We start from the raw sequence: 123056 nt of genomic DNA on the forward strand, positions 1-123056 counted from the left end.
TCGGATAAACCTCATAGGCTACGATACTGCCACTGCGCAAAGCTGATTTGGAATCAGTACCGGCTGGGGTGTCTCTCCGCTACACGTGATGTTCAGTTACGGTGCGCATATTTCACTTCAAGACAACAATTTCGTCTTCTGATCACAACCGAGACCGTAAACGCGACCAACATCACCAGCGTCATAATGTTTGTAACAATGCCTTTTGTTTTAAATTAAGATTTATTTTAAACTGTGGCCATGGCGCAATGCATCATGGGATCACCCGCAAACTATTGCAATGCCAGTCCCCACCGTGTTCCTTCATTTAAAGAAATACGTTTCCTGATAAACATGGGTTAAACGAATAAATAAATAATATGAATATCATGTCTTTACTATACGTATATGTATGTTACATATTTGAAATAAAATCTACGGTGGCTCCTATGACTGAATTTTGAATCGCCAATTCGTGTATTGAATGATTAAAGTCACATACACATATGTATGTCAGTATTCCAACAACACGGAAATTTCCTTATAGATATACATAAAATAAATATCATTACATACATTCGGGGAATTTCCTTCGAGGAACATAATTGTAGGAACTACCTTTAAAACTACTTCCTGTTCACAATAGTCTAGAGTCGATGCTATGTTATTGAGACGCCACCAGATGTCACCATAAACACGGAAAAAAACTGCTATACTTTTACTAACACATTCGTGCAAATGTGTCATACAAACCTACTTCGATACATTTATATAAAGTTGTAAAATTGTAACGTCATATGCTTATTAAGTATCTGCTACCATTAGCGTTCAATTAGCACCTTTATGTAGCTTAGGACACTGGCACCTTACGAAAACGATTACAGCTAAGATACATTTAGAATTATCATAATAGACTGTAACACAGCAAAAACAACGTTTAAATTACTTTACTCTAGTCTGTTTGTAGTAAATCTATACTGAGCTAAACAAGCTTCCCCCACCAACAGAGTCAAGTATTAAGCTCTCACCTGCCCACTGCTTGTCTGTTGAAGAAGTCAAACTTTCAGGAAGAAATTAAAGAACCTGAGCAAAGTTATTGGTCCAAAATACAACGAAATTAATCCACAGTTGACGATGAGGTACAATTTCCACCTGGTCACTTAGCACCTGTTGAAAAGGATGCTCCGAAGTGATGCTGGCTTGAACTAGCGTAGCAGGAATGAAAAATGGCCGACCGGAAATTGATTAAACAATTTGTTTATGTACTATGTTCAATGTGTCTATGTAATGGATTACCTTTCATAATATGGCCTTAAACAAATTCCACGTTTTTGTAGAAGCCCATTTATTTTGCACTGGGCAGGAGATGTTTTCAGACCGTCAACTCTGGAAGTTTAGTGAATATTTAATGTTCCTGAGAAAGATTTAAAGGGAAGCGGCGCTGTTGTTAGCAGTGGTGACATGTGGTTTGTGCCAATTACTTAGCAGTGTTAAGATATCTCCTCTCATTCCCCATTCATCTTCTCATTTTAGTATGTGACATTTGTCTAAACCCTACTGAGCCCTGTAGTATTTTTTTAAAGATGCAAGATAAAAAAAATAAATAAAACCAAATGATAGTGCCTGTCCAGATTAGCTAGCACAATTTTGAGTAGAAATGTAAAGCAGTGCAAATAACTGGTGCAGAAATTTGATTCTGCAGATTACTGTCTCAAGACAGTAAATTCTTGGGCTTATTTGATCATCACCATCTAAGGGTTTACTATAACATTGTATGGAGGCCCTAGGCTTATGAATTGAGGAATGACACAATAAGCCATCAACAAGGGCCAGACCTTTAATTAATTGAAAAATATTAAGCCACATTTATCAGCTTTAAAAGCCTCTTAAGGCCAGCTACCAGGAAAACAAGGCATGCCTCGTACTGTACATGTGCTTTGATCAGGTCATTAGCCCTCAGTAATAGTATGTACTTTGCACACTGTGTGTCATGACACAACCAGTAATTTCACTGTGTGGATACTAGAAGCCTTTTCAGTTGTTGTGAAGCTTCAGCGGGATAATGCAGGTGCTTTTGGGTGCTCAGCAGATAAGCAGTGGCGTGCCAGGTGTTAGAGCTGCCTGGGCTGACACATTAGACAGGGATTTTCTCCTGCCAGAATGTCAGGCCAATGAGGCTCATAGAGGTAGGCTTGGATCACTGTCAGGGACAGGTAAGTACGCAGATAAGGGGATTACACCGTGTTTGCGCCAAGTAATCTCAAATGAATGCTGCCAGCCTCTGTTTCATCCTCACCTGGAAACCCCAAATTTCTCCTTTCCCTACCCAAGAAACGCATTACGTGAACAAAGTTCAATTCACAAGATGATCCTTTTAACCTGGCTTAAAACGAATTTGAGGACACATTGGGTTTTGGTCATTTAACAACTGTGACAGTAATAATCTCCTGTAATGCTCTGGGGCACCTGATTACTTTTTTGTATTTGTATATTCCCCTTTATCACAGGCTCTGCAGGTTTTATAATCACCTGGGCCGTGTCATAAATGAGAGCTAGTATGGTGGTCCCTCACTGTAAGGCTTAAACACGACCTGTTGAGCAAATAGGACTCTGTGAGAGTAGCTGAAAGTCCCTTTGGACTGTGGCTCTCCCCACTGGTAGGCAGAGTGATGAAAATAGAGTGTAACAGATGGCTTAGCTGTTTCTGCCATTCAGCACTGACTGCTGGGCAGCCCACATAATACCATGCCATCCAAATGGGGCTCAGTGGAGAGCCCATAGTCTTCAGCATGCTGAGAGCTATTTTACCCCTGAACCATCAATCACAGGGCTCATAAAAGACAGGAAAAAAATATCCAATATCATGATTTAATCTATCTGACACCATGTAGAGCAGCTCATAGTAGTTTAGGGAAGACTGTTGTGGTTTGGGGGAAATGAAAGCTTGTCAGTTAAATCCATAGACGGTGTACGTGCCAACTAGGCTGATCCAGCTTAGCACGCAGCGCCGCTTTCTCCCTATAATCACACATTTACAGACCTTGTCAAGGACACACAACCTCTTTGAGTTTCTGATCAGTGACTTAATAGAAAATGGATGGTGCACGCTCTTAAAAGTGCACACATGCAGAGGGGTGTGTTTATGTATTTGTTCATCTACACATGAGTGAAGCTGGACGTAAAGAGGCCATTGAGTAATCTGGTCGACATCACATCAGCCTGGTTAAAGACATTTATTGATGCTGAAAGTCCCTCTGTTCGCTCTCAGAGTGGGGCCACCTGGACAATACAGGATGAGCCGGGCCAACTGTGATTAGATTGTGTTATGGGCACAGAGAGGAAAACAATGACATTTTTCTTGGGCATAATGACAGCTTAGCCGGTGTGAGGGGACATCTGATAAGACAAGACAAATGTCGCTCATGGTGCCTTTTGGGTTCTGCCTAAACTTCAAGGTCGAAGACACGCTCTGTATTTTAGTTTGGCTGCCACACTGCAGCACACTTATACATTATATATTATACAGATATATTATACAGTATCTACATATTTATGGACTATATCTGTGATATACTTTACATTCAACCAGCATCTTGACTATCCATCTCCCTGACACAGACACACACACACACACACACACACACACACGCACACACACACACACACATGCTTGCAGACTGTTCGCACCAACCCACACACTGCTGCCACCATGCTATTCCCAGCTTGTGGTTATTCCCAGACTGAGTCAGAGTGGCACCATAAGCCTTCTATGTCCGTTTTATGCCAAACCTGATGTCTCCGCGTCGCACATGCTTTTGTGAAGGATGTGAGTTCTGCATACAGTAGCGGCAACTCACACGTCCCTCCCCCCTTCGGTAATTACTTATATTGACAGCTGGATGTGCACTTTACTCGGTCAGGAAGCCATTCATAGCCTACACTTCAAATAACTTGCCCCTGCCTCCCCGTTGAGTCTTCCTTCACACCTTTATCATTCACCACAATGACAAGTTCCTGTGTCGGTGGACTGCTCCATCTGTTGTCTCTGCATCTTTAGACTTGCCACTACGGTATATCTGGCAACCTTTACTTCCTGTTACAAGACTGATAGACGCCGACAATACAGTGACAATAGCAAGGGCACAGGGGTACAATTAAGAGATTGTGTATTGTAACACTTTCCTGATTCATTTCAGGTGATTAGGTGCGTATAGAGCCAGTAAGGTCTTCTGCCACCTCCATTAAATTAAATGCTGCAATGCATTTTTTGTATGAAAGTCCGTGTGTTATTTACAAAATGTCATATGCTTAACACAACTTCAGCTGTGCACGTCTTATGTTTCCTAGGTAAGAATAGATGTTTGAGATAAGATTATACATCTGTATCATTCCAACAATAAAATGTATATTTGTTAGTTGAGATATTTGTTAAAATGCAAACTAGTTACATTAATGCTAAAAAAAAAACAACTATCCAGAAATGAGCACTGCTTTGTATACTTATTGTTTGTCTGTTGTTTCTACTTTGTTTTGAAAAAAGGTTTGCAATGTCATGTTAGTGTGGGAACAGGGTCAAACCAAGAGCTAAACAGGCTGGAAACAGCAGTAGCACTATAAACAGTATTTGTTAAAGAATTAACTATTTGTTACATTATACTGTAATGTATGTGTGTATATCCATTTAAACAGATCATTTACTGCGACTGTTTTAATGGTATGTTACACAACACTTTAAATAATGTACACTAAGAACCCCTAATTAAAATGTTCTTATAGCTGCCTGCATCTACATTAGTGTGTGTAGTAAAGCATTTAGAAATTTATTTTCTGATATCAGAAAATAAATTTGGTTTGGTTAATGGGGTTTGAATCAGTACAAGCTGCGGCCAACAGGGGGCAGTCTGACCACATGGCAGACACACTTTGAACTATGAACCTTGAATGTGATATGAACACTACATCATTATGGACAACTGAAATGGTGTGTCATAAATTAGGTTGTATAAATACGCTGATAGTCAAACATTTTACTGCCCCGACCAGCTGAGGGACACACTATGACAAATGGTACCGTTTGACACCAGCATGATAACAGATCATCACTATTCAAGCAACATAAAGGCGAGCTCTGGGAAGGTATGGGCACATTGATCAAAATGTCATCACAGTCAGGCTATCTGGCAGAGCAAAGTGAACTTCTATTCCACTTTAGTAAATTTAGAGAGCCTTGACTTGGCCTCTGTTTACTAGCGAGCTCCCCTGGGCTAGCATGTTCCAGCAGCCTCATTACTCTTTAGACAAACAGATTTGGACATATTGAACTCAGACCCAAAACAACCCAGCTCTACCCTGCCACTTTCCACTCTCCCGGTTCTATGTGTGATTGGAAGGTGTTTGTCTCTCTCACTCCATCTCTGGGTGTCTGTTTGCCTGACACTTGTCTGGCTTGGCCTACTTTCTTCTTGATCTCATCAGTCAATGTGAGGACCTGTGAAGGCCATCTCCCCATCTTGCTCTGTGAATCTCTGCCAGCTCGGTGCCTGTGTCAGCAGTTAGGGACTGACTCACACCCACACAGTCTCCAGACTTTGCTCCAGGGCCCACTGGGCAAAGGCAGCACATCTCCCTCGTTCAACAGACAGCCTCATTTGCATGCCTATAAATCACTCCCAAAACTGACACCCAGCCACACAACAAGGCATGACACGGAGTCACAAAACTCAGTGTGCCAAATTGCAATGTTATGCGATATTAGGCTCTAAGGCAAAGAGAAGATATTCACATAACCTCCTGGGCGACGATGGAGCCAATCAAAGCTTGAGTGGTACTTAAACACATATGGCCCATATTTGAAATCAATGCCGCTTTTAGTCCCTCGCATCTTGAACGTGTCACGAATCTGTGAAGTTCTGACTAAAAATAAGACCAAAACATATGACTGATTCAAAGGTTTTTACATATTCACAGGGCCAATGAGAGATTGTTGCGCTTTCTATAACTTAAGCTAGATTTAAGAGCGGCAAAATTATACTTCTCGTGATTAACGATTCAGCAGTCAAGGTACAGCGAGCACACCAATACTTTGCGCTATAATGACTGCTAATACGGCTCTTGTAAGGACATGAGTGAAATGGGGCTCAGAGAAATATAAATAAATGAGGAGTGGTCGCTTTCGAAAATATTTTTAAACCGTCCCCGTATTCCCTGCTCACATTCATTTCCACTAATTTGTATGGAATACCAGTGGTTTATTTATGCTTTATTTTGTTGTTTATTTAACAGGGAGAGTGCAATTAACATCATTACATCCAGTCACTTTTAATGTAACAGATGTGTTGCATGTAGAGTGATAACTAATTCACAATTACTGTCAGTTTGGTTTAAAGAGTCGATGATGCTGAGGATTCTGCTGCAGAATGAGAGCGGTAACTTGTTGGATGATGCCAACCGGATCAACAAATGGTGACAACCCAACAGTGATGTATCTTTGTCTGGAAAACTGACAGACCTCCCTGTCAACAGTTTCCACTGATAACTGAGGTATATCCTTCCACTGCAATAAATGGTACAAGCTGTCCATGGTTTTGCCTGTTAACTGTCCTGCAGTATTGTTTCTGGTAAGACACATGCTGTGGAGTGTAGCACCAGGCATTGAAATGGCTGCGGCTGCTCAGATGCCGAGGTCAATGTCCTCAGTAGTGCTCATGGGATGTGAAAAGGGACAGTAGGCACGAGGAGGAGTTTACATTCTACAGTTACAATGTACACATTGTGTTTATGGCATTAGTGGGGGGTAATGTCTTCAAATTGTCAATTTTTAGATAAAAACAGACAAAAAATTTGGCAAGCATTTTTATGTTTCAGGGCAGAGTTTAAGACTTAGTTCTGAATTCCATTTAGCTGCTTCTGCTCCAGGGTCCTGGTCCTATTCATGCTGGCTCATTGTCCCACTGTCTTGGTTTATACAGAGTTGTCAGTGTTTTTATGTTTTCAGTTACACACATGCCTTGTCTGCTAACTTTCACCAGTGGAGATCCTACATTCTTAGGGGCCTCAGGCAAAGACTTATATGTCCAAACCAAAGTAAACATAGGAAAAACTGGGGAAATCTGTCATAGGGTAGGTAGAGGGCCCCTGGAGTGGAGGGGAGGGGGCGAGGGGGTTGTGGAGTATTGTCAACACATTGCATGGCCTTCATAGGTTTAAGAGGGGGTTATGGTTGTCATTGTAAAATATATCAGAAAAAGTAGCCATCTTGGTGTCCCGTTTCTCATTTTATTTCCCAGAGCCCCAAACCAATGCTTGATTTGCCTGTCCCTGACAGCGCGCTCATGGTCTCACTCTACCCGGCCGGTCTCTAGCAGATGTACCCCCATATGAGCTGGGCTCTGCTCAAGGTTTCTTCCTGTTAAAAGGTCCTTGCCACCACTGCCTTTAGTGCCTGATAGTGCCTCTGGGTTCTGTAAAGTGTCTTGAGTCAATTTGTATTGTTACTGATGTTATATAATAAAACTGAATTGAATATATTTCTAAACTACCTGCAAATAAAAACCAAACTGTCTGTAATAGCCATAACATGGGTAGTTCAGGTCAATTTGTGTGAACTAGCCCTTTGACCTTTCTGAAATTCCAACTCATGACTTGGTGTGTCATTTCTTGGAAGCACATATTTCATAAGGTATTATCTGGAAAAATGAAATCTTTTTGTTTGCCATGACTAGGCAAAACCTTTAAATGTTCAGTGGAACGAAAAGCATTACTTTGGGTTTCGGACAGTTCCCCTTGAATATCGTTTCGCCTGGGATGACCTGGAACCCGCCCCCTCAGACAGACCGCTGGATCCGGACCACACTCGGCTCCAGAGCGCCACACCGCTCCCACCGCCCGCGGAAAATATCTCAGCGCGTCGGCGAACAGATACAACTTGCACCGTTTTCCCTCCTCTTACTACGTCCCGCTCGTTGTCTCCACACAGCGGCTTGGCCGGGAGCGTGGATCCAGTGGGAGGGGAATACTTCGGTTATCCTCCAGTATACGCGCTCCTCTCTCTCTCCCTCTCTCTCTCTCTCTCTCTCCCTCCCTCTCCGCCCTCCGAACATCTTCCCGGTTTTCAAACGCGATGACACTCGAGGCTAACGCGTGAGCGCATCCCACAGGTGTGTTTCTGCCAACTGAGCCGCGGCTCCTGAAGACACACACACACACACACAGAGTATCACACCTGGAAATTAGACTACCATGTGACTCGGCACCTGGGCGTGGAGAAAGTCTGAATATTCCAACCAGAGACTCTTTTTCAGTCGAGGAGTTGCCGTGTCGCCTCTCAACGGGAATTGCCAGCCGAGTAGCGCCTGTTTTCTACGGAATAGTGCCTTTCTCAAACCCCCCCACCTCACTGGACGCGTGAGAAGAGTAAAATGTAAACTTGCTTTCGGACGTTTTTTTCTTCTTCTCCTTTTTATTTCATCGGGGAAAAGTCTTCAGCATTTGGACCTTTGCGCACAACTACTCTCTTCGCTCTTTCCTCCTCCAAGGTGAGTTCCGGGAAAAGCTGCTGTATCCCATCAGAAGAAGGGGGTTGGGACTATTTGCTTCACCGTTTAACCGTAGTATCAATTTCAAACCCTGGTACATACGAGCTGCAAGTTTTGATAGCCTATTTTACGCGCTATTGATACGGCACGGGAGCGTAAAACGCACGCTGAAATAACACCGCTGCTCTTCCAGTGTTACTGTTTTAGTTATTGTGTCGTCTCAGAGAGCTGTATTCCCAGTATCCCGAAAATACGCTGTAAACAAAGGCTGCTTTCTGAACAGCGGCAACCTCCTATAATGGTGTAAAGTAGTGTGTAGCCTTTGTCAAACATTTCCAATAATATCAACCGTTACTGTGAGGGGATTATGAAATTGCATTGCAACGCATCAACCTTGCACTCATGACTGTCTGGGTGCAAACTTGTTCTGCTGTTCTCAAACTCAACAGCTGATTGTTTGTAAGCGGGGAAGACAAGTCCCCCCGAGGACATGCTCTTCACCAAAGCCGAGCGTTTGAGCTCAGGAGCAGCAGCACAGCCACGGCATCTGCCCAGTCCACCCCACAAGGAGCCGTCTGTCTCCTCACACGGACAGTTTCAGAGAGAAATGACCATGTGAACTGTGCTCCTCACCTCTGGACAGTAGCTTGTACATCAACATCCGAGAGGATAGAAGTATTACTGAGCAATGCCTCCTGTTTGTTTTTGTTTCCCTTCCTCTCCCTCTCTCTCTCTCTCTCTCTCTCTCTCTCTCTCTCTCTCGCTCTCGCTCTCGCTCTCTCTCTCTCTCTTTCTCTGTCTTGTCCCTCTCTTGCGATGGAGACAGAAGCACTATTCATGTCCCTGTTGAATCTCCTGTGTAGTTCTGTCAGTCTGTATCTCTCAGTTCCTGGCGCAGCCCTCAACAGGCCACTGTACTGCCTTGTTGCCTTTCTAAATCGCCCTTTTTATTCTCAATCATCTTTCTCCCCCTTGTAGACACATCAGCTCTACAAAGGAGGCTCCATGTCCCGGGGATTATTCCCATTAAATAACATTATGCAAACAGTCTCATAGTGGGGATGGATTAGCACAGGAAGAGGGGGCACGTGAAGGCAGGAAATGCAACTGCTGGTGGTAGTAGTGGTGGCTGGAAGGGGGTTAGAGCAGGGGGTCAGCCCCTCCAGTCTCTTGACTGCCCGGGGATAGATGCCATCTGCTCACATGGACGCACACACAAGCAATTGATAAACCAAGCTGCTTTCTTCCGTTTGTCTCTTCCTTCGTTCTCTTTCTCGCTCTGCCCCACAATGCTTCATTCAGTGTTTATCTTTTCTACTCTGAATAAATAGAGACACCTTATCTGCACCGAGGAGAGTGGTGATAAATGCCTCCTCCTGCTCCCCGCAAGGGTGAGGAAGACAAGCATACCACACTTCTTCATCCTTTCAGGACAAGTGAGCATAGGAGACAATTTCTCATTCAGGTCATGTTGGTGTTTTGGGATTGTGTAGAAGAATCCCAAAAGCCGAACGCAAGCTTATACCCTGTAATGCAAGGAGAAAACAAACAAAGCGGGCATTTCCATGAGCGCGCCCGTCCTCCCTCTGCCATTCTGGGTAATAGGCCGCTTGCTGTGGAAATGGAACTTTGTGATGAGATACAGTCTGAGTATTTTTGGATCTGGCAGAAAAGCCTCTGACCAGCTGAGAAATGGAGTGAATTACTGCCCAGTGAGCACTCAGCTGATAAACTCCTACATGTTTTGGGTGAGCTAAAGTTCATTCTGTCGCTTTTGGTGTCGCAGCGTTTTCTCAGATAGTTTGAACCTCACCGTCTCGCCACATTTCAAACAGTGTTTGGCAATATATTTCAGGTCGTATGAATTTCAGCTCAATCCGCAGTCTCTTTTGTTTCCTTTGTGCTGGATTACTGACTTCTGTCATTTTCATTTTGAAAATAAAGCCATAATCCCCGTAAGCAACAAGCAATCCCATGCCTCCTGCCTGTCGCATACAGACAGAAGAACAGCACCAAACAAACAGATACATGAACAGTGTGTGTACCACTGGTTCATTGTGAGTAAGCTCCTTTTTCCTGTCGCTCCTAAACTCAGTGTAATCTAAATCGTTGCTGTCGTTATCTGTTGGACCATTTTCATGGGTGAATGTTTGGCCAACATTTACCCTCTTCAGATTGGACTTATTGGTCATAAAGTAGGTGTGGCGTGTGAGAAAGAGCCATACGCACCACCCTGTTCACCTGGCTTATCTAAACTACACATAGCAGTTTTCAGGGAAGCGTGTGCAGATGCTTGAAGGGTGTGTCAGTCTGACATTATACAGCTGACGAATCTAGGGAATAGAGACTTCCTTTAGATTGTAGATGGGCCTGTCTTTTCATGTCTGGGGATTATTCTGTGATGAAGAGACGTCATGCTGAGGTGGATTTCTGATCCGATCTCCATTGGGTTTTACAGCTGACACCCTTGCCCTTGGACTTCATGGCCTTGTCCCAAACTACAACAGCTTTACTTTCTCCACCCCCGTCCTGTTGAGCCGATGCGGTGTTGTTTGTGCTTCACACACTAAACCCTTGCCGCCCTTTCCACTCAACACTTCTCCCCTTCTCACATGTGCTTGGATAGCGGATATGTGACAGATCTGCAGGGTGTGATCATACTAATTCTCATCTTTACTCCCGCTAGCAGCGGGCTATGAGATGGGCTCTGTCGCAGGAGATGCTAGCTTGACAGTACTTTGCACCACCAGCGGAGCACCTCATGCAGCTTTAGCTTCACTGCAGCCGGTGGTTTAACCTGGACTGTCAGCAGGCTTCCGAGCTGAGCACTTTGGCTCAAGCGATTGTGGTCAAGCACACCTCAGCAGGGTGTACCTTTACTTCCAAAACAACCTTGACACTTCCCCAACCCACGCTGTCTTTCATCCCATGTCCACAACCAACCATGCCATGCAGTCAACCCATTTTGACATAACTCGACTCATGCCGCTGCCGACTCATGCTGGTTTTTCCCACTGCTGCCCACACAGCTGGTCCTACTGCCTCACCTCTACCTTTAACTATGTCACTCTTCCTTCATTTCTGCATGTTCAAAGTGTGAGTAATAGGAGCATGATGGATACTGTAAACAAGCTTACTGCTGAAAGAGCTAGATGATTCACGTGGGGATGGGCTTAATCGGTGGGTGTAGAGGCTGCGGGCAGGATGTTCTGTTTGAGATATCATTGTATATTTAAAAAGTGATACTTGGGTAAAAATATTAAATTAGCTCCTCTGCTGTTCAAAGGTTATTTTGGGAACAGTAGTAGTACTGGCTGTCGGCAGCATTTAAGTTGCATGGGTGCGGACAAAAAAACAACAACAGTGATTTATACAGAATTTAGACATCTACCTTGGTCTCTTCCCCCCCTTATTCACTACCCTGCGGCACTGTACGGTCCTGACTGCCTGAAAAAGACATGGATTTTGATGCTGCATGCTTGCTGGAGGCATCTCAACCAGCCTTCCTACTCAGGCCACTGGCAAAACTTCACACCAAGGCCGGCGTTTTGCTCGACACCACAGAAGAAGATATCTGAAAACTCATCAGCAATGATGAGAGTGCCGGGGGTCACCTTGATTCCTATTCTGGGAAATCTCTGTCAGATGCTTTTTATTCTCGAGGTTTGTACTGGCAGGAGAAAAGAGAGCAGGAAGTTAATTTATTTTTTTGCTTTGGTAATTGAGTCTGGCACGTATTCCTATCAAAACACTATCCATTTAAACACTTCAGAGGGAAGTCGGTCGTGCCTGCTTCAATCAGCGTAATGTGGCATGCCGTGTTTGGTCCACCTCCCTTACTTCATGATGAAAAGACGACTCAGATCTCTCAGACTTTAACATATCGAAGATGAGTCGACGCTTCATTTCTGTGCAAATTGAGGGTGCCTGTGCAGGATTTGGCAGATTGCTGATATATCTTTCTCCGGGAGCTTTGGGCTTGAAATGGACTTAGGCTTACAGTAACCATGGAATAATGGAAACTCTGTAGAGCCACTTATTCCACCTGTAATGCATTTTCCCTGTACTTTTTTGTTCTTGACTGTGAGTTGCTCCACGTAGAGTGCCATTTAATCCTCGCTAAGGCACCAGAGGGGGCAATTCATTTTTTTCCGTGTGAGTCATTTCACAGTTAATCCTCAAACTGACCAATTTACTCCCGCCAAGATCATTTTTAATTATCACCTCTGCTTTACTACTAATATGACATCCAGCTGGTTTATGTTAATATGGGAGTTACTGTCAAGTATGGGCCCTCTTCTTTTTTTTTTTTTTATTTAAAATTTTTTTTTCAACATGTGCACAGGGCGATTAATTATGAAGTACTGAATGTGAGTCTCGGCCAGAAATGCTGGGTGACAGATGTACGAAGGGTCAGTGCGCTGGCAGCAGCTGGAGATGAAGGTCACACCAACCTGAGAGAGTGAAGGGGGGAAGATAATGTGGCAAGACCGGGGAAGACGTAGAGGGATGGTCTGTGCAAGAGTAACTCCGTTGAAGAGATGAATGATCCTCATCGATCTAGGAAATAACTCACCTGCAGAGTGTATGTACAACCTTCACAGAGGCATATACGCAACCTTATTTTAAAAAGATGGTGTTTCATGAAAAAATAAATCTGGCTGTATTTTGTAACCAACATACGTGGTCTCACGTAACAAATGTGGCGTATATATTTTCTTTAGAAATTCTAGAGTATTAGAAATTTGGATGTTTGTATGAATTTAATTCGACTACAGTTTGAGTTATATCAAATAAATCATAAATTTTGGGGGATTTTTGAAAAAAAAAGATATTACTTTTTGTGTGTATTTTGGAATTGACCTTTGAAATTTAATTAAATTAGGATGTAGGTTTAAATAACTGCTTAAATTTGAAAACTGTAATATAAAGTCTGTAGAGCATGAACTCTAAAATAGCAATAGCAATATTAGATCTTGAGAAACCATATGCTGTCCTTATTATCTCTGGCATCTGTTGAAACCTGCTGGCAGCTGGAAGTGGACATGGGGGTGGCAGCACTGCTGGAGGTTGGGTGTCTGTCCCTTGGTTGTCTGTTTCAGTCAAAATTTGATGTCTGGCAAGTTTTTCGTAGTGGGAGGATGAGATGTTCCATATACCTGTGCTTGTTAGTGTGATTCTTGCAGGCCTCCTTCAACGCTCTGCTGCTGGTCATCATGTCTTCAAAATGAAATCTGTGGCCAAATGAGTGAAATGAAAATGTGAGGCAGAGATCACACGCCATTGTTTTGAAAGCGTGTCTCGTTAGGTAACCGTTGATATGTGTCTGTGCTTCCTTTCCTCTGTCCGCATCCAAATACACAACCTTTTATTATAAAGCTGGGATAGTACCAGGCAAGGTTATCTGCCTTCATCATATTTCATAATGAAATGGTATTATGAAAATGAAATCTTTTTTTTTTTCGTCAGTATCATGTCCTTGTCTCTGTTAAATGAGGTGGCTACCGTGGCCTTTCAGTAGTGATCCAAGGGGGACCCATTAAAATCTGTTCATACAGCGATTGTTAAAGTTACTGAGAATCCAGTTAAATGCCACTGGCTCTGTTGCTTCTCATCTGTAAACTGACAGACCATTTTACCGTGGCAGCAGTCTCAGCTGCAGTAATAATACTACCTTCACCCTAGGGACTGACATTTATTTTAGTGACCACTGGTTGCTAATATTTGCAGTTGATAATCTGAGGTGACAATATTTTTTTAAGATATGTTTTTTTTTTTATTGATCCCCATTGGGAAATTGACTCCCCAGTGCAGCTGCAGAATGAGTCAACAGGGAAACAGTTTTGTAAAATATAAGCACAAAAACAAACAAAAGAAAATCCAATAAAAAGAGCAAAAGTAGACAAATGGAAAGTCTGAGCGCTGTCATGTTTTGCTGCATACTTTCTTCTGCAGTGGGGATTTATAGAAGGCATTAGTATGAGTCAGGTCTTTACTTTGGCATAGAGCTTGTTGCATTGGGGGACTGCAGTGCATGTGTACACCACTCCAGTTTGGAGATGATAAACAGGAACATTAGTTCTGTCCAATCAGCCAACCATGACCTCTTGTGCTTGAACGGTGTGGAAGTACCCACTTGTGTTTGTTACTTCCTGTTAACATCTCCACGGCTGAACATACTTCTAAGTTCTCTTTATCACCAGAGTTCCTTCATCTTTTCTCTTGTGGTCCATAACTTTTTTCCCTACCAAATCATTTTTCCAGCTCTGTTCTTTGTCTTTTTTTTTTTTTCCTGCTCAGTGTGTCTGTAGTCTACGTGGATATTAATCCTGGTGCTTCAACCTGCCCGAGGCTCGGAGCTGTCTTCTGAAATGCAGATCTGTGGAGGTGTCATCATAGCTCTAAATCTTGGGTATCTGCGCTTGCCCCCCAGCCTCACTCTTCGATTCACGCCGTGGTGATGACATGCATTATTCCTCACTGACTCATCTGGGCAGCCTCAAAGCTACATAGTTTTGTTTCCCCTCTCACCCTGCCCAGCAAAAACAGAAGTTGTTAGATATTTTTTTGCTTTTGTCTGCAAATCACGTAGGCACGGTATATGCTTTCTGCTGTTCTCTCCCTTTTCTTTGGTAATCCGAGTCAGTTAGACATGTGATGGTCATGCAGATAAATTCTTAATGCATGGTTTATTTTTATCCTGTGACACACTGTTTCCCAGTGTTCCCGTTCTGACAGATCAGTGTTTACAGTTGGTCCACACCGGTTTTTCAGCCTCTAACTAAAGCAAATGACAGGCCTAGGAGAAATGACATCAGAGTCGCAGCCACATGCCCTTGTAAGAATGCCTAAATATTTACGAGACCTCATAACACATGCTAGCCTACCACTCAGCCTCCGATTTGTTCAGCCTGAAAGTTTTTAAACTCAGCCCTGTGGTCGCTTCCTTCTGCTCCAACTAACCCTACACTACGTCCTGTCTGAGCCGATCCTACGTCACGCTCCTCAGTGGAGCTGGGCTCTTTAATTACAGTCATTAGCTGGGGTAGATCTGCTGCTGGGGTTACAGAAACTTATTACCAAGACGTTGTCTCTTTCCTCCCCGTACAGCGAACAGCCTAATGCTGCACTGTAGCAGTTACACTGTTTACAGAAAACAGTCTGCCAAATTGCAACCCCAAATCACACAAGTCTCACTAGGAGACATTTTCCCTTTCTACTCTCATCGTCTTTCAATTGGATATGGAGGACAAGTGTGAAGCCATCTAATAACAGACTGGAGCAAAGTGGGGTGTAAGAGGGCATGTGCGGTGTCGCTTGTTTACTTGTGTAGCGGTGCCGAATGTTGCCGTGACCAGGCCAGGGTAGACATTTATCCACCACTCCAGACCTCCTTTAAGATCCCTCTGTAGTCGCGCCTGTTGAGATCAGCAGTACACCTCTCTCCTTCATTTTGAACCAGGTTCTGTTCTGTTTCATTTCCAGTCCCTCCTCTAGTCTGCCAGCAGGATGTCATCACGCATTCCTCTGAGTCTCTTGTTTAATTAGTAATACGTAGTTGGTCTCCTCTTTGCGTAATGGGGAAAAAAAGAGAAATGAAGTCACATCCTGGTCCCACTGTCCCACTATCCCGCTCGAGTAGTGTGTTGAAACCACACATGTGTTCTGTGCATATAATATAAACAAAAGAAAACTTAATCACTGAAAGCCAGTGAGATTATTAAATATGGTGTAATCCCAAGTGATAAACTGTTTTATTCCAGTATGAGAAATCTGATTAGACTGAAAGTGCCCTCGTTTTTCATCTGTCTCTGTGGTCTTTATTAGATCTGATAGCGCCTTTGAGTCATGGTTATAGTGTGACCAGGACTTAATATATCGATATTTATGTTTCAGTTTAACAGGTGTAGCTATTAAGCTGATGAATTTATGACTTGTCTTTACTGTAGAAAGTTGAAGCGTAGGCCAGGGCATTTTGAAAAACTAGGTTCCTTGAAAATAAGTGACCAGGCATGTCACACTTTCCAGTTCCTCATGTTATTTATCACTATTGAGGAAGTGTCGCAAGATTTCTGGGTCAAAGTGGGCATTTAGGTGACACGGCCTTGTGACAAAATGCAGTCCTAGCTCTGTCTCGTGGCATGCACCTCATGTTGGCTGGTGTTGATGTTAATAACAGAACCCTCACTAATCTAGGCCCTGTATTTCATTGCGTTATTGGCACCAGCAGACCACCCGTGGAGCTCAGACAAATAAAAATCCCATTTCCTCTCTTTCCATTGGTGGTATTAAGAGCTGAGGATTGTGCCATTGCCTGAGTGCCAATGAAAAAGCCACTCAGTGTGTGAGCCGTTAAAGCCCTCTCAGCGCAGCGAGGGTGAGGCCTTCCTTCTGTATGCATCACCCCAGCCAGCTTGATCGATTCACTGCTCGCTCTGTCTTGTCTGAGTGCGCGCTCACACTGCCCACTCTGCTCGCAGACAATAATTTGGACTTTGACCAGGGCAGCCTGCTTCCCCTAGGCCTTGCAACACAAATGTATACATGTACAGTAAGTCCACACACGTCTTCCAGCCTAAGGGAGCAGGGCAGCCCGGGCGTGAATCCATGAATTCCTCATAACACAATCTGTTGACTGATCAATAATTCAATTCTATCTGTGAGCAAGCATGTCTGGATCCAATCTCACCTGCTCCTCCCTTGGCCTTCTCTTAACAAGGTGGGTGTAGTGTCCTTGAGCTGGGTTCAGCTTATGTCTGTGGTTGAGCATGTCCTTGTGTGTGCTGATTAGTTGGATTTAGTTGGTTCTCATGCAGTAGCCGCTTTAGTCCATCGTTGTGTATCCACTTCGCCTCTGCATGTGTGTACACGCATGAGAGCCCTTGGCCATTGTGGATTACAGAGCGTTCATTATTTCAACTGTGTACATCTCTTGCGTCTTTGTGTCCACAGCTGTGTGTGGTTGTGAAAGTGTCCATCAGCGTAAGTCGATGCGTGTGTGTGTGTTTGAGCTTATGCATGATCTGTCTCTCCCTCTAGGCAGCTAGACGAATCAAAGGCATGGATCTCATTAAAAGGTATAGAGCCCGTGGAGAGGTCAGCAGCTAAGTTCTCTGATTAGTGGGATCCGGCGGGCAGCCTGGGTGCTGTGCATGGCGGCGGTGGTAGTGGTGGGGGGTACCCTCATCGGCATGCCTCTCATCGCTCTCAGCCCACACCTGGCGGGTGCTGTGCCCAACACTCTTTTCTCGCCGCAGCCGCAGCCGCAGCCACATTTGAAAGGGTCAAGGACATCACACAGGGGCACGGATTTACCCGCTGCCTGGCCCTCTCTATCTCCCCTACTTTCTGTCATGGCCTAATGGGTTGCCTACTTCCAGTTCTGTTTTTATCCCTCTTTGAGTGTTTTATCAAAGGCCACATTCAGTTTCCATCCCAGCGACAGCCTCTCTCTGCATATCAAGCTGCACCAAAAGCCAGACGAGCAGCTTTCTGGGTCGTTAGTAACTCGTTCCAGGGCCCGGACTTCTATCAAAGCCAGCGACCATGAACCGGGGACAAGTGTGAGCCAAGGGCAAAGTGTGTGTGTGTATTTGTGCGCAACTGTGAGTTAGAGAGACAGGACGTGTCTGAAGGTTGCCTGACTTTGGACGGTTTCTCCATTTTCTCTGAATGGTCTTTTACTCTCGCTGTCTTGTCCCCTGTGTGCCTCTCAGTTTAATGCCCTTCCAGATAAAACAACGCCAGTAAACTTTCTCTTTGTTTCTCTCTCTCTCTCCTTTTCTCACTGATAACCACGCTATCTAAAAGTAGGGCCTGGCAGCCCTCCCTGTCTATTCACTCCCCTGCCTCCACTCCCTCACCTCCCCTTCCTCTCTCTTTCTCTCTCTCTTTATGGTAGGGTGTATTGTATGTAATCAGTGGGGGGGGGGGGGGGGGGGGGGGGGGTACTGTGTTGTTTTTTGTTTTTTTTCTATTTTCCTTTTCTTTTCCCGGCCATCAGAGGAGGTGGCGGGAGCGTTTGTGGATGGAGGGGACTGGCGGGTATCTGCTGACTGTCACTTCCATTAAGTGTGCTGTCCTCAACCGCCTCCCCTACATTCCCAGAACCAACTCTCAGTAAACCCCTTTTGTTCAGTGGCCACCCTCTAATCCACAAACCCTTCAACCCTGAACTTTTCCTACATACGGATTTAGATCATTTTTGAGGTTTATATATTGGTGTAAGGGTTTGGCCTCAATATCCCCAGAGAGAGCAGAGAGGGATGAAATAACAATGGTCCACACAGTGTGGTATAGCCTCTCCCTTCCCGGTCTCTGTCCCTCTCAGGCTCAGTCAATTAATAAAACCTGACATTTATGCGAGAAAACAAATAGAATTGCTTGGTTTGGAGGAATGCCTTCAATGAAACCATTTTTTGTGTTTGTTTACATATCAATGGACGTCCTGATACCCGGACAGCAGAGCGCTGCCAAAAAAAACCAAGGCCTCAAAGGAATTCAGTTTAACGCTGTGCAAGTGCCTTTTCTAAAGGGCAGTGCTGCGCCTCTGGTTGTCGATGTCTGTTTAGCCGAATAATCAGTGCTTTAATTAACAAAAGTCAGTTCAGAATATCAATGATAGTTTTTCTGCATCTGCAGTCATGTCACACCAAGAAACAATTATGGCTGATTGTAAGTTTCTATTGTCTCTTGCTACTGATAATTAGTGATTTTTTGCTTTTAAATCACATTTTGTTCATGAATAACTTACAGTTTTGAATGTACGATTTCCTTTCCTCAGTTTATTCCAAAGAGCCGTCTTAAACTTGCCATTCTCTTAATGCAATGGTTTGTGAGAGTCAGTCTGTCTTGAGTGTGTTCTGTTTAAGAGGGAAGGCAGTGTGTTTTTATCCAGGGTACCTCAGGGGCCTGCTAGCATTTCTTTCTTGGTCTCATCCCAGTCCAGACACGCTTCTTGCTCTGGTATGACAAACATCTCAATGTTACTTGCTCGAACTGGAGCTGAGCCTAGATCGAGCACAGTCACCTCCACACTCGCATACTTCATTCAGTCAGAATAACAAACACATTCACAGTCTGACTTTTCCCTTGCTTTCTGTTTATCTTTCTCTCATTGTCAGACATCCTCACACAAACACTCTCTCGAGTGTCCTGCAAGTCTGGAATTACCAGGTTCTGGGGTTCCTCTTCTTCTCTGGCTGGGGTAATGACATGGTTGTGGCCCTCACTGCGGTCGCTGTGAAACAACAGATCTGCTTTACAACCGCACCTCTCTGGCTGTTTGAGTGCTGCGATGCAGTGTTCTGATTTTATCAGCTTGCACTGTCATCATTTGTAGACATCCAAAGTAGGCATTGAACAGTGTTTGGTTACACATTGTTTAATTTTTATTTCACTCGTTTTCATTTCTTGTCTGATTCAAACAACCCTTATGTTTTTACCTTTTCTCCGTGTTTGGAAAGAGTTTGTCATGCTCTATTGTCTGTGAGAAATGTCTAGAGCAGGGTTCTTTTAGAGTTACTGCAGAATAGTTTGCATTCGCCAGTTGGCCCGTCCAGAGTGGGTAAAGGGTGCAGTGGAACCAATTAAAACAATGGGGTTTGTTCGCAGTAAGTGTAGCGTGGCTATAGTGGGTGTGATAGGTTTTTAATAGGACTGAGCCACAGTCACAGACGTAAAGGCTTGTTGTTTTGGGTGATTGCAATGGTCAGTGTGTGTCAGGTGGCCCAGCAGAGTGCAGTCTACTTGAATCTGTGAGTGATTGTTAAGATCAAGCAACTCTAGAAGCCAGATGGTTTCTCACCAGCATTTATAAATCACTTGTTTGTTCCTCTGATTTATAATTGAAATGAGAGTCGTGCTGCCAAGAATTTTTGCAAAGCACAAAAAAGAATGAAAGCCCTGTGCTGTTGGGGTTAAGTGTCTGCGCCTCCATCTGTTAGTAATAGTGGCTCATAAGCTTTGTTTCGTAGTTACATCCAAGCACGAAATGGAAAAAGAGAATTAAATAACCTGAGTTTTCATTTCCCACTCTCATAATTGATGCGGTAATTGTGTGCTTGTTCACAGTGGGGGCTGAAAGCAAAAACTCATCCTGTAGAGAGTCTTCTTAGGATATTATCTCTTGAGTAATGAAAGTGTCCCTTCTTCCCTGTCTTTGGAGCCAGTGTCTGATCCCGCATATGGCTAGGGGCTTTACGGTAAATGATATGGCTTGGGCCATTAGCTAGATCTTTGTCTGTTCATACTGCTGGCTCTCCCTGATAGCGTGTAAGTGTTTTCTGCTTGTTAACCATACTGTCATATGCTCTTTTGTAAGGATGCACATTAATCTAAATGCATGCAAGTACATTTAAATTCTTTCCAGCAACGCTCAATGAGCCACAAGAGACTTGACCAGCTAAGAAATGAATGAGAGAATGCCACTTCACTAGTTTTTGCTTGGCTCAGTGTAGACTATCGAAGAAGTGATTTGTATTCGTGCAGCTCTGCAGTCCCCTGCCCTGTTTGCAGGAGCCAATCTGGACCGGGGGTTGTTATCAGAAGGCCTGAATGAAACAGCTGCCTAGCACTCCTAACCAAGGCTCTGTTCAAGTCCTTCTACACCTTTGAAAATGTCGTGTTCTGCCCGTTGTGTCTGACACACTGCTTGCTAATGGCTCCTGGCTCTGATCCAACCTTATCCCACATTCTGAACCTGGCTTTTGGTTGCATCAGGCCCCTCTCCCAACAAGGAGACTTACCTGGATCATGCCAGACAGCAGCTTGCTTCTGCTGGGGAAACAGCTTTCCATAGCTGTTCAGGCATTTGAAGGATAAGCCCTAACCCATGGACTGCTCCGAGAGGGGATGGCTAGCATCTGCAGTTGCTGGCGTGTTAATATATTACGACAAGAGGTTTTCAGCAAACCCCTGTGGTTAAGCCACACTGGATTTTCACTTTTCAAATTAGCCTAGTCATACAATGTTTTTTTCCTACTGTTTTGACTCTGCCCTCTCTCTGCCCTTGACTCTGGGAGCAGCTATTGAAATCAAGTGCACGTACTGACTTGTCAGCTCCATATAGCCACTAGGAGCTAACCTAAGTACATCAACCTTATCTGTGATGTCACTTGCTTCCTCCCCTGTCCATGCCTGTCTGGGCCAGGTCATAAGCCACCCCTCCCTGGATCTGTCTGTTTGGTTGTAATGCAGCCTAAGCCTTTTGTTGAGAGGAGCATTAGCCTATATTTGTGGGCATGGGTCCTTTGTCATCCAGACCTGGGAATGGCTGCTCCAGATGGGTGATTAGTCACTTCGATGTGTACGTGTGTGTCTTTGAGAGGCTGTGAGAGAGTCGCTGGTGTGTGTATATGACCCAAGATAGGTTTGATTACAAGGGGATGAGACCGACAGCCTAAATGAAGATAAAACACGGGTGCTTGCATTGCCTCATGTCATGCACTTTTGCACGTGCACGTGTTCACGGTTGTGTGCTTATCATCTAATGGCTCCACCCCTCCCCAACATGCACCCCCCCCCCCCCCCCCCCCCCCGCAAAAAAAGAAAAAAAAAATCCAAAGCGATCTCATCTCTATCTCTGACTCGGCTGGCTGGGGCTTCCATCAGCTATTTGGAGTGCCGTTCTCATGCCTGTAGGCTGCTGTAATGATGGCTTTTGCACAAAAAAGCCCAGCTGTTTGCTCACAAAGTTTTAGAATGAAAAGTGGAGGAGAGGAAGAGGAGGAGGATGAAAGCGTCACCAGCCTTCTATTGTACAGCTGCAGTCTCATACAACTCACGAAGCAGACCTAACAAAAGCAAGAACACGTGCACCATGAAAGATTAATTGGTTGCTGTTAGCACAAACTCTCATCATCACCTGCAGCAGAGAAGGTAGGGAATACAGAAAAGAAACGTGTTGCCTAGTGTTGGTGAGGATAATAAGGCACAGAGGGAAAGGCGTTTTTCTCTCTGGCCGCTGCCTGACAAAAAGTTTCCGATGTCAAACCCTCAAAAGTTAGAAACTGAAGCTGAGGCGCTGTTGTTGTGTTTTTGTTCACCTGGTGTAGTTGGCTGGGTGACGGCTCATCAGCTGGCACTGATTACACTGTGGACATGGTTAAACAGCCCATTTAGAGGTTGTGTGTGTGTGTGTAAGCATGAATACAAGTGAGCAAGTGTGTAACAGTGTGAGTGTGCGGCACCAGCGTCCAGACACATCTGCCTGGCTTTAATTAGTTTTGGCTGGCACAGGGACCGACCAGTCTCTCTGGTGTTTAATAACAGCCGAGACAGTGGGCATTTATCAAGGTCTGAATACAGCTGAAGGATCGTGCATTCATTTGGCCAAAATCACGTTAAAGTGATTATGTTCTTTTTATTTACTGAAGCCAGTTGCAAAGAAATTCCTGTTTCCCCTTTGTGGGAAGACATGTTGAAACACAAATCATGTCTGCTGTGCATATTTTGGCCCACGTTCCGTCCTCCTCTTCATTTATTTTCCTCTTTCCACTTTTTGCACTTTTTCTGTTTTCTGAGTCATTATATTAATATGTCATGTGTCTGACCCACATTTCCGGGCCCTTGAGTTCTTCCAGCCTTGCCCGCCCTCCTGCTCTTTTTGATCAGAGCCGTCTTAGTGAGAAGTATCCCAGCCAAAGAGAGACGCAGGCTATGTTTCGTTGTCTCCTCAATCAGAATCAGTGAGCAGTCCTCAGGAGCAAGCGGGCCCGCTCTTCTGTCTTTCCCTCTCTTGACTGCAGTGCTTTCTAATCAGGGCAGGGGATTTTCGCCGATGAACCAATATGAGCTGACAGACACCCACCCCTCCCTTAACCCATCTTCTACCTCCTCTTCCCCTCTATCCCTTCACATCTGTGAATGTTACCTGACGAGACTCATTTGTCAGCCCCCTCCCAGTTCTTCTCGTTCCGTCTACTTGCCCCAGCCACCTGATCCCTCCCTCCTGTTGTTCCGCCAGTGCAAGTGGAGCTGAAGAGACTCCTGTTTGTGTGTGTGTGTGTGTTTGAGTGAGTGGGGAGTCTGAAAAGACAGAAACTAAACTGAGCAGAGCTGAGGTGCACACAGGTGCAGCTCCTCTTGCTGCCTGAGGGATAGCTGTCAAAGTCTCTTCATTTTGGCCCTCTTTCCCATCCCTTCCCCACTGAGGTCCTTGTGTGTCTCACTCTAATGTTACTTGGGTCTAGCTTAGCACTCTTTCAGGGCAGGGTGCTCCCAAGAGGGGCATTACCCACAGGGAGCATCCCCGCGGCTGTTGCTCCAGCTGTTCCTCTTCATCTGTCTTCAGTTTCTCTGCTTTGGTATTGTATCTATATTGTTTTTGTTATTATCTCAGACTCACTACAAGGGCAAGTTCCCCATAAGGGATAATAAATATTTCTACAACTACTGTAATATATTGCATGCCAGAAGGGCCGAAAAAAAAAAAAAAAAATATGGTGAGGAATGCAAAAGCAGCAGGAGCCGCAGATCACGTTGCCCCGGAGCTCTTCTTGCAAGTTGAGTGAATGCAAATGGACTTTTTTTAAATAAAGCAGAGTTCCCCAGCTGTAATAGTCTGCATTCCTAGCACAATGCTGCATAGCCCCATATCGCCTCATTCAATTCCACAGCAACTTCCTCTTTGGGTGGGGTGGGAAGTCTGATTCCTTCCTCTGTCAGCTCTCTTGGGGAGACTGCTTTGATTCTGGGGCAGACTTGACCAGATTAAATAGAGCCGGTCCAGGCCACGTGGACTGGTTTGCTCCCAGCCTTCTTCTCATTTGTGTTTCTCATTGTCGCTTGCAGCTCCCCTCCATTTCTGTTCTCTCCCCTTCCCTTTGTTTGCCTCACGCTTCAGCTCAGTATCTGGCCAACGATTGATAAGGCCCAATCCCTGACAATGCTTGGCACGCAGCGCAGGATCGGTGGAAATGGCGCTCATGCATTGTGGCAAGCGTGTGTCTGTTCAGGCTTTAGGAAGGAGATGGGATGCGGCTCGTGTCATTGTTTATCTACCTTTCTACTTCCAGATGGCGCTCAGCAGAAGGAATGTGCTTCTTGACACATTCTCATTCCTATCTCTATCCCTTCCTCCATCTCCCCCGTGGCTCACTCTGGTGTATGGACTTAGTTTCAGGTCCAGAACACGCAGCGTGAGGTGAGGGGGAGAAGGTTTGTGAAAGAGCCAGAAAGGCAGACTGGGACTTGAGAGGGAGCCCTCGAAAGTCAGGTGGTAATCTCTGTGTGTTCAGACTTGGTGTGAGGACATATGTGCTTGTGATTGTCACTCTGTTTACAGAACTTGAAGAACATTTGTAAATCTGAATCTCATTGCAGACATGCGCTATTGTGACAACACATTTGAAACACATTTTTTTCCCCACCCTGAGGTCATTGAATCATAAAAATCTCGTCTCAGGCAACAATTGAGTCGGCCGCCCCCAGTCCTCTTGGTCGTCTGGATTGATGGACGGTCAATTCCAGCAGCGGGAGATAATCACAGCGTGTCAGCCTCCACCGATCCAAACTCTTATCTCTGCCTGCCCGTTGCCCAGAATGCAACAAACGACCACAGGGACACACATTTCACTTTATTGTTCCAAAGCACCAAGGGAGGAAATGTGTTTGTTTGCACTAAACTTGACTTTTGCAGTCTTGGGGTGCCTCATTCTCCACTGGATTCACATTCACCTGGAGTGCACCTTCACCACATGGGTATTTCAGAAAAACTCACTGCCCTGTTTTTGGAAAGTGAATGCACTTATGATAAGGCAGTGCTTTCAAATGTACTTTTTTTTTTATCCATTTTTCCCCACTCCCTTTTTAGATGAATTATGCACCGTCTGAAGTATCTGGCGATAAGCCTTTTCCATCTGAGTCCTTACTTGGAAAATCTCCCACTGTAACATGTCAGTGGTATCAGTTTGGATTCTGGCATTGTCCCATGGCACTACTAGGTGCTTTTTTTAAAAAGATGTTTGCCTCTACCTTCACCATCAAGTATGATCAAATAAGATTATCTCTCCTGAGTGTTCATTGTAACAATGGACTTGGACGAAAGTCTTGTTTCTCACATCCGCTCTGCTGCCCAAAGGTCTTTTGAGGGGTTATTTTTCCCCGAGTGAGCTGTGCTAATTGTGGCCTAATGGCGAGCTGTTATAGCTTAGAGTGGTAAAAAGCAGTCGGTTGGTGAGGCTTGCTGCCTTTCCTGTGCGGGCTGATTACGCTGTCTAGTTAATGCACCCTCCTCAGATACAAATGGAGGGTGGTTATTGCATCAGGAGAGACAGTCAGCCTGTCAAAATCGCCCTCTCTAACAGACAAGAGAGAGAGATAAAGAGAGATGGAAAAGAGTGAGAGAGAATATATTCTGGAGAGCCAATTTCACTGAGGGGATGGAAGCGTGGTAGTGCAATTATGAAATATAGCTTTCTGTTTCAATAATGACCTTTTCTTCACAAGCTATATATAGGCCAGTGCAAATGATTTAGAGAGTGGTCCACAGTGTCCTATAGATGATGACCTATGGATCACTACGACGAGCACAGGCAGATTCCTTTGAAGAATTGTGACTTGCTGGCTCGATGGTGAGCAAGAGTGGTGGAGATGACAGTTGCGGACACTGGATAAAGTAGTCTGAGGGGCAAAAACGCACCTTTTCCAAATTGTTGTCCTTGTGCTGCTGTTTATCACTTTCCATTTCCTATACTTGGTATGTGTGTGGGAGTGCGATGCATTTCTGGTAGAATTTTACAGAAAGAAACTGGGCACGCTCATGATGTGAGCAGCCTCATTTTACTATAATTAATCACCGGAGGATCAAATAATTGTTTCAGCACAAGATTCATTTTCATAAAAAAAAAAATCTTCCTCAGCACAACTTTAGCTGCGAGTCACACATGAAAGCCCAGTGAAACATGGCCTCAGCACTGCTGGCAGTTGGGCAAAAACACACAAACTGGCTGCAGTGCTGCTTACTATGCATCTGTCTGGATAGATACTCAGAGGTGGTACAAACCAGCTGCTCTGCCAGCACTTGAGACAAAGTTGGGGGGAGAAAAAAAAATGGGGTCAGGAACTGAAACACTCCTTTCTGACCTCCTAATATATGAAACAGACTCTAGTGGAATGCTGTGCTGCACTAAATCAAACACATGTCTGACTTAAAAGCCTTTACAGGCTCCTGAAATATTCATGCTTAACCACTTGACAGCAGCATTTACACGTGCACATGTGAATTAGCATGTTGCCATACACATAAGCACGCCATTACCTGTCTTAGAGTCTGTTTTGTTCCCAGTAGAAGTGCACTCCAAATCTAAATAAAGAATGGTGCTAGGCTAAGACTATGTTTCATAAGAGCTGTGTCTGAGCTGCAACTGATAATTTATCGATGGAATATTTTTTGCAGTTAATCAATTTAGCGCTCACATGATTAATGGCTGCAGTATCTGGCACTAAGCCCGAGTCCTTGCTCAGAAACCATCTATAGTAACATGCTAATGGTATTGGGTTGATTCTGGCACTGTCCCAGGGTGCATTATTTTAGTCAATCTCTAGAAAAAATAATTGACTGTTCACGTCACACAACTCTTAGATCAACACTAATCAATATCATGGTGCATTGCCACATACTGTATGCTAATAATGTTTTTTTAGTGGATGCAAGTTTTTGTGTTATTGGGTTACATTGGATATATTTTGCCTGATTATTTGTAGTTTGACAGATTTCAACGGTCTTGGGTAAAGTTTGGATTTTGGCTATTATTAAACATAGTCACACATTCAATACACCACCAACACACCCAGCAGTCGGCCAGGGAAAGCCCCCCCTGTGGTGACAGTGTACAGCAATGCCTGACACTCTTATTATCACGATTGCCTGTAAAAGGTGGCTGGACAGCGACTGCATTCACTCTGCCAGACAGCTTCATAAAGCGTCTACTGATGGTTCCCAGCGGGGCCCTCATCAGCGGTGGAAGGCAGTGAAGCGCCTCTGGACTTTGCTCTATGAAGTGACAATAGTCCTCCTGCCGATAGAGGGAGAAAAGAGAGCGGGGAGGGTGAAAAAACAACAACAAGATGGCCGCCAAGCAATTGCATCTGTCGAACGCCTCGTAGGGAGGTCATCCAAGAAGTAATGAGGTGAAACACCGCAGTAGAGCGCTAACTGTCAATCAGTTTAGACATTGTTGGGTTATAATGAGTGCATGTTGTGACTAAGCACCTACATATCCAAGCAGCATTGTTGAATGTATACTGCCTTTAGCCTCTTCCAACATCTGCCTCTCTTCCAGTAATCTCCTTCATCCTTCATGCTTTTTTCCTCCTCATTGAGAACTAGGCAAGTAAAGCTACCCATGGACCATTTCCCGAGCATTATCCAACATCTGTCTTGCTCATGTCTCTTGCTCTGGCATTAAAACATTCACTCCCTCCCCCCACCTTCCCTCCATCTTTCCAGCCCCCCTCCTCCGGTAGCCGTCACAGCCGCTGAACGATTTCCTCTCACTGGGAGGCTCCTCAGAGTCACTGTGGCAGTGTCAAACGAGGCTCCTATTTAAGCTCATTAAATGTTTCCAAGAGAATAGGAAATCAATGGTGCATACCGTTGCGCGAGAACTTTTCTCTTAATTTAATTTCCCCTCCCCCTTATCTGTTTGCACATCTTTCTCGTTTCCCCCCCATCATTCACGCTTGTTCTTCCCAGCTTGTCCTTCTCCTTTAAGCAGAGGTGTGGGTGGGAGACGGGTGAGGTGGGGTGTTTTGGGGAGGCGGGCCGAAATGGTTGCCTTCAGAAACTATTTCGGATTCGTACTTGTGACAGGCACCGTGGCGCGAGGCTGTCCAGACTTCTCAGTGTTGTTTAGCACTCACCGCACGGAGCACAATCGACTTGAAAGTTTTGCGCACACTGACCTCAGCCCCGGAGCCTTAGCTTTTGTTTGAGGCCACGCTGTTAAGGGAACGGGTTTCGACCAGAACAGAATGCTGTGGTGAAAACATGTGAGCACGAGTACAGCATGGTGATGTTTTACCATCCCAGTTTAAAAATACTCCCACCTCCACGCTTGCTTCCTTACGCCCCATTTTGACTTTCACTCATCACTCACCACTCACTTTAGTACATTAGATGCTTTTGTTGGATTAATGCGTGTAACTAATACGTGTGTGTTTGGGAGTCCTTTTGAGTACATGTCCTACAGGGCTTTGTGGTGTTTGAAACTATGCCTGGGGGCTGGGCACACACCTTCTCCAGAGCTCCAGTAATTGCTCTTTTGGGGCCTTGTCTCTGGCTCTGAGCCCGTCTCCATCACTCTCACTCTGTCTTTCTCCCTCACTCTTTGCCCTCTCTTTCTTCTCCTGCCCTCACTCCCTCTCTTCTCTCCCTGCATGGCTCATTATGGATGGTCCCCACCTGCCCAATCTGGGATTTCTCTTTATATACACTCACACACACACACATAAATACCGAGCCACTCAGCAGTTTTCCGTGCTGCCTGTCGCTCGGATGGTTTGTGTGCTATCTCCTATAAAACAGCTTTGCTAATACTGTTTGGAGAAGAAATGGAAACAATAGTGCTGTCACATTTCCCCCTACTGGTGCAAACAGACAGTTCCTCATCTCTGTTGTGGCTGTCACTCCGCCATTTTTCATAATTCAACCTTTTGTATAGACTGGTCTCAGTCGCAGGCTCTTAACCGCAGGCCTGGTTCTTTCCATTTTTATGCAGGCCCTCCCTCCAGCCTGTCACCCAGAAGTCCCTCCATGCCCGTTCCCAGGCTAGGGGGCTTACTTAAAAAGATAATGGATGTGGCCAGTTGCAGCTGCTCAGCGGCAGGGCACTATCATAGGAGTTATCTAAGGGCCTGAGAGTGGCCTGTGATGAATGGCTGGGAGCTGTGTGTCTCCACCGATCAATAAGCCACTAGCAACCAGATGAGCTAGATGCCCCTTCGCTCTTTGCTCCCCACCATCCACACACATATATCTCCCTCTCATAATCTCCCGCTATGTTTGTGAACTTTTCCCTCCAATTCATGGCCTGAATTGGGCCATTGATCTTTTATCCTTGGCTTGTTTTAAATAAAGGGCCAGTATCTCCTCTCCACCCAAGCATGCAACCTTTCTGACAGCAGTTATTGCTACACTGGCGGCAAAGCTCACAAACATTACTTTAGCCTGATCGAAGGCCCGTAATCGGAGAGGGAGAGCAGAGAAAATGAAGGAGAGCGCGTATGCTGCCCCCCCACACCCCCACACACACACACACACTCTGCTGCACCGCTGAGGTTTCCATCGCAAGGCTGATGCAAGCAGAGGTCCCATGTGGATGAGCACACTTGTAAGGCAGACAAACATACATACACCAAACAGTCTTGCTGTCAGGGCTCATTGAGCGCTACCCGTCCCAAAGCACCTCCAACAGCCCCACCCGATCTGAATAGTAATGGGATGTTCTCTCGTCTTTGTCTCAGTGTTACGCGCACATGTATGTGAGGTCTCTCCAGACCACCAAAGAGTATAAATCTGTATTTCTGCAGCAGAACAACAGGTGTTCCATAGCTACTGTATGTATTGGTTTTTGATCTTTCTTTTTTCTTTTTTCTGCGCTCTGTCTGTGAGGGATTTGCGATAAAATGAGCCGACTTGGAAATCTCTCTGCCCCTCTCTCCCTTTCTCCCCTCCAGGGACATTCAGTAGTCTGTATCTTCCTCTCTTCCTTCTCGTCTCTCGCTTCTCCTCCCACTCTGCTCCTCTTTTCTCCCCCTCTAGCTCTGATCTTCCCTCTGATCTGCTGTTGTCTCTGTCACAAAGGGCACATTCTCAGCCTGGTAATTGCATGTCTGTTGGCCACCACACCTGTTGCTGTCATTGCAGCGGTGTGGGCGAGTGGGGGAGAGCAATGCCCTCTGGCCTCTGGGGCTCCAGCCTCCCTACCTCCACCTTTGCTTCAGGTGTAAACCCACAGGGATGTGGGACTGTGATTTGGCCAGTGTGTATATGTGCAGGATAGGGTGCTCCCACAGTTGATTGTGTTTATCTGTAACCTTGAGCCTCACCTCTAGCGCGTGTGTCCGTGGAAATGCATGTGTGTGTCTTCTCAAACCTGGCCAGCGCTGACAGTTTACTCTCTCACCCCCTAATCCTCTCTACCTCCTCTCCTCTCTCCCCTTATCCAGAGCCCAGGCCCTTAATGAAGCTGGGGGTCAGCGGCAGTGTGTGGCTAATTGGCCAAGTTCGCCTGGGGCTCTGGCTGCCTGTGATTGAAGTGTCCAGTGAGCGCCCACTGTGTAGCCGCCGCTGCACCCTACTCTGTTCCACTCCAACAGCCAAGACGCTCACTGCACCCCTGTCGGCCTCTCCCTAGTGAGTAGCACCCGAGGTCATTTTATTTTCACTTACTCTCCCAATACTTTGTTCTGTTTTTTTCTCTGTTCTTGTGCTATTATTTTTATTTATTTTTTTTGGGCAAAGAAAGTCCTCAGGTTCTTCACATATTCTGGCTCACCAGTCTAGTACGTTACATCATGTTTCTGTAATGTTCTCACAAACATTTATATTTGGTGCCTCGTTTCTCTAAGCTTGTATCTGTCTCCATCTGTATTTTTTTTTTATTGCTAGACTTTCATTCCCACACTTGGTCCCAGCATATTCTCACTTCTTTTGGCTTGCATTGCCCTCACACTCTTTGTCCTCACTAGCTGTAGTGGGATTTGGGCAATTACCATGGTCCCCCATTGGCCAGCAGCCAGAAAGAACCAGCAACATCCAGCCGCTGTTTCTCTCACGATGGACCCAACAGTCCCAGCCCTGGCCAAGCTGTATCACACTGCTCTGAGTTAACAGGAGGAGTTGGAGTGGATGGTGTGGGGGTGTCTCTAATTAGATGAGCCTCCTCTTTCTACTCGTTAAGGTAGTCCTGACTCCTATTGTTTGGCTGCCAGTGCAAGAGCAGAGGTAGAGGAGCGGTAGTGAGCTCTGGGGAAAAGACCGGGCAGATAGGATGTGCACAACTGAGGGAAGCCATTGAGGCGGTGTCTCTGCTACCCAGCAGATAGTTGACCATCTCAGCCGGGAGATATGCAGGCAACACTCAGCCCCAAGTGCCACAGCACACTAATGAAAACAGTTTTTTGTTATTGTGCTCATAGAAGTGGAACATTGCTGGCCAGTAAATGGTCAGCACTGTGTGATAATATGTCAAGAAACAATAGTCCAATTATAAGTCAAGCCCTGGCCTACAAGTTGGGTTAAGTTATATTGTGACAAAACTTTGTGTGCAATCCGCTAGGTTGCTTGTTTATTAAGTGATGCAAGTGATTAAACCTGCTCTGATGCTCATTAAATGAAAATCCCTGGTAATTAACTGTTGCTGTTATCATTTTAGTTTTATAGACGGTTTAAAAAAACTGCTTCTGTTCCCATTTAATTCAGCAGTGGATAAATTACAATCACCCAGTCGATGTGATAAATGAAAAGGTGAGCAGTATTAACATGTAATTGCTAATGGAATATTTAGGTTTTGCCGCTGTTCATCACTTCCTCTCATGCGGCTTCTGTGGCGTACATAATCTCCCAAAGCTGCCTCAAAGCCTCAGGACTTGCTGGTTTCGTACGGGGCTACACTTGTCCGTCTGTGGCGTGCTTAACTTGACAGACGACTGCTTTTCTCTCTCATCTTCTCCATAATCAGCTGTTTGCTTGGGTCATAACTCTTGTGCACCGTTTTCCATTACGTTCCCTCCAGTGCTGCATGCCTGCCAGCCTGCCCGCTGGTGTTAAAGATAAACAAAATATGGCTCGTTTGAAATGTAGGCTACCCCAGGTGGTTATTCTGGCTGTGCTGAATTAATAGAACTTGGGTGCAGAGATGCCTTCGCTCAAAGTACTTAAGCTACACTTGTGACCCAAAATACGGCGCATTAAACATTCACGCATCTTATTTTTGGAGTTTTCGCTGTATTTATCCATTTTTTGATCACACCCCTCCCAGAAGATGTTGTAAATGTCATGGTAATGACATGATTTTTGGTATCCATGAGGATTAGGAGGTGTCAATCATTTTTCCCATGAGGCTTTGCCTCTGCACAACCCTGGAGCAAAGACATACTTGGGGATGAATGAATTAGGATGCACTAGAACAAACAAACGTCTTGTTTTTGTTGTTCTTTATTGCAATGGTAACAAGGGAGCCCTCCGTTTTCTTTTCCCTAGTCTAATAGTGACCTTTATGTATTGCATTACTTTTAGACACCTTGAATGTAAAATAGTGCCTTCATCTAGTTCTGCTCTCGTCTTCTTACCTGAGATCATCATTTAGTTTACAATTTTAAATGTTTCATTGAAGCATATAACTAAAATGGGTAAACGGGGCCATTTAATGACTAGCAGTCCCTTGACACATAATATTTCAAAGAGGACGTTCATAGGAAATATTATTTTTTAAAAAGGCTCCCCGTTTGTTTAGAATATTCCTGATGGCGATACCCAAACTGCGGCACGTTTGAAGTTGGTTCAGGTTAATCAAGTGAGGAGAAAGCTGTCCAACATCAAAAGTCCTTTCTGTGTTATTGAAAATGACTCAGAATTTTACTATGCATCCCCCGAGATGAGAGTGAATAATTCATTTGTTACGCTAAATCAAAGTGATGATCCTAACTGTGATGCCTGTGATCTATTGAAAGTCTGAGTGTCACAATGGTTTGTCAGGTGACACTGTGCCATGTAACCTGAAGCTGGCTAAGTCATGGAGGGCAAAAGGCATGTGTTGGAAAAACCTCATCATCCTGCTGTGATTTGTTGTTGTTGTCATGAACCACAGAGGATCATACCTGTTTAGTTGTCCCTGTGGTGATAATTCAATTCCAGTTTTTAGAAATTCATCATCTCCAGTGCAAGTTATTCAAGAGTCGGCATTTCCTAACACCTTCAGATTGTGTAAAAATGGTTAAAAGTGGTTCTGCTCCCTCTAGACATACCTGCCAGATTATAAACTTAATCACCACAAGCCAACACAGACACGAGGCCCTCATCACCAGCTGAGGTTTGGTTTTGCTCATCAAGCAAACCAAATGTCACGTCCTTGCGGTACCAAAATAATATAATACACCTTGTTCCTGACTCATCGCCCCTTCGTGACTCTCCTTCTGAAAGCTCCCCCAACTCCAACTTGCTGGTACTGTAGCCCTCCAGTTTTCCATCGCCCCCTATGAATTTCCAAGCTGTCGAGGCTGACTGGGCTGAACGTTTTCTTGCCAGGGCACAGTTGGAACAGATCCGGCCTCCGGGCCACATATACTGCTCCACTCCAGCCCCTGCAAACAAGGCCTGCCCTGTGCAGCTGTCATCTAAATGCTAAGCGCTTTGGATCACCACAGCAGATTCCTTTTGTACGTTCGTATTCGTTTTTGTTGAGACTGTTTTGTCTTTTTTGGAACATGATAGCTTTACATGCTTTATAGCTTGCTGAGCATGAGTTTCTGTTTGAGCTCATTTTGCGAGTCACTGAATTTGCACTGAATCATCAGAAGAGACAGTCTTTGCTAATCAACAAGGTGTACAATTGCATGAATCTGTATAACTGATGCTTGTTGTTTTGTTCGCCTGTTTTGAGGATTGTGAGCTTTTACTCAGAGGCCTGCTTTTTTAGGGTTGTAATGTTTGGGATGATTGTATAGGACCTGTCTGCTGAGTTAATCGCCCCATCTGCACCCATGGGGGGCTGAGAAATGCGGCAGTTAGGCTTTATGGGAACATAAGATGAACAGCCAAGCCCACTTTAAGGGGAGGCACGTTGAGGGACAGATTCCAGACGAGCCTCCCAAACAGTTTCATGTCAAATCCACAGACGTACAAATCTCCACAATGATCTGCCAAGCTTCTGCAGAATTCACTGGAGCAGGAATAGCAGAATTTCACACCCCCGCCCTCAGCCCCCGCTCCCACCCCCCAGCCATCACTGGACGCCGCTTGGCAGCAGAGGGTGATGGGAAACATCTGTGAAAGTCGGTGTGTGTGCGGACGCTTGAACGCACTCACAAGATAAAGAATTTTGGTTTCATGTTTTGTTTTTGTTTTTCATCATTGGGAATATTCTACATAACACCAGATGAATCAGTTATTCTTGCATAGATTTCGCAATACAATAAATGAAATATGACTGTAGATATAACCTGCAAACAGTTCTACTAGTTAAAAGGATCCAGGGCTGATGATTTAGAATTGATCCTGCAGCATTGTTGGCAGATAAATGAGAAGGAGCAAGTGAGGAAAAGATGAGATGATAATGCACTTCCTTTGCAGCTAAATTACTTCCTGTGGCTGGCAAAAGGGAAGTAAAGGCAGCCCCCTGTTGCCTTCATTTTTCTATTTTTATTCAGTTTGCTTTGCACTGACAATGTTGTTTGCATGCTGACTAGTATATTATCTGGGGGAAAAAACTGAGTGAATGATTCAGCAGGTCCTCTGGATGCTCATCTGCAGCTGCCAGGGATGTGGCTGCTCAGAGTCACTGAAGTCTCTTTTATTTGGGGGTGCTGTGCAATATAAATAATGAAATGGAGCCCGTAATTGGTGGTTCTTGGTAATTAGGACCAAGCTGTCAGCTAGCGAAGTTGCCTCAGTCTGATGCCGCTGCAGCTAGGCCAGTAATTACTATTATCTATGGGGGTTGTTGACACAACAATAATCCCATTCTTAACCAGGATAGTAGTGCTCATGTTTACTGTCCCCATTTTAAGAGGTTCGTCCACAATAATGCCTTAGAGATAAATCTTTAAATGTTTGTGTTAATATCTGTCAAGTGGCCAACATCAAACCAATGAAAAGGGAAAAACCCGATCCTTGAATTTTCTGCTCAGTGGCCATGTGAAGAGGTTGTCCATATTTTCATTAGTCAAACAGTTTGACTTTTTCCCTGCAAGCGGTGTGACGCCTAACCATAAACAGCATTATCAACCATCTCAGCAGGTTTTCTAATACCCCTGTAATCCTGTCATTTCATTCATGGATACCGCCAGGGTTATTCTGAGCTTGGAGCGTATCTGCCCGCCTGTCTCTGCTCCTCTGTGTGAGAGATTGGATTCCCCAACTCTCCTCCTGCTTCCATCTTGCCACACACACACACACACACACACACACACACACATGTTCATGCCCAAGTGTTCGCGCATTTCTTGTCAGATCCTCATCGTGTAAATGGGCTGGTCAGACCCGATGATATATAGGGGTGGAGGACAGTGGCACCGTATTTCCAGCTTAGGGGATGAGTCCAGGTTGTGGTTAATAACTTGCCCTCGCTCAAGTTAAATTCTGTTCGGCTGGATTTACCCCATGAGATGAAGAAAGTGAATGGCTCAAAACCAGAGTACCCAGGAGACATTTCCTTTTCCTGCTCACATACAAAGTAATGAACCTGCTGAAGACTTGCATGACTTCATGCAAGCAGGTGTGAACCGTGATAACTGACAGAAAGAAGTGAGGGTAAGCAAAGGCTAGATGACGTTTTCACCTACACAGTGACGCGCAACATGCAAATTGCATTTGCTCTGAATTAAACATGTGGCACCTCATTGCTAGAGGCGTGATGGACATTCAAACATATTGGAAGCCAGAGAAAATGGCTTTTTAAGTAGGCTATTTATGGTGAAGATATTGTATTCATTTTATTATAATAAAACATCCATTACGCTCTGAGTGAACGGCATGGGGAGGTGAGGCCGGCAGAGTGCAGCTCAATGTAATAACAACTGTGCGTCTGCTCTAAATGAGCCAAGGAAAAGAGCGGGTTCCTGTAGATATTAGTTTTCTTTGTAGGGGTGCTCCGATCTGGCGATATGCTTTCTGAGGAGTAATAAAGAAATATATCTGTTTTTATTGTGCCTTGGCGACAGAGTTATGTTTAGAGCTAGTATAAAGAGCTGGAACATGGCGTAAAATGATATTATGGCCCATTAGGTGGGGGCCCGAGCTAAGCGTCGCTAGCGGTAACCGAGGACTGGGAGTAATGGCACCGCGGCGTATTGTCTGTGATCTGCTCTTTCACTTCTCCCTGATTGAATCGTCTACATCACTGGCACTCCATCTCCTGGGGAACCGGAGTAGACAAGGTGATTTTGGCTGAAGACATCACTCTGTCAAACCTGGGAGATAAGAGAATTGGGTGGGGTGGAATTGGACGGGGAGCTTTCTGAAATGTAAAGCAAAGGTGATGTTCAGGAATTATAGCAAGATTGGTTTGTGGAGCGAACTGATCCCAAGGTATTTAGATGTTTTATTTTGTTGCTGAACAACATTTTGTTCCCCCTTTTTGCTCTCACAACAAAATTAAAATAAACATGGTTTACTGGTTGGATTTGTGACTGGGAACAGAGGAAAACATGTGTTGTCCAACCTCATGAGGTTTTAGGCTTGCTTTACTTACAGCACAGCTCTGGTCTGTTCTTTACAATGCTGTCCCTCTACTAGTGGGGCTTTCCTGAGTGAGTATCAGAGTGAGAGGTTAGGATCACATTCAGGTGGTGTTCCGTCCGGCAAAACCTTTAACGTGCCTTTCCCTTAGGACCCACTCCTGCTTGACATACTGTAAGGAAGGGTTTGCAACAGAGGAGAAGCTGTAAATTAGCATATCTGACTTCTCATGAGTCTCTTGCTTGAGGCATAGGATCTACACTATGAACAGTCCTGTAAACCCAGCTTAACCTCTATCCCTCGTCAGCCTACACCTTTCCAGTTGCAATGGCATAGTTTATCTGTTGTCCCGCGCAGCCGGCATGGGGGCTCGGAAGTAATGTGAACCAAGCAGGCGAAGAATTCCAGGCATCCTGAATGGAACCAGATGTGTTTTTTTTTTTTTTTTTTTTTCACCCAGACTCACAGCGACTGTGTCCTGGTGATTCTTACTTGCACATAAGACACAAAAACATGTCTGGATGTGTTTCTGGATGCGTGCTTGTCCATATACATACGATGAAAAGTCATGTGATGGGTTTCAGAACAAAACAAGATGATGATGATAAGACATGAGATAAGCCAGAAATGACTGTTGCTGCCTTGTTTGTTTACTTTGCGTGCAGGCTGAGCAGCCCTCTGCCCTTCTCTCAGATTACCTATCAGACTTTGTTGATTGTACATAAATGTTGGTCTAAATCCACTCTGAGATGAGCAACTGGCATATCTCGTACTGCATTTTGAGAAAATGTGGAACCTAATCTTTTCATTGGATTCTTGCTTTTTCTAACTTTTGGTTTAAAAAAAAAAAAAAAAAAAAAAAAGTTGTCTGAAGCCCAGGACGAATGCTACATACAACACAAAGCGCTAACAGAGACTCAGGGATGAGGATATGACTTATGTGTTGAGTGATTTATGTTGGTGCTATGGTAAGCCATAGTAAGTCAAGTCAGTGCACACAGAAGCAGACCAGAGCTGGACCACCTAAATGAAAAGTAATTAATTATACTGTGTTTTTGTTGCTAAAATATGTGAGTAAGTCTGGCAAGAAATGGTCCGTTGCTTGCCATGTGCAATAACAGAAGCAGAGAATGTATTTATGCATCTGATTGCACTGTGCAACTATTTGTTCTTCACACGTTGCCAGTTTCAAGTTCGAAAAACCCTCTTCTGTAAAATGGTTAACATCACCAGCTCGTTTCTGGCATTACACCCACATTGCATAAGTGCTGACCCCAAGGCTGTGGCTAGAGCACTTAGATGGTTCCGCCAGAAACGCACAAAAGGCTTTTCAAATTTATTCCACGTCCAGAGACTTGTTTCTCCTTCTTCTTGGCTCCACTATACCATCAAAGGAAGTGGTGTTCATTGGCTGGGCTTTTTTTCTGGCAGGAATGTGTGACTAAGTGTGTGCGTGCTTGTTGCCTGAACATGTAGGCCCGTATCAGCCATCACCACAGGAAATGACCAGCCGTTTGCTTTGAAGTCCCAGCAGACTTTTTCATTATTCCTACTATCTCCGGAGACACGAGGCGACAGACCCGCCCCTCCCTTATAGGCCCGCTCTGCACTCACCCTCCGCTGCTCCCCGCTCAGTGCTGTGCCACCAAATGCCTGTTAGAATGCAGAACAAGCGTCTATTAGCATAGAGAATGAGAGTGCTGGTCGCCACAGGGCACAAACCCCACCACTACCTCCTCACTTTTGCACGCCATACTTGCCTGAAAAGGCTGAGAGGGCACGTGTAATTGCATTTTCTTCTCCCTGTGCCGAAACTCAATGCAAGATACGCAGAATTCTAAGATTCCCCAACCTTGGCCCATCCTTCACTTCCTCTTTCTCAGTCATTCCCACTTGCCTCACCACACACCTCCACCCCCCTATAAGCCTCCACTTCCTCCTGTTACGCTTCTAGCATGTCGAAATGTGTGGCGTGTGCAGATGAAACTAATTGGATCGAAATGTAGAAGTGTTCAGCCCCCCGTGGTTTACTGCTGTGTGAGGTACGATTGGCACACACTCGCCACAACTTGCAGCTAGACCAAGAGCTGCTCTGCTGCCAGTTTGTGCCAATCTATAGCCTCGCTTCCTACACACAGTCTTACATGGAATCCAATCACACACTATAAACTACTCCCCACACGCATTCACAGAACAACCATCTTTTATATATAACATATACGTACAACTTTCGGAGCAGAGAGGCAGATGTGTTGTTTATCTTCCAAAAGGGCGCATGCCATGGCAGCATGCCTGGGATGGGTGTGGCTGAAATCTAGGTTAGGAAGTCCCTTGTTGAGGTTATTACATGCAGAAATGCTAATGAAGCTTTTGCTCCAGTAATGGCATTACCAAATGGAAACACTAACCCACATGTTCTGAATGAGATCCACAATTTGCAGTGACAAAATTGTAATGACTAAATATCCAGGGTGCTAACATCAGTGCAATGTGGATCATGTGTGTGCTAACAGAAGCTTTTATGAGAAACCAAAGCAGAAACCGTTAAGTAACTTGAAATTTACTTGTAAAATATGCTTTTTAAAAGACATGCCAAGTATTAAACTTCTTATGCAAATCAAATGTTTAATTTAACCAAAGATTCAGAACTTCTTAATTCATCAGTGTTTCACGTTGCAGTCATAAAAAGATGAGTGATTCAGGGTCAGCAAGAGTTCAGTGAGATCAGCTGCTTTCCAGTCCACGTTTCAGCTTGAAGTGATGTTCCTCACATCTGTATCTTTATTTTCTGTAACTCTTCTACTCCCAAAAATATTTAAAAACAGCAAAGTTTCCTGGAATAAGAAACGAATGTCTGAATAAGCTTCCAGTGCCAGCAGCTTTCCGTCTTTAGACATTTCTGTAAACAGGGCTACAGACACATTTCAGACACAGCTGAAAAGGCACTGAGGTTCAATAGCTGGCCTTACTCTGTCCAGCTGCTGTGTGAGGAGCCTGTCTTGTGGTGTTATAAATGCCTCCCCTGTCCAAAGGTTGCTGTTTGTTCCCCCTTGCTGTCTGATCAGTGCTGTGTGGCTCTGGCTTTTTGACTTCTCTGTTTGGCCTTCTTTCTCGTCCTGCTGGCTGCCTTCGTCTGATTTATGACAGTCTGGAGCTAATGGTACAGAACCAGGATTTGTGTCTGTGGGGTTGTGACTGGACCGGTGCCGGCTCATTGGCCTCCTCACTTCTCTCTGTCTCTCCCTCTCTCTATTTCCTTCTCGCTTGCTCCCTCTGGATGTAGTGAGCGCCGGAGTGAGATGGCCGGTGAGTGACTCGGCTGGTGATCAGCATCCCCATGCTCCAACTCGTTCATCTTCATCCCCCCCTTCTTTCTGCCAGAGGAACCAGGCTGCAGGCAGGCGGGGGAGCTGACTCACCTTCAGACAAGGCCGCCACACCTTTCCTCACCTTTCAATCCCTTTTCACCCCTCGTACTCCCCCCAGCCCTTCCTCTCACACACCAACATCTCCCCTCACTCTCCGTCCCTCTGTGTCGGCGCTCAAGACCGGGGCCAGCCTGCGAGGCAGGCAGGGGGCCTTGTATGTGGAACTGTGTTAATTAGCACGGGAGTCTGGAGACGAAAGCCACGTTATCTACTGCCACAACCCCCCTCCTGCTAACCCCCTCATTTCTCCCCTTCTTCCTCTCCTCCTCTCTCCCTTTCTCCGTGTCTCTGGAGGTTGCTTCCATCATGCCGCTTGCATCGCCAGGTTTGTGAAGGATGTCGCTGCCAGCTGTCTTTTCATGGACGGCTGCCAACCCCTCTCCCCAATCTTCCGTCCGTTGTCATTTCCTCGTTTATTCTCATCTCTCGCTCTCCTTTTCCCACCTTCCGCTGTTTATCTGTTAATGAACTCTGTGTCTCGAGCCCGTTTCTGTTTTCCAGCCTTGTCGGAGGGAAAGGGTTTTTTTTTTTTTTTTAATGGTGAGTACAGGGTGTTCTGGAGACCTCATTGGCACATTGGCACAGTTGTACCAAGGTCGGGCAGGGCGGAGAGCGCCCAGGTCGGCAGACAGTCTGTGTCCGCCACACCACGCCAGCTCTGCAATCTGTGAGCAGTGTGTTAAGAGCAAAACAGACTCTCCATTTCCCTGTCGGCCTGGTGGCGTTTTCCTTCTTCAACGGCCCGATAAAGGTCAGAAGAGCATGGGCAGACAAAGAGGGCTTTATATCCCATCTGAACAATGAAATCCCAATCGATCAACAGCTTCAGCACAACCTTCCTCTCCTTGCACCAGGCCAAGCAGCATATTTTCTGCGTGGAGGCAGTCCTGCCATGGCGCCATTGCCCCTGAATTGAGTTCTTCCCACTGAGGGAGCATTGCAACAAATTCCATTTGTGAGTTTTAGATGGAAAGCGATAGTGAAAGACAGAAGCAGCGGGCTAGGCGGTCTATCATTGTACATGGGTCTGAGTCATTTAATGTAGACTTTTGAAAGCATGGCTAACTTTTACCACACAGACTGCCTGCCTCATCCAATCCTGAGGGGAGTTCTTTGCTTTTCAAGAATTTTGTCTGTCTGTGTGGCTTCTTGTCCATCTGTGTGTGTGAAAGTGAATCAATTTATTTGTGTGTCTGCCTTGTAGTTGCTGAATAGCCCCGCCTCCCCTGGTGTGTGAGAGCTGTTAGGCTCTGCACTTTAGGTGACCCTGGCCTCCTGTGAGGTGTCATAGCACGCCAAGTGTAAAACACATGAATGCCAAATAAAGACATGAGATCCTTTCTATTGCGAAACTGAAACAACCCCTCCTACGCGCACTCACTCATTTACATGTAAGTGCATGTACAGCGAGTCAGTCCGTCCTTTGGTTCACACTTTATAACGTTTGCTCCGGCTTCAGAAATTAAACTCACTTGGTCTTTGATTGTATCAATTAATCTGCCTTGGCTGTGCTTCATGAAGGACACACCAGACAAGGCTAATTGTGCCTTTAAACCAGATACACGCCAGAATTTCCATGTCATTAGTAACCTGTCTACAAATCTGAGAGCCACTATTTTCTACTTGTCTTTGTTGTTTTGTGTTGTTTATCTGCCAGTTTTTTCATTATGCGCCTCTGTTTGTCCTTCTGTACCACAAGAACCTCTCAATAGTATTCCATCAATAGTTTAGTAGGCTTTTTAGGATTGCAGTTTTAAATATCCTCTCACTGATGAAGTGCTTTGATACCCTTGTTAGAGTGAGCTGATTCCACCATCGGGGGAATTGAGGCCGCTTTTGTACAGTGAAGCTCCTCGGTGCCATGCAGCGCTGTGATGGTGCCTTCTCTCAGAGAAATAGAGGAACGAGGACAGAACTGGTGGGAGGGAGCATCTCTCTGATCTTCTGCCTCTCTCAGAACCATCTGTCTGGTGCTGGCCCAACATTCTGTGCTGCTTCGTATTAGCACTTACAAATATATACATTTCTCACATCTAGCTTTTGGAGAGAAGTCATACCCCTTGCTGAGAAATGCTCGCCAGGAGATGGGAAGCGAGAGCAGATTGGAGCAGGGCAGAGATGTGGGAGCGATGCCTGCCATTGCTTCATTGATGGGAGGGAAACGGAGGGAGGGAGGGAGGGGGTGCACTCGATTGGATGGATAATAGAATCAGGGCTAAGGATTGGCTGTGTGATCAAGGACTGTAATATATCCCAGGCTGACTAATAGAATATATTTGTTTGCAGCAGCTTGACATCACAGCATGCAACATTAACTCTGAATGCTGCCTTGTATGTGTGCATAAGTATCATTCTTACACTGATGTTTCCCTTAAGCATACATTAGCAACAGGTTTTGCATGGCAGGATAGTAAAATCACTGACTTTTGATGAAAGCTCAAAACCTTTGAGTCGCAGTCTGAACATGCATAAGTATGCATTTAGTTTTTATGTATTCAGTGTCTACCAAATCATTGCCGCTGTAAAAGACCATGTTGCTCTTTTAGTTACAGATGGATTTTTAAGAAGTTTGAGGGCACAAGCAAAGTGATATCCACAAATGCTAATAAGCTACACGGAGCGTAGCAGTGTTCCTGTCAGTTGTCAGTGCTAGGTAAGCTTCTGAGTCGTACAGCAGGATCATTTGGTGTTAAGTCTGTCTGGTCTTTTTTTTTTTTTTTTTTTCTGGAGATATCTTGGGGTGAGCAGCTTTTATCCAAGGCTTCCATTTCTCTTTAGAAGCTGGTGACTGACTCTCCCGCCCCTCCTCCTCGGTTCCTCGCTGCTGTGAAATGGAATTGCTTTCTCGTTCGTTAAAGATTTTCTTGTCGTCGCCTCGTACTACTCTAGGAGTGCGATCACTTGAAATGGCTGAAAGTTCTCAAAAACCACTGGAGAATTATGGTGTGGCAGCAGCGGTGTGGGGGTGGATGGGGGAGCCAACATAAATAAGGAAAACTGCTTATTTTTTTCTATTTTTCTGAATTAAATCTGTTTTGGGGGACTTTTTTTCTGACAACACACAAATTAATTCCGGCAAGTTGTCGCTTTACATTAAAGCATGAAGTGGCCTGCTGGTGTAAGGGAAAGCAATCCCTCTTTTGGTTGCCATGGAAGCAGGTGCGTTGAGGATTGGGTACCAGCCGTGTTGGTACTGCCAAAACCACTGCCCACCTATGTCCTATTGCCTTCTCTGGGGTGAATGGTTTCCCTTTGAAGCCAACCAGTCTTCATCCAGAACATTTTGCCCGTTTCGGATTTAAAAATGCTGCTCTCATGTGTGGCTCAGTCCAGTCTTTTCATGTGATCTCTCCCTTTCACTTTAAGAATCCAAAAGAAGAGAATAATCTGCATGTGCTCAGAATAATCCCTCTCTTCTGAAATTATGTTTCTCTAAACCGGTGCTTGCAGTGAACAAGCCTCGTGGACATTTTCGTATAGCTTGCCTCCTCCATGCCTCCCATTTTCTCCTCCACTTGCTCCTTCCTCTTTCACTCAAACTCTCATCATCGTTTCCATCTGCACCAGAACAACAACTGTTCTTCTCGTCTCACGCCCGTGCCCCAGCACCCACGGCGTCGGCGCATCAGCGCGGCTTTGCTCGGTGGGTGCGTAGCGCCAATCTTAATCACATTGGGTGAGCACACCTGTGAAAACAGATGTCCTCCGGGGCTGGCATGCTGTTCCTCTTTAGGGTGGAGCGTCTGAGTATGGCTTTCCTCCGCTCCTTCTTTCCCCTCCCCCTCTTCTGTGCGGAGTTACTCAGGTTCCCAGCAGGCAGGCCTGGCCCCGCCACCCAGACAGGAAGAGCCCACGGCGGCATCAGGCAGGGGCCAGGAAACGCCAGTCCCCGGGCTTTGCCCCCTGCTCTGTGTATTTTAATATAGGCCCTGCTTACAGATGATAATTAGAAGGTGCGATCAAAGCCACAGAGCTTCTCTGTCTGCAAATACAACAGACTTATTGATATAATGCAAAATCAGTTCTAAAGTAATTTGATGCTGCTATGATCCTGAATCAATATTTAGTCCTTTTTATGAGAGAATTTGATAAACACCGGGTGTTGACCTTTAAAATGAACCACTCAGATTATGGATGGATCTCGGTCATAAGAATGGGCTTACGCTGCTATTTACCATACAGAACGGCATTAGCACAGCCTACTAATGCTGCCATATGATTAAGTGCTTTAAGATGGCATTATACGTCTCAGTGTTGTGCTTTTGTATAATTACACTCCTTATCTGATAGAAGACATCTTTTAAAGCCAGAGCCACACAGCAGTGCTTTCGCCTAAAGGCGTTTGGAATAATGTACGGCGTTAAATCGGTTTGCCAGATAGCTACTGATGTTAATGAGTTAAACAGACAGAATAATCTGTATTAGTGAATTTTAAAAAGGCAATAAACTCGAAGCTAGGCCTAGTAGGAAGAGATTATGGGATTGGTATCCCGCTGTGCTTTCCCATTTGCCCGTCTAAACCTCAATCCATTTCATACTTTCTAATCCCACTGACTACCCCGTCTTGTACAGGTGCTCCTCCTAAGTACGCAGCCCGCAGAGATGCAGAGCTTAGTCAAACCTTCCAGACTCTTACCCAGTCCTGTCTACCCATGCTCTCCTAAAGCATCATTTAAGTTTGGATGGAAGTTTGTTTCACCCACATTACTTAAATTTAGATATTTTTTTTGCCGCTCTGATCGTATTGTACCCTTGTGTTTTGAGATTTCTTACTTCGAGGTTTCCGCTGCCATCAAAGCACTGTGTCAGTGTAGAGAATTTGCTGTGGTGCTCACAGTGGTGAATATTTTCTTTTAAAAATTTAACAGCAGTGTTTCTTTCTAGCCAGACTTTAGTCTTGTTAGTTCACGGACATCACTTACAGTTTTCGTCAGGGCCTTGTTCTACCAAAGAAGTAGTTTCTAAAGCCCTCTTCATATGGCAGTTATAGCTCTATTGACTATATCTAACAGGATTTCTATATTACCTTGACTTGTCGAATTTTTTCATCCAGTTTCAGGTTTATTTGGTATTTATTAGATTTTTACAGAAACGATCTAGTCTTTTCAGTAATTTTGACTTTCCTTACAGTATTTCAGTTTATGTACATGCAGTTGTTTCATCAGTGTGACACGCAGTGTGACAACTGAGGGCAACAGAAAAGCATTTTGCTAAACTAATTATTCATTTGGCAGCCCATAAAATCGAGGAAACACTTCATACATCTGTATATCTGAGTTGACGGATATGTTCTATATGTACTGTGCTACATATAGAATATATCCGTCCCTTTTTTATTGTAAGACACAAATAATCAACACTCAGAATGAGGCATTTAAATACCAATTGTTTCTTATTTTCTGTTAATAATTACAGCTAAATAGTTGAAGTAAATTATTCTGATGTTAAAAATAAAACTAATCCTGGTCACGTAATTTCCTGCAGCTTTTCTTTGTCTGTTATGTAACAATTCGCTGTAATTCTCCGCTGGCTTAAACATTATCTGGGACAATGTTTCTTTTTGCAAGTAAAAAGGGGAGACATTTCATTACCCACCTCCTCCCGTAATAATATTCCTGCCCAAATCGTGCTTGTGAAAACTTTTATACATCACAAATTATCTAGCTCAGTTCTAATGCAGTGGAGATAAAACCATCATTTATTTTTTTTTTTTTTCATGACTTGAGAGCCGACTCTTTAGCGATTATGTATTGAGGCACATGGCAGGCCCAGTCCGTTCGCTGCCCTGACAGGCCATGTGCGCTCCATCCCCGTTCCAGGCTCTGTGCACCGCTCCACCCTCTCGTCCATTCAGCATTGATCCAGCCTCTTATCTCCACTCTGATCCCTGTGTTATTTCAGGAGCATAGGGATTGCTTAATGATCTATTGACCTGATCTATCGACCTGTACAGTCAACCACAATGGACCATCTACTAAAGAGGAGCCTGTAGGGCATACTCTCCTCCCTTCCGTACTCTTGCTAAACTCACGCCCTCCCACCTCCCCTGCTACCAATCTCCATCCTATTTGCTTCTTTGTGGAGCCCCACAGACATTAGGTTTTAATGTGCTTTATGCATGTGGCTGTAAAGTAATCTACATATTTTTCCAACCAAACAGCGCTGTTCCTAAGATGACTGCAATCCTCGAACTGTGTTTTCATTTAACTTAATGTCTACGCGTATGTGAGCTGCTGACAAAGACTTGGTTAGCCACATATCTGGTTTGTTTGAAGTGAGATTGCCTCATTTGAGCTCTGACTTTTGTGCCCTCTGCAACAGGCTTGTTTGAATCAAAAAACAAGGCAGCAGTTTGAGATGAGCTTGAATTGCAGCCGTGTGACTCTCTGCAGGGTTTTTTTCCCCAGCTTAGTTTACCTATGTTTGACATTCAAGTTTTAAAGATAGTAATCACAAGTAATCATTTATAGACTTCCTGGTGTGCGTACAAGTTTACGTACATATAGTCGAACAAATGTGAAGATACCACTAACACACCATCGACACGTATGATTGGATCTTGGACTGTGCCTTGTTTGCACTGTGTCACCTTCGAGTGTGACTGCGGTTGTTGAGCTTGTCATGGGTGAGATCCTCAGGGATTTGCAAGACACAAATAAATGACTTTCTTGTGTTTAATGGATCTGTAAGATTTTTGCCAGTGCTTCTCTGGTTGTTTGTACCCCAAGCACTGTGGCTTGAAGATGGTAAGCATGGCTGATCCGTGTGCCTGCTTGTCCATGACAGCCTCAAGAAAATTGTATTATGTTTGGTATGGATGTCCATGGCTCAAAAATAAATTCTTCAACATGTTCTTGTGCCACCATCTGGTAAATAGTTCTGTTTCACCACTACTTCAGATAAAGACAAAGTATTTAATTGTTCGATAACAAGAGTGTATTTGCAGCCTGGTGACATTTTTCTATAATTTAATGATGGCAGATCAGTGTGTCTCTTGATGATTTTGGGTTTGGCCCCCACTGCCAGTTGAATCACTGATTGTTTTCCCTTTTTGTCGATCAGTTTTTGATTTCTAATGGGTGACACAGTGACTAAATTAATTAGTCTGGTCAAGGGGAATCTAAATGAGCTGCTGGGGTTCATCATTTCATCAAAAATCTTACTTCTACCATCGGTGTGAAAACTAATGTCTTTCAAAATGAGCCCCCAGTGGAGTGACTGTACTTTTGTGCGGTCAGTAGTCAAATTGTTTCCTTGTTGTTCAGTTCAGTGCTTTCATATTTTGACGTGTAATTACCTCTGCAGCCTTTGCGGTTCAGTAACAGGGCCTTAGACTCCTTCTTGTTTCAAACATTAGCTCCTCATGTTTTATTAATATGACCTAAACCTGTTACTCATCGTAGTCATTAACTGTAAAAAGAATCTTTGCACAGGGCCGTGTTAATTACGGTTAGACATTAAACTTCAAGTCAATTATCTGTACTGTGTGAACAACGTTATAATGGATATTTTGAGATGATTACAAATTGCAAATATGACAATAACATTTGATTCCCAGCACAACAACCACAATTTGTATTCGATGCAGGTCTGACATTGGACGTGTGTGCGTCATGACCTGGTCAGGAAGTCAGTTGCGTCCATTGCAAGTCATGAGTAATGGCTTGACCAGGTGCACAGATTCCATGATATGATTTTGAATGGTGCCTCACTGTTTGCGGCATTATGAAATTAATGTGGCTGGGATCGATATCGGACGACTTTCAAGCAGCTCAATTTTACACTTGCTGCAGGGAACAGATGGTGTTCTCTGATAATGTTGCTCGAGGTTGGATCCATGGCAGAGAAGGTGCAAGGGGGGCGGTGAGGCGGGACCGGATCCTCCGGAGCACAGGAGAAAGGAAGAAAAGCGGTTAAGGCGCTGTGTAATGCTTACTCACATAACCTGTATGGATGAATAATTCCCTAATCAGATTTATGTAATGAATAGTTAATAGCACACCAGCGCCTACTGGTTAGATACACAACACATGACCCCCTCGAAGCTCCAGATTCATTTACACACACACAGCAGCTGCATGGTTAAAATCATGTCTGTACTCCTCTTATCATTAGCGTCAGTGCTCTGCTGTATGTAGCTAGAGGGCATGAATCTGTGTTTGTGCTGTGTTTGAAGGAAAAACATTCCAGTGGCACTCAAATATTAAAATACAGCCACAGGCGCACTAACACCACAGCAGCAGGAAGTACTTCATGTTGTGTTTCTGCTTTCTAGGGCTCTGAGGATACCTGTTGTAGAATTTCTATAATTGATGGGCCTCGGCATTGCGTTGATAGCGCTGGGTATCTGTGGGAAAATGGGCCTCTGTCTACCCCTCGTAAATCTCTGAGTCATGTCAGGTTGAATCTCCTCAAACTACACGTCGTTTGGGAATGGGCGAATGAGACAAGCGCCCACTGTTGAGAAGCATGTTATTGGAGCCCATTCCTGCTCTGGGATTCCTTTTGGCCCCCTGTGATTACAGTGCCTCAGCCAAGCGGTGTTTGTGTGCATGCCTGACATCGAGTATGTGTGTGTGTGTGTGTGTGTTTCTCTCTGAGAATAAGTGCCCCACCAAATTTGAGTGTGTCTGCTGTTACTCCAATGGCTCTCTTAAAAGCTGAAAGCAGGACTGAGTTAGGGATCAGAATTCTTAAAACAAGCCTGGTCACATCTGGTTGTGATTGGCAGGGGAAAAAAGAGCCCTTGTGTTCTGGGAGCTGGCAGCAAAAGCCTGACCCAACCCAGTATAACCCAACCCCAGTACAGTCAGAACCAGCCAGCACAGGAAAAGAAAAAAAAAAAAAAAAACACCAACAGCAGAACTGCTCCCTTTCACCCCTCCCTGCTTATCCCGACTCCTGGCCAATTCTCATAATCCCACAGTAAAGCCCCTGGCAGCTTTTTTATAAACGGTGTTCAGAGCTCTCCCATTCCTTCCATTTCAATATAAGAACGTAGGAGCTGCCATGAGCCAGGTAGACCCAGAGCTCCATTACTTTTGGCGGCAACTCTTGTGTCTGGTATAATGATGCCCCGGGGGGTGAGTGTGCGCCTGAATGTCTGTTTGCTCATCCTGCCACCTTAGTTGAAGTAGGGGGAAGGAAAATTGCTATGGGCAGGTGGTATATTGAAAGGCTTTTCATGGCAGGTGTAAAAGTGGGCTATTCTTCCATCTGTTTGAGTTGCAAGTTAAAGGTGGGGAGGTCTCTGCGTGGTCTGTGTGTAAAGGGTACCACCATGCTGCAGACTGAGCAGGCCACATACGACCACTCCTCCCCCCTTCGGACAAACATTAGTGAGAATGGCGGCAATTAAAAAGTGATGCCAGCATTTACAGCGGCTGCCTGAAGCCATTGTTTGCCCTGCCTGCTCTCATCTTGCTCATTATTCGGTCCAGCGTTTTACCTGTGGCATGTCACCATGGTGCTGCTTTAGGAGATAGCCTGGCTGCCTTCTCCCCCGTGTCTGAAGCTGAAACGAGCCCTGTCACCTTGTGAATCCAGCTCTAATTCAAATGGAGTTTGTGTGTTTAGCCTTGTGAACCTCCAGCCCTCTGCTTGGACAAGGAGACAGTTAAACTCTGGCTTCTGCTACGGAGAGAATATCATGGCTTCTGTTATTGTGCCTTTAGTGCTGCAGGGACTATTTGCCATCCTTATTAAGCAGGCTGAGTGGTGACTGGGCAACAAGCCTTGGTGTGTGGGTATTCTCTGTGTCCATGACACTGCTCAGTTTGGGATGCACATGTGGGTCTATCTGTGTGTGTCTGTGTGTGTGTGTGTGTGTAGAGGCAGGCGCACAGGCAGGAGGCCTGAGGCGGAGCATTGAAGCCACAGAACTACTGGTGTTTCCACACATGCCACAGATCCAGTGACCCTCACCAGCATAATGACTGCAGGGTTAATTCTCCGGGAGTGGCCTGGTGCTCAGAGGGAAGAGTTGGGAAGAACTGTGGCGAGGAGGGCAACACAGCAGGGCCCCAGCAATACAGTGTGCTGCAGCTCTTATTCTTCATGTAACACAGACTGATATGTTTCTACCCCATCCTTTCTGATGGGATTTAGCAAGCTGCCAATAATCCACTGGCATTGCAAGGAGCACCCCCTCCCCCCTTTCTGTCTCTCTGTTTCCCATTGTCATGGATTTCTAAACCTAAAAATAATTTCACCACAAATGGGTAAGAAGCTGTGGGGAGAAGTGGTGGGTTGGGGTTGGGTTGGATGCTGGAACAGAGCAAGAAGTGGAATTACATAGTGACAATCTCCTACTCTATCTCGGAGGCGCTGTAAGACGAGGCAAAAATGCCCATTTCCCCACCGCATTAAGTGATTTGCAGGGCAGCATTTGAGGAGGATTTGAACACATGAGAAATCACCCATTTGTGTGACATTTTCTCTCTCAAGAGGGAGAGAGATGTTAAGTGCCTTTACCGCTTTCTTTGAGACAGTGTGGCAGAAATTGCTCTCATAAATAATGTTTTCAAATGAAACCGCAGCCGCGGTGTACACAGGAATGTCCCCGGATAACACACCTCCAAGGCCTGTTTGCCCCGCTCGTATAATAGTGCACGTACTTTCCATGGCTGCAAATCATTAGTGCCGCCTCGCCGTGCAAACACTTGTCCATTAGCATTTGAGGTGCACTGTAATGAGATGGAAAAAGTAGAAATGGATGGCGGTGTGAAAACCCTTCATTGGATCTGAACCTTCTGATTTTCAGCAGCTTTCTCCAAGTCCCAACTCCTGTCTGCAGGGGCTACACTTTGTGTTTTGGGTGTGTATCTGTGTTGTAAGTTTACAAGAAGGCTGCCAGTTTGACTGTAATGTGCAGGGGGGATGAATGTGTGTGCACGTGGTAAGCATGAATGTGGAGAGAAATGGCTGCGCTCCCTGTTGTTACATAATGATGAGATATTGAGTGTGTGACCTGCTACCACTTTATCTCGGCCTGCACAGACTGCATTCCATAATCTAATGAGACAGATATTCTTTAATGGAAATCCTGGACGGAGTCATGATTGCCGTGATAAAACTTAAGGTCACTCTCCACATTATATACAAGGCTGCCTTGCATTTATGTGTAATAAGCAATGTTGTTATTGCTATGGAGAACGTACTGTAATCATATGTCGTATCGTATTATTTTGTTGCTTATTAAATAGCCTGAAATTGTTGGTGCTGACAATCATGGTGCACTGATAAAAACCCTGCCGCTAAGTAATTACCAATAAATGAGGGCATTATGAATATGCAGGGGACAGAGAGGCTCGGATCAGCGCAAACAAGCAATTTTTGCAGAAAGTGGAGAATGTGGCTCCTGTAAATTGCGAGTCAAATGTATTGAAATTGGTCGTACAAATGAGGTCAGCACAGTTTCTGGAGCTGTCTGGGTGTAAGCTCTTGAAATACGGGCTTCAAGTAATTCAGACATCACATAGACAACATGTGCAGTGTTTGTGCAGTGTGCATAACACGTGCAGAAGGGTATGGAACATCTCACCAGACTTGGGAGTTTACTAAAGCTGGCCAAAGATTAAACGCCTTATTGCCGTATGCAAGTCCTGGACATTTGGCCTGGGCCTTTGCAAGCTTTGGCACCATGTGAGATTTTCCACTCCCACCAAAAAAAGTCGGAAGATTAAATCTATATTTTTCTCTCCAAAAATCTTGGTCTGCTGGTAATTCCTTCATGAGAATTCTGCCAACATCAAAAGTGTGTGTGGGAAACCTTCTTTCAGTTGAGCTTTTATGTTTAATGCATTGTTTGGGAGCGCGGCCCTGTTACATTGTGCTAAATTTTTGAAGACGTTTGATGACAACAAACTGAAAGTGTTGCTTGCAAAGCAGAGATGGTTGGAGAGGGAGCAGCATCAAAATGTAAAAGTAAATGTCAGCACAAACCGCTGCATCAGTTCAAAATAAATTCCTCAGATGGATCAACAGTGAGACAGAGATGCTGCGACAACAATACCATCACGCAAAAAATGTCTTCTCGCCAGACGGTGAATCATCTTAATTGATGATCAACAACATAAACAGTGGGCTTTAATTATGCCTGAATGAAAATAGATGGAGACAAACCGCAGGAGCTATACAGCTGGAGAGACACAAGAAGAGTGATTGCTGAGGGAGAATTACCGTGGAGATTTGCCTTGCATTCCTTTGGCGCCTTCGACTTTGGAGTGCTGCTTTCCGTTTCACCTCAGTGTGGTCGACGCTGAAGGGGTTAGAAAAGTTTTGGTTTCGGTATCTGGAGTCAAAAGCCACACATACCCCCAGCATTCCACAGTTTCTGCTTCAGTTATGCCTCTGAATTTCTCTCTTTGTCCCTGACTCACATCCTTCTTGCTGAAGGGTTTGTGTGCTTCGTGCTACAGAAGGAACCGAGCTGCACAGATGTGCTGCCTGGCTTTCAGTTTTTAGCATTTGCCTGGAGCAGCCACCCCTCCAGGACCACCAGCCCTGATGAAGAGCTGTGGATGCTCCATTTGGCAACTTCTCAGTCGACATGGGGCTTCTGTCCCCAGACACCCCCGCCCTGCCACCACCACCACCACTGTCTCTCATTTTGCGTGTTCCTTTGAAACAAGGGAAGCAGCCAGGAGGGGAAATCCATCATCGCTTTGGCCCAAGGCGCTACATTTAACGTTAGTGCCCAAATGGAAAAACGTGCACAGCACAACAAGAACGCTGTGATGTTGAAACCTTCGCTCCGCCGTCCATTGAAAAACTAGGAGAGGAGCACTCAACCCACCCTTTTCGTTCTGATTATCCATCACCCTGAAGCTTGTTGAAAAATCATTTACTGTACGTGAAGGTGATTGACGACTCAGAGACAGAGTCTGCGTGCCTGTCCCATCGGTCCTCCCCCACAGACATAATACTCTCCCTCAGAGGACAAATGTACACACAAACACATTCCCACCACAATCTCAAATTGTTTCTGGAGATGTGACACTTAAAGTTCAAAACAGGCTGCAGGGCTGTTGTAGGCAGAGAACGTCACAGTTCTCAATAGTTAACACCCCTGGAGAAATGTTTCTCTTGTCGCTCTCTTTCTGATACTCTCTCGGAAATCTACACCTTACACACAATGGGAAAGTTGACCTGCTTGGTTCAGTGCAGAGGCATCCATCATAGGAAAAGTAATGAGACCAAGGCTAAAGATAAATGGTTAGTTTTTTCATTTTTTTTTGTGAAGTGTACGTTACATTGTCCAGTCTTGACCTTATACTGTGGAGTTGTTTGAGCTCAAAGCTGCTCCCAGATGTAGTGCACGTGGAGCAGCCTAATCTGACCTTGGGAGAAGAGTTTGCTGTAACGTTTACTGCTGGGTTTATACAATGCTACGCGGATTAAGTGGAAACTTCAGGAGAATCCTTTCTAATCCACCGTTCCTCCTGATCAAAGGGAGCCAGATAGCTCTGGCTTGAACTTACTTTCCCTTCCCACTGTTTCTTTTCTCATTTTTTAAATTTTTTTTTTATAAATACACAGCAGCACTGTAGACTTGTTCTAATAAGCACTGTGGCCCGGCCTTGTTTGATTGTCTGGGAAAGTGGGTGGCTAGGATAGGGTGAAATATCGGCACAAATGCATTTCCTGCCAGTGTAATTGTCTGGAATAGTGAATTGAGAAGAAAAAACAAAAACATGGTCGTGAGTGTGTGAATGTGAAGGTTCATTGATTTCAATATCTGTTCTTGCACAGGTAGCGTCTTCTATTTTTCCAGTGCTTTGGTTTTCCTCTTTTCATTAAGCACTTAATAAGTTTAAAATCTGTTCGTACCGTGTAGACCAAAATCACAAATTTGCCTCAGTGCTTAGATCAGCAGTATAAGTCGAATTAATGTAGCTAATCCCATTCTCATGAATGAATTTCTAGTAGTCAGTTTTTGGTCAGAAGGTCAAAGGAGGAAATCACTTTATGAATGGAGCACATTTAAAAACCTAGAAGCTTTAAACACGGGGATGATCAGACATTAATCGGAGGACATAAGTAAATTAATTACATCCGAGACCACGTGGATGTAACACAAACTGCAGCAAATAAAGTACTCACATTCACTTAGTGTTTGTACTAGTGTTTGTAATTCCATATTGAATTAATAGGGTATGTGACCAGCAGCGGTGGAAAGGAGCTAATTACATTTACCCTAGCACATACTGATTTAAATTCACTTGTACTTGTACATACACATGCTTGATTATATTCATTTTATCCATGTGTTCTTTTACTCCGGGCTTTAACTACATTTATTTGACTGCTGGTTGACTCTCAGATGAACACTTTATTCGCAGGTTTAACCAATGAATGTGCACATCATCAAAGATTAAACACACGGTTCCCAACCTGCCTTTTCCAAAAAAATCAGCATCTCTGAGTTCAGATGTTGACGAGTTGTTAGCAGTTCCACATAAAAGACTCCGGAGACTTCCCCTCTGCTCTTCTCAAATGGGTGAATCTAACTGTTTGATATCCGAAGAAATAAAAGAGTCTTTGCTTGTCATAAAGAAAAAAAACAAGCAAAGTTAAAGTTTGTGGAAGAATGTATTTGTCCTTCTTCTGTTTTACCTCATTAATCATCTCTGGACGCACCGTATTTATCTTGTGACCTTTGGCAAGGGGCCGGACCCTTAGGTTGGGAACCGTTAAACAAATGTTGTGTTGCTCTATATAACATTAGCTGTCGGCCAAAGACACATATTTTCTGCTGACTGAATACTTATATTTATAATACTGTAATACTGTAGATCTTGCTAAATACAAGGTGGAGGTACTTTTACATTGTACTGTTGAACTTTTACTGAAGTGAAAGATGTGTGTGCTACTTCTACCGATGACAGAGATTAATTAAAAGGTCTGCATGAGGAAGTCTGTATTTGATTTCTGAATCCATGAACAAGCCAAACAATAAACAGAGTCCAGGAAAAATAAAGCAAATCCAGCCTTTTTGAAGCGTGATATGTTGCTTGCTGGCCTGCCATATGCTCGAGCTGATCAAAACAATCAATGTGCTTTTTTTTTATACTGTGATGTTTTAGTTAGAGGGCCCTGTCTCTGCAGGCTTCGTAAGCAGAAGGCACTGTGTTGCAATCACCGTTCTCTAAAAAAGCTCTGACTTGCTTGATGCAAACTTGGAACGTCCCGCTCTGTCAATGCCAGCAAAGAGAAGGAAAAAACCAACAACAGTTGTATCTGTTGTGGATGAGGGAGGCCCTGAAGCCCACTCGTTGTGATACGCTATCTTAGATGTGATACGAGAGACGGCTTCATTGAGTCTGTGTGGAGGCTCTCCAGAAAAGCAAGACGTTGATGCAGAATTTAGTCAGACTGAGAAAAGGAGGAGAAGGAAAATAAAAACGGTTCTTTGAGAAATGAAGATGTTTGATTATTTATATTTTAAGTAAAAGTACTGGGGGGGAGGGGTTGAATGCATGTATATGTGTGGATCGCTGACAGCTTCAAGGTAATACGAGTGTCTTTTGAAGGAAATGGTTGACTTTTGTGTCAGTGCCTGGCTTTTTTCCCTTTCGTTTTCATTTGTGAGAAATTACAGTATATAAATTTCTCTTTCACCAGACCTGTCCTAGGGTACCCTAGTCCTTAATGCATTTTAATGATGTAGACCTAATGGCTGATATTTTACCTTAAAACGCTACTCCACTTTTACGAGTCACAGGAGACGAGAAGTAATTGATATGGATTTTAATTTGCCAGTCCCATTCTCTTAACATGCATTAAAGGTGCCGAAGTGAAATGGTCTATGGAAGCTGTCATTGCCCTTTTCATAGTGTTGACAGTTCTGCCGGACAATTTATTTTCCCAATAAGATTTTTTTTTTTTTTCCCCACACCACAGGTCAGCTAGAGCCTTCAGGCACCATATTCATGAAGTACGCCACACTGTAATAAATGTGGGGCTTCTTTAAGCATCGTCTGTCCGGAGTGATTAATATGAGAGAAAAGTCAGGGCGACTGAATATCCGCTCATCTGTAAAACCCTGTAGACTCTGAACAACTTACTCCACTTTGAGAAGTGCTCAACAAAATTGAGGCAGTTAACTCTACCTCTGTCTTGCCTTAAACCTTTCAATTTCTGATCTAAATTTGTTTGCCAGGTTTGTTCCTCTGAGGACCATTTGCTCTTTGAATAACATGAGGATGGCCAACACTAAGCCCTGTGGAGCTCCCAAAAAACACAGCGTAGACTTACAGCTCCACTCTGTGATTACTCAATAAACAAAGATCCGCTGGCATTGATTACTCCACAGCCTTTTGCCCCTGTCTCTAAGTTGAAGAAAAGTAAACTTTTCCTTAGTTGTTTCCTAGTGTGAATTAAAAAAAATCAAGGAAAGGAAGGAAACTTGTCTGTCTTGTGTTATCTCAGCATTTCCACAGCAGCAGCTCTCCCATGCAGCCATGACAGGATATTGATGGGCCTCTTCTCTCCTGTTCTCTCCATTTTCCCCCTTTTGCTAAACCATCTTACCTCCCCCCAGCCCTTATCCCAGCTGGGCACACACGTCCCTCCCTGCAGGACAGAGAGTTCAAACCTCTGGCGGAGAAGAGCTGTCTGGCTCACTGTCAACTGTCCTCCTCCCCCCTAGGGACTGCAGAGTTCAGATGTTAGACGGGGTGATTGAAAATAAAACCAAACTCAAGCGGAGGGATGCTGCTTTTCTGTGTGCGCTGGCTGTTAACATAAGTGAGTGGCTGTCATGCATTTTGTTAGCATCAACACTTTTCTTTGGGCAGCCCCGCGGAGAGGGATTGCTTGTCGCAGGGAGGAGATAGTTGTCAGGGCCGTGCTCTCGCCCCGAGGATGGAGTCTAGCAGGAGCCCTGCCGCCTGCCTGCCTGCTCCATTTCGAAAAGAAAGAGGCAGAGAGGGTGGAGGAGGTGGAGAAGGGCAGCTTCTGGAGCAAACTGGTTCCTGCAGATCTGAGCAGCAGAGTGGAAAAAGGGCACTTTTTATCAAAGCCTCTCTTCAGACACCACTTGGTGACTAGTCATTTTTACAGAGGACCCCGTGGCCTGCGCAAGAAAAAAGTGGCTACATCAATGTTCAGAGGGCAGCAGAGTTTAACGGGCCAGGCGGGAAAAGGGAAAGGAGTTACAGTCCATCAGCACTTGAGGAGGGGATGTGAGTAAGCAGGTGCAACTAAGTGGGACTCCATTCCTCTGTGACTGATAGGAAGTCTGTCCCTTAATCACCTAATACAAAGAGGAAGTCAACAACATCGCACACCAGAACATTATCGGTCACACTTTCAGTTGCCCTTAAAGAGTGAGCACTACAGCCACTTCTTTGAGTTGGTACATTATAAGTACAACCAGTTTTTTCAGTTGATCTTAATCCATTCTGTTCATTACAAAAATGCTTTTCCATTCTCCAGAGAATATCCGGCAAGGCCCAACCCTCTCCACACAACCTGCATATAAATACAGATATCAGCTGCCGTCGCTGTGGACAGTATGAGAAAGTGAGAGTGCTACCAGCAGAAACACTACTTCTTCTATTGGTAAGGCAATAGTTTACCTCATAGTAGCTTCTGAATGGTTGGTTTTATTTTTTAATTATCAAAGGGCTCTGTCTAAGCTTTAATGAGGCATTAAATAGATGTTCTTCTGTCATCACTGAGATGCATGCGGTACTAGAGGGCAGACGGCAGCACTCTCCATTGCACATCTATACTAGAAAGATGACAAGTACTTGTGTTGTCGTGCATAAATACGTGGTCGGATAATGTTCCGAAGGGATCACATGTCCTTAACTAAGAACAGAAGATGATTATGGATCTAAGCCATTAAAAGGTCAGATGGGGTCCTGAAGGCAGCAAGAGTTAAATTCATTCGTCGTGTGCAATAGCGCAGGGATATGGTAATTTCTCACCATTACTGAGAGCTAATTTATTGATATAATGTGCATGGACGGAGCCAGACATGTCGTCACTCCCCCACACTTAACGAGCTGTCATGTGTGTCTCATGTCTTGTACAATATGTTAACAGTAGCTAGCTGTTAAGTAAATAGCTAATTGGCTATTTTGATATGTTTGGTGACATTACTTTATAGTATCAAAAGACCGGATGACTGGCTCAACAGCCAGCCAAACCATGTAAGACGAGTGAAATTCATAGGGCTTATCAGCAACTCATAAATGGTTTTATTATTCAGGTGGCTCCCTTTAGCTAAACATTTATTTAAATTGCAACCTTAGAATAGCAGTGACTATGTTGAACTGTCGTTAGCCAATTTTTACATAATGCTCTATTAATCTGCAAATGTAAGATGCAAATATTTCAGATGACAAGACGAAAATCTTGCGACTGGCCACTACAGCAGTTTTTGCCGTCTGAATGACTCTCTATTTGTGATGGGTTTAAATCTAGAAACACTATTATTTTCTCCAGGTAAAACATTTTTGGAGTTTCTGATTTGCTTTTTGTATTTATCATTTAGGCATCAAATTCTTATTTGTTGTTTCTTGCATACCAGTCAGGATTAGTCCACATTAGGATCTGAGTATGCTGACAGTCAGTGGTTTGTTTGGTAATTGAATGTGAATATTTTACGTTATAAGGAGATACCTCTGGAACCAAGCTTTTGGTGTGTTTAAGGTCAGGCTCCGGTTTGCATGACATTTTGTTTGACCAAGTCTCAAGGGAAGAGTGTTTATTGCCGCTTTAAACGGCCTCAATTGAAGGCAGCTTGGCAAGCCTGCCGACACAGAGAGGTGTGATAACTGTTGGACAGTCTTTCCTCAGATACGCTCATTGCAGCAAGGCAGTCATTTGTACATTTGCTGCTGCTGAAGTGGACATGAATGTCAACATTTTGTTGTGTAAAGTTTCAAAAATACCTGCTTTCACCTAATTTTGATGTCAGAATGTTGTGGTAGGGAGGGCCTCACCATGCCACAGGCGTTCTGAAGCCTTTAATACCCCTTAGCTTGTAGTCCTGGTTTTCTTTAATTGTCTTTCATCGTCCCTTGCTCATTTTTACATATTGCTGTCCTACCATCAGCTTCTGTCTCTATCCTGCAACTGCTTTGATGCCTCCCTCCCCCTAATTTCTTTATCTCTTTCCCCTGCCTCGTTCCCTCGGGCCCCATCTGTCTGAACTCCGTCCATTTCCACTGCTGACCTCATAAAGACGAAAGTAAGAGGATTCCACTCCCTACGATGTCAAACAAAATCACACTGCAGCCCTATATAGGATAAAGAGCTTATATTAAACATATTACAGCTGCAAAAAACTGGTTGTGACGTTCACCCCGTGGTCTTAAGCTCTTTCTTGATTTATGCTTCCCCCATACAGTTTCAATGTGACTCTCATCAAGAAAAGACAAAAGCTCATATGTCTCTGTCACTGCAGAGTCTGTCAGATCATCTATTTATTCATGAAGAAGCATAGCATTATAGATGCTACATTAAAAAATAAATAAATAAATCATACGCATAAATGCGTATCCTGTGTAAAATGGTCTTTTCTACCAAGAGGCTGAGGGGAGATTTCACTTTGTTGTTGTTGTTTTCCGATACAGCAATTTAATGAAAAACCCAAAGACCAGAGCGTTAATCCCTGACAACAGCCACGCAATCCCCGATTTGTGATGTTGGGCATGCTGCATTGTAAACAGATCCAGAGAGCATAGCAAGGTAGCAAACAGAGAGAGGATCTATTAAGCTGTGCAAGGTCATCGCACTTGAGAAGATAGTGGTTTTACGCACTTGTACAGAACACCTGTCCATTTAAAACTGAACGATATAAGTGGAGAAGTCATTTCTGTTCAGTGTTGGAACGTACGTTTGACGAGTGAGGTGCACGCTAGGAGTTTTTTTTCATTCTATAAACAGAAGTAAAACTAAACGTCTCATTCGTGCCGAGCTAAAGCATAATTCTGGCACTTTCGCTCCTGTCGAGACATTATTGTAGCTGCTCAGGATTGGATTTAGCCGAAAACAATTCATCTCTGCCACTCTGACCCTTGGGTGAACTGTGTCTGCCGAGAAAATGCTTCTTCACCCAAAGTGTGCAGCGCAGATTATTTTCAGCGGCGGCGCTGTCATTATGGGTTTGGTTTGATTTGTTTAGTTAATGTTCACCTCTGCCAAGGAAACGTGAACCAGCGCCTGTTTCTGCCTGTATGTTAAAGACTCCGAGCGTCCCGTCAGAGAAGCCAAGTGTGTCTGTAAGCGGTCTGACACTCCGACTCACACAGAATCTGATACTCCTAAAGGAATGGCTGCGGTTACCCTGTCTAGTTTCCTGCTGTTCGCACACATATACCCTCAATCTCTCATACATCCTCTCCCTCATGCGCTTTCTTATATATAACTCCCAGCCAATCTCCCATTATTCATTCCTACTGCTCATGTCATCTGTCAACCCCATCCTCCTTTGCACTTTAATTTTAGCACCCTTCCCTCAGCATTTGTAATCAAAGTTATTTATTGTGATAGAGATTAAGTCGGCCTAATCGACAGAAACCCACCCACCCAGAGAGAAACTCTAAACGTGCCTGTCTCTATTAAGTGCCTCCTAATGAAAATTCAGTGTGTAAGTTGATGAGTGGAGCGACTCAATGGGCGCACCACAGCGAAATGATGATGAGATTTTTTTTAAAGCAAGCAGGCATTGATTTGATCCTGAATGCACTGTTGCATAACTCCAAGAGCTGCTGTTGGTGTACATACTAGTTATTGATTGGGAAATAAGAAATCGCGGGCGGTGTTGGGATTATCGAGCAGAAGCATAGCCGGCTGTTTTTATTCTCCCAACACAGACGATCTCTTGTTAGAATCACACAACCGGCTATCTTAAAAATGATTTTTCCCCCCGTGTCTCTTCCAGAAGTAAGAACCCACAAGAGACCAGTGAGAGAAGATTGTCACTCATGAGAAAGCTGGTTGGTAGGATTTTGGGATTTCGCTGCCAGTTGGAAGCTTAGGCCAGATGAGTTTCCCAGGAAGATTGGAGCACACTTGCACACAAATACTCAAACATAAATACAAACATGTATGTGCACGGACCACTCGAGCCGGAGGCTGACAGTGATTATAAACCTCGGGAATATCTCCCACGTGCGGCCTCACGCAGCTTTCAGGAGCTGTGCCCCATGCGATCTCACCTTCTGATCCTTGGTCTCCAATTGCCATGGTAACAATCAGTAGCTACACCCCACACCCACCGTTGCCACCACCACCTTATCCCTCCCTCCATTCCCACCTCTCAGATGTGACTTGTCGGGGGCTATTCAGGATGTGGATTGCCAGGCCACAAGCCCAGCATGTGTCCTGCAGAGGCAGAATAGAACCAATCAACGAAATGGACCTGCTCCACCAGATACCACTTATTATTAGCACTACCCCCGTTGCACTCTAACATGTGCATCCACACAGCAACTTATTTATTTGTACCTTTTGATAACAGTGCATGCTTCACCTGTCTTCAACAAACAAGTATTCAGACAAGTTGTCTCTGCGCGTCTGACTAATATATGTGGGAACAGAGAATAGCGTGCTAACTAGCTTTCACGCTGCAATCGCAGCTGGATAAAAAACCCGACAGGACTCCATTTAGCCGCAGCTAATTCTGTGATGCACTCTAGCTGCTTTCCGCTGACTGATGTGAGTGATTGTAGAGTACAGTAGACCTACACAGTTGGTAACCGCTAACAGGGGAACATGCAGAGATTAAACACGACGTTCTCTGAAATGCTGTCTCCTTCCGACTATGCTGCAGCGCTGCCCCGGGAGAGCACTGTGTGCTCTCTGAAATGCGGTAAACTCGCACAAGAGCGGAGGGGAAGTTCTTCCTGCGTTCAGTGTTAAAGTTTTTTGCAATAGATGGAGAAGTTTCTGGGATTGGTTGCCCCGTTGTGGAGGGAAGGAGCTGTTCTTTTGGGGATCAGGAAAAGCCTTTGATGTAGTTGCATTTTAAAAGTAGTGGAAATGTTAATTCAGTTTTAACCGCGTGTATGTGTGTGTGTGTGTGTTGTTCACCATGTCATTAGGGAAAGCATTTGTAGATGAATAATTTCAGCTCTCCGGTGTCAGATGTTTCTTGCTAGGCTATATCTTCTCTCTCCCCTGAGGGTCTGTTTAACACTTAGCTACCATAGAGCAAGAGCAGCACCCATGAGACTCTTCCATTAAAATATCAATGAATATCATCCTTTCTTTACAGGAAAGGCAGCATTTGTGGTATCATTACTGCTCTTCAGACAGTCAGTCTTTTCTTTTGTTTATGGGAGCCAGCTGGCGGATCTGACTCGGAAGGCCGTACTTTGCCAGTGTTAATCCACAAACTGTCGCATGAATGCCACAGTTGTAAGCCGTGTTGTTTAGCCTTCATCGTAGCACAAATAATTTTTCCACTTTGGTTACTATTATCAGGGAGCCAGACAAAGAGATGGAGACGCTGACAAGTGAGGCAGCCACCCGCTCGAGCACCCACACGAGAAAATGTATTTAATTAGTTCAAAGATAGCAGGGGTGATCATCGCATCAGCAACTTGGGAAGTTAAGCGGCGTCTTTACTTTCCTTTTATTTGATGAATACCGTGCACGAACAAAGAGCCACACATTTCCCTCATCTGACTGTACCGTCCTTTTGATTTGGGTCTAATTGGGTGCACGTTAGCCTCTGGTACAACAGATACAACTAATTAGGCTCTTGTGCGCGTAATTAAAACAATGTACATTGGCCGAGCTTCCAGCAGGGTATGTGTTTAACAAAAGCAATTAAGAAATTTATCACCTGGAAAGATCCTTTATCCATTTTTATCTGTGTATCAAGCCAGTTTCTGTTTGTTTTTGACGACAGAAGCAAGTCTGTCCTTTGTCACCGTTTTCCGCAGCTGAAAATGAGTGTGTGGTGATGTTGGAGGTGCGGAGAATTAGGTTTGATCCTGGGCGGCTGGCACTTATCAGGAGTGTTGTGATACGGGAGGCTCAGTAACCTCCTCTGAGATTCCTCTCCCTTTCCCTCGCTCTCTTTATATTCTCCACTCCTCCCTTCTTCCCTCCCTCACCATTAAGCCCTGTATTAAAGATTCATATGGCACCAACAGTGTATTCAGAATATGCTATGCTCCTGCTGCTCTCTTCCTCCTTTTTTCACTCTGCCCCCTACTTCCTTCCCTCACCCATTACCCTCTACCCCCAGCTTCCCCCCATATCAGTGAATTCCCACTAATAAGGATACTTAGAGTAAATCCTCCCAACTCCCCTTTCCACGGCGGATTAGCGTTCTCACCCTCGGCGAAGAGAACAATCGGTTGAGAGGGGCGAAACAAAAGCCCTCCTTGTTGGTGATGTGCTGTTTTGGATCCTGAAGCTTGTTTCCTGTCTTTCTCATTCTCTTTTTTTTTCCCACTCCTCCTCTGGCAGAGACAGACGGTTACTCATCCTTTCTTACGCCACTCTTTTCTGTCTGCCTTGAGCTCTTATTTCTCATTACCAGATATGCCATCGATGCATGTATGCCCCTCTGACCACTTATGGATTTGTTTTCCATTAATAAATTCCTAAATCTGAGTGAATCTGATGTCGTCCTTCAGACTGAACCCAATCTACCAACTGATACTAATAATTTCTTCTCAAGTAAACATAAGTTCCCTGAGGTCAAAATATCTTTCCATGTGTAGTTCCATCAGTAAAAACTAATAGGAGAGTTAAGTTCATATCAATGATAAATAGAGTTGATGCAGGCGTTTATCCCTCTCTGTCTTAACTCACTCTATCACATGTAGAAACGAGGCAGCTCACACTAACCCCACCGGAGTCTTCTAGCAATTAGGCAAGTGCCAGAAAAACACATTAATCTAGCTGTTATATCTAGCCTTGTTAATTTATAGTTGGGTTGGAGAAGCTCACTCATTAATTGGCTGTGTTGGATGACACACAGCGAAAATTACATTTGCATAGATCATTTTTAAATTGCCACCCAACATCCAGCTGGGAGCAGTGCTGAGAATAAACCCTTTGGTTTTAAGTGTTTGCTTGTTTGACGGTGGTTTAGTGATGAGAGGGAGCAGGCATGGAGAAAAGGTGTCTGAGAGAAGTCTGTGGGAGCTGCTGGGTGGTGTGTTTTTTTTTTTTTTTAAAAGTTGCGCTTTGCAGTAGCCATCTCGCCTACGTCTCCATACAAGCGGAGAAATTGGCTGTACTCAGCAGACCAGGACAGAGATAGCGAGTGGCGGGGGGCAGAGGGGGTGGCAGAACGGGCACCCAAGCAGGAGGAGAGGGGGAGTGCGCGAGGGGGTGAGTCGAATCCAAAAGGACTCTTGAGTTTCATTCCAAAAATTGAATCGTCAATTTCCATTCAGCCGACCACTCTGCAGGATTGGAAATGAATGAGTGTCAAGGTGGTGGTTGTCCTGGAAATAGAGGTTAGCCCTGGAGTGAAATTCAACGGTGACAGCGTGGGAGGCCCGGGGAGGGAGGAGTGGATAAGTGGTAGAGGAGAAAGAAAGGTGGACTGGAATCAAAAGTGAAATTGAACACAGGGCCTGACCTTGGCGTGCTCTGTCTTGCGATGGCCTGGGTGATAATTCCTCTGGCTCGGCCTGCGCAGACTGCCAGCTTTGGTGTGACCGAGTCCAAAGGAAGGGACGGCTGTAATTATCAGCAGAAGGCTCAGGAGATAAAGAGAATGAAATGTGGGCTTTACTGGCAGACTGCATCACTATTTCGCACTCAAACTTAGCACTTGTCGCCTGTCATGGCTGGCCCATGTGAACGTGTGTATGGGGCGTCCACATCTTTTTAAAGGAGCGTGCGGTATGCATCTGCAAGCCCCCTGCCAGCAGAAACCCATACTTTAATGTTTGGCCCCTGTCAACCCCCCCCCCCCCCCCCCCACCCCACAACTGAAGTCTGGTTGTGACAGAATGTCAGCACACTTACCTGACATGAAAGACACAGTGGCACCTTTAGAGATGAGGTGCAGATGCTATCGCTGACACGCCTCAGCTACGCCACACGACTGGCCCGTAATGCCACCCTGCTGCTTATCAGGCCATCTGCAACCTGATTAAGGCAGCTTATTTTTAGACAGTGGGGGACTAATTCCCTCTGACCTTTGTGCTTCTGCATTTGATTAGAAATGGTGATCGCACAAGGACCAAGCATTTAATCAGAAATAAAACAGAATCATAACCATTCATCAGGCATGTGTAGATGTTAATCACATCATACTTGAAGCTCATCAGCAGTATACAGATCATTTTCTTAAGTAAAACAGTTTAATGTAATAATAATCTAATGGCACAAAGTACTTTGGTACAAATAAAATCTATTCATTAAATCTTCGCAGCAGCGCAGAAGTATTAGAAGTAGAGCAGCCCGTTATCATTGGTGGATAAGGAATAAGCACATTTCTCATTTCTTTATATAAATTGTACTGTTGTGATGTATTAATGTTCCAGCTGTTCAAGGTCCAGCTAATTTTAGCTACTATACAGTATGCGCGTGAGCAGTTTAATCAGTTAAAACAAGACTGCTGACTGTGTTTGGGTACTGGAAGGATTAATTTCTTAAAATAAGTAGGAGAAAAACATCTAATAGCTCTGTAGGAGTGTTTCAAACTGCTTCAACCTGTCAAAAACACTGATTTATCTCAGAAAAAGAAAGTCTAAGGCAAATCGCTGCACTATAATTATGAAAAATTGTCTTACTCGTAGAGAATATTTGCAGCTAATTGATTTGTTATGAACCGAGAAAGAGAGAGAGTAAAGAGTGTGCATCTCCACTTTGGACGCAACACAGTTTTTTTGATTAACTTATCGGGTAGTCTATACATATTTGGAAAATGGAGCAAATGGAAGATTTCTCAATGTGATGTCTTCAAATTGCTTGTTTTATCTGAGCAGACCTCATCATATTTTACAAAGATAAAAAGCAGCAAAAATGGCAATTTGATGGAACCATCAAAAGGTGGGGCCTTTTTGCTTTATGAGTGACTTTAATAATAAAAATGCTTTCAAATCAAGTTTATTATTATTATTATTTCTAAAGGCCGACACTATTGTGCCTCCTTGTGTATCCTTGGACCCATGCTCCAGATGTGGAGAAAATAGAGAACTTTATTTTTGAACAGATCAATTGACTAATTGCTTCAACACTATAATACTCACATGTTGCACATCCCATACACCTTTGTCTTCCTCTTCAGATCCCATACAACGCAGCACCTTCTTTCTTTCACACTAATGAAGTAAACAAACACCCGTCTACCTGCCAGACAGGCTGAACACTGTAGTAGCAGGGGCTAGCAGTGAATGGGAGGGAGGGTGGCAGCCTGAGTGGCAGCACCACTGATCATCTCTACGATTTCAAACTTAATTAACCTGGGCGCTGCGCCACACGTCCTCTGGCCCGTCAGCGTTGAGAGTCGGTTCGCTATCTTCTCTGGGATCTGCTGTGATGATGGGCGGAGAAAGAGAGAGGGAAAAGGGTGAGACAAGACAGATGGGAACTTGTCGTCCCACCAGCTTTGCACACCTCAGCCTGTTATGATTCCAGTAGTAGTTTTTCCAGTTTGTCATAACTTGAGCCTTTGTTTACGCAGTTTTGGATATCATTTCTGTTGAATGCACACAGCTCTGTACTCTGCAGTCAAATGGCCAGACAGGTCACAGGCGGTTACCAAAATAACTTTATTTAAAAGTAAAAAATGAAAATGAGCAGCGCAATAATGAAAGTATAATAACCCCTTAATGCATGTGTGCTGTTATGGTAGGTCGAAGTTGAGCCAGTAAATTGTAAACTGTGAAGGAGACTGTTGGGATATTAATTTTGCACCTTTTCCCCGCATTTTCTCTGCCTGTTAAATTTGGCCAGCCAGACATTAGTTTGAGACCTCTAATAGTCCGACTTTATGCTTCCTGCCTCATTGAGTGTTTTTAGTGATGTTTGTGGCTGGAGCTAATGATTATTTTTCTTCCTTGATTAATGTGGCAGTTATGGTACGTTCAAGTGATGAATGGACTTTGGTTATATCCTCGGGCTCAGTGGTTAATCCGCTGGTCAGGCAGGCTGGGTCATAAAAATTAACATTCTGATTAATAGCAGTTTGGGGAAATAATATCCCAACACATAAATTAGGAAAATATTAGCTAATTACATACTTTAAAGTGTGAATTTTCACCAGGCATGAATTAGCAGACATTAATAATTTTAAGGGGGATTAGAGTTGCCAGACTGGCTTCACTCTGTTGTGGAAATACCTGTTATTTTCCCCAAAAAGAAAAAAAAAGTGCTTTAAATAAATGTTTATTTTAAACCAGGAATTAGAGTCATATCACCAGGCTTATAATGGTATCAATATCATCAGATACAGATCTCTAAATATGAGAAAGCGATTTGTTCGGGAGGTTGGATTATTTAGATGTCAGAAGTCATCAGAGGTGAGCTGCGCATCTCTAGTCTGTTTCATTTGAGTTCGAAAAACAGATTTTAGACTATGAAAGTCTGAAGAAAACTAATCTCAACCTCAAAATGCTACATGGCTGGTCTGTGCACCAACACTATTGAAAACTGTCATCTTATTAGCACTTCTGTCTACCTCTCTTTCATTAAATCAGTAGTCGTTGGGACAGTTTTGACCAATTTCTGTCTTTGCACACGTTGTAACAGTGTTTGAGTGCAAGAAATATGCCCAAATATGTTGTTGGCCATTATTATTGCTTCCCTGTCTCCAGATCCAAAATGGCTGCTCTGTTTCACAGCAGTGTAAGATCCAATAATATACTGTTTTGTACATACATTGCTGTCCAAATTCTGTCTTTGGACATGTCAGAACAGGGTGGCAAACAATATAACAACTTCTTGGTCTTCAAACGTGGCCAACACAGTTTTGACGTCATTTCCAGCTCCGATTTCTTAGGCAATTGAAGGCAGACTGTTTTTTTTCTTTTTCTTCTTAAATTGTTCTAATTTGTTCTTAAAATAATCAAATTATCAAAAAATTTTATATTTTTGTACTAACATTCCTCTGCAATTGAGCTTGTTAACTTAATATTAGTGTTACAAATAGAGGACCTAAGCAGTTAGCACCACAACAAACCCACCAAACAAAACCTCAGATGCTCCCTGCTCAGGCCTTCTCCAGAGACCTGACTCAGACGGACTGCCTTTCTGTCCGTTTGAGCTCTGAGAACGTGGAAGTGCAGACTCGACCATCTATACAGTCGTTGGGGGAGGTTTGTGTACCCAAATGGGCTTGTGCTAAATTCCCACAACCAACCAGGAATTTAAAAATACCTCTGCTTCGCTGTTTTTCATGCAAAGGGGGAGAGAACCAGGACAGCAGATTGATCGTTGACAGAGCGTACTCTTTCTTTCAGACTGTCTCTCTCGCCTTACAGTAAAAAAACAATCGCTCTTGTTCTCACATTTCCTGTGTTTCTCATACATATCCTTCTCTGTCTCCTTCTACCATTCCTCTTTCCTCTCCATCGCCATGTCTGGCCATCTCATTTAAATCAGTGACATTTGATGTGAAGTGGCTCGGGCCCGAGAGCTCACAGCCACTGACTCATAAAAACACACATGCGCATGGAGGACTTGATGTGGAGGGAAAGGTCAGGCCTTCTCTCCAAGGGCCTAATCACCCACTCTCATTGAGTGGCTTGCTCGTTCAGTCACTCTTGATTGAGTGTGTGTGTGTGTGTGTGTGTGTGTGTGTGTGTGTGTGTGTGTGTGTGTGTGTGTGTGGTGTGTGTGTGTGTGTGTGTATGAAAAATGTGATCACGGGTGTGACTTGGTGTATGTAGGCGAGCGGGTGAGAGTGTGAGTGGGATAGATTGCGCCTTGAGAGCGGTGATTTGTGTGCGAGAGTGCGTTTATCAGAAAATGCACATTCCACACTTGTGAACGTATGATTAGCAGATGACCGCTTTGGGTCAGGTGACATACACATACAAATGCACGTGCATACACACACACACACACAATCCTCCTGCCCCTGAACATGTGGTATAATCAGCAGCCTTATCAGGGGAACTGTGGGGCTGTAACAGGCTCATTAACTTCTCCCTGAGCCTTTTTTTCAGAAAGGGAATTGGCCAAGATGAGTGGGCCACACTTGTCTCTACTCCCTCTTAATACAGTCAATTCACAACTCAGTTTTTGCACTAAGTGATTGTGCATGTATGCGCGATGCTCCTCTTTGTTCGGACCTTCTCTTTCCTCATGTTTCTGTGCTTATTCCCTCATTAGTGGACCTTCACCCTTTGCTTAAAGCAGCCACTAGTCTAGCAGGGCAGTTGGGATTAAGTATTAAAAAGCCTCAGCTGCTCTGTGGCTCCTGCAGCTCAACGTCCGGCCACCAAGGCCTGATAATGGTGTTTGTTTAGCCATTAGTCAGGCCCTGCTTAGCAGCTCTCTCCCCTCCAGCTGCAGCAGCCCTGATAGATGATGGATGAAGATTGCAAGGGTCGGCGGATTGAGGGATGAGTGTTGTGGAGTGGTTTCAATAGCATCAAGAACATTAGGTGGAAGTGGATTGTGCTACGGAGAAGTAGTGTAGGTCTAAGCAAATGTGATTTTTCATTAATATTTTGGAGTGGAGGATGTTAAAAGGTGCACTTGTGTTGAGGTCTTTTGTGTCGAGGCATACACACTTTTTATCAGTCTACCCTTCCTGTGATTAGTTCGCTTCGTCCGTCTAATTAAAAAGTAGCCCAGTCTATTTCCTTCTGCACGACCAGCGGAAAGTACTCCTTTTAGCTGAAAGCTATTTAATTTCATGAGGTATTTTTTTGCAGCTAATTTAGCTATTACCTTTTAAGCTCCAAACATGACCCTTTTCTCCATGTGCTGAAGAGAGCTGGCTAATCTTTGGGCCATTACCTGGTAGCAGTTAGTCATCACCAAAAGCTTCAGTGTTGCTGGACCTCGGTCAGCGCTTACTGTATTCCCCCACCATCGCAATGTTCAATCACCATCCACACTCTGACTCATCTTGACAAGTGACAGGCACCTGCCAGTTCACACAAAAGAGCTATTGAGACTCAGTAATGTGTGTGATTGGCCTCCCTCTGTTCATGTCCTTCTTTCCTTCGATCATCTTTTCTGTCTTCCTTCCTAAAGGTGCTACAGCTCGTGCTCTATTCATATACAATCTTCATCTGTTTGAAAGAACTGTGCTTTGGGAGTACACGCATTTGTTTCCTTTCCAAGGGTGACAAGATGTGAAGATTGCATCAAATTTGTGGTTTAGGGGGAGTCACTAGGTGGAACTATTTCATGCCAAACAGCAGTAACTCCAGGTTTCTTGTCATCACAGACAGCTTTTATCTGTCTCTACCAAGTGTGTAGAAATGTTTCTGTAATTGGGGAAGGTGATTGAAAGAAACCATATCACTGAAGCTTTTCGTAGATATTTCATTGTGTACAGGTTACTGGGTTTCTAATCAGTCTTTTACAAGTATGCGTGATAAAAAAGCAGATCATCTCATCATATTCTCTATAAAAATCTATAGTTGGCTCACACTTCTCAATGCCCACAGCCACATAAAAAAGTCAATAAGCAGCATCTCCTATCACTTACATTAGCTAAGAAATGCTTCCAAAATAAATTCAATGCGAGGGGAAAAATATGATGCATATGCACAGTGACCCGGTTACGACAGTGCATGTAAATGTGTTGTCTCTGATTGCCAGATTTTTCTAAGTAACCTAGTTTCGTGTTGAATGAAAAAGTAAGGTTTACAATGGGAGCGTAATTGTATACACTTACCAGGTAAGTTCAAATTAGGGGGAAAGAAAAATATTTAAAAAGCAGTGTGTGCACACTGGCTCTCTTCATCATATTGAGGTTATATGTTTTGGTACAGAAGCCTTTTCTCTGCAGCTACATCTTACAACCCACACCATTGGAAAAGATGCTGAAAGATTACTAAATTGTAAAGTGGATAAAGGGCCAGTTTTAACATTTCTATTTATGCACATATTAAACAAACAAGGTGTCATTTATTGAGCTTTGAAGGTTGCTGTGACAGAACCAGGTTAGCTGTTTCTCCCTGCTCCCAGTGTTTGAATGTTAAGCTGTAGGTTAAACGCGTAGTGATTCCACATCTCCACAGATTTAGGAGTCATAAATTCTCATCTTACTGTTGGAAAGAAAGCAAATGGGCAGTGTTATACTACTCCCTTATGGTCCAAACATTCAATAGTCATAGCTTCACTTCGAGTAAGGTTTCATGTAAATTTCTATAAGAGGGTGGGTGAGTAGTAAGTCCCTGTAAGATCAGTATTCCCCTTGAAACCAAATGAAGGCTGGGCACTGAGACTAAACCACATTACAACATACCTTCATGGCTCATTGGCGTTTATGCTGGTGAAGTGAAATCATTATAACCAATAAGGTGTGTAATGGATTCCTTCCCAGCAGTCAGTCTGCCTGCCTGACTTCTTAATTGTCGCTGCATGTGTGTTGGAACGTGAGTGCGTACTGCATGCAAGCATGCCAGGAGCAGGGGATCGCCTCAGGGTGGTGTTCAGATTAGGGAAGCTGCCCTCCAACCAGAAGAAGCAGAGACTTAAGTTTCTGTGTTCGAGCGCAAGCTTCCCAGGTGCTGAAATGCCCCTGAGCAAGACACTACTTAGTTAATACATGTTCTTGTAAAAAAAGAAAAAAAAAGTGTGGACTCTGACAGGAACAAGTGGATAAAAGAAAATACTCTGCAGCCATCAGTCAATGTCTCAAAAAGCAATTAGGGTGGTGTGTAGTGCTGTAAAGATGAGTTGATTAGTAGATTGACAGAGAATGAATGGACATTCACTCATACATTTTCTTTAACAACTTGTTGTCTGGAGGGTCACGGGGGGTTGGAGCCTTACCACACTCACACCTACGGCCAATTTAGAATCATCAGTTAACCTAATGAGCATGTCTTTGGACGGTGGGAGGAAGCCGGAGCACCCAGAGAGAACCCACACAGACACTAGGGGTCGAACGACTTCTGATTTTTTAAAGTTGACTCCAATATGGTGAAAGTCGAGTTGAAGTCAACTAGTCAATGACGTCTTACATAAAAACACAGTAGAAAGTAATGCTTTACAGCAATGAAGTCTATATTCTTGACCCGAATACATATTGTAGCATTTCACACAAAAGAAGCCACGGAGGCTTTTCTGCAAGGTAATTGAAGCTTGAGCACAAACTACTGTTGGCCATAGCCCACGTCAACACCATAAACATCCTCAGTCTGATACTTGTAATATGCGGCTCTCGTTCTGCGGCAAAAAATAAAAAATAAGAAAACACTCTCTACAGCCACAGTAACAATGTCAACGAATAGAACACAACAGAACTGAACATGTACACATGCGCTTATCAGTACTGTGCACTGCAGATATGTATAGCCTATATAAATCGGCACCGCCAATAGCGTTTAATAGTACTTCACAGCGTGCTGTAAGACAGGATAATGTAGCCAGCATTTATTTATTTATTTTTTTAAAAGTGTTATATCTTCGAAGCCTTTTCCCTGTATATTATTTTTAGAAACCAAAGGATTAATCGATCAATCACAAAAAATTTTTAGTTGCAGCCTTTGTGGATGTGGGCAGCACTGTTCATGTGCAGTGACTGAGTTTGATCCCAGGTGAATATGCGAGTGAGTCGAGTAGAGGAGTTTGTGTATGCATGCCTGCCCCCTACAACTGTTTGGGTGCATTAACAGCCGTCTGGATGTGGTGGCGATGCAGGTCGGACAAGCCGGTTGGCTCCCGAAAGTAGCTCTGCCCTGCCAGGCTGGCCGTTTAATCAGGTTTCCCACATCCACCAGCTGTGTCCACACAGCAAACAGTCACTCTGTCCCGCTGAAGAGCTGCAACATCCAGCTGGGGGTGGGGGGTGAGGGTTGAGGGATGAGGGGTGGGAGCGGCCAGTTAGCACTGGGAGCGGCCAGTGGGAGCGACCAGTTAGCACTGGGAGATTAGCCCAAGCTGCTGCTGCCCAGACAGAAAGAGGTCGCATTTGTGTGTTTGTTTGCGAGACAAACATCGATTGAGAGATTACAAGAGACGCGAGGTTGGCCGCTGAGAAAGGTATGAGGCAGAAAAGTCTAGCAGCGAGTGTGTGTATCACTGCGCACAAGCACATTTAAATGTGTGCTCTCCCCAAATAGTTTATGTGTGTGTGTGTGAGGCTGTGGTTTTGCACTCTTGCTGCTCAAGTGTCCAGCTGGCGGAGGGGAGATAGCAGGAGCCTTGAAAATGGTGACGGAGCGGTAAACAGACACACAAACAGTCTATCAGCCCTAATGAGGAAAAGTGCTGTGCCTAAAAGGATGGTGTGTGTGTGTGTGTGTGTGTGGGATGCGCTCCCGTCATCTGACTCACGGTCATACATCACAACAGACAAATAAACGCGAGAGGGAAAACACATGTAGACACACAAGAGACACAAGATGTGAGAATTGGTGCACACAGTATTGTCCAGCAAAGTGTGATACACACACTCCTTGGGTCACACCTTTAAAGGTGTTAGAATATTTGGGATCGAGCAGCTGGATCCAACCAAAATGGACCAGGCCCATCAATCCACTGTCTGTGCCTGGTGCCCTGAATACAATGGCTGGGCTGGCTGCTTTGGTGAGCGTGGTTGTCCCAGTCAGTCAAATTGAAATAAATGAACTGCCAGCCCTGACGGCAGGGTAATTGTTCATATGGAAATTGGATTGCCATCGTCACACCAGCCTCCCATTCCAACTTGTGAAACGATTTCACTGTGACGATGGGACAAGAGCTTTTGCATGTCAAAAAAAAAAAAAAAAAAAAAAGCTAGACGGAAGACATGCAGAGAAAGAAAGAGTTCTTCACACTCTCCCACTTCATGTTTCATCTTTAACAATGCTTTAGTCTTTCCCTTGATGGTGGCGGGAAAATAAAGGACAAGGATCCGCCCCTCATTTGCAGCTTCTTGTTACGGCTCCAAACCCAGGTTGTCATGTCGCCTTGTACACACTTTATCAGGCTTTTTCAGCCCCCTACGTGCCCTGAGAGTCACGGCAAGAGCATTAACCCCTCGATCACCTCCCCCTTCCCCCTTCTCCACCCAGGACTGAGGCCTCTGGGGACAAGCGAGTAATTTAATACCAGTTCACTTTTCGGTGTATCACGGTGAAAGCGGTTTCAATGTGAAGGCACCCCCCCACATCAATGTCATAGCTGGCATCTGTCAAAGCCAGCTCTCCGGTAAAAGAAAGTGCTGAATATGAATGATCACGGTATGGGGTGATATCCTATTATGTTTTCAGGGTGGGGTGTGTTTTATCTATTCTATCTGTTTCCTTTCTGTATCTGTTTTAATGAGTAAGAAGAGCACTCATGCTGTTTCAAAATTTGCCAGGTCAGCTGTTGTGTAACTATTTATGTGTGTGTGTGTGGGTGTGTGTGTGTGTGTGTGTTCTAATGACAATGGACACATTTCTCCCCCCTCTCTTGTTTTTCCCTTTCTCCTTCCTGATCTTTAGCTCCCTCGCCCAGACACGCTCGCACACTTGTTCCCGGTGAGAGGATTGGCCTAAAGGCACTTGGACTTCCGTGCTGGGTTTTAGTGGCCCTGTGTCAAAAAAAAAAAGAAAAGAAAACGCAGCATGGCAGTTTGAAGAGAGGAGTGTCTGTGTGTGGTCGGAGCAGGATTACGTCGTCAGCACTTCAAGCTGAGCCGCTGGACGTATTGGTTGCATGTGCATGTATCGCTAAGCCCGGGAATCGGTGTGTGTGTGTGTGTGTGTTTGTGCGCACACCTGCCATTTTTCAATTATCTTTCATTTGACTCTGCTGCGAGCCGCTTCTCCTGTCCAGACAGGTCCTAACGTGCAGAGGGAGGGTGCTATATCTGATGAAAAGGTGTGTGTATGTGTGTGATGATTAGCGAGGCAACAAAGAGACACACCTTCATGTGCTGCATACAAGCCTGCGCATGTCGTACCTCAACAGTTTTTCTCTTGACATTTATTTCCTCTCCAACAAAAGAAATAGATTGTTGCTGGTATGTTGAGGTCAGCAGGGCACAATACCTAATGTCAAGACTATAATATGTATTTAAAGTACATCCGGTCCTACTTTGTCAGGGATCATAAATGTATTTTTGGCTGGTTTGTAGGTCAGGTTTATTCATGTTTATTGATTAGTCCTCACGTTATCCAGGCAGTCTGCAGTCATGTAATAAAATGTGGAGGTTGCAGTGTTTAATTACGATTCAGATTAGAGGTTTCTGTTACTTTACCCACCCCATTTGTATCAGTGAGGAGGCTGAATAACAGAATCGCCTTTCTTTGTAAAGCGATTCAACAGCAGCACAAGGTACGTCCTCTCGAATAACCAGATACAGACAAATGAAAACCTTCATGAAGGTGAGACCTACTGAAAGACTGCTGTATTAGACACAGGTACTTTTAAGTAACAAACTCTTAATCAAGCTTGAGTTAGCTACCCTATCAATGTTTCCATGGCAATGCTGAGTGAAAAAAAAAAAGCTGAATGATCAATAGCAAAAACAAAAAAAGATTGAAACACACTGATGTGGTGTGAAAAATAAGAAGAAACTGGAAAAGAGCATTCTATGCCCGAGTGACGAGTTAGCAGAAGGACAGAACAGCTACTCTCGGCCGTGCTACAGGTCTGCACTACATTTTATCCTATAGGAAGTTTTTTGTGTTGTTGCAGTCCTTGCTAAATTTCCTAGAAAAATGGCGACTCTCGGGTTCTTCCAGATGGCCGGTATTTTCTGCTCCGGTGAAGGAAGCTAAGCGTTTGGATGCAGGTGCGCGGTCAGCCATGTTTTTAGCTCGAATGTAAAAGGCTTAATTTCCTCGAAGGACCTTAATCTGTCTGTTTGAGCTAAGTATTACACAGTTCACCAACCTTTTGCACGTCTGACATTAAAGGAAGTACGGACAAAGATCTGGAAAACTGGAATGAATGAACAAATAATTGATAACATCTTTTCACCTTCATAGCTCAAGGGCCACCTATTTGCAATGGAATTATCACATCATTATCTTTTATGCCGCTTTAGCGCTGTTTTAATAAACTTTTAATGAGGAGCGTTTTTATATCACAACCCGGCTCTACTGTCACCACTGAGGGGAGCTTCACTGTTAAAATACTGAGTCAGTCAAGGATGATTCAGGATAGTCAATTTAAAGTTCTTCTCTTCTTTGCTTTAAATTTAACTGAGAATTTAAACGTGGAAAGGAAGTAGATGAGATACCTAAATCAACACGGGCATCAGGCTGTTTGAATTCAACAATTGTGTCTTACACAGGATCACATTTTTCAGATGTGCCAGCTTCATTAGCACATTATGTGTTTCATTATTATTTATTCCAGGCCATTGGAGGCTTCATTAGCTGCAGGCTGATGCGGTGCGCAGCCTCTAAATTTAGCAGCTTTTTATTTATTCAGAATAGCCACGTGTTGGATGGTATGCCCAGTTGCCATGTTCTCTCAGAGCAGCCAGAGACGTGTTGAGAAAAGAGTGGTGGGCTGGTCTGGGGAGGAATGGGCCTCATTCCACCTGTGTCACCCCCACCAGGCGTCAGCTCTTTGAAGCCTCTTTAATTCCAGCGTTCAGGATTAAGCCCGTGGAAAAAAAAAAAGGATGAAAAGTGATAGAGCGACAGAAGGAGACATCCTAGGAGAGAACGGGCTCCTTTGAAATATGTTAAGAAATTCGTTTGCACTGACCCACAATGCAACATCTGAAGGAAATTTGTTCGTGTGTGTGTGTGTTTTTTTTTTTTCCTGATCGGGGGCTGGCCATAGGATTTGCATGAACAGGGAAAAGACTCTTTGAAGTCATGGTTGTAAGTGGTACTGGTTTTCTGAAACCTAAATGAGCACCCTGAGATGATTGTCCTTGCAGTCTGATAGAGTTGCTTTGTCACAGCGTGTTGTATTGGGAGTCAAGGGAATCAAGTAATTTTCCGTCACAAAAACCATTGACATAATCCTCCTTTTGCAGAGTCTATCTGTGTGGTCTTTTTGTCCAAGCAGATTGATAGAAATACAGATATTTCAGTTTTTTTGGTGGATAACGAGGCACAGTGGGAGTACATTCAAAGAAGCAGTGACGCAGTATTTAGACAGCATGGTCAGTAAAATACGCAGCGGCATTAGGAAAACAGCCGTTGTTTAATTTCAGATGACATTTTACAGATGCACAGACCTGCTGTAGGTTTGATATTTATAGGAGCAGCTGATTTAAAAAAAAAAAAAAAAAAAAAAAAAAAAAAAAAAGCATATTAAAGGTCATGTGGCATGTCTGAGGGCCTGAATCTGTCCGGTTAAAAAAACACAATCATTCTCATCTGACTGTCAGAAAGTAGCTTTATGTGTACATGAACTAGGGTTTGCACAAGTTCAGATGTCGTCGACTATTATGTGATGAAAATCAATTGAACATCGATGAGTCGCTCATGGCGACGCTAATAAAACCAGAGTAAAGCTTTGCAACAATGAAATCTATATTCTTTACCTGAATACATGTGATGAGAATAGATGGATCATGTGATACATACTGTGTGTTGCACATATGTATAACCCTTTATAAATTAGCACCATATATAGCATTTAATAGTACTCCACAGCGTGTTGTAAGATGGGATAGTGTAGCCGGAGAAAGCTTTTCTGAAAGTCTAATAACTCTGACAACGAATTTCACCATCAAACTGTTGATTTGCAGCCTCCTTCTCTTTGTTACCGCAGGGTGTTTGGTGATGTTGTTAATTAAATGCCTTTTCAGATGAGTGTGCATTGCAGTGGTACTTTAGTTGTATTTCAGGACTGACTTACATAATCTGCATGCCGAGGTAGTATGGGCTTCATCTTTATGTAGAAGTATTTCGACACACTTAATGAACCGCTGCTCCAATGACCCACTGAGCTCAAACCTGTCTGCTTGGAGGCGTCTGTGTTGTTATCGTCATGTGATCAGCGACTAGTCGATTCTTAAAGCGTCACGGCACGGGAGTGAAGTCGACAAACCGACTAGTCCACGAGTCTGTACAACCCCTAACATAAACATAAACTTACTTGTAATAAAATGACTTCAAACGACTACAGAAACTTTCCTGAGTAAGGTTCTGTAAACCTCACTTTTACAGAGCAAAGTTTATTGCAACGGGATCGACTCGCAGAGGTGTTCAATTGTTCTTCACGATTGTTTTTAAGGCCATTTGTCTGTGTCTCTCTGTCAACGTTTTAGAATTTGACGCCTCTCTTTGTCACTGCAGGTTGGCTCTCTTTTGCTTATGCTGTCAACATTTTGACGCCGTCGAATGTTTTGCAGCTTGCGCGGTTTTTGTGATGCTTCAGTGGAAACTTAAAAATAAGTCTTATTGTGTCACCTCTTAAAGCTGACACAGGCTTGTAATTGCCAGTGGAAATGTCTTTGAAATTGAAGTTTTGTCACTTTGAGGGTTGAAATTATTGTTCCCGTAATATTTGTCTTTGCCCGCTCTGTAAGCGCGCGTGTAAACTAAAGATTTTATTTTTACTCACCTCCTCTTAGTTAAATCTTGACACAATGCTGACTGCCCCTCCTTCTTAATTAAAGCTGTAAAACCCGACCACGCACATTTCTGTCCTGAATAAGCGCAGACAGGGATTTTATTGCACCATCTCAATTTTAATGGAAATATTTAAGGCTATGAATTGAAAAGGGCACGATACATTTATGCAGTGAAATGGGTTACTAGGGGGAGGGAGAAGGATTGAGGCAGTAAATGAGAAGAAAAATAAAATCATCAAATCGAGTAGTGGGCACTTAAATGCAAATGAGTGTTTCCAGTGAAATTAACAGGGTCCCCCCTTGGGCAAATGTCTAATCAGTGGTCTTTCCACTTAGTCCAGACAGCTTGACAAAACAAAACACAGCTTTGGCAAGTGACTTCCTGGAAGTTCCATCAGGGTTTTTCAATTTGACAAATGTGCCTACAGACTTGACTGGCAAGGTGAAAATAGAAGGAGGATATTACGGAGAGTGTGTGAGCCCGAAACCAAATGCAAACATGGATACACATTTGCTGTGTGGGCAATAGCTGCCTCAAAGCCACCTGCAGCTCCATATTTACCACAGCCTGGGCAAACAGCAGTGATCGAGGACTCCACAGGCACCTGCTGTTAGTCTGAACATGATGCGGTCTGTATTTTACAAGGATATTGTGTGATCATGTTTCCTGAGACAAAACAGGGTACTTCCTGAACACATTGTGCTCGGAGGTGTTGTTGAAAAAGCGCAAGTGCAAATGAAGTTGGAAGACATCCAAGCTTTTCAAATAGGATTGTATTGTGTTATGGTGTGAAATCTAGCTCTTGGCCTTAATCTTTCTTTACCCCTACACGGAGCAGTTTATTATTTCATCTGTGATAATTTCTGATATTAAGTCAATTAAATCTAAAATAACACAGCCTTTATGTAACTGGAGCAGAGAGTTGAGTCATACACAAACTCACTCCTACACTACACACTTGTTAGCTTGAGGCAGTTTTTAAATTGGGTTTACCCCAATAACCTAAATCTATAAATCTATATCTTGATTTGTGTCACAAGTCAGAGCCCTTTAAGGGTTAGTTCACCCAAATTACTCGTGCTGGGACCCTTGATACTTTGGTTTATTTTACTTGCCTCTTCACTTGAGACGGAGCTGAATGCAATGAATAAATTCCACTTTATAGTCATGATCCGTGAACAGTTTTCATTCCCGCTACTACTATATTTTGATTAAAGAAAATTACCTTAACTCTTGAGGGAGAGGTTTGTTTTGGGAAATACGCTTTTTGGATTTCATGCTGATGCGAAGATTGATATCACTCTCATATATACTCACTGTAATACAACACTGTCAATGTCTCCATGAACAGGTGGTTGGAAAAATACACTTTATTCTTTCAATACCCCCTAAAGAGTATTGATTTCCAGGTTTAAGAGCGAGGTCTGAAAAAAAAAAACAGCTTAACCCAGCCCTTCAGTTATGCGTGCGGATATGTGTAGTTACTGTAAAGGCCTGGGTTAAACACACAAGCTCACCGTTAGTTCAGGTCTTGTGTTTCTGTATTCAATGTACATTTATATATGCACTTAACTGCATTAATAATAAAACACCTCTTCTTTTCTATTTCCCCCAGAGATGGCAAGCCGGGTCTCCATCCTCCTCTTCCTCTTCTGCCAGTCAATCTCACGAGCCCAGGAGGAGAGCGGCAACATCCCCATCCTGGAGTTCAAGTCTGTGACTCCCATTAACAATGTGGTCCAGGACCCACAGACTGGTCGCATCTACCTGGGAGCGGTCAACACCGTCTTTCAACTGGGGTCGTCCCTCCAGCAGGAGGCGCGTGCGGAAACGGGCCCCAAAGAAGATGCCCGGACTTGTACACCTCCTGCTTCAGCCTGCCAGGACACAAGGCCCATGCCCAACCTCAACAAGCTTCTGCTGGTCCACCCGTCCAACGGTTCACTTATAGTCTGTGGCAGTCGCTACCGGGGCATCTGCTCCCTCCGCAACCTGTCCAATGTGGAGCAGCAGCTGTATTACAGTGACAATAAAGGAGAGAGGACTTATGTGGCTAGCATAGAGGATAATGTGAACGTGGTGGGCATCATGTCTACCTTTTCAAAAGATGAACAAGAGTTCAGTGTGTTTCTTGTTGGGAAGGGCTATGGAAGCCTGGACAGTACAAAACTCATCAGCACACGGATCCTTCAGGATTACCGGGAATGGGTTGTGTTTGAGAGCATCATAGAGGCTTCTACGGTACAAACGACACCATTTGTTCCCAAGTACTTACACGACTTCCGGCATGCCTTCAAAGAGGATGGTTTTGTCTATTTCCTCTTTTCTCGGACTCTTGACGGTACGGATAATAAAAACCTGACCTTTGTGTCTCGTCTTTGCGAAGATGACCACCATTACTATTCCCACACAGAGCTCCAGTTAAAGTGCGGTACAAATAACCAATATAACAAAGTCCAAGCTGCGTACGTGGCCTCTCCAGGAAAAGAGCTGGCACGGGCTATGACTAGATCTGGTGCGTATGGGAGTGTCGATTCGTGGAATAAAGTCCTGTTCGTGGTGGCGAAACAAGATGACGATGACACCGACTCTGCTCTCTGCATGTACCCACTCAACTCCATCAACGAGCGACTGGTGGATATCATCAGCGCTTGCTACAGTGACTCTGGGAAGATTTCTGGGTTTCCTGCTGTGGACATCCCCTACTCGTCTAAAACCGATGAATTCTGCACATCAAAAATTGCGGTAAGTGCTTCTTCTTTCTTCAGCAGGTTGAAGTTTAGAATAATGTATTTGAAGTAAATGTGGGAAGCTGACATGTTCTGAAGATTTCCCAGGTGTAGTCAATAATGCACACGTGTCACCTGTTAATTTATTGTCTCAGTGTTTATTTTGTTCTGCAGATCCTTTGTGTTGTTCTGTCTAACTCGCTCATTCGGTGTCACACAGTTTCTTTCCTTAATTGTCTGTTTCCTCAATTCCCTCAACTCATCCAAAATAATACCATATAGCAAAGGCCAAATCTGGCCGTGTAGAAAACAATGTTTGGTCTCATGATAAAAGCTGATATTTTCCCTGCCTGTTGAAAACTGATTTTCACAAATCTGTTGGATGCGGTAAAGCCATATACATTAGCATCTAATACTGTCCTCATGTGAAAAGAGCCATTCTACTGAAGCTACAGTGCCAACAGCACATTCTGGAGAAATAAATACACTTACCACATCATGATAATTAAATCTAAGTTGTTTAGATAAAGCAACCGTTATAACTCTGCTGCTTTAAAAGAGCAGAAATGTGTCTACGGCTTGCAATACAATGCAAAGCACACAATGTATCTGTATATAGTAGTCATGTTTGTTACCATAAGCTGTTTTGTGTCTATCCCAAACGGTTTTAAAAAAAATATATTTAGTTTGTTAATTTAAAGAAAAATATGCTATGGTCGACCCGTGCCACAACGTTCATATCCTTACTGATTAAAGGGCATGCACTGTGTCATCGTCCTCTTGGATATCTTTTCCCTTTACAGAAGGATATGTTGACGAACTACAAGTGTGGTGCGGACTTTCTGCCTTCCCCTCTTGCAAGCAAGCCAAGATATGCCTTAAAAGCAGAGGCAGTGATGGCCGGAAAGTTGGGCCTTCTGACCGCCGTGGCTGTGGCTGTGGAGAATGATCACACCATCGCCTTCCTGGGCAACAACCAGGGAGAGGTCTTCAAGGTGGAGTTCTCTCTTGATCTGCTTTTCTCCTTGCTTTATTCCCTTTAAAATTTTACCTGAGGGAAGGAGAGTAGCACGAGTTAAAAACTTCACATCTGACAAAGCTCCCCTTTGTTTTGTTTTTTTGTCCAGGTACACCTGACCACAGAGCCGTATATGTACAGCAAGGTTCCTGGCGACACCACACGAATGGCGGTCAACAAGAACCTTTTCTTTGACCTCAGTCAGAGCCACCTCTACGTTACCACGGAGAAAAAGGTGACATATTATGCACAGTGTGACATACGCTGCACGCGCATTTGAAATGGCTTTATCCTTTAGATCATGTCTGTTTCAGAAAAGTTTCTCAATGACACTGGAAGGTTATATTTACATGGAGACAGTTTTATACTTTCTATGTCCCACTAGGTTCTGCCACTAAGGATGTTGATATATTTTCCTGTCATACAAGACAGTTGAATTCCCTCCTGCAGAAAACACTGATGCTGTAAATACTAGGGGTGGGACTCGATTAAAAAAAATTAATCTAATTAATTAGAGACTTTGTAATTAATTAATCTCGATTAATCGCATTTTAATCACATAACAATATTTGCCCCCAAAAGCAACATTTTCTTAATTGAAATGGATTTTATTGAATCAAATAATAGACACAGACATGAATATTGTAAACTCAAGCAATTTTAATGTCTGGAAAAATGCATTTAATTGCATTTCAATTTAAAACAGTAGAAAAAAGAAATAGAAAATATCCCTGGTCAAAACTGAACCGACCTAAAGTTAAAGCGCCATTTCAGAACAATATAGACTGTAAATTGTTAAAAAAAAAAAAAAACAGTTTGGGCTGCTGACGTGTCTTGTCCGTACTCGGACAGGGACTGCTAGCACTAACAGCTCTGGCAGTTTCTGTACTCACTGCAACATGTTTTGCATTTATATGGCACCATAGGGTTGAAGTCCTTCGGTGGTATGCAAACTCTGTTTCGATCAGGTAGTTTTTTGAAGTGAAATGTGCCTTCCATCAGTCCTAGTAACATATTTTCATCCGATTCCTCTATTTTGGTAGCGATTAGCTGAGCTCTGACGTGTGCATGAGTGTAATCGGTGTGCCAGGAAATCTTGCACTGACAAAGGTTCCGTGTTGTTTAGAACGCAAACTGCGATTAAATGCGTTAATTTTAATTAATTAATCACAATTAAAGCGTTAAAGTCTCACCCCTAGTAAATACATAATATCACAGCACTGTAATGTTAAATGGCTCCAGGTAGACATTGAAGTATCACAACAGAATCACAGAATAACGGTTATTTTGTGATGAATCGGTTAAATTATTATATAAAATATATAATATAAATTATTGAACAGTTTTTACACCAGGTTAATGAGGTCTGTGGTTGTCATGGAGTTTACACACTTATTTATAGACGCACAGAAATATTGCAGAGAATCATTTCATCAATATATATTTTCTAACATTCATAGGATGACTGTACCAGATATAGTGCAGTTTAAATTCACTTCATTCTGCAGTCTATTTGAATCGCTGACCAGTCTAGAGATTTCTCAGTGATTCAAAGGTTTTGGGGTTAAAAGACGTATTTTCTCGATCAGTACTGGTGTTGGAAATAGAAATTATGTACAGCTCTGCCCAGCATCCTCAGTCGAAGGTTGAGTCAGAAGCTAGTTTTCTTACTGAGGAACAAGATGAGAAAAGCTTTAAATATTTTTAGACAGTCTTTCTAGTGCTACACTAGATCTATACACGATAGTGGCAGAAGTACAGAAGTTCTGATTGAAGTCATCTAAGAAGTTTAATACCATCCAAACCTGACCATTATGACCAAGGGTTGTGAATGTCAGATTGTCTGTGATGGGAAGTTTTAAAAAAAAGTTAAAAATAGATACAACCCTGCTGATCAGAGGGGAGGAGAGTTTCTAAGGATATTTGACTATCTGATAAACACTTCTGAAGAATTTAAGATTGTCGAACAGATACAATTAGACAATCTGATGAGCATTTTTAAACAAACTAAAGCCTTAAAGCAACATCTTAAGAAGTGCTTAACTGCATGTAAAATGTAATGGTACCTAGTTATTTCTCACTTCTGGGTAAATTGTTTTAGGAATACATGAGGGTAGACGCCATGTGTTATGAGAGGACTTGTTTCACTCCCACTCTGCTCACCTACAACTAAACCAGGACAGATTTTTAGCTGTACTTAAAATGCTTCCTTTGCTGTGCAGTGTCCCCCCTAAGGTGCAGAGCTTGATTATATTTTATGTTGTAATGCTGCAGATCACCAAGGTGCCAGTGCAGACGTGCCTCCAAAAGAAAGACTGCCAATCATGCGTGGAACTGAGGGACCCTTACTGTGGCTGGTGTGTCCTGGAGGGAAGGTAAGAATCTCGCTCTCTTTGCTTTCTCTCTCTTTCTCTCTCTCTCACACGGACACACACACACACCCACACACCCACACACACACACACACACACACACACACACACACACACACACACACACACACACACACATACATATGTACACTAATGCACGCACTTGCAAATGCATGCACACGGCAACAGACTAACACAAACACCCACACATGCAATTCCATCTGTAAAACACAGCGGGGTATTTGTTCACTGTTTTATTGCAGACACTTTTAGTACCCCTTGGTGTTTATATTCCATCTCCTGTTGTCCGTGCAGCCGTAAGGAATTAAAGCTGTTTGTCAGCCTCATGCAGCGAGGGCAGACTGTGCAATTTACTCTCATCAGCCTATATTTATCAGGGTCTTGAGGGTAGAAAGGTGTGCATGTACCATGTATTTTTCAGGGATGCGATCAGGAACAGGTAAAAAAAAAAAATCTCTTAGTACTGAATATCAGAGCTGTAAAAATAGCTGATCAGCTGATCGACCAGTTATCAGCAACTCTATTGATAATCGCTTAATCATTTCAGTCATTTTTCAGATAAAAGATTTGATGGTTTGAACTTCCATTGATTATTAGAAAATCTTCGGGTCTTTGGTCAAAGAAAATAAGACACCTGAGCTCAAGGACAGTGACATGTGGCAAAGACGACTGGCTGAAGAATCAAGAAAATAACTGACGAATTGCTAAATAACAAAAACGATGTATTTGAAGTCATACATAGCTTGTCATACATTTACTTCTCCGAAACAATTTAATCCGTATAATTTCCACTGAGTGTGTGCCATGCTTCTCTTTGTTTGCACACCATCAGGCCCTGTGTGTTTTGTATTGTATTTCCCTAAAAAAAAAGGTAGATTTTACTTTGAGTTGTGTACTGAACCCAACTGATAATAACAAAAACGTGAAATCTTAAACCGTATTGTTATTTTAGATTATGTATAATACCTCAATCTCCCCTGGGCGATGTGTAGGGTTTGTGAAATTCAACACAGTAAATTATATATGTCGCTAATTGTTTTAATATTTAACTCAACATAACTTGATTCATCACGTAAAGTTTGCATTATAAACCGTAGACACATTTATGTTCTTATGTTCTTATGGCTTTTTATATAGTAAAAGATTATTTTATCTTATCCCATTTTATTGCAATATACTGTGTGTTTATTCTAACTAAAAGTCTCACAGTTAAGACGCTGCAACAAAGGAAAACAGGACTTTTTTTCTTAAAGGTTACATAAATTACATGCAGTAGCAAAACTAGTTGTTTTTATTTTATAAATCTGCACAAGCCCTGCATGAAGTCACTTGAGCATTGGGTTGTTATTCGCTCAAGCACATCAAAAATCTGTTAGAGTCCATAGGCTGTGTTGTTTTGAGGCTTTGTGAAAGCATTTAAGGGATGTGGAGCAGAGGCTGATGGGAGTTGTTCGTCCTTCGTCTGAAGGTGTACCAGGAGGTCTGAGTGCCGACGGGCAGAGGAGAAGAATGGCTGGTTGTGGAGCCCCAAGCAGCAGTGCGTCAAGATTGTATCCTTCTATCCCCCAAACCTTTCCTGCAAAAAGACTGACAAGGTACAGTGCAGCAGCTCTCCTCTCTCATCCTCTTTCACTTTGTTCTCTATTAGCCTCTCAACTCCACTTACATGCATGTCACACCGACATGCATAGCCCGAGCAATAACCTGTTTACATTGTGAATCAGAGACCCTGGACTCTAGGTCTTCCTGCTCTGTATTGATCCGTCCAGAAAACTCCAACTGTCTTATTATAACCTACCTGCTAGAGTGTGCTCACAGTCTGAAGATGGAGAGCCTTTCTTATTCGCTTTCGCTCTCATGTTGTTTTTTTTCCATTCCCCCGCTCTCTGCCTCGTTCTCCTTCCCTCCCTTTCTGACTCACACTTGAATTTCCATCAACAGCATGCCTCCTCCTTTCTCATTCTCAATCAATCTCCTGTCTTTCAAAAGGAAACAGTTTCTGTACTGTTACTACATTTGCTCTGTGAGTGACACCAACTGAGAAATTAACTTGATTAGAACTTGGAAATAAGTCTTTGTGTTTAAGTAACATCCCTGTCAGTAAAAATCATATAATTTCAGATTCTATGTGTGTTTTTATCTGTTCCAGGTAAAGATTAATATCCCCTCCCTTCCTGCCATTGGACCGTCTGATCGTCTGCAGTGCAAAATTAGGTCTTTCCAGAGTGAAGGCACTACGCTGGATTCTGGTCAGGTCTCGTGTCATCTGCCCCAGCCGTCGCTTATACCACAAACACCTGAGAACCAAGGTATGGCCTTTCTATTTTACCTGCATTGTTTTTATGAAGGCAAAACACTCGCCATTATAGACAGAGAGAGCAGTGGCCCATAAAGTTAACTGTATTGAGAATAACTCTCTCAAATGAATGATTGTGATCTGTTGATAGATTATTTACAACACAGCATTATGGTATCAGGAAAGGTGGACCTTACATTTTTAACTAATTTAATACCCTTGTTCTGTAGAAGCTGCCTGAGTTAAAATCTAGTTTTATTACCTTTATTATTATTCAATTGTTTGGCCAAACAAAAAACTAAAGTGACCACAGGATGATTTATACCAGCATCAAAGTGGTTTACCATCTTGGCTAAACAACTTCCTGGGAGTACTGGTTGCTGTGGACTTAATGGGCACTTGTGTTCATTATCAGAATATATCATCCCTCTTTTTTTTGTCTTTAAACGCTCCATGGCATCTTGTCATATACGTAATGTCTTGAATTCAGACTCCTTTCCAAACACAATGTGTCTTTCCATACAGGCGCAAAGCTTTAATCCTCACTTTGCTCTTTCCCCCAGACTTTGTGGCCGTGGCTATAAGGGTTTTTGTCAATGAGACTGTGGAGCTGGCTACACGAGAGTTCAAGTTCTACAACTGTGCTGCCACAGTGAGGAAATCTGAAAACACACCGTGAGTCTGGTTCCTAATCTATCAGCTCTGCTCCGTCAGTCCCTAAAAATACACAGTGACACTGAACACAGCATCAGCTGACAACCTTGATGGAAATGTATCACCATGCATGAACAGATGAGAGATCAAGGCTCTGTTTGTAAATTGTGATGCATGGTGGTTTTAAATGCACCTCTTGCATTTTCTCTCTACATTTTATTACCAAGCCGAGGAAATTGCCTCGGTTTCCTTTTCATTAATCAAAAAGTGAAAGTCGATCTTGCCAGTTTTTTCCCCCCCGTTTTTTTTTTCTTCAGTTCTCTCACACAGAGCAATGTGTGATGAACGAGCTTTGCTTATGTGAAGTTGCAGAGATCCATTTCATTGTCAGCAGCATAGATTTTTGCACCGGACGCTCTCTGATGAGTTTGCATGTTTTAGATTTTCTTTGTGCGTGCTGATACGTATATGTGATCTGACCCAATTATGTATGTGAGGGCATTTTCTTGTCATTATTTACATGTTTCTGTGTTTTCAGGTGCATGTCATGTGTGGCCAGTCCTTGGGGATGCCAGTGGAATATAGCTGACCACACCTGTAGCGATATGGACGACAGTGTAACGGGTCCCAGCATCATCAAGCACCGTCAGGTTAGCCATCTCAAGGGTTTCGTGTTAAAGGTCAAGGACGCTTATCTCTAAATGCTGCCAGAAGTATAGCGGAGCTTTCAAAAAACTAATCACCACATGTGACGCTGCGCCTGAGTAATCCAAATTCCTCCAGAAAATTAATAAAAACGCAAATCCCACTATCGGCTGCCACCATCTTGCATGACAAATGTTGTAGGGCGGAGGATATCAATTTACAAGTCAGCAGATGTTTCAGCGATACACTTATCTGTCTCCACAGATGAGGGTGTCTGTTAAGTGGTTGGCATATTTAAAATGTGAATGATTAAAAGGTTTGGTTTGTTTTGATGCCCTAACAGGGAGCAAAGTGTCCTCAGTTTGAGAATCCAGATCCTGTGCTGATCCCCGTGGGCTTCAAGACTCAAATCAGCTTCGAAGGGATCAATTTGGACCTCTACAAGGTAAAATGGCACAGGCAGTGAATTTAAAACATCTCTTAACACTTGAGTATTGTATAAAGGCCACGGTTAATAAGACTGGTCAAAACCAGTTTTAACCTGTTTCTAAATTCAGTACTCACATCTCAAAGAAAATTGCTCACACAGTGACAAAAAGACATACAGGTACAATTAACTACTTTAAGAAATATGACAATACATGAATTATTTTGTTACAGGTACATAATTACTGTAAAGTACAGACCATGACTCATAAATATGCTATCATAGCACTACAATATCCAATCGGGTGTAAGGAAGTTAGAGTGTTTACTATGAAGCCAGCAGCTGCCTGGGTTTGGTCAGCTGTGACCCACAATGACCAACAAATAAATACACAGTGTGGAACAACAGTAAGATGTGCTGCCTTCCACTGATGACAAAATTGCGAAAATGAGCTATTAGAAAAACAATTATAATTATAAAGCAGCCATATTTTGTGCTTTTGCAGTAGACATGCACTAAATCACTGCCTGATGCTGAAGGCTCGGTCCAAAGAGTACATTTACCAGCGTGCAAACTTCGAAAAGCCTGCATTTCCATTTTTTTGCTTTGTAATATGAACAGAGGGAAGCGTCAGAGAACCGTCTTGTGCAAACAGGATGTGCATGAAATAATACGCCACATTTTATTTGTCTGCTTCCGTCTCCAGGATCGCTCCTTCACCATCGGCACCGAGCTGATGAGGAATGTGGAGGAAGAGGTCAAGTTTGAGGACGGGTCGTTCTACACTTTCAGTGGCTTCGATGTGAGTGTGGCTGCTTGCTCGTCGCTCAGCGCTCGTTTTGATGCGACACTTTTGCTCCTCTACTGAGCTTCTAGCCAATTTTCCCTCCACTCGCCACAGGTCCTTGAACTGCGGCTGATTTGTGGACCTGGTTATCAAAGTGCAATTTGGAACAACAGTGAAAGAGTAAAAAATATTGTAGAGAGCCACTTGAGTTCAGATTACTGTCGCGAAATAGCTTATATGCAGACATTCTCTCCATGTACAGCTGTCTTTATGTTCCAGATTGATAAATGAAGTCACCCTTCAGCAGTAGCCTTTCCCGGGGCCTTTGATATTCTCTAGCTCCCTCTAATGGAGAAACTCCCCTCACTGGAGTTATTTTCGCTCCATCTCCACATTGTGAGTTCTGTGATTGGGAAGCTCAAACAGTGCCTAGCCCCCAGCTATGTTCTTTTCCAACATTGATTTCTTCAGCTGAAAATCTGCCAGACTGGTATAATTTTTTTTCTTTCTTTTTTTTTTTTCCCCTTGGCATAGGGTAGCGGCAGCCCACACTGTTTGCAGAGAAGAGCTTAAGTGCCATTAATCACTGGCTTCTGTATTAATAATTCATTTTCTTCCAATTTCTTAGTTTTCCTACGATAAGTCACCAGAGACCAATGTTCTTTTCTACGTGAAGGACAAGGCGTCTGGCAAGAAGATGGACAGCACGCTGAACGGTGCGTTCTCACATTTTAATGTGGAGGTCTTATTTATAATGCTGTGCAAGTCCCAGTGTGGGGCCTCCATTTGATTTCAGGAAGCTACCTTTAATCTCCAACCGAAAATTAATCAGAAAATTAATTGGTAATGACTGAACACGCTTTGACAGAATATGAAGGATTCAGAGGAATTCATAGAGAAATGATGTTGAGGCCTGTCCTGCATTTTATATTGCAATGTAAAATGCCACTTTCAAAATTGAGATGCATTTTACTGAACGGAGTTGTGAGAGTTTTCAGTGAGGACATAGAAATATAATTTCAAAGAGTGAACGCACATTGTAAGAAAATGAATATGATGTAAAATATGGCCCATTCAGTCACCCTGTACAACTGCTCCATGGGGAGGGAGGACTGCAGCCTCTGTAAGAACTCGGACCCAAAGTACAGGTGTGTGTGGTGCAGCAAGCAGAAGGCCTGTGTGTACGAGAAGCTCTGCAGTTCTCACCAGCAAGGGTCCCAGGATCCCCACAGCATCGAGTGTCCCAACCCCGAGATCACCGACGTGAGTAGTCACAGTGTTGTCATCGGTTCGTGTTTACATTTGAATTGGAAACAGTGCCTGCTTTAAAGGCTTGTGATTATCAGAGAGAAGACATTGACTCTGGTGATTGGATTATTGACGCAGGTTATTAGTTATGTGTTTTCTCTCTCCTCTTTGTGTTGACACAGTTGTCTGTTTCTCCTTGAGAGCGTGTTGCGCTGTTTTTCAGTGCATTTGATTGGATCAATTCTTTCTTTGCTCACTTAATTGTTGGTGTCTCTTTGTCCTTGACTAAAATCCATCAGTAATTTGGCTCATGTCATTGTGACAGAGGTTATCACCAAGCATACGGCAGCTAACAAAGATATAACTGATAAATCGCCTTGAGTGTCTGACAGATTTATTATGTACAACAGTGTCTAGATTACAGTTTTTACACCAATGCTTGAACAAATACCAGAAAAAATTCTATAGTCTATATTCCAGTCAGACTCCGTTTTTCTTTGTGTTTAATGCTAATTTCCAAACATGGATCATAGCAAAAACATCAGCATGTTAGCATTTAGGCCCAAGCTGCTTGCATGGCTGCACATATTTTTTTTAGATTTATTGTCTATCTTATTTTAAGATTACTGATTCGAGTTTAATCAGATTTTGTTCAATGCGTTCATAAAATGGTCTTCAAAATATTTTACATTTCTGGGATTCCTGTAATATATTCCATGGACCTTCTCACAAAAATGTTTGTGCATGCTGTGTGTTTACACAGAACACCCTCATATGGGAGTCGGAATTCTTAATATCTATTGGGTTCAACTCACAAATCCAGTATTGGTCAGGGTCTAATACGTGCACACATACATGCAGACGTGACTCATGCAGTATTGATGGCGTTCTCCATGATGGACTTGAATATTAAACACTCTGAATTATAAATACTTAAGTCTGCTGAATAGTTGCTTAAACAAACTGTGTAAATCTCTTGTATTTCTTTGTTGCCCAGCTAATCTGTTTAAATCCATTTCCAATCCGTTCTTCCTGTAAACGCTCACTCCACCCCTCTACACACTGTATCGCCCCGTCCAGATCATCCCTCGGTTCGGCCCCTTGCAAGGAGGCATCTCCATCACGATCCGTGGCTCCAACCTTGGCATCAACGCGGAAGACATCAAAAGCATCAAGGTGGTTGGGCAACCCTGTATCCATCAGCCTGAAAAGTACTCCGTCTCCACAAGGTAATATTTGAATACATGCAAATGTACAGCAGCGGCATGTACACTGTCTGCTGTTGGTTCAAACTGGGTACGGGCACGTTTTATCCTTTTTAAAATAATTCTGTACTTCTAGCGTAGATATACTTGTCTGTGTCAGGAGTTCTTTCCCTTTTCTCAAGGTAACCAGGCTGTATATTTTAATGAGGTCATTATACCACTGTATTGATCTGAGATTCTCCAGACGCAGGTTGATTTGGAAACACTCTTTCAAAACGGGAATGCCACCGGTGGAAGAAATATTAAAACATGAGAGTATATACTACCATTTCCTGCTCTAGTTGACTGTTTGCTGGTGGAGCTTTTAGAGCTCATAGATATCTGAATTGTGCACGAAGTCCAGGTGGATTCTCTGGTTTATTCTGGTTTGTTCTTTAACGATACGCTGTGTTTTATAATTACTCATAGTGTACGTGGCTGGTGATGGATAGGATATGCCTTCAGAGCAGCTTCAATTCTTTGAGCTATATATTCATAAATGCACTGATTTGATGGCTTCGCACACAATTAAGACAGATTGCTGGGTGGTCTATTCATGATGTAGACATTCTGTTCCACCTCATCCCAAGGGTGCTTTAGTGGTCCGAGCCCTGTATGAAAATGGAATAAACTTTTAAGTCTCGTAAATGCGCTCCAGTCACAGCTGTGTTTAAGAAGTGCTCACTTCATACAAACGGTCTATAAAAGAGAAAACAGCCACATCGTTGCCCCACAGCCGTTGGCCAGGACTGTGGACACCTGGCAGCATAGAGCCACGTTTATGACAGATTCTAGGCCCGCCATCTGCATGATGAGGCATAAACCAGGATTTATGAGACCAGATGGAAGTGCTTCACCCTTAAATCATCCACTTTCAGTGCTAACATGGCTCCTGTGATCTTCTTGTCGTTAGAAGATCACAGTTGCAAGGCAGCTATGGTTGCTCTGCAGGTTGTACTGTACCTCGTTTTTTTTTTTTTTTTAAGTCCTGACAGGATTTGCATGATAATATTTCATTATTTCACACTTTAGTCTGAACTGTAGGTTGTCGAGTTGTGACACTCTGATCTCTTTCATCAGCAACACATTTACCCCAAGGACTGCAGCAGACCTGGACATGTTTGCTTTATCACGTGACTCCCATTAAACAACAGACACACAAATATGGAAAATATCCCTGAGGGATAGAAGCAGACTATCTGGCATTAGAAATCATGCTACACTCATAGCTGCTTTGTCAACGACATTACGCAAACACCTGCTAAACTTGTTTAGCATGTCAATAAATAGGCCATTGAATATTTTTATTTAATTATTATTTTATTATTTTAGCAAATTTCTCCATGTGAGTAAAACGCAATACTCACATTTTTTGTTAAGGTACAAACACGCAGCCTCTACAAACTTTGTTGATGGGAACTAGTAACTTAAACGAAAACGCAACCAGAAGTCTAATTTCCTACTTGGTAACTTGGGTAAGGTTTCCCTGACTTTTACGTTTTACACCAGTACCCACAAACAACCACTTTGGCCCCTGATCTATTTTACCACGTAGTTGGTTAATGAGCATTTGTTGTTCGTGGAAAAGAAACAAAGCAAACCTGGAAGCAGCCATGTTTTTTTTTCTTTTTTCTTTCTGTTTTTTCACAGTTAGGTACTCTTAATTGGGAGGTCAAAACTGGAACTCTAATTACAAACTTTAAGGTGCTGTTTAGTGCCAAGCAGCTGATGGTTAAATTCAACTCCTGAAATAAAAAATTTATTTGGTTGCAGTCCCAGCCTTTAACATTTTTGTCACGTTCCTTGTTTTTCTGTTGCCCTGTCTAGCGTGGTGTGTGAGATCGGCCCTAACACGGTAAAATGGGGGCAGGTGGAGGTGGAGGTGAAGGGAGGGAAGAAAGGAACTTCGGCCATGCAATTTACCTACAGGGTAAATGCACACACACTCACACACACACACACACACACACTATCTGATGGTCCTTAGCTGTGAGTTTTGACCCATATAATAAGTACATCCAAAAGCTTTCAGATCATTTAGTTGTTTTGTGGGTTTTGTTATGTTTTCCATTTTCTAACTGCAGAGAAACTCTTATCAGAACATACCAAGGGCATGTCATTTAAGTGGATTGTCCAAATACAACATCCTCATGTGTTGGTAAATGTAACATGTAGATACATTATAATAATGATAATGCACTGTATAAGCCAGAATGCATGTGCATTCCTCTTTAACCGGATGCTGTGGAGTAGTTCATTTTTTTCCTCTGTAATGCTTTAACAGGCCACGGCATAGCTATTTAACTGGCTTTTCATATCTCTGGCTCCGCTAAAGCTTCCCCACAGGGGAGTGCTCCGCCTAACTGTTTGCTCAGCAAATTGAGGCAGATGTGGTGCTTGTAGGAGTTTGTGTGTCTGAATGTTTCCGATAGAGTGGGTGGGCGTACATCAAGGAGGGAGAGAGGAAGTGTGTACGTTCATGACATAGCCCTGTATCTGTGTGTGTTGTCCTTGTGTGTGCGAGCCTGCGATTTGGAGGCTGTGTGCACTTGTTCGTCCCTGCAGGGGTAAAGATGAATATGTGCTCATGTTGTATTTGGTTTCCCCCTCCCCTTGACTAGGACCCAGTGCTTGAAAAAGTGACGCCTGCTGTAGGTCCTAAAGCCGGGGGCACCCTCATTACTATTTCTGGACTATTCCTGGACACTGGCAGTAAGGAAGATGTCCAGGTTACCATCGGAGGGGTGGACTGCACTGTGTAAGGATTCCTTATCTAAATAATTGTCATTCACACCAAAGACAGATTCTGTTTCAATTCAGCCTCTTCAGTTAATAGAGCTACTTGTTATTCAGACATTGTATTCCATGCAAATTCTACAGTATGAACACTTTGACGCCCACAGATTTTTTTTATTTATTTTTAAAAAAAAAATACATTTCTGAAGTAAAAATGGAATTGACCTTAACTTTGGTGTCATAAGCAGGAAGGATTTTTCGCTTACAATTTGTTTGCCTTTACTGTTGTGACCGCAAGTGTTCTGTCAAATCCCATCCACAGTGACATTTTAGGCAGAGGTAACAGAAAAATAACAAGCAAGAGAAGCTGCAAAGCCGCAACTTAACAAGCTGTCAGACTGCTGCCATGTTGGCTTCCACTGCACAGTGACCTTGTGTGACCCCCGCGCCTTCAGCCAGCAAGTGCTAAGCTGTGTCCTTGTCTTGGCAGGGAGGGCTTCGGAGCAACAATCACCTGCCGGACAGGAGAATACCGAGCAGATAAGATGCCCTCTGACCCTCTCGCCGTCACAATGAAGTATGGAAAGAATACCACAAAAACCATCCCAAGTGCCTTCCAATTCTTGGAAAACCCCATTATGCTGAACCACCATCCCAAAGAAAGCTTTGTCTGGTCAGTTTAACAAAGTCGCATGCACCTCCAATCGTAATATTATGTAATTATGTATGGCAATATGTAATAAGCACTTCATTTTACCTTGAAGTATAGAACTATAATGTTACATTTTGGGGAAATTATGTGTGTCCGTTCTGACCACTGATCATGAAGACATTTTTCTTGTTGCTTCTGTGGTAGAGATGTTAAGTTTCCTAAGGGAATTTCTAGGGGACTAGAAACTGTCTAATCTGTAAATTGCTGTGAAATTTTGTACAGACATTCATGGTCTCCATAGGATAGTCCCCATTAATGTCGCTGATGCCCCGATTAATTTTCCTCAGGTGCCAACATGAGGTTGTATTTTAGGTTTTTAAAAATGTCTTGATAATTTGATGATAGATGTATGAAATATGTATGCATGATGCCCAGAGGATGAATCCTACAGACTCTGCTGAATATTATCTACATTACCTGACCAAGTTAACATTATCCTTGCAAGGGCGTGTTGTCATACTGATGTCAACACTTAGCTCAAAGCACTGCCGTCCTTTCATATAGCCTGACAGAGCTCTGCAAAAGTCTTGTTTGGAAGGCTTCTGCTTGGTCTGATGAACATCGTTCAGCCAGAGTCCTTCTTTCCCTGATCTCTGAAAGAAAATGTTATGCTGTCGTTTCGTCATCATAATAGACAAACATTAGAGAATAAGACATAGACTGACTTTCATGTTTGAAAATGTCTCCATGTACTTTAGTGCTCGAAGTAGAAAAGCACAAAAAATAAAAATCTGCTAAACTGACATTGTTGGCAAGGTCAAAGAGAAAAGTACTGTATGTAGAAAATTGGACATTTAGAAAGGCACCTGCCTTGTTTTCTGCCTTGCAAAATGTCTTTCTGTCTGAATCCTCAGAAAAGGTTATTGATGTCAGTAACCTTTTTCAGTATTTAAAATATGATTTGTCCTCCAAGGGTTTCCAAGTGTCCATGTTGGTGCCTGTGTGAAATATTTTTCCCTCTTATTTCTGATCTGTGGAAAACAAATGCTAGTTTTTGCACTTGATTGCTAAATTGCTAATTGCTAAAAAATGGATGCATTAGATGGGTACCTTGCCTTTTTCTAGCAGTAGAAAGCCCCATGACGCATATGATTAGGTACACAGAGCAACAGTCAACAGACTAATTTGTTTTCATCTTCAGAGAAAATTACCCCATGTGCAATTTAAGAACTGCCTGTCACCCCGTAACTCTCCCCATGAGCTCGTCTTCTTGTCTTTGTCTGGTTGGGAACACATTCTCAGTATAGCTCAATATATGTGTTTTCCTGGGTTTCTGGTGTGTGTTCACGTTTGTATGTGTCTGTTTTAGTGGAGGGAGAAACATTGTGGTGACTGGTTCCGGTTTTGACATAATCCAGACTGCTGTCATGAGGGTCGACGGAGAAAACTCGTCATCTTTGGAGGTTCCTGTTCATTTTATTTATCAGCATCTTCATCTCCATTAATAACTGTGACGGCCATTGTTTCTTTGATCTCACCCTTTCTCCTAACTTTCCTATGTCTTTTTGTCTCCATTTGTGTCCCCCTTCACAATAACACTGCGGTTCAATCTCCCCACACTTCATGAGCCCATGACTACATTGTTGATTCATTCCAACTCTGTAAAACATTGCAATTGTTTAAACAAACACACACACACACACACACACATATGCACACTTTTCCTCGCTCCCAGTGATCAGTGAGATTCATAAATCAGTAATGCTTAATCTCACTACACCATACTTAAAACCTGTAGGTTTGCAGATAGCAGCACCATTGTTTTACCCACACCAAAATGTTCCTGTGTTCCTTGTCCAGCTTAATCAGGCAGGATTGACTTTAAGGAGTAGCACACAGCTTTCCGGGCGCCTGCCCCCCGGTGTACTAGGCACTGTTAAGCAGTAGCAATTTTGTTCATTTCATTTAAAGGCCTAAATTTAATAGTAGCATTAAGGCAGCACAAGATTACATGACTTTGCCGCTCTTCACCACTTCATTCCCGGCCAAGTCCCTGGGCCTTTCTACCCAGGGACAGGAGAGATTTGAAAATATTTCTTGCTGCCACAAACTAGCAGTGGATGTAATGTCTTATCTTAAAGGCCTTGGCTGGCCAGCTTCATAAGCTTCCCTTGGTTTAAGTCCTTTCACTGAACTACACCCATTATAGCTGCTGGCATGTGAATAGAAACATGTTGATTTGTTGGACAGGTTAGCTGCTCAGAGAAATATTTATTTTCTTAAAAGCCACTACAGTACTCTAAATTTAAACAGAGACTTCTGGAGTCGGGTGCACCAGCTGCTTGTAGTTACAACATAGATATTTGCTAAGTGGAGATTTACACAATGTTAAATTGATATTGGTTGCACTAAAAAACTACTTTTTTAAGAGAATGATTGATACAGCAATAAACTAAATGTTTTCGGTAACTGCTGACCAATCGTCTACAACAGCTTGGAGGAATTTTAGACCATTCCTTAGTACAGAACTGCTTCGGTTCTGACGTTGGTGGATTATTAAGGTACTTACCTTGTGATCTTATAATGATGCCATGTTCACAGAGTCAGTTACTTTGTATTGGCTGGGCCACCCAATATGAATGTTTCCTAGCAACTCACTGACATATTTCTAGTCTTCAGACATTCAAGGTTCCCATAGGATGAATCCTAATGCCTTTGATTCCCTAACTTATATTATAAAAATCTTGATGTTGGTCCCTTCACTTTCCAACTTTCCTAACATGCTAAATCAAGATTGTGAACATGGTAGTCTTTAATAGTATGACCTTGTTAAGACGATTTTGTAGTATTCTATCAGTAGTTTGAGACTAGCTGTACTAAGAACTTAGAAAGGCTTTGACTCACAAACTAGGAGAGAGGCGGCCTTGTAGATTGGCCATACTTATTTGAAGAGATACATCAATGTTCATACTAAAAGTTAAGTTAAATCAGCCTGGTATGTAGTATTTATAGTCAAAGAAATAGTTTAATATTTTATAAAGTTACACAAGAAGGTTTATATAACTCCTATTTTAATCCTCAAACCACAATGCTACGTTGTTTAACTGCTAGCTTAGCTTAGCACAAACCCAGAAATTGGGGAAATGTTGTGGCACAACACCTCTAAGATTCTCTATTAATATTTTTCTATTTTGTTTCTGTGAAGACAACAAATCAGTGTTGCGGGATTATGAGCTGGACTGTTTCTTGCCTTTGACCAGTTGCCAGGCACCCAGCAGAGACTCATATTATATTAATGCTGCCAGCCAAGACATATCTCTGTGCATAGCCCTCTGGAAAGCAACAAACTGTTATTTTTATACTGTTAATTAAACAAATGTGTTAAAATGTGAGTTTCAATGCGCCAGTAACTAGGCTAACTGTTCCCCTCTTTTCACAGTCTTTATGCTAAGCTAAGTGGCTGCTGGCTCTAGCCTCACAATCTTCTTCACTGCCAGGCCTCTCCGCCGTTTCCAGAAATGCACAGAGCTTCTTTATGTTGACAGTCTAAAGGAATTTAACAAGACAAGTGTAATTGTAAAGAACATTAAACTCCACAAACCTTTGAAATCTATAGTGGGTATGCTGTATCACTTGGTATGTTCGGTCTTCGTTTTGCCTGGTAAAAACGTGCGTGAAGGGTTTAGCTGTCACACACATACTTTGTTGTCAGCCCTTTATCGAAACAATTAGTGAGTGGCAGAAATGTCACCATTAGTCCACCTACTCAGAAATAAGTAAAGAAAACCAGAGGAGAAGTGATTCAGCATGAGTTGTAATTCACCAGAGGCTGCTATTCTTTGATGACAGATCAGGATTTTAATAGAATGATTGAAAAGACACATAATACCTTCCCCATTGTACCAAACCAGGCTTCCCCCCCTACCACACAACAAAAACATTGATTCACTGCCTTTTTCTAATAATATTAATTATAATAAAAAAAAACAATTGCCATACCTGTTATGTTGAATAATAATCTTGTGTTTATTTATCTGTCCCTCTGATGCCTCTCAGAAAGCCTACCAGAGAAACGACACGGTCCTCCAGTTTTTGTCTCCAACTGTGAACACATTAATGAACCAGCACTTTAAAACCTACATCAAGTTAGACAACTGGGAGAAGGAGCTGAAGCCCTTCGACTACCACCCTGACCCCGAATTCAACGAGCTGACCAAGAAGGTCATCACCGAAACCAGCATCATCATCGTCACTGTGAGTACACGCCACACTGGTTGCTGCAGCTCCGCGGCTTAAGTGTGACAGCGCAGTGTTACTTTAAAGACAAACGGTGTCATTTTATGACTCGAGAATAACAATTGAAAAGATGCTGAATTGCAGTTGCTGCAGACATTTTCAATCTTTGGCAGCTTATGGGATGGTTTGGTTTTACTACATATAAAAATTATGCAAACAGCAGCACAATTGTCATTTTATCTCACTGATTGTTTTGGAAGCCAAAAGACCAGACATTAGCATTTAGTAATAGTTCTTAATCCATTGCTCTAAAGCAGAATAGAAGAGCAGTTAAATACACATTTTTTCCACACATAACATCTTGCTTCATGTTCCCGAGTAAACATACTGTAGCTTTGTTTTTTAAAGAGTCATTGAAAATGATTAGTAATCCCTGATCTAAAGTATGTACACAAATACCCATTATTATTTTAGTGCTTTGCACAAAGAAGAGTGAGGGACATATTGGCACTCCATTTATTTTTCGCAAGCCATATGGTCATTGAAATATTGAAGGCCTTCGTCCTGCATAGATGGTTATAAAGGGATCGTCCTAAAGCTCCGTCCACATGTAGGGCGTACACACAGGGCTAGCGGCAATGTGGTGATAAGAAGTGTGACAAATACAGTATTTTATCCCAGAAACCAGGTCAAACTTCCCCGTCCTAACATTTCTTGTGGGGGAATGTTGTTCTGTAGTCACACTGTTGGGAACTGATTATGGCAAATTTGTTTCAGGCCAATCAAATCAGTTAGGGATGGACAAAAGAATGATAGTGCTGTAGTCATGCATGATATGATACGAGTTAACTTTGTTTTCAGCAGAATGACTCTGGATAGTTGCAAGACGAGCCAATTGCATACATTTTGTTTTTCATGAGTTTATCAGTTGAAACACAGCCCGTAATCAAATCCAAAGGGCCGGTTGTCAGACTCACATTCCGATAAGAATTAGTCTGGCTATGCCCGGCTAATGGTCTTAGTTACACTGAGAGATTTCCTCATATCATTCAGGCCCACTCCTTGTTTAGATACTGTGTGAAGGGACCATTCTGAGGTAACCCAAACAGACCCTTGTGTTGTTACAGGTTGCAGGTGTTATCCAGCAGTTATAACATAATTAAGAATGTTATAGAGCCCCCTAAATCCTACACACCAATCCTTTAAGACCAAAACATGGGAGTAGATGAGGAGGTAGAGGAAAATACTCAAACACTCGTCAACTGTAATTGAATTACCTGTATTTATTCACTAAAAAATTTTGTTTGATTTAGGGTTAGGCCTGCAACTTTTCTTAAATCCAAGGTCACATCTTCACATTATTTGTTTGGTTTGACAGGTGCACCATAGCCAAGAGCTTTTCAGTTTATTGTCACATACGTAAGAGAGAGAATTGCAGCAAACAGGAGCTGTTGAGACGCCTAATCTAGAAAAAGCTTTTTGTTTCAAAAATGAATTTAATGAGAAATTGCTCTGGCTTATTGATTCAGCCGTCTTTGTCACTTTTTGTAATTTTTGCTGTGCCTAAAGTTTCTTAAGTTAGTGATTACTTTGAAATGTGCTTAAAATCACTATAATCATATACTCGTTTTGCTTGTGGCTCACTCATCGATGGTGGCTAATTTCTCTACCATGTAGTTCAATCATGACCCTTTCCCCTACAGGGTCACGGATTCTCCAAGGCCATGACGGCCAAAGAGGCCGAAGCATATGTGGGCGATGTTGCGTGTGTGGTCAACACACTTCAGGATGACAAGCTGTTTCTGGACCCACCTTCCACCACGCCCAAATCTCGCTCCAGGAGGCAGCGCCGTGACACCCGGCCCGAGCTGCTGGATCTAATGGTCAGACCAGACAAACACAGGCAGATGGCACACAGGGGTGGAGGACATGTTCAGATCATTTACTTCAGTGAAATTATTGATACAACGCAGTAAAAAAAATACTGCTATATAAGACAAGGCACTGCAGTTAAAAATGTTACTGAAGTAAAGTATGGAGGCATCAGGACAGTGATGATATAATGCAATAAATGATCATTTTCTATCATTAGATTATCATTACGCACTCAGTAATTTGCAAGCAAAACTGGTGTTGCTTTATCTGGAGCTATTTCTTAACAGTTTTGCATAGAAATGTGTCTTTTTTTAGAAAAATTATCAGACTTCTTCCTACTTAAACAATTGTTTGGTTTGTAAAACATAAGTAGTAAGAAATACTCAAGAGAACATTGATGCTGTGTCCAAACAATAGTCAGAACCTTAACATTATTTCAACAAATGAAAAGAAAACCGTCACACCTGCGAAACAGAAACAATAAAAGAAAATGGCTTATTGGCTTATATACATTGTTGGATAGTTTAATCTTGAATAAATCTAATCTATTATATGAAGGTAGCATGGCAGAAAGTAATGTATTCCTCTGAAATCCATTGAATTAGACCTGAAAACATATATAAATACCTCAATTGTGTACTTCCTCCTCCATCTGGAAAGTGATGAAATAATGCACAGACCTACATACACAGACCTGCAGATAAGAGTATGCAAGCATCACGAATCTCTACTGTATTTCACAAGACATGTTATCTGTGAACCTTGCGACCCCCTTTTTCCATCGGTTGAACAATTTTCATGTAGCTACAGGCAGCTCTTATAATTACATTTAATTATAGCCGGGCCACAATTTTGTTGAATACTGTAACCTCTCCTCTGTGTAATTCCTGTGAGTGAGCTATTGTTACATTTCTGCGGTCTTGTTCTACATGAAGCAGGCTATCAATAGTACAAGCCTCTTACATAGAAAGATTAGAATGTGTCTGACTTTGTCTGCACATTTATGCTTTTGTGCCATCTAGTTGCTCAGCACTTGAAAAATACTAAAAAATCCTGCGGTTGCTTTAGCAGAGCTGTCTGCAATTATTCTAATTCAGATTCCATCCCCATTTCCTCTCCAGCACTGTCTGATCTTTACTATTGACATCCACCTAAATACATCTCTGACTAAAATGTGCAGATAATGATATATTTCCATTCTGTGTTTATCCGCAGATCAAGTTTGGGAAGGGAGAGTGGGTGGTCGGTATGGTGGAATATGAGAAGAAGAATGATTTGTCGCTATACATCATCATCCCTGCTGTTATTGTGCCCATGCTGCTCATCATCATCATCTCTGTCTACTGCTACAGGTGAATTACAGCAACTGTAATCACACAACATAATTCTGGTGTAGACGTGCAACACAAACCTTAATTATATCACCTTCTCTAACAAGTTATATCTTATATTACACCTCTAATGGTAATAGTATAGTTTTTGTACTCAACATTGAACATTAACTGGTTTATATACAGTGTTCAGTGATATATACACACACACACACTGCCTGGACAAAAAAAAAGTCACCACCTGGATTTAACTAAGCAAAACCTCTCATTTCTTAAACAACCATGTCGAAAAACACATCTCGTGGTCGTGGAAAAGATGTTAGTCTGTTTGAGAAGGGTCAAATCATTGGCTTGCATCAAGCAGAGAAAATATCCAAGGTGATTGCAGAAACTACTAAAATTGGGTTACGAACTGTCCAACGCATTATTAAAAACTGGAAGGATAGTGGGGAACCATCGTCTACGAGGAAGTAATGTGGTCTGATGAGTCCAGATTTACCCTGTTCCAGAGTGATGGGGGCATCAGGGTAAGAAGAGAGGCAGATGAAGTGATGCGCCCATCATGCCTAGTGCCTACTGTACAAGCCTGTGGGGGCAGTGCAGTTTTTTCTTTTAAGAAATTAATTTTGGATCAAACTTTTCAGCTTAACATTCACTGAACACCTACATTAGGGACAGCGCACCCGCAGTAAAGAGAGTAAAATGGCAAATTGTTGACAAATTGGCAAATGGCAAAACTATGTTGTCGTCAAGTTGAACAACTGATTTTGCCTCGCTCTTTAAACACACACCTCTTCATTAATTTATTGTATTAAGTTGCAGTGTTTCTGTTTCAATGTTTTTATTAACACCTGTGCTGTGTTTGTGGCGTCTATTCAGGAGGAAGAGTCAGCAGGCGGAGAGGGAGTATGAGAAGGTGAAACACCAGCTTGAGAATCTGGAAGAGAGCGTACGAGACCGCTGCAAGAAAGAATTCACAGGTACCAACCGTGCAGCTGTGTGAGAAAGCTCGACCATATTGCTAATGCCCCTCACAGGATCAATGTTTCTAAGAAGCTGTAAAGTAATGAAGTGCTTCATAGCTCTGATTACATTTTTTTGATGTATTGTACCGCAGTGAATTGAATAAATTCTCCCACTTAACGTCATGTTATCATCGTTATGAGAAGCAGTTTTGCTGTAGCAGTAATAGAAAACAATCTGTCACCGATGAAATAATTTTCCTGGCGACACTTTCTGCTCTCTGCCTCTCGCAACAACATGATTGAGACAGATGAGCGGTGTGCAAATGACAAGAGCTGCTTATTGAAAAGAAACGAGGTTGTTTCTTCTTGTTTCTGTCTCATAGACTTGATGATCGAGATGGAGGACCACACCAACGACCTGAGTGAGGGACGAATCCCCTTCCTGGACTACAAGACCTACACAGACCGGGTCTTCTTCCTGCCTTCTAAGGATGGTGCCAATGATGTGATGATCACAGGGAAGCTAGACATCCCAGAGGCACGGAGGGCCACAGTGACTCAGGCGCTCAACCAGTTCTCAAACCTCCTGAACTCCAAGACATTCCTCATTAATGTAATTATACACTACATGCATGAATGACCGCATTTACATGGACAATATTTCTTTAACCCAACTGAAATTAATCCTGATAGTTGAGTGTTTACGTGCACGCTAGACAAAATTATCCAATTAACATGCTCCACAAGATCAGTCAGAACACTAAATTCTTGTTTGAACAGTTCGCTTTTTTAGCATCTGTTGAGTTGTTTAACAGTCACTTAGTGTTTTGTTTCTGTCTCCTGGAAACTCCGATCAAGCGCTTACATAGCTATCTGATGGTAACATTTTCCTACGAATTATCGAAGGTTTACACCACTGCTCTTTGAAATTCCCTCCAATCAGGCCGGTCTGTTCCGACTGAGGTGGTTACAGGAAACATTTTTATTCTGATACTAAACTAAAACACATATCTAAAATGTTCTTTAGATATGTCTTTATACTGGCACCAGTATTGAACTATTGAATGGATCACTGTTGAGCTTTAGAAAGTCATTTATGATTCTTGGATGATGCATGACTTCGACGAACCCCTGACTTTTCCTCTAACACCACCAGCAGGTTGACATTTGTGCCTCCAAGTGAAATATCGACAACCGTTGGATGGATTGCCATAAATTTCAGCATTTCTACGCCCCACAGGATAATTTGCAAAAACTTCAGTGATCCCCTGACATTTCCTCTGGCACAATAATCAAATCTATCAAATCTGTGTTCACTACTTCATTCGCTATGATCAAATACTTGTGAGACATTCCCATCCGCCTCGGCAAGAGCTAGCATGCTGACACTAAACTAAGATGGCAAACACGGTGGTCACTACTCTCAAACATAAAGACATCAGTACAGCAGTTGTATATTGTCACAGAAAACAAAGTGCTGCTGTGTCAGTGCAGCCTCACATCTAGCAGCTCGTATGGCTAATGTATCAGTCTAAAATAAAACATGTAAACGCCTGTATTATCCTATACGTTATTTAGTTTATAATGCAGCATTAATAGACTTTACATACAAGTCTGGATCTATGTATTTTTTTGTATTTACAACAACTCCCTCTCAGCTCATCAAATGCGCAGCACAAACCCTCTTGTCCCTGAGCATAACTGGAAACATCTCACTCGTACAGAGCAGAGTTGTGGAGTGGTTTTTGAATGAACTCAACTGGCCTTGTGTATTATCTTGAAAGGAGTACATCACAAGGTGCAACAGTATGGCTGTTCTGTGTGCTAAAGGACGACAGTGGAGTTTCAGAGCACATAGCCATAAACTGGCTGCATCTATAGCTGCCAAGCCAATCTACCCAAAAGGTAGCAGGATAAATTCATTGCTGGTTTTCTGACAATAGGTGGCAATAAAAGGATAAGATCAAACTGACATTATCCATAGGTTCTTTATTTATTTGTGTATGATTTTTGTAAAATCCTCTAATGTGGTGCTGACTCCTCTAGGAAAAAAAAAAACTACACATTTCCATTTCCAGTTCTTTGAGTTGTGCACTTGTGTCATGTTTCTAGGCAGTGAATTACAACATTAGAAGTGAGAAGCAGAAGACATAGCGCAGGGCAACGTGTGAAGATTTCTATTAATCCAATATTGCTGGCACAGAAACAGCCTCAGAGGTGTTAACTGCATATGTGGGGTTATTCATCTTCAACTGTCTAGTACCATTTCCAAGCCACAATAGTTTACATGGCAGATCTGAAGTTACCTTGATAATTATAATTCTTACCAGCGTTAGTCTTATTGTAATTTGAAAGCACATTTTGTCTCATTTGCTTCGTACAAGTCTCACCTTGCATGATTTATTTAGCTTTTCATTCGCCTGTTCCTGTGTGCTTGTGATTCTGTGTTCGTAGTTTATCCGAACCTTGGAGCGCAGTCATGACTTCAACGCCAGGGCCAAGGTGTACTTCGCCTCCCTGCTGACGGTGGCTCTGCATGGGAAGCTGGAATACTACACCGACATTATGAGGACGCTGCTGCTGGAGCTGATGGAGGAGTACGTCCACAGCAAGAACCCCAAACTCATGCTGCGCAGGTGAGTGAGGACCAGCTCAGTGCTGCCTGTCTGCAGATACTGGTCCAGTGACAATGTAAAATATTTCAATGCTATTTTGTTGTGCAACTAGACGTCTGTGCCTTAACCAGTTTATCCAGGCGTTTGTGGTTTAAAATGATGAATCCTAAGTGCTATATTGATCGCCTACCTTCTCTTTTGCCACATGAAGGTGACAGTTTTGGTTTCAAGTGAAATATCTAGACAAACAATGACTGTGCTGCTGTTGAATCCTGTACAAAGATTCAGCGTCTCAACATCTCTGTGAGGGTGAACAAAAGCAACAGGATTTCAGTAATTTGGAGAATTTTAGCATGGCCTTAGTGCAGCCTCACAGAAACACTGTACTCGTTTCTCGTATTCGTTTATCAACTTTTTCTCAGAGACTGTGAAATGTCCTCTTCTCCAGCTCTATTATCAGAATCAGCCCATATCTAAATTCTGGCACAGATATTAACAGCCAGTTGAGGCGGACTGGGATTCAGTTCAAGATGTAGCGGACTGTTTCGTTCTTTTGCCATGTTTTTTTTTGTTGAATTTTGCACTGACTACTGTAGTCCACTCTCCAGGCTGCTGGGCAATCTATTCCAGTTCTCGTCCTTCTGTTCCTCCGTCTGTTTTTTTTTTTTTTTCAAGCACAATATGTTAATATGAGTCTTCTTTTGCGGTTGTTCTTCCTCGTCTTCTTGTCCTGCAGCTCGTGACTAATAGGATGTATTTCTAAAGTGTTTGTATCAGCTTCCTGCGAGTTGCTCTGCATATTCATGGGTCGGGAAGATTTTCATAGAGGTTTTCAGGAGAATAAAACCTTTTCATAACAACTGTCATCAGCTGAGCCATAGATTGCCTTCAGTACTTGAGCCAAGATCTAATCTGAATCAAATTCCATGTGTCCTTTTCACCAAGATTAGGGAGTTTTACAAAAACCTGTCATGTCTCATTTAAAACGGATTTTAAAATAATAACCAATTATTATTACATTTACTGGCATTTTATGGAGCTTGCCAAACACTGTGGATGTTTTTCTCTGATTCTACCTAATTGTAATTGCTCACTGTTTTCTCCCTTGGCAATATTTCATCATTTCTTTGTTGAATTAGACGCTGTAAACATTCAGCTGAGTAATTTGATTGAAGTAAACAGCCTCAAGAAGACGACAGCTTTAGTGTTCTTTGATCATGACCCTTTATTTCACTGTAATGATCATGTCAAGGTGAAATCATCAGCTGACTGCTGACTCCTTTCTCCTCAGCAGGCCTCACTTGTCTGACAGTAGAGTCACTCATCTCTGGTGTGGGGTGGGGTGGGGTGGGGGGGGTTATGTGATCTGAACTATCTGCTGTGCCTCAGCACACTGTGACTGGCTGTTATTCAAGTACACATCTTAATTATCCCCCAATGGAGAAGCTCATTATGCTGATTAGGCCATTGTGCCAACACAGGCCCCTTTATACACAAGACACCTAATTAGGCATGCCAAGAGCTAACAATGGGGCCACCAGTGGATATCTGACATTATGATGGGCTATCTGTCAAGTGACCGCAGACAGGAGATCTGGATTGATATGTCTTGACACTGACAAGCTGTGCGGAAATTCTCTCTATTTGTCAGTGCTCTTTAATAAGTTGTCTCTCATTACACTTTTCCCAAGGGTGAATTTGGATTTAAAGCCCAACATACAGATTTATAAATACATAAACGGGCTATAAAATAGTTTTTAAATGTAACTAATCTACTGTGTTTTTCAGGTCAGAGACTGTGGTGGAGAGGATGCTGTGTAACTGGATGTCTATCTGCCTTTACCAGTTTTTGAAGGTAACATGAGTTTTGATATGCAATGATTAATAAATGTCCTTTGTTATTGAATGTAATATTTTTCAGTTCTGGACATTATGATCTACATATCACATAATTCGCTGTTTCCTAATGTCGCTAGGAAGAAATTCAAATCTTGGGAAGTCATTACATTCATAATTTACATAAAGAAATTTTAATGAATGTACGTACCACTGATACAGAAATAATGTATAACGACATGTCTCACCATTAAGCCATGGACTTTATTTATGGATTTCTCCATTTCTTTTATTAGTGCTCGTACTGTGAATTTATTTGTCTTCCAAACTGCTAATCACAACAATTAGCTTCTTGACAGCAGCTGAGGCAGCTTTTAAATGGCTCTGTGTGCCCGTGTGTGTGTGTGTGTACCAGGACTCTGCAGGCGAGCCCTTGTACAAACTGTTCCGAGCCATCAAGCACCAGATCGAGAAAGGGCCCGTGGACGCCAGAGTGAAGAAAGCCAAGTACACCCTCAACGACACAGGCCTGTTGGGTGACGATGTAGAGTACTCCGTCCTGGTGAGATGGACAGACACACACGCACACAAACTCACCCAGACCCCACACAAACACTCATACATACAAATTTAGAGACTCTGTGACAGAAAACTGCACACGCTGCTTTGAGATTGCATGGTGTTTTGAGGCTGGCGTGCAATAAAAACGACGCGCACATACACACCGTGCAGTTGCCATGGTAACCACCCCCCCAAAAGAAAAAAAAATCCCCGAGGCGACTGCCCGCTTTTGTGTGACATCCATTTTCAGTGTCAATGTTCTCAGCTCAAAAACGGCACAGGCAACACATTCCAGTATAGCAGTGAAATGCGTGGCTTAGGTGAAAGTACTACAAGTCGGTACAAGTATAGAGTACACGGCCCCTCCACCACCTCTCCTCGACCTCGCAACCTGCACCTGCTCTGTATCCATTTGAGCAGCTTTCGGGGGGTCACAAAAAGCCTGTGTGTCTCGCTTTGGTATCGCGTTTCAATAATGGAAGCTAATGTGAACACAGCTGTTTTCTGTTAAAGTCAGCACAAATAAAAGGACCCATGGGTAATGGCGTTGTCGAGGACAATTATCAAATTAGCCTGAATTACATGTCTCCCGCTGTGATGGATCGCCTCCTGTGATTGAATTACACAGGGAGGGGAAAAAAAGCAACAAGCTTGATTTCACAGGCGGATGCAGCGTCTCCTCTTGGATTTAATTCACAGTGTGCTCTTCCCGTTCACTTTAGATGTGGATGGGATTATGGGGCTGCTATTGCAATCGGATTGCTTGCCCTCCATTTGAATGCTTTGAGTGGTCACTTATTTCTAACAGAGCTGAGTGAGTGTGGGGCCGAGTTTGCTCCCGCTGAGCCGTGGTCATTAGCTGGTCAAGGTGACAAGAGTCCTGTCAGGTGTCACCGCTGTGTGTGTGTGTGTGTGTGCGTCTGCGTGTGTGGTCTTACAGAAACCCAGTTGCCATGACAACAACATCCCAATAGAGCTTGGTACGTGTGGGTGGGTGGCTGGGTGTTCTGGCCATGTTTGAATATTTCTGCATATTTGTCATGTCTGAGCACAGGTGGACTTGTGTTGCACATGTCAGTCATACAGCATCGTAATGTGTGTTAATGTGTGTGTTTGCCAGACGTTGCAAGTGCTGGTCCAAGGCGAGGGTCCAGATGTGACGCCCGTTAAGGTGCTGAACTGTGACACCATCTCGCAGGTGAAGGAGAAGATCATAGAGCAAGTTTACAGGAACCTGCCGTACTCCCTGCGGCCCAAGGTCGACAGTGTCACTCTGGGTGAGTAAATGAGGGCCACTTAAGGAGCAGATGAGTCGGAGCAGAAGCATCTGATGATGATGAATAATGTAACAGTAGGGAGTGATGAGGAGTTATATCAGTCCTGAGTGAAATGTACGTTAACCTTAAATGCATCCATCTAGTAATTGCTATTTATTGATTTCATTTTATCTCTTTGTGACATACTTTATACTCAAGTATAAATTATTTCTGTTTCTGTGAAATAAAAACCACTTCATTGAGGTTGAAAAGTTATTCACTGACAGCAACACGAAGAAATCTTTCATCCCTAAACAAAGTAATTTTTTATTTTTTTTTTGCTACCGTAGTCAGAAACCTTGGGGACTGACTTGAAAGGCGAAAACTCTGTAGACGTTTTCCAACATCAAAGCCTTTTTTTTTTATTATTTTTTTTTTAATTCCCATGCATGTCGTAGATTTCATTCCTTTATACATTTTAGATAAGCAGAGATCCATCTTCTTTCATGGCGAATCAAAAAGATAGCCCTCTCATATTTGGCAGTACTTGTTAATGAATCATACACATAATGTCACAGACGGTGCCGAGTTCGGGTCGCAAATCACAGTTAAGAATTAAATTTGAATTATTCAGAAAATCGTGATGTCACTTCTTCACCCAAAATCAACTCAAGTGTGTCATTAAAACCCAGAGAGAGGCTGAGGATAGCGGAGTTTGTTTTAGACCACATTAGTGCAGGGTAACCTCAGGGTAACAGTGGCCCATGATGAAATAATATAGTACAGGGACTTTTTGTCAAACATTTCAGCACACCTCCATAAAAAACTTTCATTAACTTCCTCTTCCTGCCTTCACCACAGAGTGGCGTCCTGGCTCAACGGGGCAGATTCTGTCAGATCTGGACTTGACTTCCCAGAAAGAAGGCAGATGGAGACGCATCAACACTCTGGCACACTACAACGTGAGTACTGACGAAATGTTTGTGGCATTATGAAACATATTGGGGAAGAAAAAAAGGACTGAAAATAGCAGGGGGATTTGAGGAAGGAGAAGAGAGTTAGATAGATGTATGTGGGCGTGTAGATGTGAATGGGGTTGAATATTTTCATGTCATCTCAGAGACTGAGCTGTACATCACAGTGATTCCAATATCTATATCTTTGTACGTACTAGCACACACCATGGGAGTTTCTGTTCGCTTTTTTCTTTTTCCACAAAAGTGGAAAATGTCTTGTGTGGTGATAACATGTCAAAAACCATTAAAGGAATCTGTCAGTATATATTGAACTTTCCTTTTAGCAAGATTAAATTCCTGGTAGTTACTCGGACTCACAATCCGCAATATAATGTCTTTATATAATAAATAATCCTCGTTTCTGTGTTTTGGTTGGAAGCAGCCTGTTTGCCTAAGATTATGCCATGTGTTGGTACATGCATCTTCTCTAATGTGTGAAGGATGGAGTGTTTACAAAAACCTGTATGCAAATATAAATCTTCGTGCGTCCACAGGTAAAATTAATTGGAAAACACAGTGTCATTTATATTTATACCTCACTGTTTGCCTTCATCAGCTTTGCAGGGCTCCTAAAATTGTTAATTTCTTCCTTCCAACTGCCTGCTTCGGGTTTGCTCTTGTCGGCCCTCAATGGCAACAGAACGCCACTAAATCTTCTTGGCACCGTATTGATCCTCGGAAAATAAAGGTCACTCACAAATATCCCCTACTTGTCCTTCTTTTTGGCCACTTAAATCCCCCTCTATCAAAGGTGCACGCCTTCCTTTCATCCTATCTGCTGATGTCTTGCGGTTGGTCTTAGACGACGGCCTCGCTGCCATAGATTCCCTGGCTGTGTCAGAGTAGTGCTAATCACAGTATTTGTGGGGTCAATAATGGGTTGACGCCAAAGAAATGGCCTGTAAATACCCCAATAAAGACCCACTGTTCATGTCCACTCAGTCGCATTGATTAGGAATTAGTTCTGGGGCACTAAAAGAGACTGCTGACCGCCGTCAGAGTAGCTATTAAATTCAAAGGTGTTCGAAGTAAGTTTGCATCGTTGTGTGTGTGTGTTGTCTGTCTAACAAAAGACTTACGTATGTTTCAGGTCCGAGATAACGCGACATTAGTTTTGTCCAGAGTCCTACACACTCAACAGAACTACGACCAGAACCAGGAAAACCACGAAGAGCGTAAGTATCTCTACAAACACATATTGTTCACAAAACACACTTGCTGGACCCAAACGAGCCCAGATCAGTAGCCCATGGCTCTTGAAAATATGTAACACTTGCCTTTGTTTTGTTTCCCCGGGGCTTTTGTCAATATCCCCACTCTCATTGAACATGCTAATACAAGCTGTTTTATGTTTAGCACACTAATGCTGAAATAATATGCACTTTTATCTTCCGCCTTTTTAATGTTCTTCTCAGAATAGTTGACTGTTTAGCATTTCTTCTCGGTTGTTCTCTCGGCATTCAAATTGACAAACACCCTCCCATTTTTTTTTTTTCTTATCCGAATATGCTCTCTAAGAGTGTGCATGAATAAATAAGAGGCAGAACTGTTAGAGGAAAGTTCTTAGTGTTGTTTTTCCCCCCCAACAGGAAATGCTCTGTTGGAAGATGATAAAGTGTTTCACTTGGTGAGGCCGGCAGACGAACTGGATGAGATCAAGTCAAAACGAGGAAGCATAAAGGACAAGTCGATGACCAAAGCCATTACAGAGATCTATCTAACGCGACTCCTTTCTGTCAAGGTACACTGCAAAGACAAAACCATTTATGCAGTCAGACCTTTGTTAAGTAACTATCCAGTGCGCTTTTCAACAAGGGTTTTTTGAGGTAAAGTTTGGAAAGGGCAGAGAACGCACAAATACTCTCTGCAAAAACTGAAATATGTACACTTCCATTGCGTGCAAATAGCTATGTCTCAGGCCTCTGATATTTCTGGCCGTGCTCTCTGTCTCCGCCGCGACTCACATTATTTGTGGCCCCTTTCAGGGAACGCTGCAGCAGTTTGTGGATGACTTCTTCCGCAGCGTGCTGTGCTCTGGGGCAGTGGTCCCACCAGCTGTCAAATATTTCTTCGACTTCTTGGATGAGCAAGCGCTGAAACACAACAATGTGGACGAGGAAACCATCCATATCTGGAAGACTAATAGGTAAAAATATAGAGGACAATGGCATACTCTGATAGTCACTATTCATACAACTCTTATTATCTTATTTACTTAAGTAAGTACCACAATGTAGAACACTTCATTACAGGCAAAATACCCTCAGACTGATCCTACTTTCAGTAAATGTGCAGAAAATCTTGTTTTAGATTGTATGCATGTATCAGTAATATTTTACTGTTTGAGGTGGAGCTTGATTTTAACAACTGTAAAGATCATTTATTTAGTCATGTGGTTCTTCAATGTATTGTCAACATTTAATAACACAATCTCTATTCATAATCTCCTTTTTCTCATCCGTTCCATCGTCGCAGTGCTTTTTTTTTTTTTATAATTTCCATTTTTCCCACTATTCTTCCAGCTGTACTTCTTGTAGTTAGATAGCTCAACTTTTCCATTAAGAAGTTTTCTTCAACAGTCATTGTCACTGGTACTGTGTGAATGGAGTGCTACCTTCCCTGAGTTCATCCTAATAGCTTTTTTCCCTCCCTGCTATTAACAGTATTTTAACCAGATATCTTTACATACATTAAGCATTGCTTCCCATTACATTTTCATCTGAGAGAAAGATTTAAAAAAAAAAAAAAAAAAGAAAAAACAGACATGTCATCAGGACCTTTTTATCAGAGTGCTAGTTGTAACACTTTGCATAAAATTACAGTGCTTTTCTGGCATTACAAAAAAAAAAAGAAAGCATGTGAGTGATCTTCATAGAATAGTCCACTCCTTTCCAATATATCTGTTTTCCTTTCATTTTTAATGTTTAATGGTAGTTGGGGGACGTATGCTGATATGTTTCACAAAGGATTATCTGTCATTTGAGTATTAGGTTTTGTTTTTATATTTTCTTCTGAAAATATAAACTGTTTTAAATGTAATGATATGAGAAGCTTGTGGTCAAATAATTTTTGACCAATAATTTAAACTGAGAACTACCTTGTTCTACAATAAAAAGTACATTTGGGGAAAATGGAGTGTGATACTGGTAGAAAGTAACCTAAAACGGGACTACTCCAATGAAATAGGTCATATTTGTTCTTGACCACAATACTCACAAAAACTGTCACACACACAAACAGCAATCTAGTTCTGACCAATGCTACAAATCTTGCCGCCGGAGATACAGTAACTCTCCAAGAAACAAAACTTACTTATCCCAGAAAAGGGTTGAATACAAATGCGCAATTTCAGCTTACTTAGTTTGCATTTGCAATCCCCCGGCTCCCATGCGACATTTAAGTGCATAAATTAGTGTCACGTCGGCCAAGGCTCAAGCATACAAGACGGCGTGTTGCATGTAGATTCCAGTGATTGACGCAAGGCTGGCAAGAGAGCACCCACACAAGGACAGGAGATGAGCGATTTAATTACTTACTACTCTCCACGCCACACTCTGCATCCGCCCGTTCTGTTTATCAAATCAACTGAGGGCCATGTATTAAATATGAATGTGTGTATGAGGCATAACAACAAACAAACATGGTAATTATGTCCCAGGCTAATTTAATTCTGTGATTATAGCAACATTGCTATTTTTATGCTTCCATTGTATTCTCTCTGCAGCCTTCTCTGGAGATATTACCAAACCAGTATGAGCTTTACACGGTGTGCGTTTCTCGTCTCAGATGGCAGTATATTCGCACCGTTCAGGGAAAAACGTTTTTGTGGGAACTACAGTATTTTGGGGGGTTGTTTTGAATTCACAAGCCGATATGAGGTTAGGAAGGGCCGTGTGGAGCTTGTGTTTAGCCGTTCAGGAGGGAAATTAGCGAAAGCACTGGAGCATTACTAGTCAGTAGTCTGTGGTTAAGGTTGTTAGGCTGCACTGGAGCTTCAGAGGTCAAAGTTTTGCAGTTACTTTATTATTTCTAATCACTGTTCGTAGACGAGCATCATTGACTGTTGCTTTGCACATATCCCTCTTGTTATTATATATATATAAAAAAGTCTTCTAAGGCCATTTTTATCTTTTTCATTTTCTTTGAGCAGCAATAATTCCCACAGAGGTCGGCATCATATGAAATAGTAATATAAACTGACAGTCAAGGCTATTGTTGTGAATAAAATGACACCTACAAGAAAGGCTTTTCTCTGTCCCTGTTATTATCTTGTACTGCGCTCAATTGCACCTCAGGCAAGTGGTCTCACACGTGAAATCCCTCCCTGACTTAAATGAATTCATAGACGTAATATGTTTGATTAGATTTTCATCCATTCTGAAGCAATAATAATGATATCAGCCGCGATGACAGGCCAAATTCTTTCCCCTTTTCTCGCGCAGCCTGCCTCTGCGCTTCTGGGTGAACATCCTCAAGAACCCCCACTTCATCTTCGACGTCCACGTGACTGAAGTGGTGGACGCCTCGCTCTCTGTCATCGCCCAGACCTTCATGGATGCCTGCACCAAGAGCGAGCACAAACTCAGCCGGGTGAGTGGAAGTGAATGGAGGGAGGAGGAGTGGAAAAGTGGGCAGGAATGAGGTGAAAGAGTAAGAGGGAAGATGGGAGAAAAGATGAACAAGATGAGAGCAAAGTGGATTATAGGAGAAGTAAAATGGGGTGAGAGGAGGAGTGTCATAGGTCAGTCAGTCTGAAGTGCCATCATTTTTACTTCTGTATGTCCATTTTTTTTTTTGTCTCTAGGACTCTCCAAGTAACAAACTACTCTATGCAAAGGAAATCTCCTCCTATAAGAAGATGGTGGATGAGTGAGTACTGTCAGCACTTTACCTCTGGTTTATTTGAAGTTTAAAATGCCTCCAGATTGTGGACCTTTTTCACTTAAACATGAAATAATAGAGCGATCTTATCTCCTCTGTGTGTGTAGTTACTACAAGGGCATCAGGCAGATGGTACCCGTCAGTGACCAGGACATGAACACTCATTTGGCAGAGGTGTCAAGGGTGAGAAACAGAGCTGTCATTATCTAGTTTATCTTTCTAGTAAAGTTACAATCCTTAAGTTGGTTGATTTGGTGACACCAGTGTTTACTAGGTGTGGAGGGAAGGGAATCAATGGATCATTTTATCATGATATCTTGCATCAAAATAATATAAATTTAACTTTCTGGTACTGTAATAACAAAATTAGTTAGTAGTAGTTAGTAAGGTGAGTCCACTAGATAATGCGGAATTTTATTCCTGCTGAGGTAAGGTGGAGAAAAAAAACAATTAAGCAATTAAAAAAAACATATGATCTTATTATGGATGTTCTTGAACTACCCAAATAAAATACTCCAAACACAAGCGCTAACCTCACAGATGCCTTGAAAGTTTTCTTTTGATCATAATTTGGATTCATGATTAAAATCACAATAATATCAGTATTGTGTATTATTTAACCTCATAATCTCGTATTCTAGGACGTTTGGTGAATTCCACCCCTAGTTCTTACTATAGCAGTTGCAAATGTGTTTGAGCTGCAGATCTGTATTGCAGTTCTGATTTTTTAAACCTAGAAACAAAAAGTAGTTCCTTCAGCTGCAAAAAGTTTGTAGCTACCTCTTTAACCTTTAAATTGTCCTTTATGTTCCCCAGTCCCACACGGACAAACTGAACACACAAGTGGCTCTCCATCAGCTTTACCAGTACGCCAGCAAACACTATGATGCGGTAAGAGGACCTTCTTTTTCCTATCGCACCCAAAGGAGGCTATTTCACTGAATGCACTACTGCCCACTATATTATTACTTTTCCTTTTTCCCCCCACTCTTGATATGCCAGAAGAGTGATTGTATGAAATTTTAATTGAAAGCATTTCGCTGGGATGTGAATTGGAAAATTGCTCTGGGAATTGATTTTTAAGCGTCCATTGTGCATTGCCACTTGAGGTCACGAAAAGGGGATAAACAAAACCTAATGAACAAGTTGGGTAAACAAATGGGGCTGTCAGTCTCCCTTAAGTGGGGCTCACAAACAATAACAGCTTATATGACGTGACTGTTGATGTCAAATAACACCATTCTCTCCCCCCCACTCTAAACCCTTTTTCGTCCCCTTTGTCTTGCGCTTCTGCTCTGTCCGTCCCTGTTCTCCTTGTTTCTTCGCTTTCCTGCCGCCCCCCGCCCAATTCTGCCTCTGCCTCTTCTTCGCTTATTATTTCCGACTTCCCTGCCATTCTCCTCCATTCTTGTCCTTCTCACCTCCCCTCCTCTTTTCAGATCATCGCATCCCTAGATGAGGACCCAGCTGCCCAGAGTAAACAGCTGACCCTGCGGCTCCTGCAGATAACATCCGCACTGGAAAACAAAGTGGCTGATCTCTAACACACTGAGTGGAGGGAGGGAGGGAGGGGAATGGAGGGATATTGCCAGTGACTACAGGGGCTTATTTCTTCTTTTCAGAAAATAAAACATGGAAATAAGGAAATGAGAGATGGTACTCATGTGGGCGTCTATATTGTCCAATTTGGCCCGGGGGCAATTTTCTGTTCTGCGGAGTAACAGGGACTAATGAAATGCAGATAGAGAGCAAAATGATGGGTTACGCTGTCATAGGTACGCCTTAAAGCTCACTTGCCAAACCTTAAAGGTCTGCGCACTCACTCATGCTTCACTGAATATATTGCTCCCACAATGCAGTGCGGGAGAACTCTCTCCGAGAATTAAGCCCCTCTGTGGAGCACTGGCACAGAAGATAATCAGATGTTCAATTTCTCTCTGTGCAGAAAAGGTTTTAAGAGTTGTATTATATATTTTTTTTATTGTGCAGTCTTTATGCGGAAAGCTTTATAAGGAAAAAAATCTTTTTAAATGGATCACCTTGTGTGCGGATAGTGTTTTTATTAGCCTGTGTGTGTGTGTGTGTGTGTGTGCTTAGATGTCTGCGTGAAGTCCAACGTGTGAACGAGAGCGCGTGTTGATAATCTCGAGCGTGTGTTGGTGCGCATTGTAAACGTGCGAGTGTGTGGGAATGTGCGTGCACACACAGGATGCCTACTGGCAGGCGTGAGGGCGAAGGGACGCCTGCTTTCTGTCATTTGAATCCCCTATACCCAGTAACACACTGGAGCCTGTGCTCTCGCTGAGCTTTATGACAGAGACCAAAGGGTCCTCACAGGGACGCTGGTTAATCTAGCAATGTACAGGCTCAAATGAATGACAGGTCACCGGTAGTTCCAGAAATATTTGAGTTAAATTCTTTGCTTTTGACTCAGATTTGCTTCAAGCTGGTTTTGTCATTTGTGCTGGCTGAAATTGATAATAGCACAGTTTGTGTCCCTTTACTGTACAGTGCCATGAAACATTCCACTTTAACTAAAGCACAGAAGGACATTTCACATTTTTTAAGACTTTCAGTTAATGGCTGTTTTTAGATATATTTTTTTCCAAGCGTTGGCAAGAAGCAGCTTTATTCTGCCTTGGAGCCATGTCACTCATATTAGCCCTGCAATAATGTCAGTATGCCATGAGCCACTATCAACAGTTGCATTAGCTTAATAAATGCATTTACATACAGTAGCAATTCAGCAATATGTTAGAGATTTATCCAAATTGATTCATGCATTGTTTGTGTTTATGATTTTTTTAGTGCCATTTTTTTTTGTAACATTTGTAATGTTCCAAATAATCATCTACAAGCATTCTGCCTCTAAAGCTATATAATAGCTAATTGCTGATGTTAATAATCTGCCAGAGATGCAGTTGGTACGCCAGTGGCATGTTCTGAACAAACTGTAGTGGTTTTAGCCTTTGTATGCTGGGTTCAGTCATGTACATAATTGTTGTAGTAATCGGAATATTGAGACGTCAGTGTCGGAGCCGAGGTGTTGACAGGGTAGGAATGAGGGTTTGATATTTCTTGGGCCATTAAACGCCATCCCTAAATTGTAGGTCTTGCTGTTGACAGATGATTTAATTGTACTCCCTGTATCTGATCATGGATGTGTGTAGTTGACGGAGCATAACGAGCTCCAGAGACCCCAGAATGTTAACGATTCCTGCCTTGGCCAGAGAGAGCCTGCCTGCCTGCCTGCTGTCTCAGCATGGCATCCCGACCAACAGCACTTGGCACTGCCCACTCAGCGCAGTGCAGAGTGGCACTCTGTAAAATGGAATCAGCAGGGGAGGCTTTTGATCTTAATTGCATGCCGACTGCAGACTCCATCCTCGTCTCCGCTGTTGTTTACTGCTGACTCCTTTCTCACTGACAGAGTTGATGCAAGACGCTTCTTTCAGAGCCTTTCTTTAACCAAAAATGTGCCTTATTGAATAGGATGATACATATATATTGTTTCTAAATTATTCTAATGGTAACCTAGGTGATTATGATGATGATAGTGCTATAGACACAGCAATGTATTTGGACTTGTGATATTATATGTGCTGTCTAAAATGCTAGATGCCCTGCTGCAGCCATTTGCGTGCCAATAGGCTGAAGACATTTCAGTATGATTTCTGTTATGGTTGCAGTTTTGATGTGTGCATTTCCTTTGGGTGTCTGTGGTGTGTGCTTAGTAGGACTTTGGTGGCTAAGGCAAAAAGCCAAAATGAGTAAATGTAAAACAGTGGCCAATGTGATTTGGGTTTCCCTTGAAAATGTCTGGCATTCCTAAATTAGTCTGAAGTCACAAGGGTATCCTTATGTAGACTGAATATAGCGCAAAATTGTTCCAATGGTGTTCATTTTTTTTGCCCTGTGTTTCTAAGCTATTCCACAGTGTGTACGATAAATCTATACTCAACAGATGACGTTTCTTACTGCTGTGCAGTTATTATTATTTTTATTTCTTGTTTCCTATACCACATAAATCTTTGTAAAACATGTTGAAATACTGTATTCTAACTGTATAATCCTATGCATTGAGTCCTGGGACAAAGAGAAAAAAAACAAAAGAGAAAAAAAAACTGTTTGTGCAGTTGTCGAGACTTTTTTCCATTTTGAAACTTGTGAATGTGCTGTAACGATAAAAGAAACCGGGACACTCCATTTTCAGTACAGGACCGTTATCGGATGCCAACGTTTTCCTCCCCATCCAAGGCAGCTCAGAAGATTCTCCATCTTTACCTGATCTGGTTGTACTGGATGAACTTAATTTTACAAATGTTTGTGTGTGGACGGAGCAGTTACCCACAGGTTACATCATACACTCCTCCGTGAATAAACTCAGAGACGTATACGCCCTTCACATCTGCTGTGTTTCTTTCGCTTTTAGAATATCGATTTGCTTCATTTGAACACTCACCCTCACGAATAATGCATGAGTTAACAATCACCTTGGGTGATGGAGAAACACTTGGCACAGGTAGTGATCTGCTTCGAAGAGTAAACCGTAGCTTTTCTGTAAGTCTTTGGTATTTATACAGCTCATAACATGACTTCAGACTGACCTTTGAATATATTGCACGCATAATAGTATTCAGGGGGTTTATAAAAATGAAAAACATCCACTCACTGTTTAATGAAAAGGGCCAAAAAATTATTATACTCGGTGTCACACATTCTTACGTATCATGACCCTAAATGAATGTGTTGATAGCATCAGTCTATGACGGCTGATGCTTTATTTACAAATGCCACATCAGATTCCTGTCATGAGACTCCAAATGCAAACTAGAAGCCAAGGTCTGGCTTCATGAAACAGCTTGATAATATAAACATCCGTGCAGGATCTCTGTCATCTGCAGTGAAGGTTGAAAAATTACAGAAAAAACATTAATTAAGTACTGACGGCTAAGAATGAAATGGGTGGGAAAAAAAAGAAAGATGAAAGGCAAAATTGCCTCATTGGACTGCTTAACAGACCTAGACACAAGGGTGGAGATATCAAAGATGGACCAGAGGCCTGCGCAGGCCATCTTTTAACTGAGCAGACCACTGATGCAGCAACAGATAGAACTTCAAGGGCTTCCAGTGATTACACTTGATTATCGCAAGCACTGCATCTTGTATACAATCCTTGACCGCCTGTGCAAAATCAAAAGCACTACCGTACTTTATATCTCTATTAGGACATGCGGCTTACATCATTTTGGGAGTCAATATTATTTGCTGTACGCTGCACTTGTGATAAGATTACTAAATAACTGTGCCCTTCACTGCCTCCAAACCAATGACACAGTACACTAAGAATAATTATCTTAAGTCAGCCTCTGTGCTGGGTTTCTTACAAGGAATTGGGTTAAAATCTGCATGTTGTTGGCTCTTGTTCTCCTGCCTGCGATGCTCCCTCACACACAGCAGCACGCGTCTCCTTGTGCAGGAGACGGGTGTGTTTACCAGCAGGCTGCTTTTCACCTCCACGTTTCAAACCTCCTAATGAGATTTGGCTTTGATTTCTTCTGCCTTAGGGGAGCAAGAGGAGGAGAACTTGGTGAAAATAAAAAACAATGATGGTGTGGTGTCATTTTAAACCGTTGTTCTGATGAATAATTTAAGACCACGCAGCAGCAAAGCAGCTGTATCTAGGGCTCGCGAAGCTCACATATCCTGTTAGGCAATACTGCTTTTGGAGTAGCACGAATTAAAAGTTCAGAAGAATCTGTGGTAGTCCCCTGCATCGCTAAGATTAATGGGCTGCGAGGTGAGACATGGCATATAAAAAAAGGTTTTCTCAGGATGGTGCAAAATCACAAAAACAAAACCTCAAGTACTGAAATTGATTGAAGGTTATTGATTGAAGTTAATCTGTGTTTAGTGGTGTGCTTTGGAACACAATAGTCTGCATTGCATCCATGCACAACAACTACAGTTACTAACTTGTAGCACAATACCAATGACTGTTTAGTAAAGCTACTTATGTATAACAAATTTTAATTAATTATACATTTATTTAAAAAGGTTATCTACTTTAAACAATTTCGTATTTGTCAAAAGACATATGTGTGTGGTGGAAATTTATAATTAAAGGTTTCCATTTTTTAAGCCTTATGTCTTAAAATAGGTGACTAATTTAGGTATTCTTACTTAATTTGACTGAAAGTTAATTGAGAGGTTAAATCTTGCTCACAAGAAGAACTAAGGATTTTGTCCTCCATCACCCAGACTGAGTTAACACTAGGAACCTATAATTATGAGGTACAGTGCATAATTACACTGAGGAAACCTTTGGAGGTTGTTGCGCGGTAAGTCCTGGAATTTAATCAGCCCTGTTCTAATAAAGAGGCATGTGTTAGCTATTTTACATTCTCATGATGTGTCTTGTTAGATGTCTATCCCACAAACTGTAAACTGGGCCTTTGGGAAGTAAGCGGTATTCTCCATTCTCTCTTGCGGCTTTCACAGACCATAGGAACGAAGAAGCCTTGTCTATTGAGAGCAATAAAATTAAATCACCAGCGTTAACTAGGAGGCTGGACACTGTACTTTTTGATCGTTTTTATTGATTACTGTGCCTGATGAGTGAAAACTTAAATTAGAACGTGATATATTTCATTTTATATATCCAAAACAAGCTTAGAATTGTAGTGTTATCCACAATAAATAAACTATTGTCACCGTCTACACATTGTCATTT

General features: G+C 43.0%; 1 protein-coding gene across 3 annotated transcripts; it reads left to right on the plus strand.

Moving 5' to 3' along the window:
• The first annotated feature begins 8126 nt into the window (after positions 1 to 8126).
• Positions 8127 to 117883, plus strand: plxnb2b (plexin b2b). 3 transcript variants are annotated; one of them, XM_084555451.1, is made up of 38 exons: positions 8127 to 8513; positions 30684 to 30870; positions 57780 to 57905; positions 80538 to 81667; positions 82455 to 82646; positions 82779 to 82904; positions 84944 to 85044; positions 86531 to 86657; positions 87212 to 87371; positions 87922 to 88033; positions 88551 to 88662; positions 89001 to 89102; positions 89791 to 89886; positions 90500 to 90587; positions 90950 to 91134; positions 92200 to 92348; positions 94191 to 94293; positions 94985 to 95121; positions 95590 to 95772; positions 97121 to 97214; positions 99808 to 100005; positions 101691 to 101870; positions 103078 to 103214; positions 104073 to 104173; positions 104542 to 104771; positions 106613 to 106794; positions 108562 to 108628; positions 109025 to 109171; positions 110291 to 110447; positions 111288 to 111388; positions 112533 to 112617; positions 113032 to 113183; positions 113428 to 113588; positions 115885 to 116032; positions 116247 to 116311; positions 116431 to 116506; positions 117140 to 117214; positions 117763 to 117883. In XM_084555451.1, the coding sequence occupies exons 4-38, from the start codon at positions 80540 to 80542 to the stop codon at positions 117865 to 117867; spliced, it is 5562 nt and encodes a 1853-aa protein (XP_084411577.1). In that variant the 5' UTR covers positions 8127 to 8513; positions 30684 to 30870; positions 57780 to 57905; positions 80538 to 80539; the 3' UTR covers positions 117868 to 117883. The 3 variants fall into 3 exon arrangements, with proteins under 3 accessions (XP_084411577.1, XP_084411579.1, XP_084411578.1); XM_084555453.1 differs by lacking the exon at positions 57780 to 57905 and having other exon boundaries at positions 30684 to 30886; XM_084555452.1 differs by lacking the exon at positions 57780 to 57905.
• Positions 117884 to 123056: the final 5173 nt, after the last annotated feature.

This window comes from Chelon labrosus, assembly GCF_963514085.1.
Source record: "Chelon labrosus genome assembly, chromosome: 11".
NCBI classification, from domain to species: Eukaryota; Metazoa; Chordata; class Actinopteri; order Mugiliformes; family Mugilidae; genus Chelon; species Chelon labrosus.

Coding starts and splice junctions, on each gene's coding strand:
- plxnb2b (XM_084555453.1), top strand. CDS start 80,540: ATGGCAAGCCGGGTCTCCATCCTCCTCTTCCTCTTCTGCCAGTCAATC. Junction 91,135..92,199: donor CCAACCCCGAGATCACCGAC/GTGAGTAGTCAC, acceptor CGCCCCGTCCAG/ATCATCCCTCGGTTCGGCCC. Junction 100,006..101,690: donor CCAGCATCATCATCGTCACT/GTGAGTACACGC, acceptor TTTCCCCTACAG/GGTCACGGATTCTCCAAGGC.